The 121,896-nt window shown below is 45.2% G+C and overlaps 3 protein-coding genes across 6 annotated transcripts; all 3 read right to left on the bottom strand.

Annotated features, from left to right (window-relative positions):
• Positions 1 to 421: 421 nt before the first annotated feature.
• On the bottom strand, positions 422 to 75,005 carry Lpcat2 (lysophosphatidylcholine acyltransferase 2). Of its 4 annotated transcripts, XR_003583296.3 has the most exons (15): positions 74,738 to 75,005; positions 68,091 to 68,230; positions 64,589 to 64,821; positions 63,084 to 63,196; positions 60,902 to 60,962; positions 59,986 to 60,044; positions 57,144 to 57,178; positions 54,963 to 55,017; positions 47,805 to 47,887; positions 45,277 to 45,402; positions 43,448 to 43,601; positions 12,587 to 12,685; positions 8,052 to 8,187; positions 1,114 to 1,178; positions 422 to 763 (listed from the first exon to the last, which is right to left on the bottom strand). XR_003583296.3 is itself a non-coding variant. In XM_027938969.2 (14 exons), exons 1-14 carry the CDS (start codon positions 74,906 to 74,908, stop codon positions 4,936 to 4,938), a joined length of 1,650 nt encoding a protein of 549 aa, XP_027794770.1. In that variant the 5' UTR covers positions 74,909 to 75,005; the 3' UTR covers positions 3,198 to 4,935. The 4 variants fall into 4 exon arrangements, 3 of the variants coding, with proteins under 3 accessions (XP_027794770.1, XP_027794771.1, XP_027794772.1); XM_027938969.2 differs by lacking the exons at positions 422 to 763; positions 1,114 to 1,178 and adding an exon at positions 3,198 to 5,120; XM_027938970.2 differs by lacking the exons at positions 422 to 763; positions 1,114 to 1,178 and adding an exon at positions 3,198 to 5,120 and having other exon boundaries at positions 64,604 to 64,821.
• Capns2 (calpain small subunit 2) lies at positions 29,854 to 31,801 on the bottom strand. Its single transcript, XM_027938972.2, has one exon. It carries the CDS (start codon positions 31,008 to 31,010, stop codon positions 30,264 to 30,266), a length of 747 nt encoding a protein of 248 aa, XP_027794773.2. The 5' UTR covers positions 31,011 to 31,801; the 3' UTR covers positions 29,854 to 30,263.
• Positions 75,006 to 79,831: 4,826 nt separating the features above from the next.
• Positions 79,832 to 104,192, bottom strand: Mmp2 (matrix metallopeptidase 2). Its single transcript, XM_027939175.2, has 13 exons — positions 103,744 to 104,192; positions 100,739 to 100,965; positions 99,712 to 99,860; positions 98,578 to 98,706; positions 98,166 to 98,339; positions 95,199 to 95,372; positions 94,295 to 94,468; positions 92,695 to 92,850; positions 91,182 to 91,323; positions 87,142 to 87,278; positions 85,855 to 86,014; positions 82,120 to 82,229; positions 79,832 to 80,691 (listed from the first exon to the last, which is right to left on the bottom strand). Exons 1-13 carry the CDS (start codon positions 103,894 to 103,896, stop codon positions 80,588 to 80,590), a joined length of 1,989 nt encoding a protein of 662 aa, XP_027794976.1. The 5' UTR covers positions 103,897 to 104,192; the 3' UTR covers positions 79,832 to 80,587.
• Between the last annotated feature and the right edge of the window lie 17,704 nt (positions 104,193 to 121,896).

The raw sequence follows: 121,896 nt of genomic DNA, 5'->3' as shown, positions 1-121,896 counted from the left end.
AAAGAGAAAGTGGGGTGAAAATCTTGGGGAAAGAGCCAGCCTGCTGAGGAAGAGAAGTATAGACTGAGGCTGGAATTGGGCTCAGCCAATTTGAGAGAAAGAAAGATCTGATGTTGAGGGTTCCGTGATGTGGATTTTGAAAAGCAATCGAGATCTAGTCTGCAAGCTGAAGCCTGACCATACAGGGCTTTGTAGGCCATGGCGAGTATCTGGATGTTATCCAAGTAGCAATGAATAGGCTTTGGGGGGAAAAACCAACCTGACTGGAGAAGAGATACCTGGGTTATGCTCCGGAATGATCACTGTGCTTTCTCCAAGTCAAGAGAACTGACGAGAGGGGGAAAATTAGAAGCAGCAAATGAAGATATTCCCCAACAGCTGAAGACGAAGGACCTCACTGCAATTTTGACTTTGTCCTCAGTTCCCTCAGATTCTACTTTATTGATCACACACTTATTCTGAAAGCAGAGGTGTGACTAAAAAAGCCAGGACAGGAAGGGACCATTCATGTTGCACCACAAGGAAGACGATTAGCGTAGTATCCTGAAGTTCATCTTCCTTTGGATTCAGAGTGACCAGGACTATTATCCTTACGGGAAGGTCACAGTACCTTCAGCTGACCTCGCCTGGGCCACAGAGGGTCAGGAGTGTCACCCTCACTGGACTGTGGTTTTTCAGTCTTGTTCCCATCTCCACCGCTGATCAGAACCCTCTGAACCACCTCTGCTCTCTTCCATTTAAGAACCAAGTCAACATTCGGCATCTGGAACCCATAAGTAAGAAAACACATGGCAGATGTAAATCTATATATTCTATAAAACATGCTGCTTTATAAACTTGGTTAACAGTATTGCCTCTGGAATCAGGCAAAATTTGGTTTAATTCTAAGCTCTTCCATTCAATGAATGACTTAGGAAAAGTTCTAAATTTTGTCAAATAAAATTAGGGAGAAAAATATCTATGCTTCACCGAGTGTTCAGGTGAGTTGTTTCTGTAAATCACTTAGCACAATGAGTGATACAGAGCGAGTGCTTCAAATGGTAGCTATTATTACAGTTTGTGTTATTTTTACAAGGGGAAAATAAATATTATAAAAAGATAAAATCCACTTACCTTTAATCCCTACATGAAGTTTAAATCATCATACTCTATGTAATCTAGGATAATTCAATTTTTTCCTGTAATAAAATTCATTTAAAATAAATTTTAACAATTACAAAATCTTTAGTAGATTAACTTAACATTGACAAAGTATAAATAAGTCACTTAACCAACTATTTCTAATTGTGAATTACTATGAAGTATTGACATGTATGTTTTGAATACTCCCAAAATGAAACTCTAACTCCTATGTTCAGTGTTAGATGAATGTTACATATAAGTTACATATACATATAAGTACATGTGTTATATATTTCTGAAGAAATATTAGGTATTTTTAAGATTTACTTTAGAATTTTTAAATTATAAAGAATATGACATTAAAGAATTCTATAGATTTCTGAAGAAATATTAATTTTAGAATTTATTTTATTTATTAATTCTAAAATTTATTTTGGAATTTTAAAGATTTTAAAGAATTTTTGTGACATTAAAGAATTTTAATGACATTGAAGTTATTGTACAAATAAAAAAGAGGACATTATTCAGCACATACAATGTTATTTTGAGAATGCAAGAACATCAAGACAGAGGTGAGATAAAATATGCTAAATGTATAATAACAATTGATTTAAGGTGGTAGAAGTAAATGTGATTTTTTTTGTTTATTCTTTTCTCCACTTTTTCTCTTTTCTAACATGCATCAATTCTTTTCTAGTGACGATAAGAAAATGATGCAGCTAATATTGCAAAAATCAACAAGCTGAATATCAAAATGCAATGGAAATAAATTGTTAGAATATATGGATCTCCACACAGATACTTGGGAACTGTGCCGGGAGAGAATGGTTACCTAGACCCAAGACTTACATTAAATGGGATAAAAAGGACCAGGATTCTTCCAAGTTTTCTACTGGAGTTTGTGATATGTGTAATGAATATGTATCAAGAATTCTGGGAGTGCCTTCATCCCATCAAGCAGTAACAGAGCATTTAATTAATATGCTGATGTAATGATTCAACAAAAACAAATAAGAAACTTTATCCAAGTGAGTAGGAAAGAGAAAAAGCCCAAGATTGTAAGCAAGTTCGCTTCCTAGGGAATGTTTCTTAAGTATGTTTTGATCTTCTTTGCTGATTGCTATACAAAACACAAATATCCAAGGACCTTTGTAGTAGAGAGCCCATCAATCCCAATAATTACCTTCAACTAACCACCTTGCATTTGAAGAGTCTGAAGAGGAGGGTTCCTGAGTCTGGGAACCTCATGCAGAGAGCAGAGCAGAGCCTTCTGAAAGGGAGGCAGTCTCCTCCCTCAGAGGAACCACCAGGGACTGGCATATGCCGTCTCCAAAAGGCCAAAAGTAGCAGAGGAAGTTTAAACATGCATAATACAAGCACCCTGGTCTGTAAGTCTCCAAAGTCATTATCTTTCAATAGAACTGTTTGGACTGAAATTTTTCTGATTTATAGATTTTAGGGCCTAGTATTTCTCTTTTCAAAGAAAGCACAGGGCATTTCATGCTGCATAATTGTCATCCTGGCATTAAAGTATATTCACAAGTATTCCTTACATCCTAACCTTTCACCAAAGACAGCTTAGTAATAAATGGCTTTTAAGTAATACCAGCATAATTAAAAAAAAACTTCACATAATGGTTATGCCTTACTTTTCTGCAAAAAATTTGGCATAAAATCTATGACAATTATGCAGTGAAATACCCTCCCCAAATTAGTATATAAAACCACAGAGCATTTAACAGATTTAATAAACTTAATTCTTCACTTTAAATCTTAAGAGGAGAAAAGTGTTTCTGGAAGAAGTCACTGTTAAGAGGGACACGAGGAGAGGCCTGTCCAGTTGTGATGACTGCTGACCACAGCCTGTGTTGGGGCACATCCAACCCCTGCAAAGCCAAGTTCTGTATGAATAATAAGGATTGCTTCTTGGGGGTAATGAGTTTTTACCATGTCTGACATTTCATGAAGCTAAAATGCAAATAAAATGACTCATCAACTCCTCCAAGTGCAAACACATCTCACACATGATATTAAGAAGCATAGTACATGGCGACAAAACGGCGAAGTCAAGAATGTTTGCTGTGGCAAGTTGGTTTATTCAGCAACAGAATCATAAAATAGAAACATTACATTCAAAAGTGGAAGTAATGAGCATAAACCATTATTTTAAAACAGAAAAATGACAGGATCATTTTTAAAAGCCCTACAGAAAGAAAGCCTTTAATTTATAATGCTATTCTTTAATGATTAATAAAAATTAGGTGGTTTCTTATTCTATGATAAAATATCATGGTACCTGAGTATTACATACATTCATCACATATGACAGACACTATTAAAATTATTTAGTAATTACTTTACCTAATCAATTGTTTCCACTCACCTTAACACCTTTTCTAAATGCTTTCAACATATAAGAAGTAAATAATTACATTTACTTATAGATGAAATTTTCTGGTGTTCAGTTACCCAAGTACATATTTACCCATCAATTTAGAAAACTAACTGCTTACTATGTAAAAACTAGTTTACAATCGTGATACTTGATCAAATATAATCTCTGACATTCTCATGATACTTCTCAGCTTCAAAAATGACTTTTAAAAAATAGCTTGGGGGTGAATCATTAATACATTCTGAAACAGAGCAAAAACAAAGAGTTTGGTGTCGAAGGCTGAATTCAGAATAAGAACAAACTATTTATGTACATTATTTTAATAAATTGGTTCTTTGTTCAAAATCTCAAACATAAGTGATATTAGCAATATGCATACATGAGACCTAATACAAATGGCACTTCAGGGAAATTATTGCTTAACCTGGAGGAGAAATGTTACCATTGGATTCCTGCCTGGGGCATAAACTGTGGTTTTGCATTAATAAAGTAGGTTTTTCAATTCTCTGGCATTTAGTGACACTTTGGAAGCTTCCTGCTTATCATGTAGATATTTCAGACAAGCTCTAAAATTGGAGAAGACACTTAACAAATAAAACTCCCTCTTGGATGATAAAATATATTAATTCTACTATCACATAAATAGAACCAATCTGATTTATTTATCAGACAAGTGCTACCTTCTGAACCATCCAATCCAAATTAAATTCAACTCTGTGACAAACAATTCATTTTCTCATTAGGCAATCAATGTTCCCTTCAATCACAGCGATTCCCACCTAGCCTCTGGCCACAGCAGTCAGCTTTCAAACAAGTCCTAACCCTGTAGATCACATAAAAAGATATGATTTCCTTAGAAGTGGGTTGAAAGAAATCTGCAACAGAGATGAATGTTAAAGAGAAAATGAGCCCTCCCTCCCCATAGTCGGTGATCCAAGAAACGAAATTTAGATGAAAAAATGAATCTGTGGAGTGCAAAGATACAACATTTTGCCATGCTTCTCAGACTTTTCTTATTTTAAGAAAGGGGAGGAATTAGAGAAACACAGTATTACTGGGTTTTAGAGGAAAGTGGATTAAACAGTGTTTGTATTTTTTAAAACTCTTTCCAGTGTTGATTATTGCTGACCAGTAACTAGGATGGCCAGTGTATTCATTTGGTAACGCTAATGAAATTGAAAAATCCATAAAAATATACAGTATTTATCACTGGCAAACAAACCAGTAAAGCATAATATAACATAGAAGAGAAGGAATGTCACTTCATATCTGCTGGTTAATAAAAGCATTTTTAGTAAGAAATCTTATCATTTTTATAAAAAAGCTTCCCAATTTTAAATATCATTCCTCACATGCACATTGGAAATACTATCAATAAATGCTTTTATACTTTCAATATTCTTCACGGGGCACTGCTTTCAGTCATCTTTTTTGTCCGAGGTCCTATCTTCATGATCTTCAGGACAGACTTTATTACTTGCAACCGAGGCAGCTGTGTGGACTTCACTGGGCAGTGAGTACACATGGCTTGTCTGGAGGTCTAAGTACGTTGTAAATATCTTAGCATATTCTGGATGTCTTAAGGCAAAACATTTGAATTCCTCTGGAAGAGGAGGAAAGAAAATCCAATCAATTGGGTGAACCTTCTTTCGATAGGATGTAGATTAACAAAAGACTTTAATCATACAGTTGGAAAACTCTGTCACTCCACTCGCACACATGGCTCAGGGGAACATAATTTATCCATCGCTTTGGAAGACAGTTTCCCATTAGCTACTCAGTGTGAAGATACACGTACTCTGTGATGCATTAATTCTATTCTTAGATACACTGCCCAGAGAAATCTGTGCAAATAGTGTTCTTGGGGACATGTAGGAGAATATTCATAGCAACATTATTCATAATAGGTAAAAAAAAAATAGAAATAACTCAAAGGTCTATCAATAGCAGAAACTGATAAATTTTATGTTCATGGAACATAATAAATATTATACAGCAATGATGAACAGCCATATGACAAAAACATGTGGGTGAATCTTAAAAGGGTAATGCTGATTGAAAAAAGCCAGATACAAAAGAATACATATTGAAAGAGTCCATTTATATGAAGTTCAAAAAACTTAGACAAGACTAAAATACAGTATTTAAAGAAGCACACATCTGTGGTGCAATGGTAAAGCAGGGCAGAGACTTCCTGTCTGTTGTCTCCCTACGCTGCCCAGGCTGATCTCAAGCTCCCAGCTCAGGCCATTCTCCTCTCTCAGCCTTCTGAGGAGCAGAGACTATGAGCAGAGCTCAGAGATGCCCCCTTCCTTTTTCTTCTTTTTAGTACTGGGGATTGAACCCAGGGGCACTCAACCACTGAGCAACATCCCCAGCTCTTTTTATGTTGTATTTAGAGACAGGGTCTTGCTAAGTTGCTGAGGCTGGCTTTGAACTCTTGATCCTCCTACCTCGACCTCCTGTGCCACTGCGCCCTTTTAAAGTCCGGGCAACAGGCCCCTCCTTTACAAGTGAGGAAGGGGTTGTGGTTGGGAAGGGGCACACAGGGTTCCGGGATTCTGGAAAAGCTCTATTTCTTGATCTGAATGGTAATTACATGGGTGTTTGCTTTATAAAACTTCATTTTGTCCTATGTTTTATTTCATTTTCTGTATTTTGAGTAATAAAAATATTTATAACTTTTAAATTATTTCTTTCAGTAATAATTTTTTTTTTTCAAATTGTTACCCAGGATTTTCTATTATTAGTGGCTTTGAAAGCTATTTTAGCACTTAACTCTGGTATAGAAAGATCAGTCTTGAAAAGCTGAGCCCTGGCTTATCATTGACAATGGCTTGGAAGGCATATAGAATAAGACCTCTGAGGAGTGGACTTTTTTTTCTTTTTTATCAAGTGTTTTAGATTTAAGAGCTGAAACAGAGGTGTAGAAGGCTTACTAAGGTCACTACCAGGATTTGAATCTTAAGACTCTAGTGAACTAGAGTTTTGTAAAATACAATGTTGCCCTCGAGTTTGAAGTTTCTCTATCCTATTCGACATGAGTCTATTTTGCTGATGGAGAAGAGAACTAAGTGACTTTCAGGGTACCCGAGCTTGACAGTGGATTTACAGAAAGAACTTCAATTTAAGACTTGAACTAAAGTTCAAAAGATTAAGATCATCTGTTGGGATATCAGTGGACTTAAAGAGGATCTCATTTCCAGTTGGCTAAGCGGAATTTGGGTTTTGACTAATCGAAAACCAAAAAGAGTTTAAGGGATCACATTCATGACACATGTCAACACCTATTTTTAAAATGAAATGATCAAGTACCTCAAACATTCCTAAAAAAAACTGAACTTGTACAATATTGGGGAAAGAGACATTCTGTATATTCTGAAAAGAAAAAAAATGACTGAACTTCATAAAACAAAGCATACTTCCCTAAAAGGACAAATCATTTGTAGTATTATTTTTCTTTGAAATACTTATGCTGAATAGTTTTTCAAAATTTGGTAATTCAGAGTAATAAAGAATTTTCCTTGTGAAAGGAAAATGGTCACAGAATTAGTATCCATGGGTTTATGAAGTTTCACCCTGGTACAAGTACTCCCCCCATTTCATCCTTTTGTGTTTTTTAATGCCCTCAATAGGTTAAGGGCCCTAGGTACTTAGTTACCTAAAAAGAAATGTGGGGCAGCCCAAAGGACAGTAGTTAAAAGCCGGTATGAGCTCTTTCCCATCCAGGGAGTCAGCAAGCTGAAACTCTGAACATCCTACAGGGAGGGGAGGTAATGAGAAATTAAGGAGCCCCCTCCGGCCTGACAGGGAAGACTGGGGAAGATAAGCCAGCCCAACTCTCAGGGCCACATCAAAGCTGGGGCAGGAATGCAAACGCCAGGGGAGCTAGCTCCCTGTCCTTCAGCCCTCCCTGGCCTGCGTGGCCGTGTGGACCTGGGCCACCAGGAGAAGGCATAGGCATCCACCACAGGTCTTCCTCCATGATTTTCCCTCCCGCACAGGGGCTGCAAAAGAGATGGCATGAGACACGAATGTAAAGGCTCACATAAGCTGCCATGTCAACATCAGTGACTGTGACTGTGTGGCTCCTATCATTGTTGGTCCCTCGGTCCACACCCTCTACTGGGGATGTAGTTACAACCAGTTTCATGAACGTGTTCAGGGTTGTCATGCCAGGCTGATGGCTGTCACATGCAGCAGATCTAAGAGGCACCAAGGTACAGTCAATAGTGCAGGCTCTGATGTTCTTTGGCTCGATGATCTTAGAAAATTTACTTATATTCTTTGTCCTCAGTCAAATAAAAGTAATTAAGAACACTGATTAAACAGGCTTGCTGTGAAAATTAATTGAGTTAATGTATAGAGAATGATCACAAGATGCCTAGTGGTCAGTAATCAGGTATTGCTTCTGCTGTCACACCACTACCTCTACCATCATCGTGGTCACGGTTATTGCTACTATTAATCTATATGTTAAAGGAAACACTGTCATACCCTCCGTATAAACGAGGAGCTCCTACTGCCTACTCACCATAGGAAACAGAGTCTCCTTGGGCAATCTCCTTGAAGAGACCCGAAACATCGAGGCTGGGCAGCCCAAGGGAAGCCTGGAGAATGGTAGAAAACTCTTCCTTTGTTATATAGCCATCCTCATCAATATCAAAGAGCTGGAGGAAAAATAAAATAAAATATAAGACTTTGTCTCCTTAAGCCTTTGTGGTATGGAATGATCTTGGAAAATAAACTCCAATAATTCAAACATTCATGGTGCCCAGGCAAGATATATGAATGAAGAAAGTTTGGGCTCTGCTACTCTGACACTTATGTTTAGTGGTAGAAAGAACCAGAATTAAAATAGAGGCACGGGGACATGTGAATCCTGTTGGCTTCTGGAGGAGTTGATATTAAAGCCAAGTCTCAGAACATGAGGAGATATCCCAGAAGATATCAGGAATGGCAGGCGACTGCCTGGGGCTCAAGTCAAGGGCCCGAGAGGCAGATCGCCATGATCATGGTAGATACAAAGTGTGTCACCTAATCCTGCAGACGATGATGGAGAGCAGGTGAACGGAAGGCAGTCTTGGAAATGGGGTGTGGCAGGAGGTGAGTGAGTGCCGCAGTCTGGCTGGGCACAATTCAGGAGCCACTTATCAAAAGAAACGAACTTTATGTTTAGAACCACACACGCCAAACAAAACAGCGCCTCAGGAAAAACCTTCAGAGCCCAACTGCCACCACCAGCTTCCCCAAGCCTCTACCTCCCCCACTCCTCCTGCTCTTGAGGCCGATTGGCTGGGTCCCGTGGGCGGAGCCAAAAAAAGTCCCCCAATGAGCAGCTCCCTAGTCTGAAAGGGCGGGGAAACAGCCCAATGAGCATCACCGCAGAGGAGCCAATCAGCTAGAAGTTGCTGGCCCGCTGTGAGCCAATCATCAGCTGGCAGTCTGAAACTTTGCTGAGGCCCCTTCGGCTGTGGCTCTCAACAAGTGAGGCTACAGACAAGAAAACCAATTAAGTTTGGGGTAGATATGCAGGAAAGGCAGGAGGGGCAGAGCTGATAAGCAGAAGAGACAGGACCTGCGGAAGAGGTGTGCAGACGGAGAGGAAGGCTCCAAAGATGGCTGAGGCGCTCCAGGCGGGCAAGTGGGTGAAAGCAGGTTATGTGACCCCAGAGAGGGAAGGAAGAAGAGCAAGAGCCAGCGAGATCAAGAGCTGGACCTGGGCAGGTTAAATTTGAGCCAGTGGAGCCAGGAGTAAATGAGGGATTCAGATATTGCTTTAGGAGACTGATGAGGCGTGAGCTATGAATTCAGGTGAGAACTGAAGCCGTGGGCGTGTCCGCGCTTACCTGTGGCGAACATGCAGTTAGGCAAAGCCCTGGGACAGCGGCAGGCGAGGTGTGTGAAGAGCAGGGAGACAGACAGACGGAGAAGCATTGGAAGGAGACCAGGAAGAAGAGTGCATACCCTGGACGCTAAGGGAAGGTTTTCGTGCTGGGGAAAGAGGTTCTGATGGTGGTAACGGCCACCAGAGAAAAGTGCCATAGAAAGATCAAGCAGGAGGTAAAAAGGTTTGCTCGGATTTGGTGACTTCAGTCCACAGTTTCAGGGAACTGGAAGCCACGTGGTCCAGGGAATCAAGGGATGGACAGAAGAGCAAAGGCAGCTGGTATGACCGCATCTTTTAAGAAATTAGCAGTAAAGGGTGGAGATAACTAGGTAGCAGCCAGGCACAGAGGGAGGCTGTCTTCAGGAACATTTGAAGAATGTATCATGGGTGGAGGGAAAAAGGCAGCCGAACGGGAGAGGCTGAAGGTCAGGAACAAAAGGGGGCAACCGAGAAGCAATTCACGTCCCAAGGTCTCCTAAGACTTCAATGGGGCCAGCACGACTCTTCACAGGTGCTGACCAGAAGTTTGCAGATCACTGTGCATGTGTTAGCTCTTAACCGCCACAGTCCACGTTCCGTGAGGGCCACTGTCAGTCCCAGCTTACAGACGGGAGAGTGGGAGCCCAAGACACTTAGGCACCTTTGCTCAAGTCACACAACTTGTAAGTGGCAGAGCTGGCTTCAAATCCAGGCAGATAATGTCTAGAGTTCCTGCTGTGGAGGTCTCTACTTCTGGTTAAAAATAAGATCAAAACCAGAGAAAATCAGATAAAAATATGGTATGAAAATTATAAAAGAACAACAGGCTCACAGGGAGTAGTGTTTTAATCATTCACACACGTTGGGCGGGGGCATAACTTCTTGTCCCCAGAGCAGAAAGCACTGGATTCTAGGTCATTTCCCACCACTCAGCTCTTGACCAGGCAGGAGATGGTTGGAGAATGAGAAGTGAATCAGCGCCTGAAGAGCCCCGCTCCTTATGCACCTTGGACTTGGGACGGTAACTGCGGGATGCAGTGGCTGCACCGCCCCTCATCAGCGCTGGTGCTTCTTCAAGGCCTTCCACTCCTGAGCAATCCCTACAACCTCTGTCCACAGCCCCGGCCCTGCCACATGGTGACCCTCCCTTCTGCGCAGGCTCCCTTCACCTCCTCTGCCTCTCCCACACCTACCCCAGGTCCCTCCCTCACCATGGCTCCAGCGTCTCCCTGCTCCAGTTCCCAGACTGATGGGAAACCTGCGATCTGTGCTCTGGTGGAAAGTCTGACACCCTGGTTTCCTCTGGGGGAATGGTACCCCCTACCACTGTACAGAACCCTGCAGGACTCTGCATCCAAACCTCCCGACTCTCCCACCAAATATGTGGCCCAAGGCCATTCAGACCCTCCCTGGAGGATGAAGTATGAACTGAGCTGCAGCTTGTTCACTTTAACTATGGGGGTGCCCAAGGGAGGGTTCCCCAGGGCCCGCAGCAGGGATAGTTGCTGGTGCCCAGCTCTGAGCTCCCTTCGTCCACTCCCTGGCCCTACAACTAATGCCACTGTGGTGTCGGCCAGTCTCTCTGTCACTCACACACGAAAAACTCCACTAATATTTTATCTCTACAGGTTACTGTGAAGGTGAAGTAAGGTAAAAGACAGTAGTTACTGCAGAGGCAGCCCAGGAAAGGATGGGGAAGGGTCTTGTGCATAAAAGGATCCTGCTAACCGAGAAACAGGAGTATGTAAAAACATCTCCCAAACAAACACACCTGAAAACAAAGGTTAAAGAAGGTTAAAAAAAAAAAAAAAAAACCAACAATGTGAAGCATGACCCCCTCCTTACTGGAAAAAAGAGCTAACTATAGCTCTGAGTCTTCCTTTCTTCCCTCCCCCACCTCCAAACCAAAGTCTAGGCTAGACAAAATTCTCACGACTTCTTTAAAAACAGTAATTACTGTACTTAAGGGTCAAATTTTCTATCAGGTCTTTCATTGGTAAACCAAAGGTGACTCTCTGCCCAGCTAGACTTATAATTACACATACAATCCCATAACAGAAACAGAACTATCTGGATTGGAATAAGTTAGTTATGTGTGTAATTTTAGGGTTTGATGATGCATAAGTCTGTAAAAGCTGAAGGTTTTCAACTTTTTCTGAAGTTCTGGCCCTTGCCTTATGACCATCTGCTAAGAATCAACCACTTAGGTTGGTTATAGGCCTCGCAGTTAACTGAGTTTAAACCAGCACAGGATAAACAGTAAGCTCAGGGAAGCTGTTATCAATGATGAAGCACATGAAATTCCTGAGGTCTCCCCTGGGGGCCTCCAAGACATGAGAAAGAGCTCTGGGTGGCAGAGCCCTGCCAGGAGTCACCGTGGGACAGCCTTCTCAGAGACAGAAAGAGAAGAGCAGAAAATGGTCAGAGAAGGTCCATAGCAAAAAGCAAAGAGCATGCGCGAGTGTCCATGACGGAGACTGTGCTTCACTTACAAGGGGATCACACGAGATTGGGACCCGCAGGAAACATCATGTGCAAATACAAACAGATGAAGCACCTTCACTCTCACAACGAAACACACTTCTCCATTTCTACTCCTGAGTGGAAGATGAAGTCTGGGTCCCGACAATTCATACTTTCATCAAGTTCTTCTGGGGGCCAGGGACACGGATTTTACTCATTTGCTCCCAGTTAGATCCCTTGCCTCCATGAAAATAATGTGCTAACACAGGAAGGTGGGAACGTGGAGATTCAGGAGGGTGTCCACCTGACATCTCGAGAGCAACGTGAAGTCCACCTCAGATTCCACTTAACATATTTCTGACATACAGAATGAGAAAATAAGGGCAGGTCGGAATTTTCCAGATAGTGAATCAGAATGACTAGTGACAAATGGTATTTATGAGCCTCACTTGATGGCTTCAAAATGGAAAGGCTGAAAAGAAATAATCTTTAAAGTTAATTTGTTAAATCACCCATTCTTCCATCTGGATATTGTTTCCTAGCTGCTTCCATTTTTGCTTAAACGAATGAATACTTGTGTTTTCTTTATTCTCAGGAGCAACTGACTTAATCACATTATTCTCCTGTAGATGTCACAGTAGATCTATAAACTCACAGGACAGATTCACTGATTTTCAGATAATACACTTAGCGTCAACACTTGTTGACCAAGGTGCTATCAGTGGGGTTGACAGTACCTTAAATGCCACCTGGATGATCTCCTCTGTGTTGGCCGGGTGACACAAGACGGCCAGGCCAATCACGTACTCTCTGAAGTCGATGGTGCCATCATGGTTCTGTGAAAGGACAGAGGAAATCGATTAGGCAGGTCACTGTTGAATTACTGCTAATCACGTCACACAGTGAAACTGAAATATGCCACACATCATCATGGTGCCCTGAGCCTGTCTGGAGGAAAGTGCTCACTTGGGTGGAATGGCAAGCACATGGTCCCGTCATTCCCAATTCAGAAGAAAATTGCATTTCCTGTTTATCAATAATTATAAGTATTTTATTAATGAGGCCATTTACTGTGGCCCTCCAGCATCCAGTGTGGGTTCCCAGCTCAGTCTCACCTTGCCTCCCCTGTGGAGGCAAGGTCTAGGACTGACACACTTAGTGCGACCAAAAGCATTAATTTCACCATTACAGGTGCTCCTTTCAGAATGGCCAGCACCAAAGAGTCACCAAAGGGTGTTATGGGTTACTGAGCAATCTGCCACATCGAGAAAATGGGAAGGGAAGGAAAAGGTAAACGAGGCATGAGTAGAGGCTATATTCTTCCTCTCCTGCTTTAATTTGCAGTAAACCATCAGCAATTGGAACAAACTTGGGCAAACTGGAAGAAATGGTTCAATAGCCCCTTGGGAGAATCAGGTCCCAGAAGATCCTGTGTTTCCAAGCCAATAAAAATGAGCTGTAACTAGTAATGATGCACCCCGGAGGGCAGTTCATGATAGCAACATAAAAGAAGTGTCAGGGACTAGAAGGAAATTCTCCTTCAAAGAATAGCCTGACACTTACAAGAAACAGCCCCCTGGGAGACATCCTGCCTGGGAGACACCCTGCAGCTACCTATCTCCCTGGAACATCCTGCGGTTATCAGGATCATCAGACATCTTGCACCTGGCAGTTTTACCACCCACATCCACCAATTGTTGATTAGAGAGCTTCCCCATCCCCAGCATATAAATACCCCTGTGTGAACAATAAAAGTTTGCAGCTTGATCAGAACTTTTGTCTTGCTGTCACCTTTCGTGTCTCTTGTCCCTTCATTCCTCCCCATCTAGGTTCGCTGCCCACGTTGATGTGTCCTGCCGGACGGGACATTTGGCGCCCAATGTTGTGTGCCCGAGCCTTTGACTGAGGGGGAACGCCGTCCTCCGGGAAGACTTGGCTAAGCGGGAGCGCGCAATCGCCTCGGCAGACACGACCAAGAGACAGATCCAGGAGGAGAGTGAGGACGACGCAAGGTGAGTGACCCACCATGGGACAAGTTAGTTCTGAGTTAAATAACCTGACTTTTCTCTATAGTTGTGTTACTAAATAATGTTCTATTGATGAGAGATATCAAACATGCTTCTTTATATTTTACTTTTAATTTTGGAGGTTATGAGGATGCATTTGCTTGCCACAGGAACAAAGCCGGCAATGTTCCTGTGGTGACCAAAAAATCCTTATTCTCATTCCTAACTATAAAAAATAAATATGTATACTCAACAAGGATTTTATTTCAGTTACATCAAGTGACGTCACATAGAAGAGTGCACTCCTAGTTAAAAATAAATTAAAATGGATCCAAATATTTTAAGACCACGTGGTTACATAAAATTAATACAATTATGTTATGTTCTTATTCTTAATATATATATTTTTAAGATATTTAGATAACCTATATTTGTTAATCTATAAAATAATTAGCACATGCCTAATTGATTAGTTAATATATATTTGCCTAATTGTTTTTCTTCAACAGAAAACCCATAATTTATGTTTTATATTTACATTTATCAGATACTCTGCCTTTTCAGTTACAGATATTTGAGATAAATGTGTTTACTATAAATTTGCTTTTAAGTGAAAATACAATCTTCAAGTAGTTTCTAATTCTCAAAGTTACTGTTCAAACTCATAAGATGATAATTATAATTATGTCTACAAAATATCTAAGGATTTTAACTATATTTTCATTGATATTTCTTATCAAAGTACAATGATTTGTTTATAGATTCTAAGGTTTTCAGAAATTGTTCCAAGTATAACAAAAAAAAAATTTCTAAAAGAAAAGGATGCTTCAACAAAGAAAAAGCACACATGGATCCTAAAAAGAAAGAAATCATCTTTGGGTAAAACAAGGTCTTCATATTCATATTTCAATGATAAAAGTATTTTCCTAAGTAAAAAAGATTTTTATATTGTTATCTAAACAGACGATGTAAAAAGTTAGAAAGATTAAAAAAGAGATTTATATATACTAAACTGACTATAATTAATTTAAGGGTATTTCAGGCTATTTTTCCTAGTTTAACTATACTAATGTGAGCTAAGATTTTGTCCATATTTTGACATGATAAGCACCTATTAAAATGTAAGTTTATTTCTTTAAAGAAAGATCCTTATTGCCTAATAATTCTTACTGTTTAAGACAAAGATTAATTTTGGTAAATAAATTCACATTGTTGATTAAACATTTAAGTATATTGAACTACTAACTTAAATCCGATTTTAACAATTGTCCTTAGAGACTAAAATCAATTGATTCTAAGACACTGAGATACTAATTTTTACATATTTTGTTTGTTAGATAATCATAAAATTAAAAAAAAAAACACAACATTTTATTAAGACTAAGGTTCTCCAAATTAAAGTTATATATTAATTTTAAACAATAAAGGTTACAAACTTAAAAAAAAATTCATTGATATTATATAAGTTCTCTGACTAGATCTATTGTCCATAAAAAATACAGTAAGATTTATATACTGCTCCCTACACAGGAAATAACCTTAATCATATTTTTTTAAAGACAATTAAGAGATACCTATTTAAAGGATAATATTCTAAAATACAGAGATTTTGGGATCGCCTTAACCATGCATTATTTGCCCTTAATTTTCTTACCCTAGACAGTGAAGGCCATTCGGCCGCAAACAGACACTGGCATCCCTAGTCCAATTCTGTTCGCCCACCTGTTATGTGGCGCGATCCCCTTACAAATAAATGGAAAGGCCCAGATCCTGTCCTCATCTGGGGACGAGGCTCAGCTTGTGTTTTGGACCAAGAGCAAGCAGCCCCAAGATGGTTACCAGAATGCCTGGTTAAACAGGTTAATGACTTACCTCAACCCAGGGACGGAGGCCCTCCCCCTGAGGACAAATTTTCCTCTTTTGCAGATCTGTGTGAGGATCCTGCTTAAGGCACTTCTGCTGAACAGGTTTGTATACGGAGGCCTTAGCCCTCCACCTTCCAACATCAGGGAGTACCTTTTTGGCCCCCCCTGCGAATGCAGGGGAGGATCTTGGACTCAGGCTCCCACTAGTTGGACCCAGACTGCTGACTGCTTGACTAAGGTGGCTTACCTCCATGACAAGGTTGACCATAAACTCGGAGGAGTTCATCAGCCTAAATGGGTATGTGTTAACAAGCCAAAGATTATTCCACCCAGTACAAGTAAAGCTCTCCAAAATTGTTCTGCAACTTGTACGCGATGCATGTCTCTTGTTATGCGTCAGCCTCAATTTGTGTTAACAAGCAGGGAGAACAATTTTTTGAAGCCACCCTAACTAAAACTTATGCAGCAGAGGGGACCACTATTCATTATACCCCCCTTCTCTTTGACCCGGGAGGAGAAGGCATATACACCAAGTTACAGTCAGCTGGATGCCAAGGCATTGTCGGTAAACCCTCCTGCTGGCCCATTAAGGCCCCTACAGGGGTCTCTGATGGTGGAGGACCCACTGATGCTGTCAAGCATCTTCAGATAATCAAACTTTTGAAACCCCAAATCCCTGAGCTCACATATCATCCCTTAATGCTGCCTAAATCCCAGCTCCCAGATTTAGATACCAATACATTAGATATTTTGGAAACTACCTTTTCCTTGCTTAATAATTCCAACCCCACCCTTGCTGGTGATTGCTGGCTTTGCATGACAACAGGGGCAATCATGCCTATGGCAGTTCCTATTAATTCTATCATAGACAATGATAATACATGCCAACCTGGATTTCCTTTTAAAGTACAGCCTATAGGCACTTTTACATCATGTCTTTTAGGCGCGATGCAGAATAATACCTATGATATTGATGTTGGAGTTACTTCCTTTGGAAATTGCTCAACAGTAAAAAATTATTCCTCACCCACCCCATCTCTTTGTCCCCCCCAATGGCACAGTTTTTATGTGTGGAGGAAACTCAGCCTTCCCCAGGCTTCCAGCGAATTGGACCGGTGGCTGTGTTCTTGCCTTATTACTCCCTGATATAACTATTGTCCCAGGAGATGAACCTCTACCCATTCCTAGCCTAGACACCTTAGTCAAAAGACACAGGCGGGCAATACAGGCCTTACCACTCCTTGCCAGCCTTGGAATAACAGCTGCTGTGGGCACAGGTACAGCTGGCTTAGGCACAGCTATACACTCTTACCGTCGCCTATCTCAACAACTTATAGATGATGTACAAACTCTATCAGGAACTATTAAAGATTTACAGGACCAAATAGACTCCCTGGCAGAAGTGGTCCTTCAAAACAGACGAGGCTTAGATTTGCTGACAGCTAACCAGGGAGGTATTTGCTTGGCCTTAGGGGAAAGATGCTGCTTTTATGCCAATAAATCATGCATAGTACGCACTAAAATTAAGCAGCTTCAAGAAGATCTAGAAAAGAGAAGAAGGGAACTATTTGAAAATCCCCTCTGGACTGGGCTTAATGGATTTTTACCCTACCTTCTTCCCTTATTAGGCCCTTTGTTGGGTTTGCTTTTAATGGTGTCCATAGGACCCTGCATTATAAACAGGCTGGTACAATTTATTAAAGAACAGATTAATATTTTGGCCTCTAAGCCCATACAGGTCCACTATCACCGTTTGGAGATGGAAGACCGCGCTGCCAACATTTAAAAGGATGTTCTACCCTTCTTTCAGGCTTATTTCTTAAGTTTACATCCCCACAGATCTCTCTTTCTTATATAAAACTATAAGTAACAGCTCTGACCAACCATCTTCTGCCCTTGCCATAAGGGTTCGCTCCTCCATGGGCCCCTCCGCTTGGGGGAGGACGCACCCATGGAGTGAGGACGTTAGGCCATAATGACAGAGGGTGCAGGAAGGACTGCAGGAGGATGGATCCACGGATCCCAAAACCCAAGACCTCTGAGTGACACGCTCTGGTGCATGGCGGTTGGCATGCTTCTCCCTCAAAACCGTCTCCTCCAAAAACATGCCAAGGCCACGAAATCTCCTAGTGAAGACGCTCGCTCGGATCAGGAGATATTCTAAGGCCTCCTAGAGGAACAGAGCCTCTATCACCCTCTAAAAACATGGCCAATAAGGTATGGTCAAATATTTTATATAAGAAAGGGGGAAGATGTCAGGGACTAGAAGGAAATTCTCCTTCAAAGAATAGCCTGACACTTACAAGAAACAGCCCCCTGGGAGACATCCTGCCTGGGAGACACCCTGCAAAGAAGAATTGCTCATTCTATTCCAGGCTGTGTGAACACACAGTCTTCCTTACACTTTCACCTGGACAGGAACTCGGAGAGGGTGAGAACAGAAGAGAAAGCTCAAGACAAAGACAAAGCAAAGAGGGATGAGGCAGAAACCGAGGGAGGAGAGAGACTGGAGAAGGAAGAGGGCTACGAGAAAGGGAAAATGAGAGTAAGAGAGAAACCTGGAGAGAGGGAGTGAGAAGAGGGGAGAGAGAAAGAACCCGTCAACAAGTGCAGTGATTATGTTTCCAGGTATTAGAATCATTTTGGCAGCAAAACCTTTAAGTAATAAATTCTCAGAAACACTGTGAGCCAGTAACAACAGGGCTAGAGCCATACTTCATTTGGTAGATTAATAAATGATGTTTGGCAATGACAAGAAGGTGATGTTGGACTGTGACTAAGTATCTGCAGCACTTCAGTCAAGAGCTCCTTAATGGCAAGGACTGTGTTCTTTGTGTGGCAGTGTATTTCCCTTGCCTAGCACACAGACAGTTGCTAAAATTAAAAAATATATATACTTTTTTCTCATCTGTCCTTACCTACCACTCTGAGATCAGAACTTCACTTTAAAACAGTATGGCAAGCATTCTTCATCGGGGTTTCATGAATGAACTTGGGAAAGGAGGAAGCTGTGGAGCATCTGAAAAGGTGTATGCACATGTTTTTTAAATATGTATTTTTTTAGTTGTAGGTGGACACAATGCCTTTATTTTATTTTTATGCGGTGCTGAGGATCGAACCCAGCGCCTCTTGTGTGCTAGGTGAGTGCACTACCACTGAGCCCCAGCCCCAGCCACAGCCCTGTGTGTACATTCTTCTTAGGGAAAAATCTGGTAGCTTTCATAAGCTTCTCAAAATAACTAAGGCTCAAAATGTCAACAATTGCTTTCACCATATTGCTTTATCTTACTGCAGGGTGGAAACAAAAAGGAATGATAATTTAATTTCACGTTCCTACTAGAGAAGATAGAAACAGAGGTTTCAAGATTTCCCTAAAGTAACAGGGTTTATTCCCAAGATGAAAACTCGGGTCATGTGACTGCCATATTTGTCTGGAAGGTAGACAAGTAGGGAGCTGTCTTTTTTTTTTCTTTTCTTTAATCAAGTTTATTGAGGTATCTTTTACATTCAGTAAAATGCATCCATTTTAAGTGGGTCATCTGATTGACACATGGTGCCCCCTGGCAGCCACCAATCAATACTAACATTACATCCCCTGAGAAGTTTCAGGAGGCGGTTCTAGGGAACATAATTTCCTTCTAGGGCCACCACCCTTCAATTTTTTCTGTGCACCATGGAGGGCTGTTTTAAGGAGTCTTAGAGATTGAGGGGCTGACCAAGCTGCATAGCTCGACACAGAAAGCTTTCGGTGGCTTTTCCCACTAATCAAAACAGAAGTCTTACATCGAGGTTCTGAAGAATAGATCTAAAAATGATGTACAAACGCTTAAATTACAATAATAGATTGCCTGCAGGATTGGAAATACTCCTTTGAATTTACTTTGTACCTCTATTGTGAGATATCCAAATTTTACCCACACTCCCAAACCTTATGCAAAACAGAGGTCAAGAATAGGAACTTACTCTGTGAGGGAGAAGGGGAACAATAATAGGTCCTTACTATTACCATGAGTCACAGAACAAGGTAAAATTCTAGACCCTTAATTTTCACTAACAGTCTCTTATTTATGAGTAGTTTTGACTGACAAAATTATATTAAGGTAGACCCTTGACTTAGTCACATTAAAAAGTCTATGGAAGATAGTAGAGGGAACTGGGACCAAACACAGAGCAGGCCCAGCGGCCTGCTGAGGGGCAGAGCCGCCCCCCACCCCCCTCGCCTGCCAGGTAGGGGAAGGGTGACCACCGACAGAAAAGGCCCAGTGGCCCGCGGCGGGACAGAGCTTCCAATCACTCCTGCAAGGTAGGCGGGCCTGCGACCCACCGGCAGAAGAGGAGCAGCCGCCTGCTGAGAGGCTGAGCCGCCCCCTCCCCCTGCGCCGGCATAGTAGAGGGAACTGGGACCAAACACAGAGCAGGCCCAGCGGCCTGCTGAGGGGCAGAGCCGCCCCCCACCCCCCGCGCCTGCCAGGTAGGGGAACTGTGACCACCGACAGAAAAGGCCCAGTGGCCCGCGGCGGGACAGAGCTTCCAATCACTCCTGCAAGGTAGGCGGGCCTGCGACCCACCGGCAGAAGAGGAGCAGTGGCCTGCTGAGAGGCAGAGCCGCCCACTCCCCCCCGCGCCTGCAAGGTAGTCGGAACTGAGACCACCATCAGAACAGGTCAGACCTGCAACCGAGAGACAGAACAGGCCCAGTGGCCTGAGGAAGGGTAGAGCCGCCCCCCCCCCCCACGCCTGCAAAGTAGGCGGACCTGCGACCCACTGGCACTACAGCCCCAGAGGCCTGCAGAGGGGCAGTGCCGCTGCCTGCGCCTGCAAAGTAGGCAGAACTGCGACCACCGACAGAACAAGCCTAGCGGCCCGCAGAGGGACAGAGCCGCCGCCCGCGCATGCAAGGTCGGCGGACCTGCTACCGACTGGCAGAGCAGGCCCAGCGGCCTGCCGGCGTGGTAGGCACATTGCCCCAATTGGAGGAGGGGCAGAGCCGCCGCCCGCGCCTGCGAGGGAGACTTTGCAACTATACAAGACCAATATAAATATATAGGGGGAAAATTCAATAGCACAACAGTTTCACCAAGAAGAAAGGAACGCGAACAGTATGAAGAGACAAGGAAAGAAAGGACCACAAGCATTGCAGGTCAACTCAACGTTAGAAGAGGTAATAGCTGCAGCTGATGGAATGTCAGATAAAGAATTCAGGATATACATGCTTCAGATGATCTGGAGTCTCAAGGAAGACATCAGACAGCAAAATCAGACAATGAAAGATCACTTCAACAATGAATTACATAAACAAATCCAAGAAGCAAAAGATCAACTATACAGGGAAATAGAGGTTATAAAAAACAAACAAACAGAAATCCTAGAAATGCAGGAAGCAATAAGCCAACTTAAAAACTCAATTGAGAATACTACCAGCAGAGTAGAACCCTTAGAAGACAGAACATCAGACAATGAAGATAAAGTATTTCAACTTGAAAAGAACATAGACACCTCAGCAAGACTGTTAAGAAACCATGAGCAGAACATCCAAGAAATATGGGATAACATCAAGAGACCAAATTTAAGAGTCATTGGGATACAGGAAGGAACAGAGTTTCAAACCAAAGGAATGAGCAATCTATTCAATGAAATAATTCGAGAAAACTTCCCAGACTTGAAGAATGAGACAGAACCCCAAATCCTAGAAGCCTACAGGACGCCGAATGTGCAAAATCATAAGAGACCCACACCTAGACACATTATAATGAAGATGCCCAACATACAGAATAAGGAGAGAATTTTAAAAGCTACAAGAGAAAGGAAGCAGATCACATTTAGGGGTAAGCCAATCAGGATAACAGCTGATCTTTCAACACAGACTCTGAAAGCTAGAAGATCCTGGAATAACATATTTCAAACACTGAAAGAAAATGGGTTCCAACCAAGAATTGTGTTTCCAGCGAAATTAAGCTTCAGGATGGAAGATGAAATTAAAACCTTCCACGATAAACAAAAGTTAAAAGAATTTGCAGCTAGAAAACCATCTCTTCAAAACATCCTTGGCAAAACATTACAGGAAGAGGAAATGGAAAATAACAATGAAAACCAACAGTGGGAGGTAGGACACTAAAGGGAGGAAAATAATCAAAGTGGAAAACAAACCATGTTTAGTAACATAAATAAACAAATATGGCTGGAAGAACAACCCATATCTCAATAATAACCCTAAATGTTAATGGCTTAAACTCACCAATCAAGAGACACAGGCTAGTAGAATGGATCACAAAACAAGACCCAACAATATGCTGCCTACAGGAGACGCATTTGATAGGAAAAGACATACATAGGCTGAAGGTGAAAGGTTGGGAAAAATCATATCACTCATATGGACTTCGGAAACAAGCAGGAGTATCCATACTCATATCAAATAAAATAGATTTTAAGCCAAAGTTAATCAAAAGGGATAAAGAGGGACACTACATACTGCTCAAGGGAACCATACACCAACAAGACATAACAATCATAAATATATATGCCCCAAACAATGGTGCAGCTATGTTCATCAAACAAACTCTTCTCAAGTTCAAGAGTCTAATAGACCACCATACAATAATCATGGGAGACTTCAACACACCTCTATCACCACTGGACAGATCTTCCAAACAAAAGTTGAATAAGGAAACTATAGAACTCAATAACACAATTAATAACCTAGACTTAATTGACATATATAGAATATACCACCCAACATCAAGCAGTTACACTTTTTTCTCAGCAGCACATGGATCCTTCTCAAAAATAGATCATATATTATGTCACAGGGAAACTCTTAGACAATACAAAGGAGTAGAGATAATACCATGCATCCTATCTGATCATAATGGAATGGAACTGAAAATCAACGATAAAAGAAGGAAGGAAAAAGAATACATCACTTGGAGAATGAACAATAGGTTACTGAATGATCAATGGGTTACAGAAGACATCAAGGAGGAAATTAAAAAATTCTTAGAGATTAATGAAAACACAGACACAACATATCGGAATCTATGGGACACATTGAAAGCAGTTCTAAGAGGAAAATTCATTGCTTGGAGTTCATTCCTTAAAAAAAGAAAAAAACCAACAAATAAATGATCTCATACTTCATCTCAAAATCCTAGAAAAAGAAGAGCAAAACAACAGCAAAAGAAGTAGAAGGCAAGAAATAATTAAAATCAGAGCTGAAATTAATGAAATCGAAACAAAAGAAAAAATTGACAAAACTAAAAGTTGGTTCTTTGAAAAAATAAACAAAATCGACAGACCCTTAGCCATGCTAGCGAAGAGAAGAAGAGAGAGAACTCAAATCACTAACATACGGGATGAAAGAGGCAATATCACAACAGACACTTCAGAAATACAGAAGATAATCAAAAATTATTTTGAATCCTTATACTCCAATAAATTAGAAGATAGTGAAGGCATAGATAAATTTCTTAAGTCATATGATCTGCCCAGATTGAGTCAGGAGGATATAGACAACCTAAACAGACCAATATCAATTGAGGAAATAGAAGAAACCATCAAAAGACTACCAACTAAGAAAAGCCCAGGACCGGATGGGTATACAGCAGAGTTTTACAAAACCTTTAAAGAGGAACTAATACCAATACTTTTCAAGCTACTTCGGGAAATAGAAAAAGAGGGAGAACTTCCAAATTCATTCTACGAGGCCAACATCACCCTGATACCTAAACCAGACAAAGACACTTCAAAGAAAGAAAACTACAGACCAATATCTCTAATGAACCTAGATGCAAAAATCCTCAATAAAATTCTGGCGAATCGGATACAAAAACATATCAAAAAAATTGTGCACCATGATCAAGTAGGATTCATCCCTGGGATGCAAGGCTGGTTCAATATACGGAAATCAATAAATGTTATTCACCACATCAATAGACTTAAAAATAAGAACCATATGATCATCTCGATAGATGCGGAAAAAGCATTCGACAAAGTACAGCATCCCTTTATGTTCAAAACTCTAGAAAAACTAGGGATAACAGGAACATACCTCAATATTGTAAAAGCAATCTATGCTAAGCCTCAGGCTAGCATCATTCTGAATGGAGAAAAATCGAAGGCATTCCCTCTAAAATCTGGAACAAGACAGGGATGCCCTCTCTCACCACTTCTGTTCAACATAGTTCTCGAAACACTGGCCAGAGCAATTAGACAGACGAAAGAAATTAAAGGCATCAAAATAGGAAAAGAAGAACTTAAATTATCACTATTTGCAGATGATATGATTCTATACCTAGCAGACCCAAAAGGCTCTACAAAGAAACTATTAGAGCTAATAAATGAATTCAGCAAAGTGGCAGGATATAAAATCAACACGCATAAATCAAAGGCATTCCTGTATATCAGCGACAAATCCTCTGAAATGGAAATGAGGACAACCACTCCATTCACAATATCTTCAAAAAAAATAAAATACTTGGGAATCAACCTAACAAAAGAGGTGAAAGACTTATACAATGAAAACTACAGAACCCTAAAGAGAGAAATAGAAGAAGATCTTAGAAGATGGAAAAATATACCCTGTTCATGGATAGGCAGAACTAACATCATCAAAATGGCGATATTACCAAAAGTTCTCTATAGGTTTAATGCAATGCCAATCAAAATCCCAACGGCATTTCTTGTAGAAATAGAGAAAGCAACCATGAAATTCATATGGAAAAATAAAAGACCCAGAATAGCAAAAACAATGCTAAGCAGGAAATGTGAATCAGGCGGTATAGCGATACCAGACTTCAAACTATATTACAGAGCAATAGTAACAAAAACAGCATGGTACTGGTACCAAAACAGGCGGGTGGACCAATGGTACAGAATAGAGGACACAGAAACCAATCCACAAAACTACAACTATCTTATATTTGATAAAGGGTCTAAAAGCATGCAATGGAGGAAGGATAGCATCTTCAACAAATGGTGCTGGGAAAACTGGAAATCCATATGCAACAAAATGAAACTGAATCCCTTTCTCTCGCCATGCACAAAAGTTAATTCAAAATGGATCAAGGAGCTTGATATCAAATCAGAGACACGCCGTCTGATAGAAGAAAAAGTTGGCTACGAACTACATACGGTGGGGTCGGGCTCCAAATTCCTCAATAGGACACCCATAGCACAAAAGTTAATAACTAGAATCAACAAATGGGACTTACTCAAACTAAAAAGTTTTTTCTCAGCAAAAGATACAATAAGAGAGGTAAATAGAGAGCCTACATCCTGGGAACAAATCTTTACTCCTCACACTTCAGATAGAGCCCTAATATCCAGAGTATACAAAGAACTCAAAAAATTAGACAATAAGAGAACAAACAACCCAATCAACAAATGGGCCAAGGACCTGAACAGACACTTCTCAGAGGAGGACATACAATCAATCAACAAGTACATGAAAAAATGCTCACCATCTCTAGCAGTCAGAGAAATGCAAATCAAAACCACCCTAAGATACCATCTCACTCCAGTTAGATTGGCAGCCATTATGAAGTCAAACAACAACAAGTGCTGGCGAGGATGTGGGGAAAAGGGTACACTTGTACATTGCTGGTGGGACTGCAAATTGGTGCAGCCAATTTGGAAAGCAGTATGGAGATTTCTTGGAAAGCTGGGAATGGAGCCACCATTTGACCCAGCTATTCCCCTTCTCGGTCTATTCCCTAAAGACCTAAAAAGAGCATGCTACAGGGACACTGCTACATCGATGTTCATAGCAGCACAATTCACAATAGCTAGACTGTGGAACCAACCTAGATGCCCTTCAATGGATGAATGGATAAAAAAAATGTGGCATTTATACACAATGGAGTATTACTCTGCATTAAAAAATGACAAAATCATAGAATTTACAGGGAAATGGATGGCATTAGAGCAGATTATGCTAAGTGAAGCTAGCCAATCCCTAAAAAACAAATGCCAAATGTCTTCTTTGATATAAGGAGAGTAACTAAGAACAGAGTAGGGTCGAAGAGCATGAGAAGAAGATTAACATTAAACAGGGATGAGAGGTGGGAGGGAAAGGGAGAGAGAAGGGAAAAAGCATGGAAACGGAAGGAGACCCTCAGAGTTATACAAAAGTACATACAAGAGGAAGTGAGGGGAAGGGGAAAAATAATACAAGGGGGACAAACGAATGTCAGTAGAGGGGGCAGAGAGAGAAGAGGGGAGGGGAGGGGAGGGGAGGGGTGATAGTAGAGGATAGGAAAGGCAGCAGAATACAACAGACACTAGTATGGCAATATGTAAATCAATGGATGTGTAACTGATGTGATTCTGCAATCTGTATATGGGGTAAAAATGGGAGCTCATAACCCACTTGAATCAAATTGTGAAATATGATATATCAAGAACTATGTAATGTTTTGAACAGCCAACAATAAAAAATTAAAAAGTCTATGGAAGTTTTCTTTCTAGTAATGTTCAGGGGGAAAAAAAAAAGCATGTAAATTATTCTAAGGGATTATCTTACTATATTAATAAAATAAGACATTGCAAAGGTTCTAAATTCATAATAAAATTTGGAACTGGAAGGAATCTTACAAATCATCCAATTTCTTCATTTTTACTAATAAAAAAAGCCCTGAGATATATATTTCTCTTCAGGTTACAAAACTCACTATTGCTCTAACTGCAACTATAATTTAGGTAGTCTGAATGCCAGTCATTCAAAATAAAGCAAGTGACTTGATAAAATATATTTAAAAACAGATAAAAAGTTAATAGCAACATACACCGATTTTTGTACTTATGAATCAGTTTCATGACACAAATTAATTCACAAATCTATGGCTCTGTCTTTTAAATACTTACCAAGTTCCCTTGGAAGAATTATAAACTTAATAAAAACATCTAGACTTGAAAATCTTTTCAGGGCCATATTTCAAAGAAAGAGACCAGCTATTTGGTGGCAGTCCCTAACCTATCTATAATTTGTCCCAACCTGTCGCTCAGGTACAATGCAGAGTTGGAACCAAGGAGTTACTTTGAGTCATTGCAAAAAGATGTGTGACAAAGCTTCAGGATGTGGGCCTCATCCCCTTCAGGTCAACAAGGTCAGAAAATCAGAAATGCCCGTGTGTCACTGTGAGCCCCTTGCCACCCAGCTGCTTCCATCTGCTTAGCTTCCAGGGCCAGAGGAAGGTTCTAGGCTGCTTGTTCATTTACCGCCCATTCAAGGAGTAAATGGCCAGATTCTCAAGTTTCAATTCTCTAAGGTTATTTCACAGTTGGATTTATTCAACATTTTTATTCATATGGGATAAGATAATCTTTATAACTTTTAAGTCTAGCAATATTTAAGGCTATGTTTGGTATACATTTGACAATGAAAAACTCCAAAGAATAGGGACTATTTTCTTTTTATTGTATTTTTATAATTGATATAAAATTGTGTCTGCATATAGAGATAATCAATGTTCTCAAAGTAAGTTTAAATGTTTATATAAAACAGATTTTACTAGCCAGCAGCCAACAAAAGTCTTCAAGTTGTTGAAGGTAAACTACAATTCAAAGAAATGGTATCATTAAAATACAGTAAATTCTCAGTTATCCAAAGAATCAGAGAAGAGAAGTCTGTTTACTGGGATTGAGTCTGTTTCTACCACACAGATAAGTGTGTCACCAATTTTCTTGGAATTAAATATTTTTAATTTACTTAACATTTAAAGCAAACACTTTAAAAAAGTAATTCTGGAAGTTCTTCAAGATCAATACACATTAACATCAGTACCCTGCAGTTGCTTCCACAAATATTTTTTACGTCCCCATTCTGGGTATTTGTGCAATGCTGATAAGATTTCTGACTGAGATTGCTTTGTTAGTCAGCTTTCCAAAACACATGCAGTGCTCCTCAAAAATATTTAAGAAGTGACCTTGAGGATGATGTAGGAAATTTAAACGTTTTTAAAAGTTTGCGGCTCTTAACCACAAAGCTCCCTGATCCTTTCCCTGCTTTATCGGGTTGAAGAATTTAGTGGATTACATCAAGACGAAGTTATTGTTTTCAAAATCACATGGGATATTTTGAAATTGAAAGTATAAATGGTACAACTTCACATATTTTATCACTAGTTTCAATTTACTACATTGATTAATATTATAAATTTTAAAATAATGGAATAGATACACCAAAGACCTGTGTCTTAGGTTATAGTAGTCTTCCATTTAGAAATGGACAAAATTTTAAAACACTGTCAATTAATACTTCTTCTAACATTGAAAATATTCCTCCAAAACATAAAAGATTAAATGAAAACTAAGAAATTCAATCACTTAGGTTTGGACTGAAATTTTTAGTAGCCATGCTGGTGACTACATACAAATTTATACAAATTTAACCCAAACTTAGAAAGAACAGAAGATACACTGGGGTTACTTCAGGATGCTTTCTCATCTGCATGCTGGAGAATCATAGGCAATCCCTCAACATGAGGAAGAGGGGAAATAACACCACCACTAATGTGAGATGATTGTCTTACCTTTTAATAAAGCAGTTACAATGATGTTTGAAGCAAAAATTTAACTACACATTGTCCTTCCCACAATCATCATGTGGGAAAATTCAATTAAAAACTTGAAATATTTGAGTCCTTAGAAGACATCTTGGCAACCTTTTCCTTTCCTGGCTGCTCCAGACCTGACATATTCCTGGCTTCTTCTTGAATATTAATGTGTGGTTGCTGGCAGCAACCTCATGCTTATATAACCACACCTGGTCTAAGTAGCTTACCAGACCAAGTTGAGTTATAAGTCCCTTGAGGAAAGTGGACGTGCTCTCTGTGCTTGGCTCAGCTCAAAATTACATGTGTGTGGTGTTTCATAAATATTAAATGATGGTGATGATGGGGAGCACCCAGGCCCAATGCCAATCTCTCTCAGTTTCTCTGGGGATTTCTAATAGGCCAGTTACATCATTGCAACAGTTACAACTTTCTTCTGAATGAGTCAAAGGAGGAAAGAAGAATTTATCTTCCGACTCAGGAGGACCCTGTGAAGAAGCCTGGGATAGAGGGAATGCATTAAAAAATAGAGCAGCAGAAGGGATGGGAACCCATTCAATAGCAGCCAGGGGAGCTGAGCACTTGCAAATGCAGCCTGTCTTGCTGAGCAGACTCACCAGGGGATCCTGGATTCTGCATTCTCCACTCTAACAGCCTGTATCAAAGTTATAAAACCAAACTAAGGGTCATGCTCAAGAAAGGCACAACTATCTCACCTCCTGGGTGGCAGTTTCTCAGCATCCTATCTTCCTTCTCCTGGACGTAGGGAACACTGACTTTCCTGTTTGGCCTGTTTTGGCTGAGACAGATTTGAAAACTATTTCAAGGAGACAGAGTACTACAAGTAGCAGTTAGGGCTGTCAATCTTGGCTGCTCCTCAGAATCCCCAGGGGAGCTTTCAGAATATCCATCTGCACGCCCCACCTCTAAAGAGACTACTTTAAGGTATTTGGAGCTGGGCTCAGGCATTAGTATTCCTAAAGACCTCTCTTGGTGAATCTAAACTTCAGTCAGGGCTGAGAACCACAGCAACATTTATTCTCTATATTGCTTCATATTCCATTTAGCTAATTACTATTTGTTTTCTTTGTTAGTTTTTTCCCCCTGCCTACAGTTTTAAGATAAGCAAAAGAATTTTCCTTGCTCTAAGGTAAGGCAAGACATGACAAGCACTGTGTAAGATCAACCAGGCACGCCTAACTCTGCATGATGTACATTTAAGAGTGATCATTTTGATTCATTAAGGCAACTGAAGACATTTTTGAACTATGGGCATATCCTTTTATTCCTCAATGCCCACGACTTTAAAAAAAAAAACACAAATATATTAAAATAACCCTAAATTTCTGTTTCTTTTACTAGAAAAAAGAACTAAAGAATTCTAGAATTTTAGCATCATTTAAAAAAAAAAAATCTACCTTTACATAAAATCCCTTAATTTCACACTTCTGAACCTGTTTCTATACAATTAAATAGGGTTCCTGGAAAGTACCTTTTATTTTTGTACATAATGAAAAGACCAGATGTGAATGAGAAAAACAGATTTTAAACTTCTCTCCTTCCATTTTTAAAAGAAAATATACCTCTGGAGTGCTCTGTTAATTTATTTCAGGATTAAAAAGAATTTCATTATTAACAACAGTCACAACAAGGACAAAGTTCCAAATGGTTGGAATTCATTCGCCCAATAAGCAACCACGCCTTAAATTCTACTCCACTAGAACTCCCCCGACTACCTCCCCACTACATACATACATCTACGTACACCTGCTATCTCCCGGGCTGATATACAAACCACTGAGCAGTTTTCATTAAAAAAAAAAAAATCTATTTTAATTAAAGAGCTAAGGGTAGCCCGTTATCAGAAATGTGCAGGGCTCCTAAGAGGGCTCGTCCAGAAGTGACAGCTGTTGGGCTGGGTCACAGCAAGCGTGGACAGAGTGGCAGGACCTTCAGCAGTCCTGTCCTTCAGGGAGCCTCCTGGCTTCTCTGCCCACTTCAGGAATACATGGTCAGCTGCAGCCATTCTTGGATGGACACCTGAATCAGGCCATCTGCATCTCTGTCCAGGGACTTGAAGGCACGGAACATGGCGTCCAGGCGGACCAGGCAGCTGATGAAGTCGTTGAAGTCCATGCCCCCGTCCTCGTCGACGTACCGGCGGACGATCATTTGGTAAAGCTGTTCGTTCAGCTGGAAGCCTGCTGCCTGCAGAGCTTCCCGCAGCTGGGACCTCCCCAGAGACCCGGAACCGTCCCTGACGTACTGCAGGTAGACGCACTGCCACCTCTTGATGTTGTTCCACAGATACTTGAACTCCTCGAAGCCCAGCTTCCCCGTGGTGTCGCTGTCCATGACCGATACGATGCTGCGGCACGTGTCCAGGCTAAATCTGGCGGTCTTCAGATACTTGTGCTTCGCAAGGACTTTGTTGAGAATGTTCATCAGGTCAGTGGCACCCACCTCCATGTCGGGTCCAGCCAGCTGCGCAAACTGGTGCCGAAAACGCCTCACCTCCTCGCTCTCCGAGGCTTCCACGGTGGTGAAGTGCTGCTGGGTGGGCGGCGGCGGCTCCGGGGTATACTGAGCGGCAGCAGCCTCGCTGATCAGGTTCACAATGCCCCCCATGATCCCGCCAATGCTTCCTCCTCCTCCTCTTCTCTGGACACCTCCTCCCATGAGACCTCCAAGAGCTTCTCCAAGACCTCGATCGGCCCCTTCCAATAAGGCCTTTGCAAGAAACATTCTTTCAACAAGCAAAAGTGTAAAAATTTCAGCAGCTTTTATCTCCTATACCTGGGAGACTGTATAGGGAGAGCGGGGGTGGAGCGCAGGTAGCTCAGGTGTGGGAGAACTGGCTTTTCAGACCTGCTCCACAGCACCACGCCTCCCCAAGGGAAGTCTCGTCTCCACCTGAAGTTGCCTGATGCCACCAGGTCCTAGCACCTGCCATACTTTTAGAGGGCCTCAATAAAATTGTTTTTGATTCTTCCAGATAAATATTGATACATTATTCTATCGCCACACATGAGAATATTTTACATAGAAAATGTAAAACTATACATTTCTACCTGCCATTGCTTTCTTAGTTCTTTTTCTCAGCACCTGAAAGGCGGTATGCATTTTCCCAGGAGAAGGTAAATGATTCAAAGAAATCATCAATTTCTTTTTCTAAGGGATATTTGTTATAAGGGGAGTGTCAAAGAATTATTGAGCATCGGAAAGATACTTACAATACCCTGACTAGAGCAGAGATTTTCAAAGTCCAATGTTCTTAAGAAAAACCTGGAAGAGGGTTTTTAAAATGCCAGGTGCCCAGGTCCCACCCTCAGACATTCTGATTCTGGAGCCCTGCTTGGGCGGGATCCATGATTATTTTGGGATTTTTTTAAAAGTATATCATTTATACAGAAAAACATACAAACTGTAACTGTACGGCTCAAAGAGTTCCATTGATGGTACATATCTGTGTCCCAGCACCCAGATCCACAAACGAACCTCACCAGCACCCCAGAAAAAGCTTCTTTCTTCAAAACTTCTTTCTTATTCACCTCTGCCAAGGTAACTGATATCCTGACATCTAGCACCATAAATTAATTTTTGCATCTTAATGAAATAATATAGTATATACTTTTCATCTTCAATTCACTCCTCCTCTCATCCTAATTCTACCTCCTGTCTCTATGAATTTGACTACTCTATATGGCTTATAAATGTGGAAGTATGTAGCATTTGTGTCCTCTTTGTGACAGGTTTACTCCACTTAATGTCTCTGATGTTCACCCATGTTGTAGTATGTCTCAGGATGTCATTCCTTCCTGGGGATGAATGATATCCCATTGTGTAAACATGCCAAGCTCTGTCTTTCCATTCATCCGCTGGTGGACACGTGGGCTGCTTCCCTCTTTTGGCTATGGTGAAGAATGCAACTAAGAACATGGGTGTACAAACACCTGTTTAAGTACCCAATGTCAATTCTTTTGGGTATGTGCCTAGAAGTGGAGTTGCTAGAGGATATGATAATTCTATTTTTATCATTCTGGGGAACTCCCATACTACTTCCCACATTGGCTGCAACATTCTATCTCCCCCCAGAAGCTTGATGTTGAACATCTTTTCTCCTGCTTACTGGACATTCGTTTAATCTTCTTTGGAGAAATGTCTATTCAAATCCTTCGAACATTTTTAAATTTTTTCTTTAAATTATTATTATTGTTGAATTGTAAAAATTCTTTTAATGTTGTGGGTACTGATTTCTGATCAAATATATGATTTATAAATATTTTCTCCCATTCTGTGGGTTACCTTTCTGCTCTGTTGTTCTTAGATGCATAAAAGTTTTAAATTTTGATGTGGCCTTTTGTTGTCTGTGCTGTTGTTGGTAATATATCCAAAAATCATTGAGAAATCCAGGGTCATGAAACTTTTACCATCTGTTTTCATCTAAGAGATTTATGGTGTCAGTTCTTTTGATTTATTTTGGGTTAATCTGTTTAACAGTGTGTTTTAGTCAGTTTGGTTTTTGTTGTTGTTGTTGCTGCTGTGACCAAAAGACCTCACAAAAACAATGTAGAGGAGGAAAAGTTGACTTTGGCTCACAGTTTCTGAGGTCTCAGTCCTTAAATAGCTGACTCCATTGCTCTGGGTCCCAGGTGAAGCAAAACATCAGGTAGAGGGCATGGAGGAGAAGAGCAATTCTAGACATGGCAACCAGGAAGCAGAGGGAGAGCTCTGCTCATCAGGGACAAGATAAAGCCCTAAGGGCACTTCCCCAGTGATAGACTTCTCCAACCACGCCCCACCTGCCTGCATTACTGACCACTAATTACTATCATTGGATTAATATACTGATCAGATTAAGGCTCTCACAACCCAATCATTTCACCTCTAAACTTTCTTGCATTTTCTCACACATGAGTTTTTTGGGGATGCCTCATATCTAAACCATAACGTGGTATAACGTAACTTCATTATTTTGCACATGGATACAGTTGTTGAAGCTCCATTTGTTGAAGACTGTCCTTTCCGCATTGAACAGTTTTTGTACCCTTGTTGAAAATCACTCTATCATATATACAAGGGTTTATTTCTGGGATCTCTATTCTATGTTATTGGTTTATGTGTCTCTCCTTATGCTTGGACTATTTTGATTACTATAGATTTGTAGTGATATAGTTTTGATACCAGGAAATCTGAGACCTCCAACCTTGTTCTTCTTTTCAAGATTGTTTTGGTTATTTCTAGATAACTTGAGCTGTAATACGTATTTTATAATTGGTTTTTCTATTTATTTTTCTTGAAGCGCTTCTTCTCCTGTTTCTCCAGTTTCCTGCCTGAACCACTGTTTTCTTTATGACGTCCAGATTCTTCCGTGGAACCTCTCCAGTCTCACAGAAGGACAGCGCTGCTCCTCCACTTGTCCTTGAAGCTTCTCCCCCAATACACTCATGGGAACATCAGAGAAACAATCCATCTGTGAGGTGATACTGCATTTGTTTTCCAGGTACCAGGAGATACTGCCTTTGTTCTTGGCAGCTGCTGGGCCAATGAAGGTGGAGTGGAAAAGGAGTCCCTATTTTGGTGTGTTACCCCTGGTCTTCAGGGCTCTGGAAATTGGTCCCTTTGCTGGGCCCTGGGAATCACTCAGACACCAGGACTGTGGTTTTTCAATTTCTGTAGAAAAAATCATTGCTGGAATTTTGTTTGGGTAATACTGGCATCTTAAAATATTAAGTCTTCTAATTCATGAACATGAAACGTCTTCCTATTTATTTGTCTTTAATTTCTTTTAGCAATGCTTTGTAGCTTTCAGTATACAGGTCTTTTAACTTCTTAGGTTTATTCCTAAATATTTTATTCTTTTTGATGTTACAATAATGAAATTGTTTTCTTAATTTCCTTCTCATATTGTTCATTGTTAGTGTATAGAAATGCAACTGCTTTTATGTAGTGATTTTATATCCTGCAACTTTGCTAAATTCATTTCTCAGCTCTAACTTTTGTGTGGAATCTATAAGGCTTCTACAAATACAATCATGCCACCTGTGAACATGGATAATTTTGCTTCCTCCTTTCTAATTCACATGGCTTTTATTCCTTTTCCTTGTCTAATTGTGCTGGCTATGATTTCTACACTATGTTAAGTAGAAAAGGAGAAAGTGGATATAGTAGTCTTGTTCCTTGTCTCAGAGGAAATACTTTTGATCTTTCTCCGCTGAGTCTGACATTGTCTGTGGGCTTTTCATAAATGGCATTTATTATGTTGAGGAACATTTTTTTCTATTCCTAGTGTGTTGAGTGTTTTTATACTGAAAGGTATGGGATCCTGTCAAATGCGTTTTCTGCATCAGTGAGAAGATAACGTAACAATGTGATTTTCCCCACTTCCTTCTCATAATGTTACGTATTACATGGGTTGATCTTTACATACTGAACCATTCTTGCATTCTAAGAGTAAATCCTACTTAATCATGGCGTACAATTCTTTTAATAGGTTACTGATTCTGTCTGCCAGTATTTTGTTGAGGATTTTTATATCAATAGTCATATGGAACACTGGTCTATAGTTTTCTTTTCTTGTAGTATCTTTCTAGACTATGTTATCAGGGTAATGCTGGCCTCACAGAATGCGTGAAAGGATCTGGCCCCTAGCTTTTCTTTTGGGGGAAGTTTTTGACTACTGATTCAGTATCCTTTCTAGTTTTACAGGTCTTTTCAGATTTTTTTTTTTTTCCTTCAGGATTCGGCCTTACTAGATTGTGTATTTCTAGGAATTTGTCAGTCTCATCTAAGTTATCCAATTTGGTAGCATACAGTTGTTCACAGCACTTGTTTATAATCCTTTTTATTTCTATAAAAATTGATAGTTATGTTTCCTCTTCTATTTCTAATTTTTTGGCTTGCTTCCATACTTGGATGCTTTCTTCAACATTACATTTGTGAGATTTGATTTTCTATTTTTAATAAGCATCTTCAGAAGTCACAAGTCAGACTGTAACAGGAAATCCCATGCATACTTTGAGAAACCCTACCTTTGATATTAGGTAGAGTCAGAGTTCTAGTCTTCCAAGTATTCAAAAATTGTATTCGTGAAATCACAGACTTACAGACTAAACTATTATAGCACTTTGGGTCTTAATTTCAAGTCTGCAAAATGATGATAATAGCATCTCCCCTGCTTACTTCAAAGTAATTCAAATGAGACTTTTACATATCTATGAATATGCCACAGTGAAACCCCAACATTCTCTGTAAGTACTATACACCAATAAAAAAACTTTTAGATAAAAAAAATTCAATCTGATTTATTATATCAGGTCTTAGACCCAGTTCTTAGGATACAAATGCAAATACAACAGCATTGCTGTGCTCAAGGACCACGTAGATCCACAGGGACTAGTTGTAGTTATAAGCTGATGACCATGTTCACATTTCTACTATTAATACTAATCTCCTACATTTGTATAAAATATGTTTTGGTATCTAGGTTTCATAAAATTCCTCTTAAAATCATAAAAGTATTCCAGATGAGAAAAAAAGAAAACAGAAAAGTTAAGCAAGTATACATTTTCAAGATCATTTGTCTAATGCATTGTAAATTAATTTTTAAGCCATAAAGTGCTAGAACTGAGTAATGATGAGTCCTGCTATTATTTGGGAAAGAATAGTAGCTAGGGGACATTGCTATCTTTAGGACATGGGAGAATATCATGCCTCCTTCTGGTATAGCCCGTGGTTTAAATAAAACTGTCCAATGACTAGTTTTATTTTTCATGGGTACAATGAAATGATCTCTGAACACCAACAGACAAATGTCTTCCTTAACCACAAAGAAAAGTACCACAAAAAGACTGCCTGGCTTTTAGGATTCACAGAGGCCATCTGGCCTTGGATGGATTTAAATGCATGCACAGAAGCTTCTCTCAGAGGAAACTGAATGGGCTTTGTTTTGTAATATTGCAAATTAACTTGATAGCATCCACTATCATACAATGTGCTTCCTTATGCCCACCTGAAGTGTTTTTTTTGCTACAATTTAAATTCAGTCCCTCTTATTTATTTTCTGTGAAGAAGGAGGACATTTGGTTAATAATTTCTCATAAGCCATCAGAGAACAAAAGACAGGTATTAGATTAACAAGCTTTTTCTTCTCTGGACTATCTAATCCCCTAAGGCTATTTATTAGAACATTAATAACAACCAGAGTTCCATCTTGGAGGGAACTCTATAGAGCATCCTTGGAGAAAAAGGGTACAAGAAGAGGCCACACCTAATGGAGAATTTCACGCAAATTTGTGAAGGAAGACGTGAATGTTATCAACGACATTATTCACAGTAGCCCAAAGTGGAGACAACCTGAGTGTCTACCAACTGGCGAATGGATAAACAAAACAGAACACATCCATATCAAGGGATACTATTCAGCAATAAATTAGAATGAATTCTTGATACATATTACATAGATGAACTTCAAACATTATGCTAAGTGAAAGAAGCAGGGGCTATAGCTCAGTGGTAGAGCTTACCTAGCATGTACAAAGCCCTGGTTCAATTCTCAGTACCATAAAAGAGAAAAATGAATAAATAGATGGAAAAAAACCAAACACAAGACACCATATATTGTAAGATCTCATTTACATGAAATAGCCAGAAAAGAAAGGCAAGATTATAGAAAGATAGATTATAGAAATTAATAAAAAGTAGATTGATGGTTGCCTAGGGCTGGGAGATAAGTAGTTGACAGGAAGTTACAGTTAATGCCACAAGGAGTAATACTGAGTTGATGAAAATGTTCTAACACTGATCGTTGGTGATAGCTACACAACCTGGTAAATGCATTTTTAAAAAAATCATTGCATTGGGCTGGAGATGTGGCTCAAGTGGTAGCGCGCTTGCCTGGCATGCGTGCAGCCCGGGTTCGATCCTCAGTACCACATACAAACAAAGATGTTATGTCCGCCAAAAACTAAAAAATAAATATTAAAAAATTCTCTCTCTCTCTCTCTCTTTAAAAAAAAATTTTAAAAAATCATTGCATTATATATACTTGAAGTAAGGAAATTCTATGGTATGTAAAATATTCTTTGAGGAAGTTTTGTTTTTAAGTCAATGCTAACAGCATACACCCCCCTTCCTGGGCTAGCAACCCTTCTGCAAATGAAGAGGATGAACAATGTGCTCCCAAGACTCCTCTAGCTCTCCAGTTCTAAGAGTCTAGATTTCCAGCGACAGCAGCGGCCTTCTCTTACATTCAGTTAAGGGTCCTTTTGGTCCCTGAGCCTTTCCATGCTACATATCAACTTAATCATTCTGTATCTTGAGTCTGGTTCCATTAATTTGAAGACAAGTGTATTTACCCTTATTCCCACTTTGACACACTGACTGTTTCCAAAGAATTCCTGATCTCAACCCATCAAGTAGGTGGCTCCTTCAAACAATTCCAAGAAAGGAGAAAAGAACCTGGTTTAGACTAACATAAGGACCTACGACTCTGAGTTTGGGTCAAACCTCTCGATCAAGTGGGAATTTCACCTCACTGCAATGTGATCAAGACCAGACTCTCCTAATTTGTTGATAAGAATGTCACATTGGATGAAATCAAAAGCCTTTCTAGAATCCACATAGATAATATCTATTTTTCCCTTATCATTTTGGACTGTCACTTTGTCATCAGAGGAAATTAGATGGGTCTGACGCAATCCATTCTTTACAGAGCTCTGTTCTCTACTTCCTTAAGGTCTTGAAGGAGGCCAATCATTGATCATCTGCTTTAGTTCAAAAGTCAAGATTGAGTTTTATGCAGACTCCTTCACTTCCTCTGTTCATCTCCCTGCTATACAGGCATTGAAAAGACAAAAGTAAAGTACATGATTCTCAGGTCTAAACAGATATTTCTAGTACAACAGCCCTCAGACAGAGAAAATAGAGTGATGGGCTGATGGGAGTCAAGTCAACCTGAGAACTGAAGAGGAAAGGGCTCAGATATATAGAATGACTTGGCTTTCAGGATGACTGAATAGAAAAGTTCATCTGTTCCACCCAGAAAATCATAGCCTTTACTAAAAAATTATATAATATGAATTAGAGTGGGTTTCACATTGCAAGTCCCGGCAAACTGAGATTGGAATCAAGATGCGTTCTCATGTGAACTATTTAATACTGTATTACTTATCAAATCTGAACTGCAAATTTAAATGATAGAAATTTTACAGTTTATTTTCAATCACTAAAGCCACCTAGGTATCCTGCCCCAACTTTCAGCATGAGAAAAAAACCTGTAGGAGACAACACCCCCCCTCCCGAACAGGAAGGGGCAGAGGGGACGCCTGTTATTACTGGCACTCCAGACTGACACTTGAACTGAAACCAAGAACAGGACAGGCAGGAAGAACTTGGGATAAAGAAACATTCATTCCACATAATGAAACAGTAACAAAAGATTTACAGAAGTTTACAATAGCCCCAAAGCCTGGGTTGCCAAAGTGCTAAAGTAGACACAAACTTTTCCTGTCTAATATTTAAGCAAAGCACACTGCAATGCCAGAAGCAGCGAGCGAGTACTAGCTAGCAGAAACGAGAAACCCCATGGCACTAGTCCAACTGTTTTTATAGAATGGCAATAATAACCGTCTAAATTTTACTAGGCAACGTTCTATTATGTCCTAAGAGGACTGGAAAAACAAGGTAGACTCAGACTACAGCTAAGGAACTGAAAATCCATCTTCCTCCTTCTTTTCCTCTCATGTGTGAAGATGAAGGATATACTACTAGTTAGAGTTGTGGGAGGATATTAACAAGAGGAACACAGATTAGTCCAGATTAAGATTCCCAGTGATCTGCTTTCAATCCCATGTGAAGATCCCACAGGTTAACAGTGGTCACTGTAAGAACAGACAGGCATCCTTCAATCCATTCCTTAAACCTGCCAGCATGCTTTGTTTGCATCGGCTTAGGCGATACACCAGGATCAGCAAATTACAGCTGTTGGCTAGATCCAGACTGGTGCCATTTTTGGAGATAAAGTTTTATTGGGGTGCAGTTATGCCCATTTGTCTGTGCACTGTTTATGGCTGCCTTCATACCTCAGTGGCAGAGATGAATATTTGCAACAGAGACCTTATGGCCTGCAGAGTCAAAAATATTTTGCTTCCAAAATACTTAACTGACTCTGGAATATAGCTTGAAATATAGGTTGTGAGCAGGGAGCATGCATGCTGTTGTGGCATGGTGTCAGGTGGAACATCAAGCTGGACACGTCCTGAGATGGAGGGTGGAAGGCGTGCTAGTAGCAAGAAGACAGCATGGTGTGTTGGCAAACTCACAACAACAATTACGTTCTTACTGAAATATTTGAGGGCTATCTCATAGTACATGAGATACTGCTATGAGGGCAGCATACGGGTCTACTCAACTGCACAGTTTAAGAAGAACAAAATGAATGACACAGACACTTTTACAAGTGTAAAAATGACTGCTTTGTAATTGCTTCTCATTTAGACTCTATTATTTCTTAATCTCATTAAATGCTTTTAAATCCCGTCAAGTGTGCTAGCAAAATATGTGGTACTTAATTTGAATTAGGAATATGAAGACACTGAGAGAAGGTCGTGATTTTAAACCACTTTTCCAGGCTTCAACTCTGGCGAATCCCTAATTAGCCTCTGATCTGGAGTATTCAATACATACTCATGAAGATAAAGATGCTAACTTGAACCCAAAGATAAAAAGATTTGTTTTTTGTTTTGTTTTGTTTTCCAAAGAGATTGAATCTTTCTAAAGAAATTGTTCCAAACTAGTAAACTCTGCTCTGCTTTGGATCATGAATGCCATATTTTTGTTGGACCTTCAAACGGTCTGTCACCAAATATTTGAGATTCTAAAGAACATGCTAGAAGGATCTAATAACATATTTTTAGGGACAAACTATGGCAGAAACTGTTATGAAGTTTTTGTAGACTAGCAAAGAACACACTGAGAAGAATGAAGGAATGATGGAGAGAGAACCAGATCCCTTCTCCATCCCCCAAATCTGAACCACACCTGTAACAGACTTGGAAAAGACTGAGAAAGGAAAATAAAGGGGTGGGGGAGTGGAGAGGAAGGCGATAAAATGGGAAGGGGGTGAGGGAGGGGCTTTGGGAGTTTGGCACTGCAAGAAGTTACAGCTGCTGGAGAGCAACAGGAACTCAGCCCTGTCTCTCCCCAACCCCAGCCCTTGTAAGCACTGAATGCAGCCAGATAGGCTACTCCTACAGAAACCACCACGGAGCGCCCGAGCCTCCTTGCTCTTCCCATCGAATGTTCCTCAGCGAGGTCCCTTTAACAGACTGAACAAAGGAGACCGGCTTGGAAGCAGATATGTGCCCAAGGCGTGGCAACATTGCATAGCTCAGCTTCTCAAAACAGAGAGAACCTCACAGGCACAGACATGCAGGTGTGCTAAACAGGGGGAGTGGGAGGGAGAAACAAGAGCCTGAGTCATTATTCTCCCTGATCTTCCAGTAGGTTGAAGAGCCACAAGAAAAGCATTTTCTAGACCAGCTTAAGGTTCATCTCTGGGGCTATATCACATCATTTAAAGAAGTGAAGAAAACTCAGTTATAAATGGTATCAGAGCCTATGGAAGCAGCCACGGAGAAGCACGACTGACCAGTGGGCTACACTGCTCAAGGGTCTCCAAGCGCCTGGGTCAGCTGACTGCTCCAGTTCAAAGTGAGCCAATGTTTTAATGCTCGCTTTGTGCCCCGTCCCCACTCCCAGATCTTCCTAAAATTAACAGTGCCATAGAAACAGTGGGCTGTTGGTGGGTTATCACTCATCATCAGAAGTCAGAACTAGTGTCCTAACAATTCTGTGACTGCAAACTATGACAGTTTGACACCTCGAGGACAGGGCAACCTCTACAGATACTGTGTTTAATGTTGATTTTAAATCCCAGTGAGCACAATGTCTAAGATGTGCTATAAACTCCTCCTCTGTCCCTGTTTCGGTCCCTCTCATTTCCCCCCATCCAGTCCTTGTTTGTATGTCCCTGCCATATTCCTTCCTGACACCAAATTCATACAGAGAAATGCCATTTCAAATTGCATAGTGTCTACAGCCATCATGGTAGCTGCCACATAAATCTTGTAAAAAGACAATTAATATACAAGGAAAAAGGTATCTCTAATTTCCCAGTTTACAAAGTTAAATCCAATGACATCCTTCTCCTTTCCCCTAAATCTTCTTTACACTTTATAGTCACACTGTAGCATTGAAACATGGTCATTTCATGAGGGAGAACAAATTATTTGTATGCTGTGAGCAAGCAATGAATGAGGCCCAGGTCCTACATATAGAAGGAGGTTGCTGAAGAGTACCACGGTAAAGAATCATTCATCTGTGAGATCACAGAATAAGTCATTAGGCACACTGGTGTACTCTAGGAAAGAAGAAAAAAAACAAAAAGTCAAAGAAACAAAAATACCCTGTCCTATCTGTCATCAAGTTATAATTTCTTTGCAAAGTACCTTTTTCTGGTAGTTAATACAGGGACTTCCAGTACCAGCCAAAATGGAATAAACCCAGTTTAGCCTCTCTCTCCCAATTACAACGAGAATCACTGAACAAAAGTACAAAAAGTAACTACCTCTGCCCAAACCACCCCAGCAGCAGGACTGGTGAGGAAATTCAAAACTTGGAGAATAATCAGTAAGGATGTGAAACCATGGAGATCAAAGACAGGAGGATGACTTTAAATTGTTAGAAGAACAGTCAAGTTGGAATTCTACCTACAACACAAATGTCCCTTAGGAACAATTGCAAAACAGTCATATACTGAGAAGGAAAAATAAAGAGCTCATACTCCTAGATATTCACCCAAATGAAATTAAATTAAAATCAACATTTATATAAAAGCCTATACACGAACATTTAGATTATATCTGTATTCATCATTATCCATCACTAGACACAAAGCAAATGTTCTGCAACAGAGGAACAGATAAACTATGGTACATCCATACAATGGAATATTACTCAGTAATAAAAGGGGAGAAACTATGAGACATACAACACTCTGGCTAAATCTTAAATGCATTATGCTAAGTGAAAGGAGACAGACTCAAAAACCATAATAGTGTATGATTCCATTTATAGGGCATCTGGAAAATGTAAAACTACAGGGACGAGAGCTAATTAGTGATCACCAAGCATTACAGGTAGGGCCAAAGCTTGTCTACAAATGAGTAGATAACTACAATGGGATTATTATTTTTTTGGGGGGGGGCGGGGTATAACTGTTATGTATTTTAAACATAATGGTAGTTACCTGCCTCTATGCATTTGTTAGAACTCAGAGAATTATAACCCAAAGAGTGCATTTTACTACTGATTTTATATGCTAGAAAACAATTAAAAAGCAGAGAGTTTAAAATCTTGATATATTTTCTAGGAAATTTTTGACAATTCAATTGCATGTACTAATTACATGTACTTAAAATTAACAAGCAGCCAAGAGTTTAACTGAAACCTTTGTTACAAAATTGAAACCTTTGTTACAAAGCATCTTCCAAAAATAAAATCTATTTGATCTTCACATACTTTTGGATAAATCCAGAAACTCTCAGGACAGAACATTATCACATGAGATTGATATGTAAATTTAGATATAAACTTTAAAATTCTTGACAATTATATAAACTTTTTCATTTCCATATTACAAATGTGGCTATATGGTCACAATATTTATTTATCACCTGGTATTTAAAATAAATAGACAATATCATAAATGTTGCACACATACATTATTATTATTATTGTTGCTAGGAAAAATTAAATCATGTAATTAAACCACAAGCTCAGCCTTGATTCTTTTTTTTTTTTTTTTTTTTTTCTTTTTTGGTATTGGGGATTGAACTCAGGGGCACAACCACTGAGCCACATCCCCAGCCCTATTTTGTATTGTATTTAGAGACAGGGTCTCACTTGAGTTGCTTAATGCCTTGCTTTTGCTGAGGCTGGCTTTGAACTCTCCTTCCTCCTGCCTCAGGCTCCAGAGCTGCTGGGATTACAGGCACATGCCACCACGGCTGGTGTTCAGCTTTGATTCTTCTAACACTGGTCTAAAGTACTCTGAATACCCGCCATATTCCTCATGCTCTGTAAAAACTGGTAGAATAAAATAAGATTGAATTTTAACATACCCTGTCAAAGAGAGCAAAAAGTTGTCTCAAGACATCGGAAACAGGTAATTTTAAATACTCAGCAAATTCTTCAATTCCAATTCTTCCACCTTTTGAGGAACGTGCAATAGACGCATATTCATCCAAATGCTTACGGATGCCATCCCAATCCAATCTAAACAAAAAATATAAATGTTACTAGTTCTTTTCAGTTGACATGGACATTTTATAGACAGTTCTAGTCATTTGACTGAGGGAAAAATATTTTATGTATTAAATATGAATCTGATACATTTTTTCAAAGGAAATCAAATGGGAGAATCAAATGGGTATTTAAAAGTATGTGTTGAAAAGAAATAAAACAGTGTGTTGGAGATTAAGAAAAATTAAAAAATACAAATACATGTTGTACATTAGGCAAGCATTTAGTTTTTAAAAGCATATCTGTATAACTCAAAATACACTAAATATCTGACAGAGGAAAAAGTAAATAAGACAAACAATGGGGTGGAATAATAAATGACTTATGAGAAGAAAATCAAAAAGCAAATTTTAACCTCAACATTATTAGCACGTCAATAGTATTTACTGAGTTTTTACAAAAGGTTATAATTCTTGTTTCAAGGAAATTCCAGGATGATAATGAAATTGTATTTCAGAAAATGTTGTGAGAAGGAGATTTGGTAGACTAGAACTTCCTCAAACGTGAGAAATTCTCAGGGTGATAAAAATACTGGAAAATATACAGAAGCTTACCTCACATCCTGCCTTTGCCTTGTAGAACTAAACAAGTAGCCTAATGCATATTTACAAATCCAATTTCAGTGACTGGCTACATTTATCAAATCGAGGGAACATTGTGAACATAATAACAAAACATTTTGTTATCTAGAAGGTATTTTTCTATATCTATATACATTTTCCATATCACTTGTTTAAATGTTTTATTTTAATATTGAGCTTTGATATAGTAACAAGTTCTGCAGCTCCTTCCTAGGGAGGATGCCAAGGTCTATTAAATCAAAGTTGTACAAATTCCTAACAGGGTTGAGAACAGGATGAATTGAACATGAGAGGGTTTGAGGGTTACACCTTTCATACCAGATAGCTCCAAGGGAAGGTTCTAAATGGTTTAAATTAGATCACAAAAATACAAATTTTTTAAAGGTGGCTTTTAAAAAAGTAATAATAACAAAGACCCAGAAGAGAAGAAAAAAGTTGACCTAGGCAAGTACTGAATGTTCAATGATGGTCAGAATATCCATTACACAGGTCAATTTATGTTCCCCATGGGAAGTACTACCATATGCCAGTACCACCTAATGATGCTGTCCTCCCTGTAAGCAGAGGGCAAGACTGAGCAACTGTTCTGAGCTATTTGAGTAGAGAGGCAATTTGTCTGGATTCATGCTTACTATCTTTTGGTTTCTTCCCGGGACTGGTGAACAGATCTCGGGAAGGTTTTTTTTTTTTTCTTTTCTTTTTTTTTTGCATTTGGATCCAGGGCTTCATATACGCTAGGCCAACCCTCCACCACTGAGCTGCATTCCCAGTCCTTTTTAAATATTATTTTGAGGCAGGGTCTCACTTACATTGGCAAGGCTGGTCTCAAACTTATGATCTTCCTGCCTTTGCATCCCAAGTAGCTGGGATTACAGGTGAAGCTAACTATTCTTGAAAAAACAAAACCAGATGAACAAAATAGTCGGTAAATTTACGACCCTGGCTTTCCTGACAAACATCTGGTCCTAGAACTGAGCATCAATAAAGGAAAAGAAAATAAGCACACAGGATTTCAAATTCCTTTTGGACACCTTTATGAAAGTACAATAATTTTAAAATGTACTTACTTTAATTTCTGGCTAATTTTAGTAAATTCCACCAACCCGGCTTCCATGGGCAATGTTAGCTGTCCTGCTGAAATCATCAATCTGCAGTCTTCATAGGTATGATCTGTCACGGGTATCCCCAGAGCTCTAGAAGCATCAAGAATAAAACTGAAATTCAATTTTTTTTTTAAATAGGAATGATTTTTCATCAGCTCTGAACTGTTCAACAAATAATAGCAAAAGGAAAAGTATTTACTACTTTTTAGGCCAGTAGCTGTGGCTTTCTTTGCCAAAGAGACATATTTTTCTACTTCTTCAAAGACTTAACTGGGGCCCCTAAAATGTTAGGTCTGCATGCTTCTGTCCATATAGCTGATAATTTCTGTTTTGTTGACTTGAGTTTCACGGAAAGCAATCAGAAGACTTACGTCCAAGTTTTTCGGGAATCCTTTACTAACTGTGAACTTTCTGACAATTAACCCAAGCTTCATTTTTCTTGGCTGCACATAGGAACAATTACTGTCCAGGTTTAAGGACAAAATAAGAATGCTAGTAGAGACACTGCTGGAACAGATAACGGCATCTGTGTGCACTGGACATGGACCGTCCATCTAAACCCTTAGCATCTGTGCTTCTTCATCCTTCATAACTAGAGGTCACCTTCTTCCTGAAAGCAATCTTCTAAATTACTGAAGCAAATTGATACTAAGCTGGTATTTCTTGCAGACGTCCTCCCTTTCCTCAAAGGAAACCAGAACTCCTCTCTACCTCACCGCTGCTCAATGAGACTGAGGCTGACGGCAGTGAGGTGGATCAGAAAAGATGCGTATTAGTGAGAACTGCAAAGCACACCGAGTACAAGAAGAAAGGCTGTCCACACATGGTAATCATTTCCTGAAGCTTCTTCTTCACTAAAATTTTATCTGCAAATATTTAATGAAAATCATAGGATTATGTCTTCAATTTTACTTGACTTTGTTGAATCACTGCTAGGAAGACTGACTGACTGAACGAGTGCAATTAGAATAAAGCAGTTTTTCCCTATACATAGATACATAGTTTTTCTGGGCTGTTTTTGATTAACACATATTTTGGTGTAAGAATACTTAAAAGGGAAAATTAAAATGTTAAATATTTCAGGAATTATAATAATAAACAGTACAGCATAATAAAGAAAAGGTGGGGTTTGGGGAACAGGCATGTGGATGTGAGTTCCAGCCCAGGCACTACCTATGATTTGGGGTGACTGTTCCCAGAGTTCACGTCCTCTCTCCCTCACGGGTGGCTGAGAGGTGACGTCAGGCAAGCGAAGGTTCCAGCACACTGCTTGGTGACCGTCTGCCACCACCACTGCAGCCCCCCCCCACCTGCTTTGCTCCTTTCCACTTCCAGATGCTCTTATCTCCTCCTTTCCTGCCCAGTCTCACAGCAAACAAAGCCAGGAGACGGGCACTTCCCACAAGGGGAAGGAACTTTGGGGAGGACTTTGTGCAGCCGATCGAGGTTTTTCTTACTCTTTAAATAAGGCCATTATACCCTGCCTCCTCACAAATTAAGAAAAAGCTGCCTAAACAAATCCCCTCTCTACTTTGGGGCACATTTTGGGGAAGCCAAAATATCTGGTATAAATTATCTAAGTTCTCTGTACTTGTTTTGTAACTTTTGGACAGAAACTGGTATGAAAACATCAGAAACAAAATACAGAAAAGCAAATTTCGTAGCTGGTTTAGAAATTAGATAAAATATAAACATAAATAAAATATTAGATAAAATATATAATATATATCTCTCAATCAGAATAATCAGGCTATAAGGCCAATGTCAGCTATATTCAGAGTTCCTGTTGAATTCTTACTAAAGAGAAAAAAATACTGCAGGTCTGTTAGCTCCAAACCTCCTACTAGTGACTGAGGGAGGTGGTGCCTGGGTGGGGGTGCACATCTGGAGGGCCAAGGCTGCCTGGATGGTATAGCAAAACGCATGCTTTCATTACAAGACGGGGTGATTTATCTAATTAGAATACCAGCCAGCTAAAACACTCTTAAGTGCAGGAAAATATATGCCTATGCTTTGCAGTTTCTAAATCCTAAATTTATAGCCATTCCTTCACAAGAGTAACCTTTTTCCTTTTCTGTGCATCTTTTCAAACCTTTGCAAACTTCCCCTTCGTGGTGCTCACAGCCCTGATGACTCTGAAACCCTCAGGCGTGGGCAGCTGCAGGGGAGCTGAGGGGAGGGGTGGGATGCTCAGCAGGAGCTGCCTGCAATGACGGGCCAGCTGGGGAGAATCCACCTGTGGACAGTGCCGATTGGTCTCCTCTGGCTGTGCTATCCTGGTCTTTCAGGTAAAGACTCACTTCCATTAGTTTGAGGCTGAAGCTGGGGAAAATATACACATCCCTGGGCACGTTATTTTGCTTATGTACCAAAGTAAGTTGGAGACTGCGGCCCTCAGTGGGGCTGGGGGAGGAATTTGAAAGCTATGTTAAATGACATTTGCCAATGATTTTCAAATTATTTACTGTTTGAAATCTTATACAGTAACTTACTCTGCCATTAAATTGCGGACTCTATTGGCAAAAAGGACAGGATCGTTTTTTTCTGCATCACTTGGTACTTGAACAGGCATAAACTGAAAGACAAATACAACTTTCCATAAAAATCCTTAGGCCTAAGACATTCAAATGATAAGTAAATTAATTTATAAACATCGATGAGTAAGTCAACCAATAACAGCTGCCATCCATTAAGCACCTACTATGTGCTGGGTACTTTACATTAGGGGCTTTATATGATTAGCTCTCTCACCAATTCCCTGGGGCCAGCCATACCATTTTCATTTGATGATGAATAATGGGACTTGAAGGGGTTAAGTAATATAGCCATGGCCGCAAACAAATGGCAGGGCCATGGTGTGAAAAAAAGAGAAAGTTCTGTATAAGGAGATGCCACTTCTTCCAGATTGTCCTGTTCTCAAATCTCGTTAATCATGTTGATGATCATGGGCACTGGTGACTCAGAGATGCTTAAGCAAGACAAGACCCAGTCCCTAGTTTTGAGCAGTGACTTCAGCGGTATAGAGAGGAGGCACCCAAGAAGAAGAGGAGGAGAGCAGGGGAAGGCTGGAGGCCCCCACATTGATCCACGCAAGGCCTGCACCCTGGAATGCAGGAAGCAGAGCACAGGTGTGTGCAAGGCACCTTTAAGAAAAACCGTCGAGGACGTACAGAAGCACATGCTACATGTCACTTTACTTTTAAAATTCATTTTACTGATTTGTCCAAAGGAGAGGGGGGGCATGGTGCACAGCGAGCCCTCAGCCGCTGCTCTGCTATGGGAGCCTGGAACAGTCCTATAGTCTTCCAGGGCCTCAGGCCCCTCCCCCCTCAGTGAGAAGCTCTGACCAGATGGTCTAAGGTCCTTTCCTTAGCTTTCAACAGACCTTCCAGTTATTGTTCAAGGTGGAAAAATAAACTAAGCCACCAGAGGTCCCCCTATCACTTAAGTATCCAGAACAACAAACTCAACGAATAAACAAGACAAAAAATTCCCCCCGATCCTGATAGTAAACATTTTTCTATTTGCTTTAGTAGGAAGCTCAAGGAAGGAGAAAGTTGGTTGAAAATCAATGCTCATAAAATCTCCTGCAAAATGGTATAAGGAAGAAAGTTTTCAATGCCAAATAATTCTTCATTTTTTAAAAAAGCCAAGTGACTATTTATAATGTACTTGATTTATAGGTCATAAAAGCACACACTGAAAACCCTGAAAAATAAATGGCTGCTACACGGTTAACCAAACATCATACTGCGAGCTGTGGGCCTGGTTTCTATGCGTGCAGGCAATATTTTCCATAAAATGATTTTTAATTACTCTCATATTGGCAAGGTATTTTATTTTTTGAGGAAATACATTCCAACTGGAGTATAAAATAACTAAAAGCCTGGGTTGGACCCTCTTGGGCCCTGAGGGCACCATGCCTCCTGAGAAGCAATTCAGTGGAAACTCTAATAAAGAGTCCCCTCTCCTAGGATAAAATCTGGCCCTCCAGACTACATTTCCATTTTGTACCAAGTCATTCAAGATTCATAGCGTGAACACACGCCCCTTATTTGGAGAGGAAGATTAGCCAAAAAGAGGAGAACTTGATTGCTACTACCTGGTATGGCCCTTAGTGCACAGTTAAATAAATACCCCAAGGACTGCAGGACCCCAACTTTCCCTTCCTCCTCCATCTTCTCTCATCATGCTCAGTACTCACATTGATGGCCCATGTGACACCTTATCACAGAGTCACTTCATCTAGCTACACTTTTCTCAATTCCACCTCAGCCATGGAAGCAAACGTGACCCTCACCTCTTCCTCGACCCTTCCTCAGTCAGCGTCCCCATCGGCCACGAGCACTGCTTCTCCCCTCATCTAGTCCCTCACAGACTGCAACAACGTCATGGTCACACCAGGACTATGCACCCCTTCTTACCCGCCCTCCTCTGGCAACATCTGCCTGGGTGTGGGAGACAGGCACTTCCTAGAGCCTCTCTGTCACCTGGACACTCTCACTTCTGCCCACCTACAGAGACCACCACAGACCCCTTGGATCCCACCCTCTCCCTCCTGTTAGAGACAGGGGAGGGAAGCTACAGGAAGTCACACCTGCTGCTGCTGCTGCCTCTCAGGTTGCAATCCCACCTTGACCTCACCCTCCCTGGCCAGCAGCAGGCCACTTCCGATTTCTGAAAGACGATGGTCTCTGGGAACTTCTATTCCCTTTGCTACTGCACCTGAGACGGCTCTCCCGCCCCCACACCCCCTTAACTGTACCACCCTTCCCAGGTGAGGACCAGACTAGGTGACACATTTCCCATAGTAACACCTCTAGATCATGCTTTTGGCCCCATAGTCCCCCACCTCCTCTTGGGCCTTAAACAGCACAAGATATTTACAGCTCCCACTAACCAGAGCCAGGCCTGAACATCAGTGCTCAGAAAACTCGTTTATTCAATGTGTCTTGACCACATCAAGCACATTCCTCTCTGCTAAATAAATGACGAGTGGGAACAGACAGACCGATGAGCGATGACACTCTGTTCAATCTTTTCTTTTTTCTTCTATTAGAAAAGAATTTAGAAGATCAATCTTAACACATGTGTGGTTCTAATTCTTCCTGTGATTTTTCTTTAAGTCTTCAAAGACAGAAAATGCAAAAGAAGGAAGATATTTATGAGTAATTCGATGCTTCTTCCCTCAAAGAAGAGAGAGATACATCCAGATGAGAAGGGAAATAAAAGCTAACAGGCACTGAACACTTGCCACACGCAGCACATAAGAAACCTTATTAAGTCCCCGTGACCCTACAGAACAGATACTACTGTAACCACGGTCCAGAGAGAACACAGGCTTAGGGAGGTTGAAGTAATTTTCTTGAGCACAAAACAGGTAGGCAGTTACAGAACTGGAACAGAACTGCCAGCTAATAAATACTCTATTTACAATGCTCCATTCTCTACTAGTATCCATACATTTTAACCAAGTCCAGAAGAAGTTAGCTTGGTTAGAACAGTATGTATTGGGGTGGGGAAGGTGGCGGGGAGCGTGTAGTTGTAAGATGGAAGTTGTCTAAAAGGTTTATTTTAGATTCAAAATTACAAACAATTCTTAGTGTATCTGGTTATTTTGATAAGTCTACAGCAACCCAATGACTCACCCAGATTTCTACTCCTGTAAGCTCTACTCAAGTGCCTCATAGAGATGTACCTTTTTAAGAAAATCTTTGATACTGTATTTTTATTGCACCTTTTCTGCGTTTAGATTTGCAAGTACTTAGCACTGTTAAACCACCCACTGTGTTCAGCACAGGAACATGAAACACAAGTCTGTGGTGAGCATGCACCAGCCAATATATTCCCCATCTCTCAGGAGTGTAGTAGGCTCCCATCTAGGTCTGTGCAAGTGTACTCTATGTTTGCAAGTGGACAAAACCGCCCAACAACACCTACCTCAGAGTGTGCCCTCATTGTTGAGGGAGAGACACAACTGTTTTGACCTTCCTTATGTAACTGGCTCTTTGAAGACTAAAAAAGTGACATATAGGGCTGGGAATGTGGCTCAGTGATAGGATGCTTGCCTAGCATGCCCAAGGCCCTGGGTTCAGTCTCAGCACCATACCCTCACACAAAAATAAATAAAATAAACAGCTGGACACAGTGGCACATGCCTATAATCCCAGTGGCTCAGGAGGCTAAGGCAGAGGGATCTTGAGTTCAAAGCCAGACTCAGCAACAGCAAGGCACTAAGCAACTCAGTGAGACCCTGTCTCTAAATAAAATACAAAATTGGGCTGGGGATGGGGCTCAGTGGTTGAATGCCTTGAGTTTAATCCCTGGCACCACCCCCCCCCCCAAAAAAAAAATAAAATAAAATAAATAGAAAAAAGAAAAAAGTGACTGATCTGTATAGGTGCTGACCATAACACTCATTATTAACTACAGTCCTTTCCTAAATCAGATATTCTTTTCAAATGAGAAAAGAATTCCTTTCTATTACTGAAGGCAATGAATTGCTCAGCAGGATTTTGGGCCTAATGCCAGCCACTATAAGCCCACTAAGAGCTTTGTAAAGGAATTTTACAAAGCCAAATATGTCTACATGCCGACAGATAAATCATTTTAATGCATCTGTAATACACTGAGTGGCTTCTAACATACTTTGAATGCATCCTGAGATACAGCCCATAAAGAAGTCAAGCTTGCATTCAGAAACTGGCTGGTGGCCCCATGGTCTGACTTACCACCAACCCTCTCTTGTCAAGTCCTCTAGGAGGCTCTTAATTTCTGCCATATTTTGCAATGCTTCTTGCTGGCTAACTTATTCCCAATGCCCTGATAAACTCTTGGCTTACAGGCACAGAGAACACATGTGGCCGTGAGGTGGCTGCTTGATGAGGTGATCACTTTTCCACTTTGCAATGTTACGATTCAAAGGGTAATTTTCAGTGAATCATTTCACAGTCGTCATTGCTCAAGGATGCCCAGAACAGTTCCACAGGGCATGAGGTTTGGAACTTACCTTTTTAATACCCAAGAGTCAATAAAATAATATCTTTTCCAAAAATAAATCTCTCTGTTGGTGAAGCAGAGAGGGATGGAGAAAAGGAGATAAGAAAATTCCCTGTCTATTATATTCACTAGATTTCAAACAAGTGAAGAGTTTGGTAATCATCATTCCTGACTAGAGACGTGTGAAACTAAAGGACATGTCGATATTCTGAGATGTCCTGTGACTCACAAAATTAAGAGTGTCTAGAAGAGCTCTTTAATAATCCTCTCAAAGTTCACTGTACAAGCCACAAACTTAAGACTATCTTCTCGAGTGATACACCTTGAATTAGGTTTATCTAGTATTCAAGAAGTTCTAAGTGTGTGTCTAAAACAATAACAAGGATTTCGGTCACTTTTAAAGTAAAAGAGAAAAGAGGGGAGCACTCCCAACCACCAAGACACTGAAACGGGAACAAAAAGAACAGAGACCTCAAACCAACCTCTATGTGGGAGGCTCAAGTTCTGCCTCCACAGACGTGCTGGAAAAGATGGACCTCAGCGGCAAGGCCCAGCTGCTCACAGCCTGAGCCAGGGCGTGGACAGACTCAGGGACTGAGGGCTGCTTAGATACACTTTTTAGTTATATCTGAACAGTGGGGAATTTAAATATTCAGATAACATAAAGTAATTGGAGTTGTCGGGTGAAAGGCAGCATTGTAAAAATAATTACATAATAATTAAAAGAAGATGACTAAAGTGAAGTCCCTAAACTCCCACCCTCTCACCCCACACCACAATTCAAATACATCAAATCCCCACTGAGTCAACTGTTTTCAACCAGCTGAAAGCCATTTTGTTCCTGAAGTTACAGAACAAAGGGTATATTCTTTTCTTTGGCCAGAAGATATTATCTAAACAGGTCTCAGAAGCAGCTGGAGAATGCAAATATTGTCATTTTAAAAAGAAAGAAAGAAAGTCATGACACAGAAAGGAAATGTGGTAATAGCAGTCAGGGCAAAAATGAGGAATTTACATACCTCTGTTGTAATGTAGTTTGACCGCTGACACTTGTGCAGAACAAAGGGGTACAGTTCTTGTGCACTTCCACATCTGTTGCTAGGTCTTGTTTTAGCTGGAGAGCGGTCAATTTGAAGGAAAGAACAGAGGTGTGTGTGTAGGTGTGTGTGTGTGTGTGAGAGAGAGAGAGTGACATCTTTCACATTTGCAGAGAAGACAGCATGGCTGTTTTAACTATGGGCTTTATTGTTTATTTAGAAAAGGAGAACTGGACTAGACTACCTGAGCAGCTATTGCAAAAGAAAGATCTGTGCTCAGGGTATCTAGGAATTGTATGATCTGGGGATTCCTGAAATATACTCTATGAAACATTGGTTTCAGATGATATCCAGAGAAAAATGGCTTCTGCGGTCCAATATTTCAAAGGCCCTAAAAAGTACTGAGAAAAGAGACCTAATCCATTTTGTTTACCCTGGTACTTCCTAAAGGGCACGGATTAGTTGTTGTTTTCTCCTAGAAACATCCAAGAGCTGGTACTATGTTTTTTTTGTCATGCTGAGATGCTGAGCTGGTTTTAAAACAAATGGTGTGAAATAAAACTAACAGTTTCAAGGAAGGCAAGCAACATGCAAATCTCAAGGAACATTTCACTGAAGTTAAACTCATTCTGAAATATAATTTGCTCTCCTATATCATCTGGAATTACTGACAACTTCTAAATGGCTGAGTGGCTAAACCAGCCAACAAAGCAAAACAGACCTGTTATGAATTAAATTCCACAGACCCGCATCCAGAGCTCTGTACTACATATGCAAATTGAAGGTTTTCATTCTGTTAATACAGGAACGCAATTAGAAACAAGGCAAGTGTTTTCAGACCCAATATTCTAACCCTCTTTAGCAGTTGCCTGAGGGTATCACTTGGTACCTAAAACCAACCTCCAGAGTCTTAAAGATCTGGCCAGAATTTTCCAAATGTTCTCCTTACTCTGTAGCTCCCCATCTGCCACTGAAACTCACACCAAGAGACCAGACCGCCACCTCCCAGCAGGACTGCCTTAGGCTCCCCATGTGGAATGACACTGTAAGGGGGAGCTTCTGCCTTCTTAGCTCTCCCCCTGATTTTCACAGACCTCCTCTTCCAGGACTTGTGGGCTCCACCAGCTACTGTGGGCTCCCCCTCTCCTTTTGTCAGGGAGCAGAAGCACAAGGTTCAGCCTGGTAGAGGTCAGCACTGAAGGCATAAGAGATGTGATCAGGGGACGCAAATCTGTCCAGCCAGGGTTGTTACATCTTAGAAGTTTCCAGAAGTTAGATTAGAGGTGTTTCCCTAACAGGATTCCACGGGTTCGGTTTGACAGTATGGATTTATATGATTAAACTAGGGGTGCTTTACTACTGAGCTTCTTTCTCCACCTTTTTTTTTTTTTGAAGCAGGGCCTGGCTAAGTTGCTGAGGCTGGCCTCAAACTTGCAATGCTCCTACCTCAGTTTCCTGAGTTGCTGAGATTATAGGAGTGCACCACCATGCCCAGAAAGACAGAGCTTATTTTAAAGGTGGTAAAACTTCACATCTGGTCTCTCCAGACCAGAAATTCAAAATTAAAGGAAAAGCCAAATCTCAAGTTCCAAGGTTATATTTTGAATGACTTACCTCGATTTCCACCTTTGTGAAGGGCTGGCAGAAAGTCAGCACACAAAGCTGGATGCTGAAAAGTAAAAAAGAGAGGGCTATATCTTTATGTGGTAATACAAGTAGCATCTAATGTTACTCCACAGACTTTCTCTACACAAGAACGCCACCACAGAACACTTAATTCACATGTAAATATATATATATATATATATATATATATATATATATATATATATATATATACACATACACACACACACACATTTATGTTTATATACATATATTTACTATAATGCTATAAGTGCATATAAATGCTACACCACAGGTCAAATACTTCTTGGACTGAGACAACCATTTTAAAGTTAAAATACCAAATGCCATACCAAATATGCATTTGTGAGTCAGAACCACAGCTCAGCAGTGTAAACCCCCAATTTGAAGTTTCCTTGACAACAACGACTCAAAGGCCTAAGCTGCTGGAGAAGCTATCCAAAGGCACATTTTTAGGGAAGCTCCTGAGTATAGCACTGTTTCTTGAAAGTGGTTAGCTACCTCTTCAAAGACAATTTTTGGAACCCCTGGGAAAGATTTCTGTGGGATTTTTTTTTAATTTAGCCTCATTAGTCAGCTGATCCAGAAATCAGGCAGAGTGGATTAGACTATATGTTTAACAAAACGACCAATCAACCCTTTTCTGCTAGAAAGGAATTTAAATACTGTTTATTTGTAAAAATTACTTTAAGAGACATACTTGAGGAAGTGATGGGTCAAACAAGAACTTCAGTTAAAACAAGAAATTTCGGAAGTAAATTAACCACTTCCATTAAATATGTTATCATTTTGGGACAGGGTCTCAAAATGTGGCATTTGGAAAACACAAAATTGTGCTTTTTAAAGATTTTGTTTGTTTATAAGTCCTAAGAAATCCCTGATTCTTCAAGTATCTTTTTTCAGTTTCCTGAATTCACTCTCTTGTTTTCTTTTTTCCTTTATCACATCTTCCCAGGTTAGAAGACTAGAATAAGCCACTTTATTTTCTATCCCATTCCCTCTCCAGAAAGCAATTTATTTGATTAATGTCAGCTTGAACTGTTATGTAACCCACACCCCCAAAAAAAACCATACTGACCACACCATGAACCCAGAGTCACTATCTCTATAGGGAACTAAATTTGGAAAGGCCCGAAAGATGACACACATCAGGAAGTATAAATATGTACCCACCCGATTTTTAGGAACATCTATTTCTAAAATGTTCGTGACGCTACTTATTTCTCCTAATTCTCTCTTGTATAAAAGCTAAGAACCAGCTACTCAAAATCATGGTGGCATGAAGTCTAATAATAAACAGATTTCTTACAAAGTAGAGGATAATGTACTGTCTACACATCCCTTACGGAAGCATAACAGGACCGTAATTGTTTCACATGTGCGAAGGGTTATTCCACTGACCCATTCGTCACCCATTCTCATTAAAATGTATTATTTCAAAGAATCTGGCAGAGTCCTTGAAGGCAAATGATGATTTCCTTTTAAATATTTCCAAGTGGTCATCACCTATCAGACTTTACAAGGGGAACTAAACAAAAGATCTTGAAGCAAAGTGCGGTTCTACAGGTTCTGTTCTTTTTCAAGGCCCATTTTTAGCTTGGTTAATAGTGAAACTGTTGCTGTCCTCACTCAAGTGCTTAGAGAAACTGCTGATCCCTGCACTTTCAAAATCCAAGAACAGAACTGAAATCCCAGTGAGCTGGTTTCTCAACTTACATCAAACACATCCCAGCTATTGCAGGACGTGCAACTAATGTGATCTAAACTGCTTAAAACAGGGTGGTAAAGTCTCGATGCAGACCCTAGAGGATGCTCAATCTGCAATGGAAGTGAAAGTGCAAAACTCAAGCTAAATATGATGGAAACTGGTCACTGCAATGCTCCTTACAAGTCAGAAGACAAAAACTTGAGGAAACAGAAAAATAAGAAAATAAAAACCTTGAGGCCCATTTGAACACTGGCTAGAATTCTCCACATGGGAGATACCAGGGGTTACTGGGTAAAGTCATGATGCTCTCTGCAGACATCAGGTACTTAAGATTCTGGTTCAAATCTTTATTTTTTGTTTTAAAGAAGAAATAAATGATCTTTTATTTTCTTCCCTGAAGTAAAATGTATTTAAGCTAATCACAGACAGAGATGACTTACAATGTATATCCTTGCCATGTCCAGGTCACAGTATCCTACAATGACAAAAGTATTCAAGTAGTTATTTCAGAAGGAAAATAGCGAATAAAACAAAGACCTTATCTTTTTTTTATAATGAACATTTTTATGTAATTTTTAAAAATTTATATATGACAGCAGAATGCATTACACTTCTTATTATACATATAGAGCACAATTTTTCATATTTCTGGTTGAAAGACTTCATTTTTTTTAAAAAAAATTAGTTATAGATGTCACAATACCTTTATTTATTTACTTACTTATTTTATGTGGTGCTGAGGGTTGAACCCTCACACATATGAGGAAAGTGCTCTACCACTGAGCTACAACCCCAGCCCCAAAGACCTCATTTTAATATTGGGATTCATGTATACTTTTCCTGAAATTAAAAATAATGCATTGAAAAATGAAACAAGCACATTATTATTAAAAGTGGTGAACTGACCTATGAAATCTTAGAATATGTCTCTACATAGCAAAATACCCATCTTCCTATGTCACTATGGATCTTTTTGTGGAAAAAATTATTCTGAATTTTTACAAAAACTAGTACACATGCTTAGCTATTTTCTCCTAATATGAACATATCTAGAAAATTAATTTTCTTACAATAAACAGAATACAGTTTATTTACAATAAACAGTTGAAAAAAAAAGGAAGGGGTTATTTGGGAGAAAAGATTAAAGTAATGCATATTGAAAGAATTTGAGTATACATAAAAAAAATCAACCTATAAACAGAGGTGCAACGAGCAAAAATTTGATGGTTCTAATTTTGTTTTTTTATTTTAATTTCATTTTTCCAAGGTTGAGAAAACAGCCACTGAATAGAAAGATGGATTGATGGAGAACTGTTAATCTTTTTTAATATTCTTTTTGTAACTGACTCTTTTTAGTTATACACAACATTAGGATTCATTTTGACATAATTATAAAAGTATGGAATATAATTTGCTCTAATTCAGTCCCCAGTATTTTCCCTTTCCCTCTCCTCCTCCTTCCCCTGTTCCCTTCCCTCTACTAATCTTTCTGCTTTTTACCTTTAGGGTTTTTTTCCAGTGTCTTTGTGGATAGACATGATGGTGAGACTCACTGTGGTATATTCACATATGCACACGGGAAGGTTGGGTCAGATTCACTCCACTCTTGTTCCCTTGCCCCGTCCTTTCTCCTGCCTCCTCAATCCCTGTCATCTACTCCACTGATCTTTCTTCTATTTTGATGGTATCCCCTATTTCCCTTTCTTTCTCCTTCCCCCACTACCCCCTGCCATCTTGGACTACCTCTCACATATGAGAGAACATTTGACCTTTGAGTATCTGAATCTGGCTTACTCCACCTAGCATGACCGTCCCCAGTTCTATCCATTCACCAGCAAATGCCCTAATTTCATTCTTTCTTAAGGCTGAGTTATACATTTTCTTTATCCATCCATCCATTAAAATGCAGCTATGGCTCCATAGCTTGCTGTTGTGAACTGTGCTGCTATAAATTTTGATGAGGCTGTACCCTATAGTATGCTGATTTTAGGTCTTTTGGACATACCAAGGAGTGGGATAGCTAGGTCATATGGTGATTCCATTCTCAGTTTTTTGAGAAATCTCATATTGCTTTCCAGAGTGACTGTACTAATTTGCAGTTCCACCAATAATAGATGAGTGTACCTTCCCCCCACATTCTTGCCAATACATTATTATTTGTATTCTTGATAACTGCCATTCTGAATGGAGTGAGGTGGAATCACAATGCAGTTTTGATTTGTATTGTGAATATTTTTTCATATATTTGTTGGAAAATTGTATTTCTTCTTTTGACACATGTCTGTTTAGTTCTTTTTTAAATTTATTCATTTTTTAAATTCTGGGGGAGGCAGTACCGGGGATTGAACTCAGGGGCACTCGACCACCAAGCCATATCCCCAGCCCTATTTTGTATTTTTTATTTAGAGACAGGGTCTCACTGAGTTGCTTAGCACCTCACTTTTGGTTAGGCTGGCTTTGAACTTGAGATCCTGCCTCAGCCTTCTGAGCCGCTGGGATTATAGGTGTGCACCACTGAGCCCAGCATGTGTTTAGTTCTTTGGCCAGTTTACTAATTGCGTTATTTATTTGTTTGTATTTTTGGTGTTAAGTTTTTGGAGAATTCTCAATCTTAAATAGTGTAGATAACTAACAGTTATCTCCTGCTTTTTATATAAATTCTCTAGCAAACAAAGTCCTTTCAGAACCAAAGCATTCCCCCCCAAAGTCTTTGGGAAACAGTGGCACGATCTACATCCGGAGAACAACAACATACCCAGTTGTGTGGAAAACAGCATTTCCTGAGCTAACTCTGGACTTTGAACAGGGTGTTAAGTGCTTTCATATATTTCCTTATTTCATCAAGCTACCAGCCAAGGGTCACACAGCTCATAAGTACTGAGCCAGTAATTAAAGATCAAGCTTCTCTCAAATTTATCCTGCTGTATCAACCCTTCTCCATCAGTAATGACCTCTAAATCAGGAAAAGTCTCCTTCTAGGCTTAATTAAAATTACAAAGTTCTACTGTCCTGTCCAGTGAGACCCTACATCTGGGATTTAAACAGACAGTTACAACAGAGGCTAAGAAATGTCTTCCTGAAGCTTCATAATAATAAAACGATATTTAATATTGGTATCAACAATGTGCCTATCTTGAAAACCAGCCACGGCAAGCAGAATGAACTTGCTGATTCCTTCACCATTCATCTATTCTTTTCCTTATTCACACAGGAAAAGGGGTCTGAGAGCAGGAGGTTGCTTGGAATATTTAAATTGCTCCCACAGAAGAACACTGTGCTTACCAGCTTGTTGGGGTATCTGAGGAGGATGGGCTGCACGGGGACTCCCGGAATGAAGGCTCCTGGAACCACATTGAAATTTTGTCATACGGTTTTCATATGAATAAAAATTTTACAATAAGAAAAAAATCAATTATAAATGCTGTAAGTACGCTGATGGCTTACAAGTACAGATCACAGAATCTATTGCATGTGTTGGCAAATGCCTAGTGTTTACTAAAATGAGGAATTTTTAAAATTATGAATCAGTCAAGCAAATATTTAATCCTGTGCTGAAGGCATTTACATATTTCGTTCCTTATTTGTGTGCATTTCCCAAATACCTATTATTCAACAAGATTTGTTTACAAAGCAGTAATGACAAAATCAAGATGAAGAGAAATAAGAATATCTAGATAAAGATAAAGACAACTCCTTGAAGTGAAAACTACCACAGTTGCCAGAAGTGAGCTATCACTTCGGGGATGTACATTCGAGCAGCCAAACAAAACCTTTAAAAAAGGGTCAAGAGTTATGCTCAGGACCACCTGCCCAGTATTCAAAAGGGAGTGAATCACGGAGGGCATTTGAAAAGCCATAATAAAACAGGGACTCCACTTCACATCAGAGGACCCTGGGGATATGCAAGTGTTCCTTGGAGGAAAAGAAAATTATCTACAGTTTGTGTGTGTAGATACACATACATACACACACACACACACACACACACACACACACACCCTATAAGAAAGAAGAGGTTATGATACCAAAAGAGAAAGTGAAGGAGTTAAGTTCTGTGGAATCACATAAAAAACTTTTTATCAGAAAAAAAGGAAATGCTCAGAGCAATCTAAAGCATTACTTTGTGTACTGCTATCTATAATCATTTGAGAAATCTTCCACACTACTTTGTTATAATACATAAATTAATTTATCTCACCTGGTTTAAAAGTAATCAAACAGGAACGATTAGTACAAGTACCTTCTGGGAAAACTAGTATCTTGGGAGAAAAGGAATAGATTTAATATTTCAGTCTAATGAATAGATTACCTCTTATTCGCTTTCTTATGACTTCACAAACAGCTGCGAATGCTTCAAAAACAAAAATGAAATAAAAAGCTAACTCTTGATTCTACTGAAAGCTCAAACCAGATTATTCAATTTTCTTCTAAGAGAAATACAGTTTAGCCATTTAGGTTCTTAGAAAATGAATTTAAGCTTTGAATGGAGAATATGCTTAATTTACAAACATACTACATTTTTCTGAATGATGGTTTTTACCAATGATCTGAATAAATTTAAAAGAAATACAGAGGCTGTAAGTCTTGGTCAAAGTATACACTAGGCAAAGCATATTAAATTCCCTCCTTGCAGCTACACATCCTTACCCAAATAACCACCTACTTTGTCTCAGTTTTCCCATTAAATGATGTTCACTCCCACAACAGAGTTCACAGAGGTCTTGAGGACAAAGGAGAAAATTGCTTCATGCTGACCTGACTTAGCCGATGGATGGAATACAACGTATTATCTATTTTTTGAGGATATGTTTTAGCTTTTAATGTATCTCTTTATGTTTTCCATGTGGAGAACAAGAAGTATGATTAGTTCCTCCATTAACCTGACTAGATGGCATCTTGGTTTCCTGAAGCTTTTAAAATTTAGTTATGAGCCAAGTGCTAAGAACATCAAATAAAAGTAAAATTCTTGCACTCAACGCAGTTAGTAATATGTATTTTATAACAGAGAGGGAAAAGATTATTGAGTTAAATTGCTATAATTACAGGTTATTTCTAAAATAAAAATTATTATACATGCAGTGTGATTCCATCCTCCAAACTAAAAAATGGGTTTCCTATGAAAGATATAATGTTGTATTCAGTGGAAATTCTACAACTCCATAACTAACAAGGAGCAGCCATGGAATGAACCATAAAACCTCAGAGCTGGAAGGGACATTAGGTCACCCAGCAACAGTAATGTTGGAATGTTTTCTACAATAACCCCACCCGCCCACTCCTGCCCTGGAATAGCGGTTGCTCAGCCAATGCCAGAAAATTCTAGAGATCCCAAAGCAAGACTATTCTTCCTCTGGACAGAAAGAAAGTTCTTCCTCAAAACAACCAAAATGAGGTGAAATCTACCTTTCACCTCCCACCTACTTATTGCAGATATACTTTTTGATCCAAAGAGAAAAATCAAACCCTAATTACAAATGCTATTCTTCTCAATCACTGTTTAAATTGTTCCTCAGAAGCCTTGGTTTCTAAAGCCTCCTGGTCAGCCACACTCCTTTGGTACTTTAACATTTGCATGACCTCTGCAGGACCATCAGTGTGCTAGAGGTCATCTGTTGTCATCTGGACAAAGATCAAGGGACATTACCATGCAATAAATACTGCCCTCCCTAATCCTCAGCCAGCACTGTGAGGAAGGGCTGCAGAGACAGTGAGGCTGACCAAGCCTTATGGGTGATTTTGAGACACCCTCTGAACTGAGAAGCACCACCTAAATATACTTCAGAAAAGATGAAAGAGCTGGCGGGGCGCAGTGGTGCACACCTGTAATCCCAGTGGCTCTGGAGGCTGAGGCAGGAGAATCACGAGTTCAAAGCCAGCCTCAGTAAAAGTGAGGCACTCAGCAACTCAGTGAGACCCTGTCTCTAAATAAAATACAAAACAGGGCTGGGAATGTGGCTCAGTGGTTGAGTGCCCCTGAATTCAATTCCTAGTACCCCAAAAAAGAAAAGATGAAAGATCTGCACCATTTTTTCAGTGAACCCAACATACTGTTGAATATAATGGGGCTTTGGAATTTCATACACTAAATTATACGATATAGTCATATTAATTCATGGGGATTAAATTCAGAGATAGAAAAATCACGTTTTATGATGGGGAAGTAAAAATTGGCTGAAGAGTCTGGCAGATAACAAGGATAACACAGTGAAGTCCATGAAGGAGCTCACGCAGAGGCGGACTTCTGATTACTCACTAGTTCATTCACTCTGCATCCATCGTGCTGAAGACACCTGGTGTAGGTGTCCACAGATGTTAGCACCTGTGGATCCACACAAGAAAGTCTACAGATGGGGAGTCAACTCAATATGACTGCCTTTTACCTGGGGCCATTCCCCTCCGGAGGTCGCTCGCTTTATTATTTCATTTATTGTGTTCTTTCGGGAATCCGGATCCACACGGGACACCAACACTGGCTGCACGGCCCGTAAGAGACCTTTAAGATGAAGAAAAAATCCAACCAAGCATTTTTTTGACTAAAGCCAGCATAGCAATAGTATAGGATAAAACATAAGACAAATTTTATGGAAAACTAAAATGATAGCAAAGAAAAAACTAAAAAATACTGCAAAGTTTATTAGAACTTAGTTTCTAATTTCAAAAAGAGAGGTGGACAGTTATATCTAAAAAGATCTCATGGGCTGGGGTTGTGGCTCAGTGGCAGAGCACTTGCCTAGCAGGTGTGAGGCACTGGGTTCAATTCTCAGCACCCCATAAAAATAAATAAATAAAATAAAGGTATTCTGCCCATCTACAACTACAAAAATTTTTTTTTTTTTTACAGATTTCATTAATGTAACAGAAGTATGTGGAGAGAGGATAATATGAAAAGAGGCAAATACAATTTTTCTCCCCAATGGTCTTCTGCCTCGACAGACATTAAACCTTTGGAATATTCAAGATTGTCGTGTTGAATTTTAGGAATATTTTAAAAAATGATTATCTAAATTTACAGTGCACATAAGTAGAAGGCAACTTTACACATTTTACTTAAATTTTCAAAAAGTCAAGTGTTCTCGACAGCTTCCAACCACACGCAAAATAAGCCTCCATTTAGCAAAAGCTTATTGCTACACACTTTCCAGGAAGATAAAAACACATTACATAAAGCACGGTGGTTACAGTCAAGAAACAAAGTGCCTGGGCTGAAGGACACAGCTTCTAGGACTGCTACCACTTCTGCAGAGCACAGGGGCCACCTTCACCCCCTCTCCCTTGTCACCTGAGAGAGAATCCTGGACAACTGGGAGCTGTGACTTGGAGACTAATTCCTTAGGGAGGGACCAAAGTATCTGATGGGAAAAACACTTCACTTGCTTCATTATTTCTTACGGCAGGAAGCGCTGACTGTTCCTCACCATGATTTTCAGAGGTACCTCAAGGAGACTCCCAGGGTAACCAGGAAGAAAACAAGAGTTTGGAGAAAAGACTCCGTACGCCTATCAGCCTAACACCCTGAACAGAAATTCATGAAAAAGCACGTAAACTGTGCATTGGTTCAATTCTCTCTAAAAATAAATAATTAAATAAATAAAACAAAACAAAAAACAAGAATCAGCATGTCCAGTATTTGAACACTGGTCTTCCCCAGCCATAAATAAGAACAAGACAGGATGATATGATAATAAAAATAGGTATTAAAAAGAATGATGAGGCTATAGATTAATAAAGTCTAGCCTTTTTTCATAAATTCATTCTTTCCATATAGGACCTAATTATAAGAAGAAATATGTTGAAATATTTTAAATTTTTTTTTAAATTTATCAAAAAACTCCCAATATAATTATTTTAATTTCAAGCATAAGCATGAAAATATTTCATCTGTTACCTTTCAAGTACTTACTGCCAATCATAGGGATCTGGACAGTTTCATACCGAGACACCAACGAAGGCAGTCCAGACACAATACAGGCAATCCCATCAAAGAAGGACGAATGAGGGGCGACAACAAAAATGGGTGCTTCCAAAGCGCTCGCAGCCTTTCCTTTCACACTCACTTTAAATCCCATGGAAAAGTAGAGGGCGTAACCCAGATATCTCAAAACCAAGTGAGTAACTGTCCTTTGAAAATAAATGCAGAAAAGACATAATTAGCTTTGCTGATCGAAGTTAAGCAGCATGGCTTCACTCTAAAATACAAGAAAAAAAAAAAAACGTGTCAAAGAATTGCATTTTAAAATATAAGCTCGGGAGATGAATAGCTAACACTTACAGGGAACTGCTTACTGTAGGTGCCAGTCACTATTCTTGGCCTAATCTATTGAAAAGTAGGTATTATTTGTTACTATCCCAATTTTACAGGTGACAATAGTGAGGCATGGAGAAGTAATTTTCCCCAGGATATGTAGCTATTAAATGTCTCCATTACTCTGTGACTATAAAGTGATAAAAATGAATTTTAGCTGGGTGAGGCAACACAGAACTGTAATCCCAGCGTCTTGGGAGGCTGAGGCAGGAGGAACATAAATTGGAGGTTAGCCTCAGAAACTTAACTAGACCCCTAAGAAACTTCATGAGATCCTGTCTCAAAATTTAAAAAAAAAATTAAAAACTGAGGAAGTATCTCAGTGGTAAAGTATACCTGGGTTTAATCCCTACTACAAAAAAAATAAATAAAATTTATTTTTAATTAACACATGTTCCCCACTGAGATAACCAAATCAGTACTGTCCTTCAAAAGTAGCCAACTTAGGAATCTCTATTTGTGTCATGAAAATGCTGCTATCTCCTCAACACTTTTAGACCCTTCACCTGAATTTGTCCTCAGAATTACTTTAGGAATAATTTTTAGAAGCAAATCTCATCTGCATTGCTTAGCCCTTTGACATCATCACGAATCTTCAGAAGTAGGGCTTGGGGACATAGCTCATGACAGACTGCTTGCTGAAGTGCCTGAAGGCCCTGGCTTTGCTCCCCAGCAACCCCCATGCTTCAGGAAATAAATTTGTATCTTGAAAACAACTTCAGAAATGAATTTACCATCTTACTTCCATGGACCAGAGAAGCACCTAAGGGATTCCAGAAATCTAGTTGTTTACTTTTTTAAAAGATTCTGCCACAGGAGACTAATTCATTCATTAAAATCCTGCCTGGGCCCATGGTGGACACCCAAGACAGGTAAAAGAAATCTCTGACTTGATAAGCTTGCTGGAGGAGGAAACCCAAGCAGATTCCCAGGAGCACAAACACAGACTGGAGATTTTCATAAATGAATTAAGCATACAGCTTTTCATGATAAGTAAAATAAAATATGCACAGTTGTCCCTTGGTATCCATGGGCAACCCTTGTGGATAAAAAGTCTTCAAATGCTCATGCCTTTTAAATAATATGGTATATAATGATACCTGCGTATAACCTTGATTTTAAATTGCCTCAGCCTATTTATAAGATCTAATTCATGTAATTGCTACGTAAATAGGTAGTAAACTGCATTGTATAGGGAATAATAGCAAGCAAAAGAGTCTGCACTTGTTCAGTACAGATGTATATTTCCGATATCTTTGATCCACAGTTGGTTGAATCTGCAGATGTGGAGGGGTGACTGCATACTGCTCGCAAGGTATCTAAGGAGAGCAATCAAAAATGGGCTTCTGACCTACGTCTACTTTCTGGTAATAATACAGAGGAATTATCAGCAGCTAGCCTCTGGGGAAGTCTGTGACTTTTATTTCTTAGTAAAAAGTGAGACACAGAAAACCAAAGTACTTTTCCAAAGAGCTCCGGAAATAACACAGCTCTCCTCTTCCCCTTTAGTTTGGACAGGAAATCTCTATTCATAATGGGTATGAAGTGCACCCCTTCACCAACTTTCAAACATTTCCAAGTATCCCCTATTCAGAGCCATTAGACACTGACATTTAAATGTTTTAAACATTAAAGTTTGAGGCCACAGACTTTGAGGGGAGTTAGTGATAACTATTTTCACAGAGAAAGGTAAAACTTTATTTTCTACTATTTATTATATTTATTTTTTGGATTCTGAAGGCTACTTCTCCCATCCTCCTAGGCTTACATAAGAATAGAAACAATAGAAACCAAAAAGATAATCTGAAAAAAATTGGAGAATCATGAAAAACGTCCCTTGAAGTGTTGTCTTGAGTTATGACACAGAGCATCATGATCTGCCAGCATGGGGTTCATCTCCACTTCAAACCAGCCTCATGTTTGATATTGACATTAGTTCGCTAGAACATGCACTGAACAGAAAACTGCACATCCTTAAAAGTTTCTAGAACAGTATTTCTCAAAATTTTTGGAGGATGTATCCACATTTGAGATTTGGATTAAGGAACATATCCTTGTGTGATGGGGAAGGAAAATCGGTACAAAATTTCAAGAGAGTTCGCTAGTGTCCTAAAACAGATCTATGGATTTGGAATCCACATCAGGAAGCCCCATGTTGATGACACACAGGTGGCGACCATTTGGCTCTGCCCAACCCGAATGAACGTTCATCAGCAGCTTCATTCATTAGGATTAGTCTGTTCTTGATGCCAACCTAACTGTGGCAGAAAGGAAGTCTAACATAAAATGTTAACATTTGGAAGAGTTAGACTGCATTAATGATTAATCTGTATTAATGATAATCACTAAAGAAATTAAGGAAAAATAATATAATTGATACACTTATATGTCCCTGCAGAAATCATTTTGTTACTGTGGGGAGACCAAAGCAATTGTGAAAATAGGAAAAGCAAAATATAGCAAACGGTTTTACAGTTGCAATATTTGCAGGTATACTGGTGCTGGGGTTGTAGCTCAGGTGGTAGAGTGCTCGCCTGCACATGTAAGGCACTGGGTTAGATCCTCAGCACTGTATAAAAATTAAAAATAAAGAAATATATGCAGGTATACTGATGGACTATCAGAAACGGGGATCTCTCTCTCTCTCTCTCTTTGTACCAGGGATTGAGCTCAGGAGCGCTCAACCACTGAGCCACATCATCCCCAGTACCACCCCGGCCCTTTTTTTCCCATTTTATTTAGAGACAGGATTTCATTAAGTAGCTTAGGGCCTTTGTAAATTGCTGAGGCTAGCTTTAAACTTGCAATCCTCCTGCCTCAGCCTCCCAAACCACTGGGATTACAGCATGTGTCACTAGGATTATCATTTTGGCAATAATTCAGAAAACAAAGTCTTTTAACATAAGAAAATCATAACGTCAACAGATGATTAACAGAAATGTGTTTGGGCAGTAATTTCTACATAAATTAAGGTCCGTTTTATCAAAGAAATGAATTATTAAATTTGGGTAAGTTAAATAAAAATACTCATCAGTGATTTTTTGTCATCTGGATCTACCTGATATCTGGACGACGTGTTTCTTACCGTCTCCAGTCGGTCAATGGGTAAGTCGGCTTCTCGGGACAGCAAGCTATGAAGGCGGCGGCAAATGGCCAAGATAATAAGAAAAGCAATCCAATCAAAATGACCCGAAGTGGGAGCAGGATGATTCCAAGAAGGAAAGCCTGAAAGTCAAAGTGGATAAAAACAGATCGAATGACGTCATTTTAACATGTTGCTATGGAGCTGAAACACGCAATAGGAAAGCTTAATGCTATTCATGCATCTACCCACAGATGATCTGTGTACTGTGCTGCCCACATTAGAATGTAAACAGAGAAGAACAAGCCATGGCGTTTGACCTCACAAAGCCAATCACATACTGAAGAAATAGTGATGAAAACCTGAAGAGAGCTTGATCTGTACACTGACCAGAGTGAATGGAGAGGCTGAGGGGACAGAGAAAGGGATGTCTGATTTGGCAGTCAGGGAAAGCTTCCTGGAGGAGGTGCTGAATGGTCTTGCAAGACAAGCAAGTACTAGCAAGATAAGAGGGAGAAAGTGTTATTTGACAGCTACAGGTTGAAGGAAGAATGTGAATGGAGGCACCAGAGTACGAGAAAGTGAGTGTGCTATTGAATATGCCTGCCGGCCCTAACAATAAGGAGATGGAGGAGGAGAAAATAAAAGAAAAAATAAGTGATGCAAATAAGAACAGCAAATCATACATGAATGCTTCCTACAGGCTCAGGCTGTAAACACTGGCACATAGTAATTCATTTAACTGCAATCTGATGTCAAAGACAGAAGTGGTACAGAGGGTTAAATTAAATTACTTAATAAGATCATATAGTTAGTAAATGGCAGAACCAGGATCTGAACCCAGTTTGGTGGCCTTTGCTTATACCACACTGCCTTTCAAGTGAAATAAATTCTCCTTAGGTATAATGCACTGTCTTTTTTTCACATAAAAAATTACACTATCTAACAGTGCCTCTTTCTATCTCTACTAGCTCTTATGTCATCAAATAACTTATAAAAAATGCAAAAAGTATTCTAGTTACCTGATCTCTGCCAAGTTATTTGAGTGCATGTGTATGTCTGGTTCAAACACACATAAAAGAAAAAGGTCAGGTCTTCACTGTGTAATTCAGTGACCTTGATCTTGATCGGCATGTACTCATGTAATTGCCACCCAAGTCAACACATGGAACATACCTACCACTCTAGAAAGCCAGCTTGTGCCTCTTCCAGTCCCTGCCTATGCTCTTGGGCAACAGAGGATGAATTTCTGTCACCACTGCTTAGAGGGATGTGTTCTTGAATGTCACACAAATGGAATCATGTGACGTAACCTTATATGGCATGCTCCCTCCACTTAACATATTTCTTGGTTCAAATGTGTTGTTTTGCATAACAGTAATTCATTCTTTTGGACTGCAGAGTATTATCCCACTGTATAACCCTTTGATGATCTGTTCACTGATAAAGCCACTGTGAACACTCTGAAACACGCCTTTCTATAAATATATGTCTTCAGTTTTCTAGGAGTGGAATTGCTCAGCCATAGATGTTAATTAACGTTATAAGGAACTAACAGTTTTCCAAAGTAGTTGTATCATTTTAAAGTATCACTGGCAGTATGTGAGAATTACATTGCTGTATATCCTGGCCAATCATTGTTGTTGGTAGTTTTTTGAAAAATCAACTTGTTAAGGGACAATTTACATAAAATAAAAGGCATCTCTTTTAAACTCTATACGAGTTTTATCAAGAGCATAGACCTATGAGTATGAATGAATACAATCTATTCATTCATCTATCCTTCTGTCGACACCCAACTGTCTAATTAGTGTTATTTTGAAATAAATCTTGAAATCAGGTTGTATGTGACATACAACTTTTTCTGCTTCAACATTTTCTGGGGAGTAAGGTATTCTAGATCCTTTACACTTCCACATAAATTTCAGAATTAATTTATCAGCTTGCCAGACACAATCAAATCTGTTAGGATTTTTATTGGGATTTCAATAAATCTATAGACAAATCTGGAAGGAACTGTCCTCTTAATAACATTGGTTCTGACAGTTCATAAACATGATTTATTTTTCCACTTACATGAGTCTTCATTAATTTCTAACAGCGATATTTTGTTGTTTTCAGTGTAGTAGTCTTACAAGGTCTTGGTTAAAAGCATTAAGTATGTAAGGTCATTTTATTCTTATTATTGTTATTGTTATTATACATGCGATTATTTAATTTCATTTTACAACTGTATCCTCGTGGGGTATAGATATAAAATTGATTTTAAGTTCTGATCTTATTTCCTATGACCTAGCCAACTTGATTTATTAGTTCTAGTGGTTAGTTGTTTTGTAGATTCCTTAGAAAGTTCTTTATACACAACCATGTGCTCATCTCTGAATAAAGACAGGTGTACACTTTTCTTTCTGGTCTATGCTTTCTTTACTTTTTCTTGTCTTATTGCACTGACTAGCACCCCTAGTTCAGTGCTGAATAGAAATGGTGAACAAGATAATTGCCTTGTTCCCAACCTTTGGGGAAACCATTATATTAATAGGAAGTACTTCATAAATATCCTGTATCAAGTTAAAAGTTTCCTTTTATTCCTCCTTTATTGAGAACATTTTTTTATTATCATCAGTGGGTGTTGAATTTTATCAAGTGAGCAACAAAATTTCTGTATCTGAGAAGATCATAGATTTTTACTATATATTCTGCTAACAAGGTAAATTACACTGAAATTGAAATTTTGGTATGTTAAATTAACCTTGGATTACTGAGACAAATCAAACTTGGAATATATGTGATATTTTATACTTCCCAAATATTGTTGTATTTGACCTGATGACATTTTGTTAAGAGATCTTATATCTAAAACCATGAGAGATATTGGTCTATAATTTTCTTTTCTTGTAATATCTTTTTCAGATTTTGGTATTGAGGTGATGCTAACCACATAAAACTTGTTGGGAAGTATTCCACCCTTCTCTACTTTCTGAAAGAACTTGTGTAAGTGTTTTATTGTGCTCTTAAAAGTCTGACAAAATTTATAAAGTGAAATAATCTTGGCAAGGAGTTTTCTTTAAATGTGTGTGTGCAATTCAAATTCTTTCATAAAGATCTAGTCATATTTTCTAGTTCTTCTATTCATTTTGTTGTACTGGATGGATTCTTGTCCTTTCCTACATGTTTCAAGTTTTGATAATAATCTCTTAATAGTCATTTAATCTGTAACGAAATATGTTTTTTTCATTCCTGATATTGGTAATTTGTATTTTCTCATTTATCAGTCTTGGTGGGGATATAACAATTTTCTTAACTTATTCTATTTTATTAGTATACCAACCAAATGTTTGAATTAGTTGACTTTCTTTGTGGTTTGCTTTCAATTTCATCTCTTGTATTCATGTTCTTGCTTTGAGTTACTTCTTGTGTAATTTATCATCCTTCTAGCTTCTGGAAGTGAGAACTTAAAATCATTACTTTTAAAACTGTTTTTAAAACTGTTATTTACAGATTTAAGTATTTAAATCTGTTCATTTACCTCTATACATTGCTTTCCCTGAATCCCATAATTTTGGTATTTTGGATTTTCATTTTCTATTTAGTTTAAAACATTTTAAAATTTTCACTGGTGATTTCTTTTTTGACCCAGGAACTCTTTTAAAGTGTTCAGTTCGATGTCTAAATATGTGGGCAGCTGTAATGTTAAACAAGTGCCTCTGATCGTTTTTCAAAACACACTGAGAAAAGGCTGTGCTGGATGAGCCCCACTGCAGGTCCAAAGAAGCCTTGCAAATGTAGTCATGCAGGCAGCCACCAGCCAGGGCAGATGATGACATTTCTCTGGGAATGGTTCTCTGATGGAGTCCCAACCTTATTCTTTTCCCTGTAACCACCACAGGGAAGGCATGGTTAGCATGTGTGATCAGCTTCTTTATCCTTCTAGTTTTTCCTTCCTTCCAGAATCCCTGAAGGCTCTTGTGCAAATACAGTTTAGGGATCTGCTGAGAATGTAGCAGGAATTTACATGCCAATTAAGGGGCTCCTTCCTCTCTAGCTTCCTCCTTTCTGGTACTTCCTTCCTCAATTTCTAGTCGCTCTGACTGCCATGAACTCTGTTCTCTGTCCTCTTGCACAAAAGACCAATAAGACTGAAGCTTTCTACCAATCCCTCCCATGGTATCAAGAGAGAACCCTGGGGAAAAAAGAGGGGACACAGGGAAATTTCACACAGTATAGGAACAAATCTCCTCCAGTTTCTGTCTTTTTTTTTTTTTCTCCAGAGTACCTTCATATAGTTTCTTATAGGACTAATCATTGTAATCTATGAGAAGATTTGTCCAGTTTAAGCTACTAGTACTCCACCATCCCTGGGACCAGAACTGACCCTGCTAAATTTCTTCGCCTGAAAAACTGACTTATGAATACAGTAAAACTTAGCTATCATTCTATTTTCTGTAAGATAAATTATGAATAAACAAGACATGGAGGAGCTCCAGAACTATTACTAGGAGAGATCTTGTTTGGCCTTTATTGCACTAACACATGGAATTATATATTTTGTACTTGTTTTTTAACTTTCTCAGTGAAACGTAAGCGTTAGATGAGCAGGCCCTATTTCTGTAGCTCACTGCTCTATCCTCAGATATTAGCACTACACCTAGTAGAGGCATTCAACAAATATTTTTGGTCTAAATGAATGGCCCCCAAATTACAACCAAAAGCTCATTTCAATTCTGCTCTCAATTGAGGACATAAAAAGGAAGCTACTTTTTTTCCATGCCACAAAATAACAAACTCTTAAGTAGTCAAAAAATGGACCAGGGATGAAATTAAGCCCTATAATGAGTTCCAAAAGTGACAACAGTTCTTAAGTAAGACACTAGTCATCATTCATTCTCTGATTTGAATCTGACTAAATCCTCTTAAGTATTAATTTGTCATTCTTGAATGAAAGTATGTCCATCCTTTAAAATAAATAATACAGACAATACTGTTCTCAGCCATTACTCTTTACTGGCTAAGGATGTGGCTCAGGGGTTAAGTGTCTCCGGGTTCAATCTCCCACACCAAAAAAATAAAATAAAATTTTTTTTTTCATCTTTACCCAGAACATTCAAGCCATTCCAACATCTTTGGTATCATTCATCAAGAGAGATTTAAAAAATTTAATGATCAGACCATGTTCAACTCATTCAATCTAAGCGAATTTTAATAATATATATAATTTATAGACAACTAATAGCATAATGATCAATATTAAGATCAGCATACACTATCTCACTTAATTCTAACCTTCCTTTGAGGTTTATTATTTCAATTTAATAGATGAATAGTTCAGGGAGATTAAGTGACTTGGCCAAGTCACACTGCTAATATTAATGCCTAAGTCTTCTAAGACTAGTGCCTCTCCAATCCACCACAGCTCTTATAAGAGTCCTTTCAAAGCCATTCTAAACAGTCACAGACCAGGTGATTAAAAACAGACAACAACAACAACAACACACACCAAAATTAGTAATCTACTGTAGGTGCAATACAAATATTTATAAGTACGCCACATTGAACCTTGTTCCAAAATACGAAGCCAATAGGTGAACATACTTTCCATTTACACATGACTGATCTGACTAAATTTAATCGTGAATGGTCAAGGTATTTAGAAGTGCTGCAGTCATGTCAAGCTACCAAGGGAACATCTGTCCATTTAAAGACACAGATCAACTTTCAAACTAGTTTCTTTACAAGGAGGTATTACCATGACCCTTCCTTTCTCTTCCTTTCTCATACTCTTTTCAACCAGACATCTACCTCCCATTATCCTACCATCCCATACTGCTTAGCTCAGCACTAAACCTGCCCTCACAGGACAGCACAATAGTCTCAGCTGTGCATACAAAAAGAATTCAAAATTACACTCCTTCAATCCAAAATAATGAAATCTGTGAGACAGACAGGGAAAGAAAATAAAAATTAAAAAATTATTCCCCTGCAGGACACACAGGACAAGTATATCTTGTAGAGTCTATCTTATTCTTCAATCAATAATTTCATCAGGAGGAAGTCCAAAAAGCGAGACTGCGTAAAAGCAGTCCTTTATCAGATAAGGGAAGGAAAGCAAATTTCCTTTGTGGGAACAGCTACTTTTAACAGTGGCTCCCCCTCATCCTGGAATCTAGGAAAAATGTTTGGGTGAAAGCTGATGGAAGATGGGAAACCCTCAAACGCCCTAAACGGATACGTCTAATAAGTCACCCCTCTTTCTCGATTCTGAATTTCTAGCCAGGATGTCCCAGCTCAGCTAGATCATTCCAGCCTTACCTGTTCTAACTCCCAGCCTTCTCCCTCCTTACTCAACCCAAGGCAAAAGGAAAAAAAAAAAAACAACCCTTCCCCAAGCCCACTCTCCCGAGGTAGGTCTGCCTCCACCACCTCCCGGGACTCACGTCCAATCCAGCCGGATCGCCCAGCTCGGGAAAGGTGGGTCTCCGCCCGCACAGCCTCTTGGCCTCCAGAGGCTCCTCTCAGACCTGCCTCCTCCGCACCTGCGCTTCTCCCGCCCGCAGCGTCCTCCACCCCCAGACCCGCGGCCCTCGGACGCCCCCGGGGGGCTGCCCCCTTTCCCGCAGGCCGCCCCCCTCGGTCACCCGGGCCCCGCCGCTCACCTGCAGCAGCCTGGCCGTGCCGAGCCCCGTCTGCTGCACGAAGGGGTTGGGCACCGGCGGCGGGATGAAGGACGCCTGGCGAGGCACCATGGGCGGCCGATGCTCTGCGGCCCCGACGCCCGAGCCTGGCACGGTGGCCGCCACCGCCGCCGCCTCGGAGCACCGGTTCATGGCCGAGCTGGGCGTGGGACCCGAGCGCAGAGAAGGAAGCCGAGCGCGCAGGCCAGCGCCCCAGCCCAGACCCAGCCACAGCCCCTCAGGAGTCCCAGCCCGAGGCGCCGCTCCAGGCCCTCTGCGCACGCGCCAAAATTACCTAGGCGCCGGCTGCCCCTCCCCTGGGCTGTGGCCCCGCCTCCCTTAGGTACCTGGCTCCTCCTCCTCAGTAATCTAGCCCCGCCCCCTCGGAGATGACTGCTTTCTTTCAGCAAGATGACGGTGAAGGGTAGCTTTGTAAACTTAATGCTCCAACCAGGGACGACACTTTAGGCGGAGTTCTCTGCTTTAGGGTCAGGCAAATCTGGGGTTTCACTTTGTCTTACTGTTCTGGCCATGAGCTGTGTTCATGATCCTCACTGCCTCCTGTAAATCCAACAAGGCTAGGAGCAACACCTTCCCCTGGGCTGTTCCCACAAGTGAATTGAAATCACTAGGGTGCTTTGCTCTTGTGTAAACCAGTTTGAGTTCCAAGTTTGTAGGCTAATATAGACATTCGTACCAGGGATGGAAAATGCTCCTCATAAATCTTATGGGATGACTGGGGAATGGTTCCCCAGAGGATGTAACGGAGCTGCTACTAGAAAAGGCAAAAACAAGTTGACTTCCACAGTAGATGAGGAACCTGACTGAGAAAAAGGGAACGATTTGGGCGTGGCTCCATTTCGACCTGAGGAAGTACAGGGGCCTGTCTGGGCCTTGATGGGTGAGGGCCTGGGGACACAGGGGTTGTTCCAGGACCTGAGACCAATGGATTGATCTCCGAGCGCCTAGAGTGAAAGAATGAAGATGGCTCTTCTGGGTCTCTTATTTTTCCAAATAAATTTCATGATTGGTTTTTCTATTTCTATGAAGAATGTCATTGGCATTTTAATAGAAATTGCATTAAATATGTATAATGCTTTTGGGAGTAGGGCCACTTTGACAATATTAATTCTGCCTATCCAGGAACATGGGAGATCTTTTCACCTTCTGAGGTTTTCTTCAATTTCTTTCTTTAGGGTTCTGTAGTTTTCATTGTAGAGGTCTTTCACCTCTTTTATTAGATTGATTCCCAGGTATTTTATTTTATTTGAGGCTATTGTGGATTCGGGTAGTTTTTCTGATATCTCTTTCAGTGGATTCATTACTAATATATAGGAATGCATTTGATTTATAGCTGTTGATTTTATATCCTGCTCTTTCTTTGCTGAATTCACTTATTAGTTCTAGAAGTTTTCTGGTGGAATTTTTTGGGTCTTCTAGATATTGAATCATGTCATCAGCAAATAGTGATAGTTTGAGTTCTTCTTTACCTATTTGTATTCCTTTAATTTCTTTCTTCTGTCTAAATGCTCTGGCTAGAGTTTCAAGGGTGATGTTGAATAGAAGTGGTGAAAAAGGACATCCTTGCCTTGTTCCAGTTTTTAGAGGGAATGCTTTCAATTTTTCTCTATTTAGAATGATGCTGGCCTTGGGGTTAGCATAAATAGCTTTTACAATGTTGAGGTCTGTTCCTACTACCCCTAGTTTTTCTAGTGTTTTAAACATGAAAGTGTACTGTATTTTGTTAAACGCTTTTTCTGCATCTATTGAGATGAAGATATGATTCTTGTTTTTACATCTATTAATATGATGAATTACATTTATTGATTTCCATATGTTGAACCTACCCTGCATCCCTGCGATGAATCCCACTTGATCATGGTGCACTATCTTTTTGATATGTTTTTGTATTTGATTTGCCAGAATTTTATTGAGATTTTTTGCATCTATGTTCATCAGGAATACTGGTCTGCAGTTTTCTTTCCTTGATGTGTCTTTGTCTGGTTTTGGTATCAGAGTGATATTAGCCTCATAGAATAAGTTGGAAGGGTTCCCTCCTTTTCTATTTTATGGAATACTTTGAGGTGTACTGGTGTTAATTCTTCTTCGAAAGTCTTATAGAACTTGGCTGAGAGCTATAGAAACAAAAACAGCATGGTATTGGCACCAAAATGAACTTATAGACAAATGGGACAGAATAGGGTACACAGAGAATAACCCACATAGATACGGTTATCTCATACTAGACAAAGGTGCCAAAAACATTCACTGGAGAAAAGATAGTCTCTTCAACAAATGGTGCTGGCAAAACTGGAAATTCATATGTAGCAAAATGAAATTAAACCTCTCTCTCTCACCCTGCACAAAAATCAACTCAAAGTAGATCAAAGACTTATGTACTAGAACAGAGACCCTGTGCCTAATAGAAGAAAAAATAGGCCCAAATCTTCACCATGTAGGTGAAGTTAGGATCTAACTTCCTTAACAAGACCCCTAAAACACAAGAAGTAAAATCAAGGATTAATAAATGGGATGGATTCAAACGAAAAAGCTTCTTCTCAGCAAAGCAATCAATCAATAATGTGAGAAGAGGGCCTACAGATTAGGAGAAAATCTTTACCACATGCACCTCTGATAAAGCATTAATCACTAGGATATATAAAGAACCAAAGAAAACTTAACACCAAAAAAATAAATATCCCAATCAATAAATAGGCTAAGGAATTGAACTGACACTTCACAGAAGAAATACAATCAGTTGACAAATATAATAAGAAAAAGGTTCAACATGTCTGGCAATTAGAACAATGCAAATCAAAACTACACTAAAATTTCATCTCAATCCAGTCAGAATGGCAATCATCAAGAATATAGGCAACAATAAATGTTGGCAAGGACATGGGGGAAAAGGCACACTCATACATTGCTGATGGGGCTGCAATTTGGTGCAACCCCTATGGAAAGCAGTATGGAGATTCCTCAGAAAACTTGGAATGGAACCACCATTTGACCCAGCTATTCCATGCCTCGGCTTATACCCAAAGGACTTAAAATCAGCATACTACAGTAATGCATCCACGTCAATGTTTATAGCAGCTCAATTCACAATAGCCAAACATTGGAACCAACCTAGTGTCTTTCAATAGATGAATGGATAAAGAAAATGTGATATATATATTCAGTGGAATATTACTCAGCTTTAGAGGAGAATGGAATTATGGCATTTGCCAGTAAATGGATGGAGTTGGAGACTATCATGCTAAGTGAAATAAGCCAATCCCAAAAAACCAAAGGCCGAATGTTTTCTCCAATATGCAGATGCTAATACACAACAAGGGGGACGGGGCACTAGAGAAGAATAGAGTTACCTTAGATTAGGTAGAGGGAAGTGAAGGGAGGGGAGGGGAGAGGATGTGGGGATAGGAAAGGTAGTAGAATGAAACAGACATTATTACTGTATGTAATTATGTGACTACATGACCAATGTGATTCCACTACATGTACACTCAGAAAAATGAGAAATTATATCCCATCTATGTATGATATATCAAAGTGCATAAATGCATTCTACTGTCATGTATAACTAATTAAGACAAATTAAAAAAAAAACAAAAAACACTTATCCTTACTGATAAACTCTGCTTGCAGCAGGCCGGGAACCAGGAAAAAAATCAATCTGGGCATTGGTATAGCTCCTCCTCTAAATGTATCCACCTCTGAATCTCAGAATCATCTAACCCTATCAGAGAGCTGTGCAGCCTTGAGTTAGTCACTTAACCTCTCTGAGCTCCTTGCCTCATCAAAGGGATTAATTCCTGCCCCCATAGGATTATAGTAAGGATTAAATCAGGTGTAATGTACATAGAAAACCACTCAAGAAATGGCATGTTGAGGATCAGCTGAAATTTCTCTCAGTGTAACAGAGATCCTGATTAGCAGTGTATGAGAGCTATGATGTAAGCTTCCCAGGCTAGGTGGTCTTCAAGTAGGACTTCCTAATACCTTCAATGGCAGCATATGCTGGGGCTCTTTAGTCAGATACCTGCAGAAAGTGTGTCTGTTCGGGGCGATCAAGAACACAAATCAGTAGGCAGGCTTTGATAAAAGAAAAGATCACTTTCGGTCCACTGAGGTCACCCCCGAGCTGTCCTGAGCGCTGCTCACCTGTTTCCCCACCAGCCCCACCAGGAAAGGCCTGGAGGCATCAGACTATCAGACGACAGCTGGAGCTGGCAGGCACCTCTGAAAAGAATCCAGGTCTTGAGCTGCTGTTTGGCAGCAGCTGGGGGACTTCTATGGAGGAGAGCAGGGGCGGGTAGCCTGGCCAGAAGGCCGAGTGAGCTCACCTGGTTCTGATCACAGCATCTGTGTTCAGAAAGCAAGCACGTTACTGTCCTTCAGGGTGACCGGGGAAGGTCTTGTGGGGTAGGTGGAGGGCCATGCTGCTGTTGGAGATTCTGGGCTGAGGGTCGAGTTCCTCCTCTAGGTCATCCTCTGGCCTAGCCTCTGTTCTGTTACCTAACACTACAGGACCCTGGGCAGACCACTTGTCTCTGGCCCTGGTTTCAACTAGTTAAAATAGTCTCTCCCTCTTAAGGTGGTTGCAAAGGTTAAATTAAATGATGCATGTAGAGTACCTGGCACGCAGCAGGTTGCTAATGAAGCAGGGTGACATGGTTGCTGCTCACTGTCAGCGCCAGCATTGGGACAGGTATCACTATTAAGAAACAGACCGACATACAAACAAAGATGTTGTGTCCACCGAAAACTAAAAAATAAATATATATATAAAAAAAAAAAAAAGAAACAGACCGAGAGAGAAAACCGAGCCCGGAGCCTCAGGTATCATTCAGCCTGCAGCTGGGTGGAGCGCTTTGCGCATGCGCATCAGAGACCCCCCCCCCCAGCCCCGCCCACCCTGAGGTGGGCTCCCGCGGTTTCTTTTGGCAGCTCTGATGTCTTCGGCACGCACCATCCCTACCCCTCCCGGGGCACACTGGCTCTTTTTCAGTTTCCTCTTCTGGCTTGGGCTGCAGCCCCCTCTGGGGGCTGAGAAAGCAGACGGCGACACGGCCACTCAGTTGGTGTCTTTATTTATACTGGTCACCACTTCCCTTGGGGAACTGTTGAAAAGGGAGGCAGAGGGGCGGAGCGGGAAGCCGCGGCTGGGTCGGCCTCCATCCAGTGGAGGCTGCGGGTGGGGAGGGCGTCCTAAATGGAGTGATCGGGCCAGCAGCGCTGGGTGGGCTGGCATGTGTCACTCAGTGACTTCAGACCACCTGAGCCCTTGTGTCCGGGAATGAATGCCATAAGGTGGAAATAATAAATCACAAGAAAGTGCACACAAAGCAAACTGCTAATGTAGGGAAGGTTCTAAGGCAGCCAGCAGTGAGAAGCCAGGTGTCTAGGGTGGCCACCTGGCCACATCCCTACCCCACGGCCCCATGCCAGGCTGTCGGGCCGCCAGTGCCCTCTGGAGACAGTCTCTGTTGGCTCTGAGGCTGCTGGGAGCCACAGACGTTTGTGGGGGGAGAAGAGCCCAAAGCGAGGCAGCACCAGGTCAGCCCAACGCAGGGCTGCATGGACAGTATCAGGGCATCTCTTTGGGGGGGCTCTGAGGGGTGTGAGACTCGGGGGAGGGGTACAATCCAGCACCTTTCTTTGGGCAAGGATGAAGGCTCTCTCTGGACTCTTAAATTACCAGGTGAGGGTGAGAATGCTGATTAGCGACAGAGCCGAGGGCATGGGCACAGGCCCCTGGGGTCCCTCCCCGGTGCTCAGGCCCCGTGTGTGGAAGGGACCCACAGGAAGGGCCGTCGGAGCCTAAGCAGCTCAGCAGCCCAGCCAGTCGGATTTGATGCTTCCAACCTTCACGCTCTTCAGACTTTGGTTTTCCAGCTTCAGGTAATAAGCACCCTTGAAGAAATAGCTGTGACCTGGGACAGAGAAGGAAAAGAGACTGTGACCACCCATCCTGAAATTCTGGCACTCCCAGAGGATTCCTGGGAACTGGAATGTCTGCCTGGCACAGGGAAGAAGGTTTTGAGCCAGAAAAACCCTTCTGGGGCCGAAGGAAAGGAAATGCCCTATGGGAGTAAGGTCTATGATGGGGACAGAGACACCAACCTCTTAGAGCTTGTGATGGATTAAATTAGATAATATGCTGTTAGGAATAGTGAGAGTACTCCCCTTGGCACAATCATCAAACCAAGCATTTTCCTACACCCGAAGTAGGCAACCAGGAAGCATCCAGCCCTCCCAGGCCCACAGATGGCTTTTATTTGGCTCACAGGAGCTTCTTTGTTTTTATCTTTCATTCTGAGTAAGTTGCCAACATGTAAACATCTGGAAATGTCACAGGAATATAGATTTCTGGCTTCTTTCTAAAATAACTAGAATATCTAAGAACATGAGATCAAAATCTGTGCAGGCTGACCACTGTCAGAAGCTGCAAAGCAACTGGGCCCTCCTGCACACTCGCTGGTTCACTACAGAACTCACTACTCCCTACTGTCTCTGCCTCCTCGTCTCACCTGTGCTGTGTGGCCCATCCAGGCTTCAGAATCTGTCAACTCCCCCTCGTATATATGATCCTACTTACTTTGTTTCAAACTCTAGCACACAGTAGGTGCTCAACAGATGTTCAGTTGAAGATAATCCTTAGCCTCACACCTGACGGCACACTTAGCCTTGCACCTGATGGTACAGTCCTTCTACTTGCTCACATAGGACCTCTGGCTGCTGGAGTTCAGAGCTACGTGCTGAGCATATAGTAGGGACTCCAAAGGATCTTGAGGAATTGAGTTGAATCTGCCTCTCCAAAGCCAACTTGAACTCATTTCCAGGGTCCTAGAGAGCTCTCAGCAGCCTTCTCAGGATACAGCTTTCAAATTCTCAGTTCTATCCCTTGCTGATGATGCTGGTTCTATCTGGCTCAGCAAAGGAACAGACAGAGAGCCTGGCAGAGTTGGCCTTGTCCCCAGTGGAGCGCCCTTCTGCTGATGGGAGGCAATCGAAGGCCTCTTGCAAAACCCCAAAGGGCCTGGACCAAGCCCCAGAATGAATCCAGGGCACCAGGCCATGTTGCTGGCCCCCTAAGGCCTCCCTCCCTGCCCCCACCCTGGCTGGAGGCCCTGCAGCTGTGTGAGGGGCCTTTTTAGGTCTCACTGCCTTGGAGCCTGGCTGGGGGAACAGAGGTCAGGGGTCTGGACGCCTTCCCAGCACTGGGCTGAAGGGGCTGGTTTGTTTCCTGGGGCGAGCATGCCGGCCCTGCACAATGAAGGAGTGTGTGCTGGAGCGGAATGGGGGCCCCCCGGCTGGGGGTGGGGAGTCCTCGAAAGCGGACAGAGGCCTGGGGAGCTCACCACCACCCTGCAGGTCCACAACGGCATCCAGGTTGTCGGAGATGGCGTTCCAGGCATCGGCGATGAGCTTGGGAAAGCCGGGATCCATTTTCTTCTTTACCTCATTGTATCTGTCAGGAAAGAGAACGAGACACGGTGGACCAGTAGGCCTCTCGGAAGGCCACCTCCCCGAGATCTGGAAGGGAGAGAGGACCCAGAGGATGGCTCCTGAGGGGGCCTGGGAAACCCTACCTGGCCCTTCCAAGAGGCACCCAGAAAGAGGGCAAGTGCCAGGAGTCGGGCCAGGGTGTGAAGCCCAACACCACCACTCGCTAAGGACATAAAAACAATCTTGTGATCTCTGCCAAACAGGCATGCAAAGTGTCTGCCTGTCCCTGAGCCTAGGACTTGGTAGGTGTCTGGGAAATGTTAGTCCCTTACAAATCCCTGCTGCAGTCTGAGGAGCACTGGCCCGGGGCCCATGGAAGGGGACCCAACCCATAATTCTGTCACTGTGTAGTTTGAACTGTCAGGTGGAGGTGACAACCCACATCCTGGGAGATGACGGTGGCTGGGAGGGTGAGGCTACAATGCAAGGTGGTGGGTGTGAGCCAGGCCTGTTAGTCACAGGGCGGACTGCATGCCACCTCCGTCCCACCTGCGGCTGTCCCCACCTGCAGCGTCTATCGGGGTGCGTACTTACTCAGGGCCCCGCCTTTAATTCAGGTAAATACCTGGAGCCTTAGCTGGCAGGCTCTTCTCCCTGACTCTGTCTTCTTAAATTTTTTGGAAAACTTTTTAGATGTTGCGGTCATTTTGACTTCTTTGTTTCTCCACCCTCTCTCAATCTGTTTATTACACTCTAAATATTTAACTAGCTCCCACTCTATGCCTGTGGGTATCTCAGTCAACAAGGTCAAGTTGTCCCTCAAGGAGAAAATTTTCTAGACTCCTCTGTGTTTGAGTCCTGTCCTGGAGGGAGCCACGCTGTCCTCTGTGGAGCTTCTGAGCCAGTTCCTTTCTTCCCATGGCCAGCTCCCCTGGGGTCCCAACTTCTCCTCTGGCTCCCTAGGACAGGGCCCATCCCCCTCAGCCCACCACCCCAGAACTGCCATCATTCCAGCCACATCATGGACCTTCCCTCTTGCAAAAGCTACTTCTTCACGACTTGGGTTACCAAAACCAAGCTCCCTAGCTCAAATCCCAGCACTCCCAGCTGCCACCCCTCCACTGACCCCTCCAGTGACATCGCCAAGGGTCACGATGGCTCCAAGGTGTGTGGCCCATGCTTGAACTTGCCCTCATTTCTCTCATTCTCCCCCAGCAAACGGGAAGAGCAGGAATTAACCCCACTGTATAGATGAGGAAACCGAGGCTGAGAGAAGTGAACCCATTTCTTCTCATCCAGGAAGAACACAGTGGGATGGCATGCCATGTTGGCTTGGAAGGGGACTCTGTGTCTTCTTCCCTTTTCCCCTCTGCGCCCGCCATCTTGAACAGTGCTGCTCATGGGCTGGCACACTGCCTGGAGAGGTTTCACGGGTGGTTCTCCTCTGCAGCGTAGAGCAGGTATGAGGATATTTGTGTTCCAGCTTCCTAACCTGTGTGTCTTCGACCTTCTTGAGCGTCATAAGCATGGGGCTGAAAATAGCGCTTACCTAAAATGAGAAATCCGGGTGCCATGCACAGCTTCAGGCCAGGGTTGGGCACTAGCCCATAAGGACGGATACCATCATTTGCCTCCAGTGTATTCCAGTCACTTTCACTCTGTTGTAAGCTCCGCGAGGACAGGAGGGGAATATTCCCTGAATACTGCCTCCCGGCACCTCGCTAAGTGCCTGGCACATAGAAGAGGTTGCATGTATATCTGTGGGCTCAGAGGAAGCTTCACAGTATTCTGGAAGCTACTTCTCACCTTCCATCACTCAGGGGCTCTCTTTCCGTCTCCAGTAAGTTCTGCCTCTGCAGTCTCAAGCTCATCAATGACCTCTTCTGAGAGAGATGTGTCCTTTGGAAGCCCAGCCCAGGGCCTCTGAGCAGCCCTTCGGCTCCATCCCTTCCACAGAGACCTCAGGGAGCTACCTGGGTAGTGCAGGTGGTCCATCTTGGCCCCTGGCTTTAGGAGGAGGTGGGCTTGATATGGAGAAGGCCTAGGAGGCAGATAACTTTGCCTGGAAACTCAGCCGGGCACTGCCACAGCCTGTGAGTCAGCGTGTGCGCATGCACACTCACGCTTACACGGGAACACATCTGTTATCGTGTGTCTCCACACATACGGTGCATGGGAGGGGTGACTGTGGAAGTCCTTCCAACACTTCCAACACTTGCCAGGAAGACTGCAGGGCTTCCCGATTCTAAGATTCCTATTTGTGTGATCCTGTGCCTCTCGCCATCCAGGGTTCTCAGATCTGAGACTCGGAGCACCTGTGCAGCTGATATGCCACTCGTAGCACGTGGGTGTGGTTGGGAGTGTCCCAGGGCCTGTGGGCGGAAGGCCCACTCTGTGGCTTCCTGGCTGACTGTTTTCCTTTTGAGGCCTGAGATATCAATCAGCTTAGGTCGCTAAGTGTCTTAGCATTCCACCCCGATGCTGGCAGGCTGGGGACATAAGCAGCTTTTAAATCAGGGCAGCTGGGGCAGGAAAGGGGGCCTTGGAGGAAGCAGGATTGTTTGGGGGATGGCAGATAGCATGTCCCTCTGAGGAGCTCCTGGGTAGGACCCAGATGTAGTGACAGCCACAGAAGAATGGGACACTAGGGGGGACAGGTTGGAAAGTCACCCCATATAGCCTTCGTGCACCAGTCTGGCCTTCCTAAATGACCAAATGAACCAGAAGTCACAGCGGAGAAAGCAAGGGGCGGGCAGAGAGGAGAAGCCGCCACCCTGCCTCTGTCCAGCTTACTTCTTTGGGCCTCAGTTGTTAAGTGTCAACAATTGTCATCAAACTCCGAAGACCTGGGCTGCCTCTTGCCAACCAGTCCTGGGCATGGGGCTGTCCAGCCTGATAGTGGCCTTTCAGAACTGGACCCTTCTCTTCAAATGACCTGGAGCAGAGAGAGAGCCACCTGCCTCCAAACTGTTCCCCTGCCAGTCGGCTCCCACAGCCGCTGGGCCCGTGGTGGACACTCCAGAGAGTTCCTGCTGCTTCTGCGAGTTCTACTGTGGATCCTGACTCCTGTGAGCAGCGGCTGCCTTGGCATGTCCCTTCTGCCACCCCTGCACTCTTGTGCCCACCTCTTGGGACTCCACTACATCAGGGGCAATGTAGACTAACTAGTATGGTCTCTGGGAGAGCCAGGGTTCGAAGCTTCACCTGTCACCACATGGCAATGGGACTTTAAGGTAGGTGTTTAGCCTTTCTGCAAAATGGGAATAATATCAATCAGTGTCTCCCAGAGCCCCCAGAACAGTGTGGGGCTCACAGTGTCGACAGGAGCAGCTGTTATCTTGTCTTCATTTTGATTCCCTCCTTCTTCAGTGAGTCACCCGAAGAGACGGGCTCCAGACTGGACTCGAACCCATATAGAAGGCAGCTACGAAGGCCAGGAGATTCTGACCAGCGTTATGCCAGCCGTGTGCACAGGATGCTTCACTCCTTGGTGACTTCTTAGAAGGGATGCGGCCCTGGCAGGTCAGAGGCCAGAGAGGGGCATTCACGGCCCACTGACCTCTGAACTTGACCCAGGAGGCATCGAGCCACAGTGTCTTCTCGCACGCAGTTGGCTGTGCTGCTCCCCTGCCCACAGCCTCCCTTACCTCCAGAATTTGTCTCCAGCAAAGATGTACGTCTTCTTGTTCTTGCTCCAGTTGAAGGCGGCGTCCACTTTCTGCACATCAGGGGGCAATCCCAGGCTGGTCAGCGGCTTGGGGTAGCCTCGCTCCAGGGTGCTGGCAGAATAGACCCAGTACTCATTCCCTGGGGTGGAATAGAGGATGCGTTGGTGGCTGGTGCCAAGTCCCCCAGGCCAGGCTGTCCCTCCCATCATCTGTCTGGCACGGGACCCCACAATAGCCATTTTCAGTGGGGAAGAGCTTCCTGCTCGCATAGGGGTTCAGCGCTGGAATTGGGCCCCACACACAGGGTTTTGTAAGTCAATTACAGAATAGAGAAAGTGTCAGGCTGAAAAGGTAAGTGTGAGTCGGTGAGTGAGATGGAACCCACAGAGTGTCATGCCTGCCACAAAAAGGCACATACCCTGACAGCCAGCAGCTGTTCTGGTCAGGACCCAGGGTTGCCGTGGATGGAGAGGGGAGTTGGCTGGGGGGAGAACAGCTACACACGGTCATGATGAGCCTCCCACACTCTAGAAAGCCTTCGCTGAGCCCCACCTCGGGCCAAAGCAGGGACCCATTGGTGGCCCCATCAGAGCCCGTACCTTATCTACTCCTAGCAGCCTGGGGATCTGTCTCCCTGAGCAAAAGGGCAGAAGCTGCATTCCCAGAGCCCAGCAAAACCCAGGACATAGTACACGCTCAAATAAATGTTGAAGGAACCAGGCTTCCCACACTTCAGCCGTGTGCACCAGACCTGGAAGATTTTTCTGTTTCCAGAGACTCCCTTGTGCTACTATTTATTTATAAATTTTTGCTTTCAGTGAATTCCACTGGAAATCTTTAAAAATAAATGTCTTAAAAGAACTTTAGGGGACTGCCTCAATGTCATGTATCAAATAATCTTTTCCTATACTAACTACCTCTGTTCAAAAAAAAACAAACAACAACAAAAACGTGTAAGCTAAAAATGAAAACCAGCAGTTTTTAAATGTTCGATCTCAAGCACCCGCCTGCCAAAGGCTCAAAGAAAGATGTCAGAGACACACGGGCTCTAAAATGAGATTTCTTCCTTCTTGAAAAGGAAGCAGAAAGATTGAAAGATAATTCAAAGGAAAGGAGATGTTTCTATGGGGGTGAAGCTCTTTGGTGTCAGGTGACAGATGAATCCCATGCTCTGGGAAGCGTTGCTGAAAGAAGGAGCAGAGGCACACACAGGTGCCCGGGGACTGTGGTCTGGGCAGAGGAGAGGGCCTGGGCCATCCCACACACCTGCAAAGAACACGGCCTTCTCCTCCTGTGGGGCCTCGTACACAGCGTCGATCTTTTCCGGGAGCTCAGGCCAGAATGTGGCCACCAGCAGGGGCCCCATAGGCTTGTCACGTGGATTCACTGTCCGCCAGATGAACCTGAGGACAGGAAGAGGACACATCTTAGGAAGCCACACCTCCAGTCACTCAGGAGCAGCTCTGACCACATGTGCCTCCCCAGGCCCACCAGAAGCACCCCAGTAAGGCTCCTATGATGCAGGGGGAGACAAGACCAAAGGCAGGCTGGAGAAGGAGGGAGGGTTTGGCAGAGTCCCTCCGCAAGGTGCTGGGGCTGAGAAGAGCCCCTTTGCTCCCTGCCCCCACTTCCTCCAGGAAGCCTCCTCTGGCTACCTCGGCCGACACCGTGTTCTTCTTTTTCTCAGCTTCTCAGAATCATCGGTTCTAAGAGTATCTTATCTTATCCACGTCGTACCAGACACTTTACGTGCCTTGTAAAATTTAATTCTGAAAAAAGAGTCAGTCTAGTTTGCACACTTGATGGTCTACCCAGCATCTGCTATCTATTTCCCCATCACCCTTTCTCTGAAAATTCACATGTATGCCCCACCCCTCTCCACCACCACCAGCAGCCCCCACTGCCTGTGACCCAGGTGCTATTCTAAGAGTAGATGCTGATTCGTCTAAGTCAATGGTCCTCAGAGTGTGGGCCCTGGGCCAGCAGCAGAAGTATCACCTGTGGATTTTTTAGAAATGCAAATTATTAAGTCCCCCCCCCCGCCCCCGAGATCTATAAAGCAGACTCTCTGGACTTGTGGCTGAGAATTTGCATTTCTGTAACCCTTCCAGATGATTTTAATGCACACCAAAGTTTGCAAAGTTCAGGTCCCAGCCAATCAGAGCCCACCATTCCCTGGCGATGGTTACTGACTCAGCAGCAACCATGACTCATGTTGGCACAAGATAGAACAGATAACTTGTATCTTATCATCTCACATCTAGATGTGGTGTGTGTGTGTGTGTGTGTGTATCTCTGCTGGATTTGGGGACCCTTTCACTCCAATTGCACTGGCACTGTTCTCTTAACCAGGGGAAGACCCAGCCTTGGGATAAAAGTCAATGCCAAGAGTGGCACTGCACCAATACCTCGAGTCAACGACCCTCTTCTGCCCCTGGAAGCAGCCTTACCCCTCGACACTGTATCACATAAAAGCAATTTCTCTCCACTGCTTAAGCCCTCATGAGTTCGCAACCGGAGTGGAGGGTAACTCGGTTCCTTGCAGCAAAGCCTCCTGATACAGGAAGGTGTCATGACCCTTATTTGGCCAATGAAGCTCAGAGAGGTTTTGGACTCTGAAAGCCAAGTTGAATGACCCTGCAGTACCATTTTCCTGCCCTCCCAACGTCTAGCACTGATTTCTGCAGATGTCCAGTGCTTAAGTATTTACTCATTAATTCAATGAGTCCCATCAAAGTCCTTTTGGAAGAAAGTGTGACGTGGCAGGTTGTGATGGCTCTGGCTGGGCCCCTCTGACCTCTGCACGCTGCTCAGGGCTTCCTGAGCAAGGGCCCCAGGCTAAGGGCACTGCAGGAGGGTACGGTTCCCACTCACCTCTTCCCCATCCCACCAGGGGGCTGCAGGGTGGCCCTGGGGCCTGATGATGCTTGATTCATCATTGCATTTTGGACCTCGGTTCTCTTTGCCTCTGCCATCTCCCTCCTGGCGAGGCAGGGAGGGAGGGCATCTGCACCCTGGCACCTGGCCCTGTGCCTGGAGCAGAGGAGGCTCTTCACAAGTTCACGCTCCCTGTTCCTCCCTGCGTAAGTCAGGAGCTTTCACATGTCCTTAGAGAGGCTTTGCAATTTTCCCTGTCTCTTGCAATAACCAACCGGTCACCCCATCGCCATCCATCAGAATCCTGCTTCCCCTTAACGCCTGTTCAAAGGCTGGCTCCCCTGTGAAGCTTCCTAGGTTGTCCACAAAAGCACTTTTCCAATGCCTCCGCAGTCTCGTTCCTTTCATTCTGTCGCATATGACTATCAGTTTTTTATGCCTCTATTTCCCAAACCTGACTGGTGAGGCACAGGTTTTAATGTGCATCAGAACTATTGCAGGACTTTGCTACCATGCAGATTCCAGGGGGGCCTGCCTTCAGAGGGTGCAGCCAAAGAGCTGGGGGCAGAAGCCCACCTTTTTAAAAAATAGTTCTGTGGATGCCTAATGGTCGTTCAATAAATTGCATACATTTAAAGCACAGAATTTGATAAGTTTGGAATTATGTTTACCCTGGGAGGCCATCACCATAATCAGAAGTAGAAATATATTGATCACCTTGTGCCCACTTAGCCTCGCATCTTTCCACAGTTGACCTCTGATCTGCCTTCTGTCACTGTAGGTTAGTTTGCATTTTCTAGAATTCTATATAAATGAGTTATATAGCATGTACTCTTTTTTTTTTTCCGGGGGGGCAGTTACTGGGGATTGAACTCAGGGGCACTCGACCACTGAGCCACATCCCCAGCCCTATTTTGTATTTGATTTAGAGACAGGGTCTCACTGGGTTGCTTAGCACCTTGCTTTTGCTGAGGCTGGCTTTGAACTCGCGATCCTCCTGCCTCGGCCTCCCGAACCGCTGGGATTACAGGTGTGCACCACCGCACCCGACTACAGCATCTACTCTTGCCTAGCTTTTTTTCACTCAGGATAATCATTTTGAGATTCATCCACACTGTAGTGGACATCACCTCTTGTTAATAGATTCTTTCTCATTTCTTTTAATTTCAATTAATTTCTGAGGAGTAATCCACTGTGTCGGTATGGCACGATTTTAGACACCCACACATTTAGCACTGATGCCCCAGGTGACTCTGATACAGGAGGCATATGAACCTCCCTTTAAGAGCACTCATCTAGATATGGAGCAGGGCCTCTGTCCCCAGTGCAGTCCTTCCCCGCCCTCCAGCTATGAAAGCCTCCAAAGTAACTGGCATAACAGATGCCAAGAAAATAGTGGTCAGTAGTAATAGTTAATGTGACTGAATACACTCACTCCATGTCAGGCATTGTTCTAAGCACTAAGCCCACTGAATCCCTATGAGATATGTTGGAATATTATCATCATTTTATAGATGAAGAAACTGAGGCACAAAGAAGGTACTTAATTAAGTTGCTATGATTAGGCAGCCGGCATGTGGCATTAGCCAGAGTTCATCATCACTTCACCCTACGAATGGGTGAACAGATAGAGCCATCCATGGGTGGAAGGAGAGGGGATAAGGAGTAGGTGGTTGGCTGGATGAGTGGGTGAATGCATAGATGGATGAGTGCAGGTGAGTACGGGTGGGTGGACGGATGATGGAGAGAGAGATGGACTCTCTAGTGAGGACCTAGACACTGCTAGCCATTATCCAGGGGTGGAGGGCATTAGGGCGATGCTCAGACCTTAGTCAAGTGAGGGGGGACCTTTACACATAGCATGAGGGATCTGGTCCCTCCCTGCCACCCAGAGCAATTAGGCTATTTGGAGATCAAGGCCATTCAAGAAGGCCAATGGTAGCCTGGCTTGATCTCAGTTTTCCCCTCCATTTCACTTTGGGATGACCCCGTACACGGCCATCCATGCAGCTTTGCCACCCATCCTTTAGAACAGACGTTGGGTGTGGCCACGGGATTTGCATCAGTGAAATATTCTCAGACATGATGTAAATGGAAGTTTTCAATGTCCTTGTGTGGTGGGATTTGGCCTCTTGCACCCTGTCATCTGCCACGAGTAGCCACTGACCCCAGAAGAACGAGTGACATACAGAGTCTACCTGACCCCCAACTGCACCTGGAAGCCTAGACACCCAAGACACTCACAGAGCTGAGAGTGCAAAAGAACTGCTCGTGTGGCCAGCTACGGACGTGCGTGTTGTGACACAAGGCGAAGACTGGTCGTCCTGGGGCCCCCAGGGGGGTCCTCAGTAAAGGATGGGGACACAAGAATAAAGGAAAGGGGCAGAGGACAGAGGGCAAGAGGGACTAGACGTAGCTCCTACACTCACCGGTCCTTGAAGAAGAAGATCTCACCACGGATCTGAGCGATGCCATCAAAGACAATGTCCTGTTTGCAGATCTCAGGAGTGACAGGTCCCAGTGTAGGGGTGGGGCCGGTGCCAGTGTCAATGTCAGTGTCAGGGGAGACCCCTAGGGGTGGGAGGGACACCTGAATTTAGATTCTCCCCCGCTCCAAGGGTTGTCCCCAGCAGGCTGGACCCTAAGGCTGCCCACGCATCTGGCTAAGGCTCAGAAAGAAATGTCCTCTGGTCCAGTGTTGGCCCAGGACTGAGAGGGGAGTGGAAAGAAACAAAGCTCACACACTCTGTCAGTGCTCTTCGTTCACGTCACCTGAGTGGCTTCTCGCTGCGTCCCCAGGTGAGGGTCATCACTATTCCCAGTTCACATATGAAGGAACGGGGGCCCAGGAAGGTTGAGACACGGGGGCCAGGATTCAAACCTAAGGCTCAGGTTCTTATGCCGCCAAGAGTCAGGGCAGTCAGGGGGCTGCTTGGGTGTCCAGCAGCAGGGGTGTGGCACTTCCTCAAGGGCGATGCCTTTACTCTCATGATAAGCAGCCACATTGGAGGACCCTGAGTCCAGAGAGGTAAAGACTTGCTAGATCTCCTGCAGCTGGTCAAAGACAGAGGCAGCTCTGGACCCTGCACCTCTGGGTCCAGATCTTGGGTTCTTTTCCAATTGGATGTTCCCCAAGCACCACTGCACAATTGTGGCCTGGTCCAAATTTTATATACATATACATACATATCTATATCTCTATGTCTATCTATCTATCTATATATATATATTTTCCTCCCCAGTACTGGTGATTAAACTCAGGAGTGCTTATCCACTGAGCCACATCCCCAGCCCCTTTTTATATTTTATTTAGAGACAGGGTCTCACTAGGTTGCTTATCGCCTCACTAAGTTGCTGAGGCTGGCTTTGAATTCAAGATCCTCCTGCCTCAGCCTCCCCAGACGCGGGGATTCCCGGTGTGCACCAAGGACCACTACATTTTTAATTTCTTTTTGTAAAGAAATGCAGTGACTTTTTAAACTCTAGTTAAATTTACTGTGAGCAGATAACAAAAAATGAATCATTGATATCAGGGACTTGTGGTTATACTTCTATTAAATAAAATCATATTAAGAAGACTAGAAACTTCCACTCCTATCTCATGAAGGTCTCTCCACACAACGGGAAACTCCAACTTGTGGCCAACCAACTCTCCTGGATTCTAAACCCCCCTGGGTTGCTTAAACCCGGGGGACCTGGAGCCTGAAAGTTCACCGTTCTCAGGTCACAGTTTACTCACATAGAACATGGAAAGCCCTGGAAATAGGGAGTCCGAGGCGTCACCGGGAAGCACAGCTTTGACCCACGCCAGGACCAGGTCCCCACACTCCTGCCTCCAGCCCTTGTCACCAACAGTCCTGGCCAGATGGGCCTTCCTGCTTCTCACACCCTGGGCCCCCTCCCAGATCACATGACTCCCCAGGTCCCCAAGCTGAGAGTTACCATAGAGTTCCTGAATGCCCTTGATGTCGTCCTGCGACAGGCGGAAGTTCTTGGTGTAGGTGTAAATGGGGGCCATCAGGGCCCCAGGGTCCTGTGAGTGCTCCAGCCCCATGGCGTGGCCGAACTCGTGAGCTGCCACTAGGAACAGGCTGTACCCTGAGGGCCAAGGCAGGGAGAGAGGGACAAACAAGGAAAGATGAGACTCGGCCCAGCCAGGGGGACTGGGGCGGACATTCTCAGGGCGGGGCGGAAAGCCCTGGAAGCGGCACTCTGACTTCTCATGTCCTCATGCTTTTTAGTAGGGTCATCCAAAGTCCCCATGGCCTGCTCCAGAGAGGGCTGCAGTGTCATACAGAAGGGAAGCTTGAAGCACCTGCAAATCCCCTTTGTTAAAGTTCAAAGTCCCATGTGTTAAAAATTGTGCTTCCTGTCTCTTTGTGTCTCTTTAAAGAGGAGGAACAAAACCTGCTCCTAAACTAGGGTCTCCAGAGAGGTAGGAGAGGGGGGCTGCCGGCCAGCCCGGGGCTCTCCGACTCCTGCCCCAGGGAGAGCAGCGAGTGCCATTTCCACCTGGCCAGGCTCAGCAGACACGCCCCAGGGTGGGTTCACTGATGCCCCCCCACAAAAGATTTGTTCAGGTCTTAACCCTGGGAACCTGTGAAAGTGACCTTATTTAGAAATGAGGTCTTTGCAAATCAGGTCACACAATATTAAGGTGACCAGACACTGGAGTGGAGTGGCCCTGGATGCAGTCGGGCCCACGCCAGGACAAGAAGAGAGGGAGACGGCACGGAGCAGAGGGGAGAAGGCCACGTGATGAGGGAGCAGAGTGCAGAGGGGCAGCCCTGGGGGACATGGCCCTACGGGCACCTGGGTTAGACTTCCAGCCTTCCAGAAGTATGAAAAAATCCACTTATGTGGGTTGAAATGGTATAGCCACTTTGTTGTGGCAGCCCAAGGAAACAAATTCAAAGTCACAGTCCAGGCAACAGAGAAGCGCACCCTCAGGTGCACAGCAGGTGAATCAGGCCAGCCCTCTCACTGGTCATCGTAGGCCCTGCAGCCTAGAGTGGACACAGGGCCCAAGCACACTGTTCCTTGGGGAGGCCGTGGGCTGTTCCTGGTCACTCTCTCACCCCAGCCTAAGGCCTGGAGGGTGGGGTTATCCCAGCTGGCTGTGTCCCCAGCACAGACGGGGACCACCATTCACAGGACAGCTGATGGGTCAGGATGGTCTGGCGGCTCAGGGAGGGACTCCTTTTCCCTGCGGTCTGCTGCCTGCCCAGCCCCTTGAGGCTCTCAAGTCAGAGTGGGGATGTGTCCAGGGAGAATCGCCCTCTGGGACTCCACATGCTGTGGTAGCCTCAGCCCTGGAGGTGTGGCCGAGGTGGCAGGCAAGGTCTGGAACCGAGGCCAGCTCAGGGGTGCGAGGGGTCCTGTCTGGAGGCTGCGTCTGCCCACCTGAGGGGCTGGGCAGGGTCTCTGCTCTAGGTGCAGGCCTGGGGTATGTGTCCCTTACGGGGGCAGGTGGGTGTCCGGGGGCAGTGTCGATGCTGGAGGTGTGGAGGGAATGTCATCTGCCCAGTGAAGGGCCTCCTACCTTGGTCGGGGCAGAAACCCCACTTGCGGTCATCGTCGTAGTTGGCCGAGGTCGCACACCACATCTTTCCGTCACTGCGGCCGGCGCTGGTGCAGCTCTCGTGCTTGTTGCCCAGGAAGGTGAAGGGGAAGACACAGGGGGCCCCTTCGGAATTCCCTCCAACAGTGGACATGGCTGTGGGCAAGGTGCATGGGTCAAGGTCACCAGGGGAGGACAGCATGATGCCGATGTCCACAGACCACGCTGAGACACCCCAGGCGCGGCAGCCAGCACTCCCCAATCCCTGCGCCAATCACCCTCTGCGGGGGGGCCACGTGCTGCCCCCCAGGGGACCCAGGCCCAGAGAAACTGAAACTTGGAGAGATGAAGAGCTTGGCCAGGGCAGGTCCTGCTAGGAAGTGGCACAGGCTCAACCCCGGCTGCCAGATCCCGGAGCTGGCACTAGCTTCCCGGGGCTGTGAACCCAGCGGCAAGACACCAGGAGGCGGGGCAGGGCTCAGGGTCCCAACACACTCAACTAGAGAGCAACCCCACCAGACCCCACCAGCAGGGTCCCACAGGGACCAACCTCCGGGTCAGGGCTGGAGGAGGGCGGGATGGAGAGAGGGACATGGAGACAGAGAGACCGAGGGGAAGCAGGCCAGGAGGGGCCGGGCGGACAGAGGCAGAAAGAAACACCCAACGTGACAGCTGGTGTCACCAATTTGGCTGAACTGTGGTGACATTTGGGTGACACCAATTCTGCTGGACTGCGTGAATGCCTCACGGGGCTCTGACTTCTGCATCGGAGCCGCCAAGGACCCGGCTGGTACCCACCCTGGGGAGGAGGTTGGGGTGGTCAGGCGGGTTTCTGAGAGACAGCAGGGTGCTGGGCCCTGTGGGCAGGGGAGGCGGGGACACCCACCGGTCTCAGGGCAGAAGCCATACTTCTTGTCGCGGTCGTAGTCCTCGGTGGTGCCACACCAGCGGTAGCCGTCCGTGCGGCCCTCGGTGGTGCAGCTGTTGTAGGAGGTGCCCTGGAAGCGGAAGGGGAACTTGCAGGGCTGTCCGTCGGCGTTGCCACCCATGGTGAACAGGGCTGCGAGTGGAGGAGAGAGGGTGACTGAGAGAGAGTCCCCTGCCCGGGCACTCGCCGGCTGGCTGCCGCCTGCCAGGTCACACCAGCGAAGTCGTCGCTGTGTTGTTAAAATTCAAACATCCCCTCTGCTGACGGGTAAGGAGCCGCTTCTCCAAGCTCCTGGAGAGGACCCCTGGCCCCCTGGCCCCCCTCGTCCCTGCCCTGGGACCTTGTGGACACCAGCCAGGAAACGCATGGCACTCAGCAGGGCCTCCAGAACCCTTCCCCAGTCCTGAGTCACCATCCATTCTGCCTGGTCAACACCCACTCCAGGTGGATGGTAAACATGCCACCCATGATGGGCACGTCCCCATGTGTCTCTCCATCTGACAGACAGGGACACTGAGGCTCAGAGAACACTGGGTTCCAGAAGTGTTCCTGGTCACAGGAATAAGGACACGGATGGAGACTGTAACTGACAACTACCAGCACACTCATCTCCATTCCTCTCACACACCATCACATGCATGGGTGACCCTATGTGGCTTCACCTCCTGTCAATCAGAGGCCCTCTCCTGGACAGTCCCTCTGTGGTCCCTGCAGGAGGGAGAGGAGGGTCAGGAGGAGGAGGCTCTGCCCTTGGGAACTTTTCAATACACCCTCCAGGCTCCCGCTCTGGCCTCCCGGGGCAGCCATGATGGAGAGCTGGGGAAGAGGGTGGGATCCAGGATGTGGCCTCTCTTTCTCTCTCTCTCTTAGGTTCTTCTCCTGCTCCCCCGTCCCCTCCTCTGTCCCAAAGCTACAAAATGGTGTGTCTCTGGAATTGCCAACTAGCAAAACCACAAGTGCGTAACAAGGACCATCTGTGCACAACGGCGCCAGCGGTGACCTCACCAGTCCCAGTTAACTCCAGCATGGCCAGGAAGGAGCCTAGCCCTCCTCCCACCACGGAACCCAGGACCCTCTCCCCACTGTTCCACTCTCCCTGAACAGGAGACACTGTCCCATCATGCCAGAAACCATGGCACCTCAGGAAGAGAAACACACAGAGTCCAGAAACTGGTGGCCTCAGATGGGGGGAAAGGTGAAGTGTTAATTCAACTAGGTCCAGCCCCGGGCCTCTGCCACCCAGAAAGCCCTTGTCTCTGCTCAGATCCTCCCTCCTGGGTCCAGTCCCCAGTGAGGGGGGCGGGAAGCAGACCCTGAGTCAGCAGTCAGGAGGGTCTGAGTAACAGGAACCCCAAACAGGCACGTGGTGCAGGCCCACACCTGGCCACAGACCAAGTCGACCGCTCGTGTCCAAGGCAGGGAAAACCCTCCCAAAATTATGAAATACAGCGGCTTCGCCTCCTCTTCTTGGGGACCCTCTGTTCCAATTAGAACAGCTGACTCAGGGAAGGTTAGTGTCACCTGCATGTCCCCCCAGGAAATACAAGATACAGAAAATGTCTTCTTTAACAATTTCTGGCTTGTCATGGTCGATGGCTTGAACGCTTACTTAACGCAGAGTTTAGCTTTGGTAATAAAGTGTAAACAGGAAGACAATTCGCAAGCTGTCTGCTTCTTCTGTCAAGATGGACGCTGTCCAGTGCAAGTCACAATGGGGACAGAGACACTCCTGGACATGTACAATTATAGCCCCAAATGATGAAGACACTTTATAGGAACTGAAGATACTTTATCAGATGGAGAAGGAGGTAGCATTTAGACCCCCATTTTCAGATTTTTCTCCCATTTTCCCCAAATCTTCTGGGCTTTTGATCACGAGAATCATGGAGCATGCTGACTCGATCCAATATGGAAGACTGTAGACTTTTTTTTTTTTATAATTTATGAGTGTAAGGTGTATCAAGGATGGTTTTAGAAAGGATTGAGTCAATATCGTTACCCTTTTTTTGATCCCGTTCCTTCTCGATGGCTTCAAAGATCTCTGAAAATGTTATTTCAAATGCTGACAAAAACACACCCAAAAATATCAAGTCAAGCTTGATGTCTTCGTCAAAACAGAGATATAAGCTGGACCATCCAGATGAACAGAAGGACAGAGTCCACAAGAGCCGGACAGCGGGACTGCTAGCCTGCATGCGCGAGCGCGCGCCCACACACACACACACACACACACACACACACACCCAGCAGCTCTGTCAGCGGGACCTGTGCACGAACAGTGGCCAACAGTCTCAGGGTTGCAGTCCCCAGCCACGTCAGGTTCCAGCTTGGTCTGAGACCTGCCTCCCATCCTTCAGCTAGACTCTCTACCCCACCCCAAGCCTCTTTCCACCCTTGGAGCCCTCAGTCCTGACTGGAGTGTAGAAATGGTCCCGCAGAGAACCACTGGCCACGTTAGTAGTTCTAACTTGATTCTCACATATGTTAGAAAGAATAATCAACACACTAAACCAGCCACTTCACAAACAATGATGCTAACCGTGGCCTTGAAACACGTGCACTGATTGAACCAAACTGGGACGTAAACACGGTTTCTCAGCCGACCACAGATCCCATATACAACATTGGTCCATGGGGCCACAGCTCCTAGTGACATCGTCACCATCTCAGCACGGGTAGGTACAGCTTACAATTTCACACAAAGTGGAATCGCCCAACAATGCACCTCTTAGATTGTGTCCCCATCATCATGGGACACCAGGCTATGATGACACAGGTGAGAGAGACACAGCAATGGCTCAAGTCGGGACGGCCTGGGCTGGGGTCCTGGGGGGACCCTGGTTGACGGGCCTGTGGGGTCTGGAGATGGGGCCATAGCAGGGAGCCCCCAAGGTTGGGGCCTGCGGTGCAGAGCGGGCTGCTCACCTTCGTGGGGGCAGAAGCCGTACTTGCCGTCCTTCTCGAAGTTGTAGGTGGTGGAGCACCAGAGAAAGCCGTCGCTGCGGCCGGCGTCCGTGCAGCTGGTGTACTCACGGCCATTGAAAAGGAAGGGGAACTTGCAGTACTCGCCGTCGGCGTTCCCGTACTTGACGCGGACCACTGGGGAGACACGGGGCAGGGTGGGGGGTTCAACCTCCTGGCTTTCTTTGGACACCAGGCTTCCGAGTCCCCAGGGCTGTGACTTCCCTTCCCTTCCATCCACAGGTCCCTCGGAAGCAGAGGGGAAGCCCCAGGTTGCTAGGGAAGCCATGGTCCTGTTGCCAGGTGACAGGAAGCTGCGGGGGGTGGGGGGGGACGGGCGAGGAGGCCTGAGGCAGGCCGAGGGCCACCATCTTACCTTGCCCTTCTCCCAGGGTCCACAGCTCGTCGTCGTCAAAGTGGGAGTCTCCCCCGACCCCCGTGCCCGGGGCGAAGGCATGAGCCAGGAGCCCGTCCTTGCCGTCGAAGGGGTAGCCATCGCCATGCTCTGGAACACACGGGCCTCAGCTTCTGCTTACCCCGTGGACCTGGGGGGCCTGTCCCTACCCACGTCTGAACCCCTGCACCATCTGCCATCTGTCCCCAGCCCCTGACCCACTGGGGTGACCCAAGGATGGTGAACACAGGGCATGAACGGAGGAGAGTCTGTGGCCTGACTCTCACCATCGTCTGGTCCACACGACCCCCTTCCGGGCACCACCTGCCTTCGCTGATTGTGCTAACCCAGGGATGCTGACCCCCCCACAGGCCTACAAAGCCACACCCATGTCCTCGCCACTGACTCTCGCTGTCCCTAGGGTCTACCCTCCTGCCCACACTGCCCTCTTCATAGTGTCCCTTCCTTCATGTCACATTGTCACCCACATTCACCGCACTCACCCCTGGGCCTGCTTTGCTACTGAGGTCTAGCCCTCCTAGCATATCTACACTGATTTTGTGCCTGTCCCCTGGACCCATTGCCACACCACCCACCTTCACGTCTATGTACCGCCAGTGCCCGCACCACCAGCCCAGCGGTGGCCTTGACCCCAGCTTCCAGCTGCTAACTCCCATGTCTACACTGCTCCAGTGTCTGACCTTCTAACTACAGCTCCTTACAGGGCCATCTGCCAGGATAGCCACTAGCTTCATGGGGACCTTGAACACTTGAAATGGGACCTGTGTGGCCAAGAAACTGAATTTTCATTTTAAAAAGTCTTTAGTCATTTCAATTTAAATAGCCACGCGCACTCAGAGCTGCCCTTTGCACAACAGAGTAGCCACTCAGGGCTTCCCCAGCTCCAGGTTCACACAGCAGCGCGTCCATCCCCTGTGCTCCCAGCCACGGGGCTCTGATGTCTGCCTGTGCTGTGCTGCCCCCGCTAGACGACCCCCGTGTCTACACCGGCTACTGCGCACCTGAGTCGCCCAGGATCTCAGGTCTCTCTGACGTCCATGCAGCCCCCTCATTGCTACCCACCCTCCAGCCCCCGCCAGCCCCTCTTCTGCCTACCCCAGCGGCCAAAGTTGATCATGATGTCAGCCTCTCCGTCATGGATGCGAGAAAACCGGAGCGGGGTCACGGAACTCCAGACCTGGAAGGCGCGTGCGAAGGCATCGTCCACCGTCTCCGGGTCCAGATCAGGAGTGTAGCCAATGATCCTGGAGGGGTGGACGGGCAGGTGAGCACGCAGGCGTGTGTGCGAGGGTGTGCAGGTGTGAAGTGTGCTTGTGTGAGAGGGTGTGCGTATGTGAAGTGTGCTCATGGGCAGGTGTGTGTGTCCGTGAGCATGCAAGTGCATGCATGAGCACAGAGGCTTCCCTCTGAGCTGTGTGATCTTAGGCAAGTTTTCTAACTTCTCTGTGCTTTATTCCTTTCCTTTGGGATGAAGCGATCTGGCACCAGAGCCCACACTGGAACACAGCCTTCCTACCCCAGGGCCCCTCCAATAAGAGTAACAACTAATACTTATTACACTCTTGCCACAGGTCAGACTCTGGAAGACTTTTATTTATACTCCATCTAGCTTAGTCCCACAATTAACCCTATGAGGAAGAGTTTTTAATGGCCCATTTTATGGAGTAGAAAAACAACATTTGGGGCCCCCAAAATTAAGAAGCCCAGCCTGGCGCAGTGGTGCACGCCTGTAATCCCAGTGGCTTGGGAGGCTGAGGCAGGAGGATGGTGAGTTCAAAGCCAGCCTCAGCAAAAGCAAGGCACTAAGCAACGCAGTGAGACCCTGTCTCTAAATACAATACAAAATAGGGCTGGGGATGGGGCTCAGTGGTCGAGTGCCCCTGAGTTCAATCCCTGGTATCCCCCCCCACAAAAAGCCCAACACCCCCTGGTTAGTGAGTGTGTGATCTGAGTCCAGGTCTGTCTGACTCCATTTACCAAGAGCCTTGCATGCAATCCGCCTGAGATGGTCAGTCCTGACTAAAGAGACCTCGTGGGTCCCCTGAGCGGAGAAAGCCAGGCCCAAGGACACCCTGTGTCCCTCAGCCCGATGGCCCTGCCTCCCCCAGCCCTGCCCTGGCACCTGTAGGTGATCTGGTTCTTGTCCCACTTGGGCTTTCGGGGGAAGAAGTTGTAGTTGGCCACGTCGGGGTTGCCACACCGCGGCTTCCGCATGGTCTCGATGGTACTCTGGTCCAGCTCGCCTGTCTGGGGCAGCCCAAAGAACTTCTGCATCTTCTTCAGGGTGTCTTTCAGCACAAACAGGTTGCAACTCTCCTTAGGGCAGCCGTAGAAGGTGTTCAGGTATTGCTGGAGGAAATGAAGAGTTGGGGAAGAAGAAGCCACAGTCAGGTAGGTATCACTGACCAAATCACGCTCCAGGGACCCACCTCCAGCGCTGAACCAGAGCTGTCACTCACTTGCTGAGTGACATAACAGCTGTAGAAAGCACAGCCCCACTACTGTGCAGGGAGCTTTCTATGTGCTCTAGCATTGAAGTCATTAAACATCGACACATTCAATGCTCACAGGAATTGCAGATATTATTATCCTCAGCATAAAGACAGGAAAAAAATAAAGCACAGAGAAGAAAGTTGCCTACAATCACACAGCTCAAAAATGGCAGATCTGGATTCAGGACCAAGCCATCTGACTCCAGAGCTCACAGTGGAACAAAACCTTCCAGCACCTGTCCTTTACCCCTGTCATCTCAGCTAGCCACCTACAGCTGGTGACTTAGGGATTGTTCTCCTCCCTTTTCTTCACCAAGAGCTTCAAGGGTTATGAGTTTGAGCTCCAGCAGCAGACAGAACCTGGGTTCAAATCCTGGATCTGACATTTTCAAAAACAAAGTGGTCCTCTTCTTCAGTGGCTCTTGCCAAAGGAAACCCCAAACCAAACAAGCCCCTGTAGAGGTTCAGGGACCAGCCGATTCATTTATCAAATGAATGCATGAGGGTGTCTATCATTTGTCACTCCTCAACTACTGCTGGGGACAAGCCGATAAACAAGACAGGCATTTCTGGTCTCGAAAGTTCAAATCCCAGTGCAAGGTAGGGGAGGGGGGCTGATGGATCACACACAAATAAACGTGAAATTGAGTAAGTGCTAAGGTCCATGTTGGAGAGGTGAAAGGAGCCAGGAGATCTAACAACATGGCCCTAACCTCATTGTGGGTAGTCAGGAAAGGGGTAAAGAGAGTCTAACAACAATCACCGTAGGAGAGCAGCAAGGGCTACTGCTTACTGAGTGTTCACCAAGTGCCAGGTACCTACACTAAGTGTCTACACCATGACTTCTCCTTTCACCCCAAGATGGGTACCATTATCACCCTTGGTTTGCAGGTGAAGAAACTGAGACTCTAGAAGTTAAATCAGCTGCTGGAGATTATCAAGCCAGCTTGGCCCAGAGGTGCATGCCTGTAATCCCAGCCGCTGGGCAGGCTGAGGCAGGAGGATCTCCAGTTCAAAGCCAGCCTCAGCAAAAGGGAGGCACTGAGCAACTCAGTGAAACCCTGTCTCTAAATAAAACACAAAACAGGGCTGGGGATGGGGCTCAGTGGTCGAGTGCCCCTGAGTTCAATTCCCAGTACCCCCCCACCCACCAAAAAAAAAAGAAAAAATGATTACCCAGGGCAGTTGGTTAATGTACTCCTTGACTTGAGGCCAGGGAGTCTAAGCCCAGAGCCCCTCTTCTTAAGCACTGCTCTGGGCAATCCAGATGTGTACTTGACGTCAAAGGTGTGAACTCAGAGACCACTGTCATGGTCCACAGTCCCACTCAGGCTAACCAAAGGGCACATCACTATGCCAACCTGAAAAAAGTAGACCTCTAAACATTTAAGATCTCCCACTGCACCCATCCAGGGGACAGACGGTGTGTGTGTAGGGGGGGGGGGGTGTCAGGGGTGGAGTCACATCCTAAAGGTGCTTGGAGTGGGCAGAGGGCATTGGATTCCTGTTCTGCACAGATTGGGGCAGAGGCTGGCTGGAGGGTAAGGGATTTCGAGGGTGACAGAAGCAATGGGGAGACAGATGTCCGGTGGTCCCTCAGTGGGCCACAGCCCTCGGTGCTTTCAGAGCGAGGGGAGATGCTTTTCTGCCGCCTGGCCCACGGCTTATGCAACGCTGAGGCCAGGATGCTCAGCGAGCCAAGAGCGCGCGCTCGCAAAACAACATCTGAGCCGCAGCTCGGGATCTCCTCCAGGAGGGAGGCTCCTGGCCGCTCTCCGACCCCGGCAGGACTCAGTCCGCCCCCGCCCCACGCGCCAGGCTCACCCGCGCCTGCCACTCCCTCCCCCACCCCGCCCGCCCGGGCCGCGGGGTCCTCGCCTGGTCCTCGCCATCGGTCTCCTGACCCTTGGAGAAGTTCGAGGAAACTTTCCGTGGCTCACCCCTTGACCTTTCTTGCCAACTTGCCCAGTAAACCAGGCGAAAAAAGATGTGCCCGGTTTCCCTCCTGCCCCAATTATGTGCCTAGGGGTCCCCTGGAGCCGAGCGAGGACCAAAGATCCCTCTCCAGAAGTGTGCCCAAGTTCCCAAGAGTTTGCTAAGCCCCACTCTGGTCATCCTCCTGTGTGCAAAAGTTCATGCAAATGATCCGCCAAAGCACCACCTTTCCAAAGTCCCCCGTTTGCAAAAGGGACCTCGTAGGCTGTTTGCCAAAGGCCTATCAAGATGCCTGCCAAGGTTCTGATGCCGGCTCCCCAGAAGTGTCCAAGGGAGGTGTAGGAGGTCTGCCCCTACCCACGCCCCAGACACCCAAGCACTCCTTATTTGCAAAAAGAGCCCTTTCCAAACCTTTGTCAAAGCACCCACCCGTCTCCCCCTGTCCCTCGGCCTGGATGTTGTCCTTACTGCCCCCCCCCACGCCCCCATGTGTCCTGAAGATTGCCAAGTTGCCTCTCGGAGCTGGGTCCACTCACAAAGCTCTGCACTGTTTACAAACCCAGCCCTCCCTCAGCTCGCCGAGGACCCCCAAGCTGCTTCTGGGACCCTCCCCCGCGCCCGTGACCCCCGCGGGAGACCCCCATTCTTTGCTTCCGAAGTTTGTTTAAACTTGGCTCCTGAGGCCAGCGCAGCAACTCACCACCGCCAACTCTTTGTCCGTCTTGGGGGCGACATCGCCCGGGAACTTGATGATGGGGGACGGCGCGGCGGCGGCGCGGCCCAGCAGGCAGCCCAGGACGCAGAGCGCCCGCAGCGGCCGGGCGAGCGCGACCCAGGCCCCTCGCGCCGGCATCGTTCAGCTCCCGGGCCCCACGCGTCGCCCGGGGGTCGCTGGCTCGGTGCGTGTGGCCGCGTCGCCGCGGGGCTGGAGCTCGCAGCTGCAGCGCAGTCCCGCGTGCAGGGGGCTCGCTGGCTGGGTCGCCTGGGCGTCGCGTGGCTCAGCCTCTCATGATCCGGTCCCCGCGCCCTCAGCCCGCGCCGCGGCCCCTGGTCTCGCAGGTCCCGGCGGCCTCCCTTTTGTATGTTTAAAGCCCCAGAGGCTCGGCCTCCAGCCGCCGCCGGAGGGAAGTCTGGATTGCAGCGGAAACAAGGGAGGGCAGCGGCCAGATGTGGCCGGCTGGGCTGGGAGGGCTCTGGCGGCGCGGCTGGGGGAGGGGGCGCGCCGGGCCCGCCCCTCCGCCCCGCCCCCACTCCCTGGGCTTTTCTCTTGTTTCCAACCTCCGGTTACCCCAGGTCTAGGACTTGGCTACCAGGGCGACCTCCCCACCTTACAGCTCCAGAGCACAGCTGAGGACCCCCTGCCCATAAACATCTGGCGGGATGGCTCTGGGCCCTCCGTGTCCTGAGGTTGAAGGGCAGCAATGCTGGGAAGGACTGGAGGGATGCCCGGGGGTCAGGACACCCTGCAGGCCCCAGGGATGGGATGGAGCAGTCAGATGACCAGGGGCATTGAATGATGAGCAGATGTTTAGAGATTTCAGATGTTTAGAGAGGGAGGCAGAGGTGAGAGGGAAAGAGAGGGGATTCAGGTGGGAAGTCCCAGCTAGCCTCCTTCTCTCTCTCCCTCCCTGCCTCCCCCCCCCCCCATTTTTCATCCCCCCAACAGGTAAGTGCTGGCTTGGCCTCAATCCTAGGGTAGAGGCTACATAGACCTAGAGGAACCAACACCCAGAGTCTCCCAACATATGTCCTCTCCCTCTCTCAGGGAAAGACAATTCAGTAGGTGACAACTGTGTGGGACCTCAGCAGGCTGGGGGGTGCCTGACCTCAGCCCCTAAACTACTCAAGACAGTCAGGGAAGGCTTCCTGGAGGAAGCAGCCCCTGAGCTGGCACCTGAATTGCTAAGGGGGGGGGGGGGGGTTGCTGCGTGGGACTGGGGGAGGTGTCCTCAGCAAGAGGTACAGAGAAGGACCTTCCCCTATCTGAAGGGAGAGGAGATCTGGCTGGAACCCTTAATCAAGGACCAGACTGGGAAGAAGGGGGTGGCACTGGGGTCAGCAGCAGGGACGAGTTGGAGGTCACTGGACGGAAGGGTTAGGGGGCTCTGCCTATGAAGAGGGTGTTCTGGGACAGCCTCTGCAGCTTGGGTCTCAGTGGGCTTCCGACAAGCACAGGCTTGCCCGGCAGGCAGGGCTGCTGGCTGGCCAGAGTCCGCCTTCAAGGAGCCTCTGGGGAGGGACCTGGCCCCAAAGGAGGAAGCAGCCAGTGAGCAGCCTGGGTTGTGGGGGACGGCAAGTCTGAGGTCAGCTGGGGAGGGGGACTGCTTCCAGCTCAGCCCCATTTGGCTTGCGTCCATGTCCTGAGGATAGTGGGAGAGCCAAGCGGGAGAGCCTGGCTCAGGCAGGGAAAATGGAAAAAGTTGTCTCACGAACCCAGGGGTTGCAGACTCGCGGCCTGTGCACTCAGCCCGAGCTGCATCTGGTTCTCTTCCCCCCCCCAAAAGACTGGGGATTAAACCCAGGGCTTGGCACATGCCCTCTGCCACTGACCCACATCCTCAGCCTCCAAATAGTATTTTGAAATTTGGAAGACTATGTTAAAAAAAAATCAGGATTCCCGTTTTTCTTTTTAAAATGCCCCCCAATGTGGCAATACGGGGAGCCAGTTTCCACAGGGGAGTCGTCAGCGGCAGCAGAGCAGTGGCCCCCTCTTACGACAAGGTGGGGTCGGGTCTGCCGCAGTCCACACCACTCTCTGTTGCTCTGCGCGTGACCCACTTCTCAGTTTTGCTCATTACATTACTCCTGGGTGTGAGGTTCTGAATGGTCTCTGGAAGTCCTGGAGCCTGTGCTTTGGGGCTCCTCTGGCAGGGACCGCTGACTTTGACTGTATCGATTCCCAGCCTTGCTGGTTTGGGCATTCCAAGGGCACTGGTGTCCACTGAAGGTGCTTGGTGCCCATTTAGTGCTGCCAGAAGTACAGAAGCCGCTCACTTGGAGAGAGGCCTTGGTGCCCAGCAGAGCAGCGACAGAGCCCAGTGGCTTGGGAGAGCAGGGGCAGGATCAAGCGGTAATGCACGTGGTGTTGGACGTGGTGCCCACTCCCTGTGGCCCCCTGGGATTCTCTTCCCATGCCTGGTAACCCTGCGAGCCCCAAGTGGATGCGGCAGGGTCACAAAACGAGAGCAGCCAGATCCACTGCTGAGTTAACATGCGAAAAACAAATCTTACCTGATAAACCTCTGAGCTTGAGGGGTACGTTTCCTACAGCTGCATCTTCCAGCCAATCCTAGTATAGATGTCAAAGGGGCTGTGTGGCAGGTAGAATTGTATCCCAAAGAAAGATAACGTTCAAGTCCCAGCCAGTGGTGCACACCTGTAATCCCATTGACTTGGGAGGCTGAGGCAGGAGGATGGCAAGTTGGAAGCCCGCCTCAGTAACTTAGCAAGGCCCAGAATAACTTAGCAAGACTCTGTCTCATAATAAAAATAAAAAGGGCTTGGGATATAGCTCTAGTAAAGGGCCCCTGGGTTCAATATATATGTATGCAGTATGTATGTATGTGTGTATATATATATATATTCAAGTCTTAATGCCCACAAGTGTGTGTCCTCCTAGGAAATAGGATCTTTGTAGATATAATCACGTTGAGACCATACTGGATGCCGGGTGGCATTACTGCAGTAACTGGTGTCCTTATAAGAGGGTGGAATTCCAGGCACAGAGACGCACAGGGAGAACCCCGTGTGACCCCTGGAGATCTGAGCAGTTCTCCTGAAAGACAAAGAATGCCGAGGACCTCCAGAGGCTGGGAGAGGGGAGGGAGGGTCTTCCTAGAGACTTCTGGGGTCGTGTGGCCCTGCAGACTTCCAGACTGCAGAACCATCAGAAAATAAAGGCAGTTGTTCTAAGCCACCTGTGACTCAGTGCTTTGTCACAGCCGTCCTAGTCTCCAGTGAGGTTAGGACAGGATGTAGGGATTTCTCAGGCTACGGCAGGACTCTCCCTCACTGTCCTCCATCCATCCATCTGGGAATTCCTTAAACAGCACGGCTCTGGGTGCCGAGGTTCAACAGCATTAGGATGACGTTGGGGTTTTTTGGGTGGAGAGGGGGTACCGGGATTGAACTCAGGGGCACTCGACCACTGAGCCACACCCCCAGCCCTGTTTGGTCTTTTATTTAGAGACAGGGTCTCACTGAGTGGTTTAGTGCTTTTGTTGAGGCTGGCTTTGAACTTGCGATCCTCCTGCCTCAGCCTCCCAAGCTGCTGGGATCCCAGACGGGCGACCGCGCCCGGCCTAGGATGGAGTTTTGCTGCAGAGACAGAAACAGCCCTGCAGGACACTCGCCCAGGGCGACAGGGCTCTGGGGGAGCGAGTGGCCATCAGCTTTCCATAGCTGCCCCTTAATTTTCCTTCGGGGGACTTCCTCCCCCCCAACTCCAGGTCTGTGGGGGTCTAGCTTCTCTCCTCCTGTCCCCACAGTGCTGTGCCGCCCAGGCCTGGGTAACCGCGGCCAACCCCTGCAGCGGTGATGATCCCGAGCTGGGCTGTGGGTTCACTGGAGCCAGAGGACATGGGTTCCGGGGCCCTGGCTGGGGTTTGTGGGGGGCCCCTGCACGAGCAGGGTTGAGGCTTCCTGAGGTCAGAGTCACATGCAAGAGGGCAGAGCCAGGTAGTGGAGAGAGAGAGATAGACAGACAGACAGACATGCTCCCCGGCTCCTGCCTGCCCACAGCCAGGAGCAGACAAGCTTGTCACTGTGTGATCCAGTGAGTCCCCTCCTTACAACTTTGGGTTTTGTTGTGATTTTGCTTAAGCTGCTTGGATCCAGTTTCTGTCACTCGAGTCTTGACTGACGTCATGAGAAACGGTAGCTGCGGAGCCAGGGCGCTGCCCGCCGGGTTCTGCCTCCGCGGTGGGCCCCAGGCCCCTGGGTGGACCAGGACACGAGGCCCGCAGGAGGGGAGGCCCTCCTGGGACCACTGGGAGCCCGCGCTCCCTGCCCCTGGCCTGGGCCCTGGACTCCAGCCACCAGAAGCACCAAAGGTCAAGGCTCAGAGCCTTTCACCCGCTTCGACTTCCTCAGAATAAAACTGGAATTGTCCCCAGGAGCAGCAAGACGTCCACCACCTGCGGGGACCTGTGGTAGCCACCAGGAGGCAGGAGATGGCCACCAGATAACTTGTAGGGACCTTGGTGACAGAAGGAGGCACTTCAACACCCAAGGTGACAGACAGGGATGATGCAAGAACAGGACCAGCAGCACAAGACTGTCACCACCCCAGGCCTGGAGGGGACAGTCACTGGAACCAGGAAGGAGGGAGAGGAGCACGGAGCAGGGACCCTGGGGGAGGTGGCTGGAAAGGTGTCCCCCTCCTCTCCCCTCACCTCTTGCTGGTCCCCAGTGGCCGGACCCATGGACGGCCTGGGCATGCTGTCCAGGGCCAGGGCAGGTGGCACCCCCCTGGGGACAGACAGAAGTGCCCTGCGGGGAGGACCCCAGCCGCCTCTCCTGCACACCCGCCCTGCTTCCCTGAGCCTGGCCACGCGGCCTCACTCTGTTCTGAAGGACGGTGGCCCTGGTGACCGCCATGGTGGCAGCTTCTGGGCTGCTCTTTCAATAGTGGCAGGACCTTCGGGTCAGCCTCTGGCTTGGAGCCCTGGACATTCTACTTCCCGTCAGGCTGCAGCCCGTAGCCAAGTGCAGCAGGACAGAGAGCTGCCCGCCCCCCCCCCCAGGTCCCCTCCACCTCTGTGTCCACCCACCCAGCGCCCAGTGCTTCCTGGGCCGGCAGAGCTGGCCTTGGGGGTCTCGGCTCACACGCGCCTCCCCAGGGAAGCCCTCCAGACTCATCTCTTGCCTTCGGGATTCACGTCTTATTTCCTTTCTGGCGGTGACAATTGTCTTACAACAATCTTGCCACTTTCTTACTTCCTTATTGATTTCTTTGTTGATTGTCCTGGCTGGAAAGTCAGCCGTGTCCCCAGTACCTAAAACAGTCTCCCATACAGTAGGTGCTCAATAAATATCTGTGGGTTCAATAAATGGTGGAATAAGTGAATGATTCTTCTCTAAAAATGGGGAGGTGGGAGGCAGGCCCAGTAACCGCAGGTGGACATGGTGGGGTAGTTCCCAGGGTAGAAGGAAAGGGCGGAAGACGCCCTGCAGGCTCCGGCTGGGCTGCCCAGGAGTCGTTTGGGCCAACACAAAACTCTGGGGCTTCTTTTGTGAAGGTACAGACTCCATCCCAGTCTGCTCCTTCTGTCACGGGGAGGTCAGGTGAGGACAGACAGCATTAGACTTTGGGGAATCCAAGAGTAGAGTTATTCATTTGTGATCAACAGCAGGAGAAATCCCAGGTGGGACTTCCCAACAGTGAAGAGAAGGAGTGAGGAGTGAGGTCTACAAGGCAGCTGAGCCATCTGCTTCCCTAGAGGACCTCAGGGAGACAGAGGACAAGCAAGTCTCCCTTTGAGCTAGATTGGGTTGGATGGACTCAGAGACAGCTTGAAGATCCTGGCCAGGTGGGGAGGGACAGGCAGGCCCAGGCCGCAGGCAGAGGTGGGTCCTGGCACGTCAGGGAAGGCCTAGCCAGTATGGGGACCCCAGGGACCACAAGAGATGGTGTCACTCAAGTCCTTGTTGAGTGGCTGCCAGCACCGAGAGAGGCGGAGCCTATAGCCCTGCCCGGGTCCCCAGTGCCTTCGAAATGGGAGTCCTGCAGCCAAGCATCCCCTGCCCTCACTGCCGTCCACTCAGGGGCTTCCTGTGGCCTGTGTCCATGTTCCCCAGATGTCCCCTTGACCAACCCACAACTCTACCCTGAGATTGGCTCAGACTCACCTGCAGGGAGCCTTCTCCATCCCCAGCCCTTAGCTGCAGGCATGTTCGAGTGCCACCACGGCTTGCCGCTGTGACTTCACCTCATGGAGCCCCAGTGCTGCTGTTGGGTCAGCCCCGGGAGGCCGGGTCCTGAGAGGAGGTGGCCCTGGTGACTTCACCTCACGGAACTTTGCTTTTTTATTTGTCCAAACTCCTAATAGCCGTGCCCCGGGGCTGTACTGGGGATCCGTTACTGTTCACTGAGCTGTTAACACTGTTCCTAGTGTGCATGCAGTAGGTACTTAATAAGAGTTCACCAAGGTCCCTATGGTAGTGTGTCCCCTGCCCGGTTCATCCAGGAGGCAGGTGTGTGCTGATCCTCTACCACGTGGCGCGCCTCTCTCTGGGACTCAGTACCAGGACCCCTGTGGGCTGAGCTCTGGCGGGTCTGGGCTGGACGCCCGTCACCCTGAAATAGGACTGGGCCTCCCACTGTCCCGGGCTCCTTCCTCCCTGGGGCAAGGGACTCCCGGTCAGGGAAGGGGCGTGTCCTTCAGAGCTCTGGGCTCTAAGGCTGGCTCCGCGTAGGCAGACCGCGCCACCTGGCGGTCACTATTGGACAGGCAGCCTCACGGCTCAGCGCCTCCTGGGTCAGACCGTTCTCTGGGGTTGTGACTCCATCTAGTGGCGATAATGCACAATGACACTCCCATCCGCTTCAGCCTGGCAACGCCTGAGCAGGTTTTAAAAACTCCAGGCAGGACCCCTCCTCAGGGCTACAGAATCAGAACTGGGGGCGTGGGGGGCGGGAAGTGCAGCCACAGAACTTACATGGTAAATATGATTCCCATTTGACTTTGATTCTGGGAAACTTTAAGAAGCACGACCTCAAAGGGGCTTCTGCTAGGTAGTTATTCCTGCTCCCCGTGCGCAGTGACAGCATCTGCACCCCGTGCGCAGTGACAGCATCTGCTCCCCGTGCGCAGTGACAGCATCTGCTCCCCGTGCGCAGTGACAGCATCTGCACCCGTCCCCGTCTCACGAAGCTCATCACTACCTGTTGCACCGTTGATCACCTTAACGGGGGGAATGGCGGGCTGGGGCTCGCATTCCAATTTAAAATAAAGGAACCTGAGCTATCATTGGGGGGACGTCTTGGCCCCAGGTCATATGAAGCTCTTGTTTGTCACCTGTTTACTGCTGTAGCTACCTTGCTTGCCTGTCCTGCATCCTGGTTGGAGTGAGGGTGAGGTTGGGCACCATCCTCCATCTGAGATGAGGACATAGACCCCTTATAATAACAAGAGCTGAATTTGTTCCGTGTGTCGCGATCCTGGCCTGTTCAAGGCGCTTTACATGACCTGCTTCATCGGAGCCTCCAAACAGACCCCTTGAACATATTATGGAGGTGATTATCCCTTTACTCATGAGGAAACCGAGGCACAGAGAGGTTAAGAAACTCACTGAAGGTTACACAGCGAGCATCGACCTAGGAAACCTTCCCCAGAGCCCATGGTCTTGGGCCTCTGTCACCCAGTGACCTAGGAACAGACAAGGTTAAGCTCTTGCACCTTGGACGACATCATGGTGGTCCCTCTGGACATCCTTGGCCCTTGGGGTCTCTTGGTTCCTGTTTGTTTGTTTGCCTGACAAATGTGTCTGAAGCCCCATCCCGGGGACTGAAAACACGGCCGAGGTCAGCTGTCATCGTTGCTTTCCTGACACTTACTCAGTAGGAGATGAACTGCACAGCTAGGAAACGAGGTGATTTTAGGCCATTGGATTTTAGACCTGTGAAGGAGGGGATCTGGATCATCTGACGGGGCGACGCGGGGGTGGGCAGTCAGGGGAGCCTCTTGGGAGAGATGACGTTATATCTGAGTCCAAAAGATGGAAAGAGACCAGGGTGGTGTGATTAGGGAAGAGTGATTCAGGGATGAGGAAATGGCAGGTGCAAAGGCCCCGGGGCGGGCACAGGCTGATTGTGTTGGAGGAACAGCAGGTAGACCAGGTGGCTGGAGAGAGTGAGTGAAGCCACAATGGGCATCTGTGGGTCAGGTCACCACGCGTCTGCCCCGCCTCCTCTGGGGTCTCCCGCCTTCCCACTGAGGATGTGTGGCTGGAAAGGCAGACCTGGGGACCTGCACACCCTCTTCATGGGCCAAGTGGGTCCTCCAAGTCTTCTTAGCCTTCCTTCCCCTGTGGCCCTGAAGGGACGGGTTCACACTTGTCCCTCATGGGATTCTGACATGTAATACAGAGGGAGCCGGCCGCCAGGGCTCGCTGTGGGCCTGGTGACCCCGGTGCCCGCCCAGGCTGGCTGACTCTGCCTCCCCCAGCCCCACCCACGAAGCCCCCTCGGAGGCAGGGAGGGAGTAGAGGAGTGGAGGCTGTGAGGCCCGGGAGCCAGACCAGGCTGGCCGGCCCAGCAGGGACAGTGGGGTCCTCACCCTGCTCCTGTCTGTCGAGATGGCATGCCGCCTGTGGGGAGGGGCCTAACCCGCAGTCCCTGGCCTGATGTCGCCTGCCCAGGCCACCACCGGCAGAGGACAGGATGGTGGATTTGGGCTTGGAGCTCACTGTCTGCTTCCAGAGCACAACCCGCCCCCCGTGGGGCCTCTACCTGGCTCAGGTGGACAGTGCCCAGACTCTGTCCCCACTGTGCGCTGCACCTGAGAAGAGTCCAGTCAGAGGCAGCGGCGGGAGGCCACCAGGACACCTGCGGGCCACTGGCCAGGAGCTGAGGGTGGGGCTGGGGGCCAAGTTTGGGGGTGCAGAGAGCTTCCTGCCCTTGGATTCTGGAGCGTCAGGGCCGGTCCTGTGCGCAGCAGCCAGCTGGTGACCCTAATCCTCTCCAGCAACGAGCCTGGCCCTGGTTTTTCTAAGAATCCACTCAATCCCCTTTCCTGTAATTCCAGCCGGTCCTTCCCCCGGCCAGGCGGTGGCCACAGCCGCCCTCCCCCCTGTTGCCACCCGGGACCTCGGCTCCTCCTCTTTAGTGACCCTGCTTGACTTCTGTCCAGTGCCCTCCCGGCCACAGCCCTGACCTCACGACCTTCCACGGTGCTGGGGCCGCGCTCTCCAAGTCTGGCCTCTCTGTGTGGCCCATTCCGTTCTCGTCCAATCAGCTGCCTTCCCTGCTGGGTGACCGTCACAAAGGGGTTGTCAGAGGCCACAAACTCCATCAGCCTGGGAGTCAGCACCCCCACTGCAGAACCAAGGGGGGGCTCCTGGGGAATTGTAGGCAGGTGCAAAAGGGTCAGGGGCCTGGAGAAGGGCTGGGTTCAGAGTGCCCCTTAGGGGACCCCCTGGGCATGTTCTCCAGTAGGCCAGCTGGAGGGAGGGAGGCCAGCCTCCCCGCTGGGCCTCCAGGAGCCCAGGAGGCCCACCCAGGGCTGGTCATTGGCCTCTCTGTGGTTGGGTGGGGTGTGATGGGGGCAGAGGGGCAGTTCTCCCCAGGCCCCTGCAGCCTGGGCCACAGGCCACAGGTGAGTGCCCAGCCCGGCCCCTGCAGGAGCCTGCAGTCAGCTGGGGATGATTGACAGGTGTCAAGACCCCAAGATGAGCCTGAAGCTGAGGGGAGCCTTCCTCATCAACTTCGGGCAGAGTGAGTACTGAGTTACAGGAGGGGTCAGGAGGGCCACCCAGGGGTAGCACAAGTAGGAGTCCCCGAAGGCCAAGCAGGGGAGGGTGCCCCAAGATGGTGGCTGGCCTGGTCTGGCCAGTGTGGAAATAGGTCCCCTTAGACGTGGGAAAGGACCCTGCTGGAGGGGCCGGAGCTCATGTCCTGCTGGGACAGGTCCTCTGACGTGTGCTCTGTCCCCCATGTCTGCCTGCAGGGGGCCGTTCCTAAGTCACACTGTGGCCCTGTTGGGCAAGCGGCAAGGCCATGGTGACAGTGAGAGTCACTGTCCCCAAGCCACAGATACAGGCCCTGGAGTGAGACACACGGGGCCAGGGCCCGGCCACAGCTGCAGACTCACTCTCCAAGGCCACAGAATGGCCAAGCCCCACGTGTCTAAAGGGCGAGGTTCCAAGTCAAACTCAAGTTTCCTGCCTGCTCTTTGGCAACCCTGGCGTGTTGGACGCAGGTGGCCGGAAGGGCTGGTGGCCTCGGTTGGCGGGAGCTAAGCAGAGGTGGCCCCTGTTCACTTCCAGTTCACCCCGGGGCTGCCCACTCCCTGCCTCTCACACCCAGCTCACTTCACACCCTGAGCTCACCTCGCTTGGGCCGTGGGGAGCCACAGCAGGTGTTTGAGCAGGTGGGGATTGGGCCCAATTTCTGTGTGAGCCACTTCTCCCCAGAACAGCTGCAAGATGAGCCGGGAAGAGTCCAGAGGGAGGCTGGGGTCTCCGGCAGGAGGGCAGGACACGCTGGTTTCCAGTAGTGGGGTTCGGGCCAGGCTCTTTGGTGGGAGGTTAGAAAGAGCCATCACTGGTTGCTGTGGCTAGAAACTATGATGTTCCCACTGCTGGCTGCCTCGGAGGCCGCATTGATCACAGCGGACTTTTAACCAGGGCTTTTCGGAAGCGTTCACTCATCCCTTCAGACGACATCTGCTGAGCCAGGTGAAATTAGGGTCCTTATTTCGCAGACGAGGAAACCGAGGTACACAGGAGTTAAATAGCGTGGAGACATCCAGCAACTAGCAAGTGACCCCTGGTGGTACCAGGGGCGAAACATCATCAGGATTCCCCTCCTCTGTCCCACCCCCGCAAGTTGGCACTGAGCAATTTTTGTTGGACCAGAAATCGTGTTTACCAGGTCTCTGATTCCTCTCTATTTTTGTGGGGTGGTAAAGGGAAATCAGCTTGAAGTTTGTTTTTTGTTTTGTTTTGTTTTTTAAAGCATGAATCAGTGAGTGTATCAGTTAGCTATTGCTGCCTAACAAGCAGCCCCAAGACACCGAGGTTTTAAACAGCAAGCATTGATTTCTCACTAGTTCGCAGGCTGGCTGGCTGGGCCTGCTGATGTGGGCTGGCCTTGGCTGATAGGGCTGGGCTCTCTTTTTTCTGCAGAACTGCTGGGTCAGCTGGGAGGGGCTGAGCAAGGCGGGTCCTGCTGGGATGATGGGGCTGTGCTCCACGTGGGCTCTGCTCCAGCAGCAGGCCAGTGTGGGCTGGTCTTCATGGTGGAGGCTGCCTTCCAAGGGAGAGGGCTGAAGTCCCCTGAGGCTTGCTCAGGACACAAGGCACGTGTTCACTTCTGACCTTCAACAGGTCACATCAGATTCCGTGGGGGAGGGGTACGGACTGCACTGCTAAATGGGAGGGAATTCAAGTCACATAATAAAGGTTATGGATGAAGAAAGGGGTGGGGTTGGGGCTTTATATATATATATATATATATATATATATATATATATATATATATATATTCCATCATTTCCATTATTCTCAGTGGACTGAAGCCAGATACCAGGCACCTCTGTCTGGTTCCACAGCCTCACCAGGTCTCTGTCTCTCATATCTGTTAACCACTGGCTCCTGCTGGTGAGTTGGCCACCTCTTTCCGCAGTTCCCCCGACTCACGCTCATTCGCCTTCTATGGCTCCCTATTGCCTACAGGAGAAATCCAAGCTCCTTAGCTGGGCACCAAAAGCTCTTTCCCATCTATATTCCGGGCTCACCTCCTGCCTCTGCCTCATATCCTTCCCTCCTGCTCCCACTCACACCCCCAAAGCCCTGTCACATGGTCTTAGACACAGACTCATTCCTAATGCTCCTTAGAGCTGCCTACTTCACAGGCTGCTCCTCCCGGCCGGGACCCTCCTCCTGCCTGGGGAAGGCTCCTCTGTCTGGACTCAGCTCGACATCAGGGCTGCAAAGCCTCACTCGACCCTTTTGGGCCTCCTCTGACTCAATACGATGAACCCTCTCTTGCTCTCCGTGTCTTTAAGGGAGCTGTGGACACGGCCCTGTCACCCCAAGCAATGCCCCTGTGGACACACCCGCTGCCCACCACTCCCTCTCTCACCAGAGAACCTGCAAGTCCCCGGCGAGTGAGGTCCCCGGACTTCCCTGCAGGGGCTGCCTCCACCCCTCACGACCTCAGGTTCACAGGGCAAGCTGCTCGACGACCTCTCTGAGCCTCAGTTCCCTGTGCTACGAAGAAGCTTGCCACCTGTCTCTCTATCTGAGGATGTCGTCTCAGAGGCTTCACCGAGAGCATGGAGAATGCACTTCACCCAGAACACAGTAGGTGCTTAATAAACAGTCGAGGAATGAACACATTTAGCTCAGTCCCAGGTCTTTTGCAGCCTCAGTGCCTCCCAGTTCCCTGTTGGTGACACTATTTCTGTCCTTCAGCCCCTGTCCACGTCCTGCTCACTTGCAGAGATGGGGATGAGGGGAGGAACGCCTACTACCCACAAAGTACTTGAAGTTATTGCTCTTGGGGGATCAGAAACCAGAGATTAGCTGCCTGTCTCTGTCTCACAAACAAAATCATGCAGTGGCAGCTTTGGGTGCAAAAATACGACTCTTGTCAAAAGGATTATGCGTACTAAATCCAGCTAGAATATGCTGTGATCCTCTGTGCGTGTGCGCGCGCGTGCGCGTGGGTCTGTTTAAAGCAAAGCCTCAATAATCATACGTTTACAACTAATAAATTGGGTCCTTTAATTCCACTGCCATAAGCCTTTGAAATATAATCTCTCCTTTCAGACTTAGGGAACATGACTTTTTATAATTATAATTCTCCAGCGCACGTTACCACTTATAATTAAATTCACTTTTAAGAAATCTGAGGCTTTTTCTTTCTTTTTTTTTTTTTTTTTGGTGGATTATCTGTTCATACGATGTCACGAAGGCGAAATGAATGTATAATCTGTTGAATACACGGGGTTCGTTTTTTTTGGGTAAGAAACATACATTCCGCTGTTGATCAAAAGCGACGACTTCAGATAAGATGAACGATGACCGCGGTTTCTCAGCAACAGGCTCCGGCAAAGACCGGGCAAAGCCAAACGTGTCTCTCCCATCCCCACCTCCCCGAGAGGGCAGCCAGCCCCCGGGACGGAGGAATGCATCTGTGACTTGAAAAGACACAAAAGTTAACTTATGGCCAAATTATCTGCTGGAGATGACGCAGGGTTGTAAATTTTGCAAAAGCAATTGACTGAAGGCCCCCGGCTGGATGATCAGAAAACAGACCCTAAAAAAAGGCTCCAAGTCGGCTCACATGTGCAGAAGGCATGTGCAGATGTGAAGCCAAAGACAGGGAGAGATAAGCAGATAAGGAGATGGGAACCCTGCGTGCAGAGAGGCAGGAGGAAGCAGGCGCTGTGGTCTCACGGTACTGCCTGCGTCTCTGGTTTGCATCCCGTGTGTCGATGCCAATGAGCTAGTGTTGGGTCATTCAGTCCAAGGTCAAGGCTACGTGCTCCTGAGCGGGCATGTTCCCTGCGTGGCCTCGGCAGAAGGAGGTGCTTCCTTAATAGCGATGGGGGATTTCTCCACCAGCAGCAAAGCCTTCCAGGGTTATATCCTGGCTCGTGGCCCAGAAAATCTCAGCTTAAATGACATTTTTTTCCCCCTCTAAGAAGGGCAACTTGAATAACGTAAGGATGTAGCATGAACTGGAGGGTCTGGGTGGGTTTGGGCAGAGGCATGAGAGAGAGGGTGCTTCCCGCTCTTAGGACAATGAGCAGGAGTCAGAGGCCCCCGGGCCTCATGGCTGTGTTAGTGGTTTCCAGGAGCCCAAGGTCAGGAGGGCTCATGTGTGTGTCTCTGGGTGTCTGTGTGAGCGTGTGACCTCGAGCAAGGGTCTGAGTGTGTGTTTGTGTCTCTGTGGCTGTGCTTGTGTCTGTGTGAGGTGTATGTGTGTCAGAGGGTGTGTGCATGTGCCTGTGTGTTTGTCTGTCCATATGCGGGCGTCTTAGTCCAGTCGAGCTGCTCTAACAAAACAACGTCCACCACCAGATTGCTTACAGCAGAGACTGATTTCTCACGGTTCTGGAGGCTGGAGAATCCGAGACAAGGTGGGTGCAGACGTGGCGTCCAGCGAGGGCTGCTTTCTGGTTCATACCCTATGGCCTCTTCTCCCTCCAGCCTCTTTTCTCATCCACCTCCCAGAGGATCCCCTCCCCTCGGGAGCTGAGGTTTCAACATATGAATCTGGGGAAGACACAAACCCTCAGACCATCGCAGTCTGTGTGTGTGTGTGTATGTATGTCTAGTGTGTATGTATGTCTATCCGTATGTCTGTGTGTCTGTGTGTCTGTGTGTGTCTGGTGTCTGAGGGTGTATGAGTGTGTCTTTGTATCAGTGCCCGTGTTTCTCAGAATATGCCGGACGTAGCGTGTCTGGAGTCACGTGTGCCTGTGTATGAATAAAGACTGGAGGGGGAGGGGAAGAGGACAGGAAGTCCGTCTCTGCCCTGGTCTTCAATTCCCCATCAGTGAATGATGGTTTCCAGGTGCACCAGACAATCCACTAAGGTTGCACCTACTGTGTGCAGTCTCTGGCCAGGCACTGGCCTGGGGCTGCAGAATTGAGAAGTACCCTCCTCCATGGGGTGTAAGGGGCATCAGGTGGGGGATAGAGAGGGCTGCGTCTTCTCAGGGTTCTCCATCAAGAGCAAGGGGGCAGCCCAGGCAGCCACTTCTCTCTGAGAAGACAGGGGATATCACTTTCCTAGGTTCTTCTTTGACTAAAGACACAAAATGTGGCAATTTTAGCAGTGACGGAGGCCCTTGGTGTAGTCAGGGCACAGAGAGGAAGTCAAGGGAGCAGATTCAAGCAGGTGAGCCTAGGAACAGCAGTCAGCCCATCAGAGGTGTGCGGCACAATTACCCTTGGACTAGGGCCTGACACGGAGTCCAGAACTAGGGCAGAAATGATCACTATGACGACTCACAGTCTCACAAGGATTTTCCAGCTTGTGCAATGGGAGAAGCCTGAGGAAGGGAAGGCACTAGCTCAAGTTCACGTGCAATGTAGAGGCTGAGACAGGTTAAAGACCTTGACTTCTGCTCCCTGTCCTCTACTTAAAAAGCACACACATAGTACTGTTTGGAACTCTGCCTGGCTGCCTCCCTGTCTAAAGTCAAGAATAGGAACAGAGTGGGGCTGAGGAGGAGATGGGAGGTGGTGTTAGGCTCATTCCTGCCTCTATGGTGTAACCTGGTACCTGGAGTCACTAATGGATATTCAATGGGTGGATGGTGCACAGGTGGGCATATGGGACAGATGAATAGGTGGATGAGTAAACAGGATGGGTGAGTGGATGAACAGGCAGATAGATAGATGATGGATGGATGGAAGAATGAATAGGTGCATGGATAATTAGATGGCTGGCTGGATGGATGGACGGAAGGATGAGTAGGTGGATGGATGAATAGGTGGATGGATGGATGATGGGTGGATAGATGGATGGATGGAAGAATGAATAGGTGGATAGATTGCTGGATGGCTGGAGGGATAAGTAGGTAGATGGATGGATGGTGGATGGTGGATGGATGGTGGATGGTGGATGGGTGGATGGATGGATGGGTGGATGGTGGATGGATGGATGGATGGATGGATGGATGGTGGATGGATGGATGGGTGGATGGATGGATGGATGGTGGATGGATGGATGGATGGGTGGATGGATGGATGAATGGGTGGATGGATGGTGGATGGATGGATGGTGGATGGTGGATGGATGGTGGATGGTAGATGGATGGATGGATGATGGATGGATGGATGGTGGATGGGTGGATGGTGGGTGGATGGATGGTGGATGGATGGATGGATGGGTGGATGGTGGATGGATGGATGGATGGATGGTGGGTGGATGGATGGATGGTCGATGGGTGGATGGTGGATGGATGGATGGTGGATGGATGGATGGTGGATGGATGGATGGATGGGTGGATGGTGGATGGATGGATGGATGGATGGTGGGTGGATGGATGGATGGTCGATGGATGGATGATGGATGGGTGGATGGTGGGTGGATGGATGGTGGATGGATGGATGGATGGGTGGATGGTGGATGGATGGATGGATGGATGGTGGGTGGATGGATGGATGGTCGATGGGTGGATGGTGGATGGATGGATGGTGGATGGATGGATGGTGGATGGATGGATGGATGGGTGGATGGATGGATGAATGGGTGGATGGATGGTGGATGGATGGATGGTGGATGGTGGATGGATGGTGGATGGTAGATGGATGGATGGATGATGGATGGATGGATGGTGGATGGGTGGATGGTGGGTGGATGGATGGTGGATGGATGGATGGTGGATGGATGGATGGATTGCAGTCAAGAGAAGAGACAAGGCTGAGAGCTAACAGTGCTCTCCAGGACTGAAGGCCAGTGTTCATCTCTGTATTTATTTTATTTTTGCCCTAGGGCTCCCACAGGGTATTAAATACTCAGTAAGTCACCTGGAAGAAACTAGATTTCACGTCTTAAACCTGCAAAAACCGAGAAGGCCCATGACAGCAGGTTTGCATCCCACATGTAGACCGCCTTGAAGTGGAATAAGAGCGGCCTCTCTTGAAAGGAGGATTTCTAGTTCCCCGCAGTCCGCACCACTCCCTCTTGCCTTCACCTGCCTCCCATTCTCAATTTTGTTCCTGGTCTAGCCCTCACCCCAGGTCTTGGTGTTCTCAATTTCTGAATTAAAGGAAATCGTGTGTTGCTGGCTTTACTCTAAGTTCACTGGCCCGTGCCCAGCTGCTGTTTTCTCTTCTTCTTCCCCTACCCTTCCGGTCTACCCTTGGGTGGTTCTGGGCTGTGCACCAGGGGATGCTAACCGGAGCCTCAGCGCCACCTAAGAGAAGCCTCCAGCAGGCCTCTGCAGCCCGCCTCCCTCCGGATCCCCCAGGGATGGCCCATGGTCTAGCCAAGGGCTCCCTCCTGGCAGGCAGGAGGGTTGGGTGCTCAGAAGACCAGCAGGCAGGCTTGAGGGAAGCGGCAGCCAGCCTTCCGGAAGTTAAAAGGGAATGATTTCTGAAAATGTCCCTTATGCACTTTTGTATTTCATTGACATTTTAATTAAGACTGGAGCACTCTTTGGGGAGCTCGGCTCTGAAGTTGAAATCACTTTAATATGCTGCCCGAGTACAAAGCTGGAGATGAGTGGAAGCCTGGGGTTCTCATAGGGTCCCTGGTACTTAGCGACTCTTTTTTCCACAATGCATTATGATGTTAAGACGGTTTATGAGTTTCTATTGGCTAAGTGCAGCCATATCAAATTAGAATTGGGCTCAGTGGATTTTGCTCTAAGAAGATTAAAGAGCACCCAGGCCCTCCCTGGAGGGAAGCAGGTTCTGGGATCACCTCGAGCTTTAGGCAGCCCCTTGGGGTTACCAGGGTTGTTGCACAGGGCGGCAGTGATTCTCTGATGGAGAGGCCCCGTGAGTGGTCACGTGGTAGAGGTCACGATAAGAGCGTGTCCTCCTGGCCGTCTTAGCTGGGGCAAGTCCACGTGGACCAGGACCCGCACCTCCCTTGGAAACCTCGCCAACTCTCACCTTGCATGTTTTTGCTTACAGAGCCGTGCCTCTGTTTTGGTATTCCAATTTATTTTCTCTGGGTGTCTGGAACCTGAAGGTGATCAAGGGTGCACGGTGTGAGGCATTCCCAGCCTGCTTTCATTCGGAGCATCGGTTTGATGTCGCTCAATGGTTGGTGTCGCCTGAGGCCCTTGTTCTCTATCAAAACAGTTTTTTCCCATATCATCTAAGTTTTGTGCCAAATGTCTCCCACAAGTATTGTGACTGATATTATCAGTTTGAAATCCTTATTTATCCTCCAAACTGTGAAATAAATGAAGACCACTGACGTAGAAGTTGTTACCAAGGTTTGGGTACTTCGTGTAAGTGGGAGAAAAGAAGAGTGATTTAATAAACATTAGTGGGGAAATGGTTACACAGCCGGGAAACATACATATAAGATGGGATCCCCACCTCACAATTAACCCCCCAAATAAATTCCACATGAAATGCTTTTATACCTACAATAAAACATAAAAGAATCAGAGAAAATATGAAAGAAATTTGATATAATCTCAGAATGGTTAAG

This window comes from Marmota flaviventris, chromosome 18 (assembly GCF_047511675.1).
Source record: "Marmota flaviventris isolate mMarFla1 chromosome 18, mMarFla1.hap1, whole genome shotgun sequence".
In the NCBI taxonomy this organism is placed as follows: domain Eukaryota; kingdom Metazoa; phylum Chordata; class Mammalia; order Rodentia; family Sciuridae; genus Marmota; species Marmota flaviventris.
Note: the sequence above shows the minus strand (reverse complement) of the source record. Positions and strands in the feature narration are given on the sequence as shown.

Excerpts from the sequence above, each read along its gene's own strand:
- Capns2 (XM_027938972.2), bottom strand. The coding sequence starts at position 31,010 with ATGTTTCTTGCAAAGGCCTTATTGGAAGGGGCCGATCGAGGTCTTGGA.
- Lpcat2 (XM_027938969.2), bottom strand. The coding sequence starts at position 74,908 with ATGAACCGGTGCTCCGAGGCGGCGGCGGTGGCGGCCACCGTGCCAGGC. Across the intron at positions 57,179-59,985 it reads TCAGATACCCCAACAAGCTG|GATACTGTGACCTGGACATG; the intron begins GTAAGCACAGTG and ends TTGTCATTGTAG. Across the intron at positions 43,602-45,276 it reads AAAATTAGCCAGAAATTAAA|ATTGGATTGGGATGGCATCC; the intron begins GTAAGTACATTT and ends TTTTTTGTTTAG.
- Mmp2 (XM_027939175.2), bottom strand. The coding sequence starts at position 103,896 with ATGCCGGCGCGAGGGGCCTGGGTCGCGCTCGCCCGGCCGCTGCGGGCG. Across the intron at positions 98,340-98,577 it reads GACCCTGGGAGAAGGGCAAG|TGGTCCGCGTCAAGTACGGG; the intron begins GTAAGATGGTGG and ends GTGTCTCCCCAG. Across the intron at positions 87,279-91,181 it reads ATCTTCTTCTTCAAGGACCG|GTTCATCTGGCGGACAGTGA; the intron begins GTGAGTGTAGGA and ends TCCTGTCCTCAG.